This window comes from Coptis chinensis, chromosome 3, assembly GCF_015680905.1.
Source record: "Coptis chinensis isolate HL-2020 chromosome 3, ASM1568090v1, whole genome shotgun sequence".
In the NCBI taxonomy this organism is placed as follows: Eukaryota; Viridiplantae; Streptophyta; class Magnoliopsida; order Ranunculales; family Ranunculaceae; genus Coptis; species Coptis chinensis.
In genome coordinates, this window is record NC_141458.1 from 51,056,474 (window position 1) to 51,200,652 (window position 144,179).

The 144,179-nt window shown below is 35.9% G+C and overlaps 4 protein-coding genes and 4 long non-coding RNA genes across 20 annotated transcripts; 3 read left to right on the forward strand and 5 right to left on the reverse strand.

Annotated features, from left to right (window-relative positions):
- Window positions 1-17,195: 17,195 nt before the first annotated feature.
- On the reverse strand, window positions 17,196-49,975 carry ABCC13 (multidrug resistance-associated protein 11). Of its 11 annotated transcripts, XM_086602082.1 has the most exons (36): window positions 49,746-49,920; window positions 49,608-49,652; window positions 49,440-49,526; window positions 48,290-48,454; window positions 48,044-48,175; window positions 46,946-47,046; window positions 45,511-45,580; window positions 43,879-44,133; window positions 41,373-41,457; window positions 40,668-40,728; window positions 39,526-39,628; window positions 35,767-35,885; window positions 34,510-34,607; window positions 34,263-34,329; window positions 31,549-31,666; window positions 31,319-31,435; window positions 31,152-31,232; window positions 30,813-31,061; window positions 29,829-29,930; window positions 29,667-29,734; window positions 29,406-29,537; window positions 29,176-29,323; window positions 27,779-28,062; window positions 25,598-25,757; window positions 22,875-23,050; window positions 22,688-22,799; window positions 21,823-21,876; window positions 21,060-21,182; window positions 20,712-20,810; window positions 20,453-20,545; window positions 20,182-20,292; window positions 19,943-20,104; window positions 19,653-19,840; window positions 19,236-19,425; window positions 18,032-18,199; window positions 17,196-17,506 (listed from the first exon to the last, which is right to left on the reverse strand). In XM_086602082.1, the coding sequence occupies exons 1-36, from the start codon at window positions 49,758-49,760 to the stop codon at window positions 17,426-17,428; spliced, it is 4,419 nt and encodes a 1,472-aa protein (XP_086458208.1). In that variant the 5' UTR covers window positions 49,761-49,920; the 3' UTR covers window positions 17,196-17,425. The 11 variants fall into 11 exon arrangements, 8 of the variants coding, with proteins under 8 accessions (XP_086458208.1, XP_086458204.1, XP_086458205.1 ...); XR_015218643.1 differs by having other exon boundaries at window positions 20,453-20,538; window positions 49,440-49,652; window positions 49,746-49,975; XR_015218642.1 differs by having other exon boundaries at window positions 20,453-20,535; window positions 20,695-20,810; window positions 49,440-49,652; window positions 49,746-49,975.
- LOC147509935 (uncharacterized) lies at window positions 23,060-27,455 on the forward strand. Of its 2 annotated transcripts, XR_015218645.1 has the most exons (3): window positions 23,154-23,764; window positions 23,878-24,008; window positions 25,848-27,455. It is a non-coding gene; the product is annotated as an uncharacterized LOC147509935 (long non-coding RNA). The 2 variants fall into 2 exon arrangements; XR_015218644.1 differs by lacking the exon at window positions 25,848-27,455 and having other exon boundaries at window positions 23,060-23,764; window positions 23,878-24,370.
- An 11,938-nt stretch (window positions 49,976-61,913) lies between the features above and the next one.
- On the forward strand, window positions 61,914-62,586 carry LOC147509936 (gamma-tubulin complex component 2-like). Its single transcript, XM_086599267.1, has 4 exons — window positions 61,914-61,993; window positions 62,070-62,220; window positions 62,340-62,459; window positions 62,520-62,586. The coding sequence occupies exons 1-4, from the start codon at window positions 61,914-61,916 to the stop codon at window positions 62,532-62,534; spliced, it is 366 nt and encodes a 121-aa protein (XP_086455393.1). The 3' UTR covers window positions 62,535-62,586.
- Window positions 62,587-67,780: 5,194 nt separating this feature from the next.
- LOC147509937 (uncharacterized) lies at window positions 67,781-73,612 on the reverse strand. The gene is made up of 7 exons (XR_015216684.1): window positions 73,568-73,612; window positions 72,158-72,306; window positions 71,970-72,069; window positions 71,464-71,571; window positions 70,408-70,648; window positions 69,081-69,146; window positions 67,781-68,223 (listed from the first exon to the last, which is right to left on the reverse strand). It is a non-coding gene; the product is annotated as an uncharacterized LOC147509937 (long non-coding RNA).
- A 189-nt stretch (window positions 73,613-73,801) lies between these two features.
- On the reverse strand, window positions 73,802-76,227 carry LOC147509938 (cyclin-dependent kinase 1-like). Of its 2 annotated transcripts, XR_015216685.1 has the most exons (5): window positions 76,176-76,227; window positions 75,413-75,610; window positions 75,207-75,300; window positions 74,813-74,948; window positions 73,802-74,010 (listed from the first exon to the last, which is right to left on the reverse strand). XR_015216685.1 is itself a non-coding variant. In XM_086599268.1 (4 exons), the coding sequence occupies exons 1-4, from the start codon at window positions 76,215-76,217 to the stop codon at window positions 74,893-74,895; spliced, it is 390 nt and encodes a 129-aa protein (XP_086455394.1). In that variant the 5' UTR covers window positions 76,218-76,227; the 3' UTR covers window positions 74,431-74,892. The 2 variants fall into 2 exon arrangements, 1 of the variants encoding a protein (XP_086455394.1); XM_086599268.1 differs by lacking the exon at window positions 73,802-74,010 and having other exon boundaries at window positions 74,431-74,948.
- A 5,308-nt stretch (window positions 76,228-81,535) lies between these two features.
- Window positions 81,536-81,889, reverse strand: LOC147509939 (uncharacterized). The gene is made up of 3 exons (XR_015217474.1): window positions 81,827-81,889; window positions 81,698-81,743; window positions 81,536-81,623 (listed from the first exon to the last, which is right to left on the reverse strand). It is a non-coding gene; the product is annotated as an uncharacterized LOC147509939 (long non-coding RNA).
- Window positions 81,890-91,060: 9,171 nt separating this feature from the next.
- On the forward strand, window positions 91,061-94,078 carry LOC147509940 (uncharacterized). The gene is made up of 4 exons (XM_086597955.1): window positions 91,061-91,303; window positions 91,481-91,706; window positions 91,803-92,099; window positions 93,921-94,078. The coding sequence occupies exons 1-4, from the start codon at window positions 91,061-91,063 to the stop codon at window positions 94,076-94,078; spliced, it is 924 nt and encodes a 307-aa protein (XP_086454081.1).
- A 1,842-nt stretch (window positions 94,079-95,920) lies between these two features.
- Window positions 95,921-97,706, reverse strand: LOC147509941 (uncharacterized). Its single transcript, XR_015216686.1, has 5 exons — window positions 97,491-97,706; window positions 97,335-97,408; window positions 96,959-97,020; window positions 96,381-96,432; window positions 95,921-96,201 (listed from the first exon to the last, which is right to left on the reverse strand). It is a non-coding gene; the product is annotated as an uncharacterized LOC147509941 (long non-coding RNA).
- Window positions 97,707-144,179: the final 46,473 nt, after the last annotated feature.

Genomic DNA, 144,179 nt, shown 5'->3' on the forward strand with positions numbered 1-144,179 from the left:
AAAACTAGACATTTTATATATATTAGATATAATAGTATATTTCTTCATTTCTAAAAAAAAAATCGAAAAAGACCAAAAATATTTTTCTGTTTAGTATTAAAAAGTTTTGTTTCCTTTTTCTATGTCGAATAAAAAGTTTAGAAGTCTCATTATAGCAATAGAGTAAATATTCGTTCTTCGTACTTAGACTAATATACGTACAATAGTTTCTGCATCTTTTCATGAATGGCATGCATCAGCATTTGTTTGTATAAAGGAGTGAGTTTCCAAAGCCAAGGTTAAAACAATTAAGTTTCATATCCTGTGAGAATCTAGCCAAAACCCCTCTTCTGAATGATTATTGAGTGATGACACAAAGGATGTGCGGATAGAAAAACCACACTCACACTTGCTTGATCACCACGCCATATCCTATGAGAGAATTTAGGCCCTTTTTGGAACGATATAGCCAAATAAACGTTAAAAACCCAAAAAGATAGTTTTCCTCTAGTTAGCCATCTCGAACATTCAACCCTTTTCTAAAAAGCCTTTTTATTCTTCACCAAAAATTCCTAACCTGTTACAACACACAATAAAAAGCTTACCAAGCTGACAAGTTGAGAACTTGATGGATATCTGAAAAAAGAAAGAGAAGAACTTGTACAAAAATAGAATAGTTAGTTGCTTCAAAAAGAAAAGAAAAGAAAGAGAATAAAAGAAAGACCATCAAAAACCAAAACTCCAAAAAAATCAAAGGAGTCAGAAAAATCGAATCTCCCAAAAGTCAAAATCAAAAGGAGACTATATCAGAAACAAAAACAAAAAGAAACAAAAGAAAAGTTAGAACTCCCAAATATTCAAAGTCATATGGAGTCACAAAGCCAAAGAGCTAAAAGAATGTATCACAATTTGGAAGCAAAAAAACAAAACGAGGTTCTTCTCTGGTTACATGTATCTTGAAGACCCAGTTTTTCAACTTATCAGATTTTGTTTTTCCCTTCCTTTTTCTTTCTAAACCATCACCCTAGCCCCGTAACTCCTAATAAAAGACCTCTAGCTCGATTAGGAATGTGATGGTGCGATAGTAAGTGGCAAATGTGATCAATCGACCTTGGTTTCTTTGGACATTATTTGAGTATGCAAGGAATATAAGTTCCCACTGCACTTGAGAGAATGAACCTTGAGTGAATCTATCAAAGAGTTGTGATTGCAACACACCCCTATGAGAACCCATTTAAGGACGCTCTCCAAAAGTCTCGGAAACAACTCTGCTTTTGCATTTCATTGCTCATGTTTGCACATTTATCTTTAGAGAATTAAATTACGGTACATATGTTATTCTAAGTTCAAAGAAGCTTGTCCTTATTCCCCGCTAATGATATATATATATATATATATATATATATATATATATATATATATATATATATATATATATACTTCTGAGAATAAATAAGGAGACAAGACCTTTGTACTAGATAGAAGAAGTTTGTGAGTACCTTCTCTGGAAAACTCTCACGAGGCTTAAAGCTCATCCACTAAGGAATTCCTAGTGGTTTAAGGCCTTGTTGCATATGGTCAATGCAATCGCACTCCGCAAAACAAGATTTGTATAATAAATAATAAATCACTCATTTGTTATCTTAGTTTTTTCTATCATCCTTACTTGAGGACAAACAAAATGCTATTTGGGGGTGGTGATCAGCTCCTAAATGTGCGTTTTATTACCCGTATATTATTGCATTACACCCCTTCTTACATATAATGAAAAGACAACTCGATCATAGCTTTTATTGCATTTTTCATGCTACAGAGCATTTCAGACCACTTATCATAAAAGTTGCATTTTAACACCAAAAGGAGCCTTATTTACACTTATTATGAAGACTCAAAGCTGCTATGAAAAATGCTAAAAAAGTCAAAGTCAAAGGTCAAAGGTCAAGGACTCAAAACCAGAGAACTGAAAGTCACGTCCTTAACTTAGAAAACTAGAGATGGATGACCTTGATATAAAAGAAGACTTGCTTAAAACCTAGCTTGATCAAGAAGATATGCAAAAGCAAAAGAAAAAGCAAAAAGGAAAAGCATAAAGCAACCATGGTGAGGTGTCTTGATTGTAGATGGAGAGGGCAAATCAGAATTTTGTAAAAGTAGGGGTATAAGAACCAAAAAGTAGGAGGAGAGAGTACACCTAGACTTATTCTAGTGTCATGTAGGAGTAGTGTAGAATTTACTTTTCAAGTCATTTACATTCAAGTTTGTTTTAGTTTTTGTTCTTTAATTCAATCCTTTTTATTTCAAGTTTATGTTTCAATTATTCAATCAAAGTTATTTCTTTCAAGTTATGTTTCTATCATTCAATCAAACAAGTTCATTTCAAGTTTTCTTTCATCAATCAATTTGTTTCCCTTGAGTTTTCTTTCAATACAAGTTTAGTCAACAAAAACAAGTCCTAAAAGCTAAGAGTACTACATTTTCTCCATCACAACTCCCATTCAATCCAAGTTCTAAACAATTTATGGTGAACCTCAATCAAATAATCTTTGAAATACTTAACACTATCTCAACTTCAGGTAGCAAGCACTTATAAGTAGCAAAAAAAACACCTCTTTAGTTTCTCATATTTTCGAACAACATAAAATTAAATATTTTTTCGAATAAATTCTAATTCAGAACACTAAGGGCTCATATTTTCCCTACTGATAGTTATCATATATGAAGATTATAAGTGAATATCTTAGCAAGAGAAATTTGAAGGATTCATCATTGTTTATAGGTGCCTCCTTCAGTAAGGCCCAACTCGCAGCTCCCCAATATCCATTCCTCCCTGCTTTATGTCTCCCACTCAGGGCATCTCCAATGGAGGTATAAACTTACACCTACCTCCACATAGGTGTCCCTAGGATTCTACAACTCATAGTATAAGGATATCCACAGTAGATACAATAGGAAAATTATTTAACAAATTTTAAATTTTAAAATATATGTGTCACTTAGAACTTGCTTATTTTAACGAACTTAACTTCAAGAGACGTTAGAATTTTAATATAGTGCGTCACTTCAAGTGACTCTCCGAGTCTTTTACCATATTGTATCCGGTGGAGAATTTTCCACTAGAACTGTTAATTATTAACAATTATCTACATTATTTTGCATTCCCCATTGGAGAACGTAGCAACAAGTTATTTTTAAATGTTAATTTCAAATGAGTCTAAATTAGTGAATGTAGATGAAGAAAAGAATGGAGAACTTAGTACCCAGGTTCATGTTCATACTAATGCCACACATGGTCATGCCTGCCCATGGGTGTGTTGGTGAATCGAATGAATCTGGTGGAACTCATCTCATTTGACATTGTGTGATAGCACAGGTGATGATTATATTAGGCTTTTCAGTGTTGTGTTTAATTGTTTTCCAAATTCCTTGATATTAAATTTTTTTAGTTGTATTTTTTTTAATTAATTTATAAGTTCCTAGTGTGTTGGTATTGCTTTAGGTTTTGGAGTTGGGAATTGCGGTACATTCAGTGATTATTGGAATATCTATGGGTGCTTCTGAAAGCTCTTGTACCATAAAGCCTCTACTTATAACATTATGTTTTCATCAGTTTTTTTAGGGAATATAATGGGACTTGGTGGATGCATCTCTAAGGTAGTAATTTCACCTTTTTACATAATAGATTAGTAGCTCTTACTAATATCTTATTACACTACTTCATCTTCATCAGAATGAGTTATGATTAATTGTCATAAACTGATTACACACCTTATAATCTATTTTCATTCTTTAGCTAAAAAAATCAATTTTCATTACTGTTGGACTTTTACATACCATGATTATGTTATATGTATTTAGTGAAATTGGTCCCTTAATTAGCTAAGTAGAGTAGAAATACTATAAAAGGATTATAAAAGTCAATGAAAAATCAGATAACTGAAAAGTCATTTGATTTACTAGAAATCTCTTATTCGTCTATTTTTTTTTTTTTATTTTTTAGTTTAATACGCTCTTACAAATTTGTACAAATGAAAACAGTTATTGACGTGTTTTTTTATTGGTTCAGACAAAATTTAAAGTTCGACCCATTGCTGTCATGACAACATTTTTTCTGTTACTACTCCAATTGGGATATCAATTTGTATAAGAATCACAAATGTCTACAAAGAAAACTCCCAAACTACTCTAATTGTTGAAGGTGTTCTAAACGTTGCTTCAACTGGTATAATAATATATACTAGCAATTGTGTAAGTGCATCGCACGCGAATTTTTTTTTTTTTTTAAAAACTCATTTTATTTATATTCAAAATAAATCACATTATCCGCTTTTTTAAGCATAATTATGTTACTTTATTGCACGTAGGGTCTGATAAGGACTCAAAACTATAATATAAAACCCTATAGAGACATAGTATTTTGGTTAATTATGTGTTTAATAATAATAAATTAATGATATTTTTGTGCTTTTACAAGATTGAGCAATCAACATGAAAATGAGGATAAAAGCCAGTATTTAAGCACGGAATAGTATGTCAACATGAAGTATTTCAATTTAGCCTACGTGAAACTCAATGAATCCCGACTAAAGCCCAGGGAATCAAACAGGACAGTTCCAAGTCAGAACAGGATCAAAGTGCCGAAAAAGCATCAAATTTCCGAAGCCTATATCTGCTAAGCCTGGACTCCAATGGCAAAAAATGAACCATCAGAAAGATTAGTGCGGCGAGCTCTACACATAAGCGGGACTTTGTAAAAAGTCAACTTTTTAAACCCACCATTGGTCGAAGTATGAGGGGCCCAGTCTGCAAACCCACAAAAATTGGTGATCAAGTTCATACGTCAAGCTTCATCATTGATTTATCACAAGTCAATGCATTTAAATTAGGAAAGACTTTTGTGCATGTAATTAGGACACAAAGTCCTAATTGGTGGCCTGATTAGGTGGAAAGATTAGGTGGCAAAAGTTTCGATGCATTTTGGCACAAAGTCCAAATATGGTTTGCACGAAGTCTTGATAGTAAATGCAACTTAAACTTTGGCACCAAGTCTTGACAGGTGGATATAAATTATGCTTAGATGGAAAGAAAAAGAAAATCAATTGGCACATTAAATGATGCAGTTGAGCGTTTGAAATTCACTTGATTAATGAAGCCACAAAGCACTCTCAATTGGTTTAAAAGGATGTCTTCAAGGCAAGACACAACTTTTGGCTCCGTAGTTTAGTTTAGTTATGGAGTTTAAAAGTTTCCATATTTGTATTTTTTTTGTTTTGGTTTTGTTAAGTTAATTTTATAATATGTTTTCAATTCTAAGTTATTAATTAAAGTCATTTCTAAGTTGAGTATTGCAATATTAAGTAAACTAGTAGAATTCTCTTTTCTTATGTTTCTCATTTTTATCAAACTTAGTTTAATCTAAATTGAGTAACTTGCAGCTTAAGTCACTTTGAAAAATAGGTTTAAAATATTTGTAAAATTCTGCTCACATAAGCTCCTCTTATAGAAATTTCCGTTTGGTTTTCAATTTGAGTTCTAGCCTTTTGGTTTGGGACGAAACCCTCACTCCAATTATATTTCAACGTGCACGTGAGTGAGGTATTTGAACAGTCGTATTTGAGTGTGTAAGAAATGCGGATCTTTACACGTGTAAAAGTGCGATTAACAGGATCCATGCTTTGGTAGGAGTGAAAAAAAAAAGAGAAAAATATGTTATTAATTAAAGTTTTATTTTTTTTGATTAATTTATTCTATCAACATTAAAAATAGTATAAACACATATTTTGCCATTTTATTACTACTTTTTTGCTATTGTGATTTATGTCATTAGTTTACGATTTTATACAATATTTCATATATATAAACTCATTTTATTTACATTCAAATTAAATCATACTATCCAATTTTTCGAAGCATAATTTTGTTACTTTATTTCACGTATGACCCATGCTTTGCCAGGAGGGAAAAAAAAAGATAAAAAATATATATGTTATTAATTAAAGTTTTATTTGTTTTGATTAATTTATTTTATCAACACTAAAAATAGTATAAACACATATTTTGTCATTTTATTATTACTTTTTGCTATTATGATTTTATGTCATTAGTTTACGATTCTATACAATATTTCATATTTAAAAAAAGAGTACAAATCGCGACCCGCGCTGTATGGCCTATTTCATAGCGCGCCTGTACTCACAGAAATTCTGAACAGGTTGTTGGTTTCTAAGGACTTTACAATTCAGTTCTCGGACCTAGAACATTGTCGGCCGGTGGACGGCGATTGTCTTTTCGCCTGTTAGATCAGCTCCTCTCCACCTTTGTTGTCCCGCAACCTAATTTGCGAAAAAGTATCTCAGTACAGAGAAACAATAAAAATAAAATGACAAAAAAAAATTTAAAAAAAATAGAAATGGAGAGGTGAGAATGATGCTCCCTTCTTAGATTCTCAACCAATCACTCTCACTCCTTCAATCCATGATGGCGACACCATTTGAAGCTTTAGTCCCCGGCAGCACCGCCATTTGAAGCTTTAGTTGGTGGAAGGATACTTCAAAAGAGTTTAGAAGTTGAGGTTCATCCTAAATTGTCTAGAGTTTGAGTGAGGGAGATAGAAAAAGAAATGTAGACTCTTGAATCTTAGAATGGTTCTAAGCTAATGAACTTGAAAGCTTTGATTGTAGATTAAAATGACTTGAAAACATAAAATGAAGATTGATTAAAACATTGAAATGAAGATTGATTAAAACATTGAAATGAAACAAGCAAACACGATGAAGATTGAAACAAAGAACAATAACAAGTTGATTGAAATAAAGGAAATGAAATAACAAGAAATTAAAAACATAAATTGAAAAAGAAGACAAGAAAATAAACAAACCAAATGGTTTGGATCCTAAGACAATGGATGAGTTCTCTCTTCTTTGCTTTTTGTTTATATACACATACTTTTTGCCATTTACAGATTTGCCCTCATCCATTCTAAACTAGACACCTCACCCCTTTCACTTTTGCTTTTGCTTTTGGTTTTGTTTTATGGGTGCTTTCTTGACCAAGGTAGGTTTAGGGATAAGTCTTCATAATTTGAAATAAGGGTCTCCATCTTTGGTCTTCTGATTTGAGTCCTTTGACTGTTGACTTTGACTAGTTGACTTGACTTTTTCAGCATTTTTCCATAGCATCTACTGGTCTTCATAATAAGCGTGATTAATGCTCCTTTTGGTGCTAAGACGCAGCTTTTATGATAAATGGTATGAAATACTCCTTAACCTGAAAAAGGCAGTAAAACTATGAGTTGTCTTTTCATCAAGCGTAAGAGGGACTGTAATGCAGTAATATACGGATAATAAAATGCACATTTGGGAGCTGATCACAATCTAAGCAAACGATCAAAAACCCAAACAGGTCATGAACGTTAACACTTCACCATGTTTTCATTGCCTAAGTCCTGACCATCCTGATGCATATTGTCTCTTGTTATATGATTCCACTGCCCAAACATCTGAAGAAGCTTGTGTATTCAATATCCCTAATGCACCATGGAGACAACATCCGAATCTCACTTGGCGACCAAATACATAGTAGATGGCTCCTCCAGGTTTCACCAATCTACCTATTCGACCATCCACCAACTATACTCCATACCATCAAGGGAATAATCAGCAGTACCAACAAGGTCAAAATATTCATGTTCCGAATAATTCAAATCCTACCTACCAAAACAACCTCAACCTTATTCCCGTGAATCAAAATTATGGATATCATCCTCCGCCCACCAACAATAACCGTGAACTAGTTCCTGTTGCTCAACTTGTGCAACCTTCAGCTAATAAGACAACCGAGACTTTCCTGGCATATGTGAATCAACAATCTCAAATCCTGACATCTATCCAGCAATCTCTTCAACTTTTAGCACAGGATAAGAGTCAAAAGGGCGTGTTTCCTAGACAAGCAGTTCCAAATCCTAAGCCAGCAAGCACTGCCTTTGAACTCAACAATGCACCAAGTACAAGTAATCCAAACCAAGGTGAGGTGAATGCAGTCACTACTCTTCATTCTGGCAAAACCGTAGATAATCAAATACGTATGCCAAATGATCACCCAAATACTGCTACACCTCCCAATGTACTTGTTTCTGATGTTGAACTTACATGGGAAGCAACACTTCCAACCAAGTCATCATCCACCACACCGGGAAACGAGCAAGCTAATCCGTATGCCAAATCAGACCAAAGGCACCGTTTCATGCACGTTTAGCCAAGAACAAACCTGATGAAAATTTTGACAAATTTGAGAAACTTTCAAGAATTTGATGATAAACCTTCCATTTCTCGATGCTCTCGAACAATTGCCCAAACATGCTAAGTTTCTTAAGGATATGTGTACTACCAAAAGACGAACACAGGTTCCTTAACAAGCCTTCATCACCGAGCAATTCCCTTCCATAACGGAGTTCCATGGTATAATAAAGTACAAGGACCCAAGATGACCCATTGTTCCTTGCACTTTGAGAGACAAGTATACAGCTACTGCACTTTTAGACCTAGGAGCAATTGTTAATTTATTCCCCTTCTATCTGTTCAAACAGTTAGGTCTTCATGAGCTAAAGCCTACAACCATGACCTTGCAGTAAGCTGATCGCTCTATCAAACATCCCAAAGGAATTATTGAAAATGTCCTTGTCAAGGTCTAGGATTTTTACTATCCCGATGATTTTGTCATTCTGGACATGGATGTTGCATACGACTCCATTCCTATTATCCTAGGGCGTCCATTTCTTGCAACTGCAAACGCCCTTATCAACTGTCGTGATGGTTCCATGACCATGTCCTTTGGAAATCTCATTGTGGAAATAAATGTTTTCAAATTGATGCCACAAACTATGGATGGTGAGATCAACATGATCACCAGTTCGGTTGATGTCTTAACTCCAACGTTGGTACCCATTCTTCTTACGGAGGACGACAAGGATCACAATTTCTTTGCCGACTTCACTACCGAGGATATTGAAGATTTCCTTAAGGATGCACATACTTTTGTGGATGAAGATTATCCTGTAAATCCAGACAAGCTGGATGACAAATACTTCGAATTCTTGAGAGCTTATGATGAGTTACCACCAGTAGAAACCCAACCACCTTCTATCACCACGATTTCCCATTCTTCACCCTTTCAATAGAACCTTGTGTTTGCACTCGACTTTCTTGCCTCTCCCGTTCTTCATGAGTTTTTAAATCCTTTTGGCGAGAATGTCATACCCATGAATGAACCACGAGAGCGTTTCTTTTTCAAACACGAAACAGTAGAGCTCCACTCATTCAAAGAGTTTAGAGCTAAACCCACTTTCCCATTCCTTCTGAAATATCTACATCCTAAGTGTGCTTTACGAGTATCATTTTTCTCATCGTCATCTACTCGAATACCGTTCCATTTGAGAAAAACAAAAGTGCGCGCTCGTTTAGGTTCTTGGTCTTCTAAACCTCGGGGTAACAAATCTTGGTGTCTGAATCTGTTTGGGGGTGAACAACGTGTTAGTTAGACAGACCCACAACTTTTTCGGTTGTTGATATATGATAAGCTATGTGTTAATTTTAAAGAACCACGCCCATTTAATTAAGTCTTGAGAATCTGACTTTAAACGACTCATCTTTTTCTTTCGGTGTACTCCTTTCCACTATTATATAAAGGGAGTGCACCATTTTGGTACCCATACCCTCCTTTCTTTTTTTCTCTAAATATTATCTTGGAATGAGTGGTTGCAAGCACCGGAACCGTAGTCCATGACAAATCTATTTCAGAATTGAGTATAAATGTCTTCTGACAATCGAGCAAATGTTCTTTCTGGTACATGATGGGTACCCAAAATTTCCCCTCCTTCCTTCTCTACCATTTTCCACTCTCTTCCTTCCAACATTCAGCTCTTCATTTGGTAAGTCTCACCCATCGCGGATAGATAATGGTCGTAGTTCTTTTGCTAGTCATCATAGTGCGTGAAGGATGGGAAGGCGTATACGTTGTCAAACGCCTGCTTGCCCCGGTCTTTAACCACTAAGAGATGTTTGCTAGTACAAGGTGTACACTTACCTCATACAGCAGAGCGGGATCAACTTCACCGCCACGACATTTCTCCCACGGGATGGTAAAAATCTTGAAGATCTGACTCTAAAAGACTCAACATGTATATACTCGTGTATTTTACAATTCACCTTTACGTTATTGCTGCGCACAAAATGATTTTGTGTAGGCCTTCATATATTACCTATTAGGGACACGGGCATTGGATTCCACCCAAACCAACCCCTGGAGGTATGCAATTTCCATTCTTCTATGGGGTGGTTTGAGGCTATAGGTCATATGTAATAAGGGTAGATTAGTCCACCGCACTCCTTGCAAGGTCCATGATGGTATTGTCATGAGCAGTAAAACCCCCAAAACATAATGGTGAAGCCACAGTCTGGCTGGATTGGGTTCTCAATTAGCCGACATGAAAGTTGTCTAGGATCATCTCGTTTGAAAAAGTGTTCAATAGCGGTAATAGTGATGGTAACACGTTAATCTTCCCTTATAAAAATACTAAAAAAAAATTATTATTATTATGACCAACGCCTGTCAGCTAACGTTAATTTGCTGATGGTAAATTGCAAACGGCCTGATAATGGTCATCCTAACAGTCGAGTCCAACGAACTGCTCCAACGGCCATATCCCAACGCCACTCTTCTCTTCCTATAAATTTGTGATTTTTTATTTCCTCATTCCCTCACTTCATCCTCTCCCCTCCTAATCTCATATTCTCACCCTCTCCACCATTTAATATCTCCATATTCTCATCTTACTTTCGGTTTCATGGATCAACTATAGAAGTTGTATAAGCAGGACATTGACGATGCAATTATGGTCTTCTGGTTGACACTTTTTATCATTGTCATGTTGTTGATGTGACATGTAGTTATAAAAAATATCTAGATCTATGTAACTTTCATTGTTTTTGCTTGTATTTTATGTGTGTTTAATAAAATTTTCATAAAGTGTACGTGTTACGTATTAATTTGAGAAATTCTCTATGTTTAAATTTGTGTGTATTACTTGTATTTTTGCCTTAAAAAAAATCCACTAAAAATAAAACAAATAAAAAACTCACAAAAACAAAGCAAACTGAACTTATTTTACTCAAATACAGTCGCGCACACTACTCTGTAAGCTCCAAACAACTTCTACTATTGAGGTTTGCGTCATCAATTCAGAATATACGTGTTGGTCTAACTACCTTGTGAAGCATTCTTCCATATGTTCTACCTCATTACGTAGCCTCGATCTTCGTCTAGGGAATCTGACGTTAAAAAACCCATCTTGAAAAAATTAACTTTTCACGTACATACCACGTAAGACTGTTCAGACAAAAGCATATTTCTCAATTGGTGTGATATCCCTTTCCTATTGTGTGATATTTGATTGTATATATTTGTTTTTTTTTTTTATTGGTGTGCTATTTTCAACTTTCTTTTGGCATGTTTTCTATTGTGCTCGACTCACTTTTTGCTGCAATATTAGCTGAATTTTTGGTCAAGCTTCTCAGGTTTTTTTCTTTCTTCATCTCTTGACACTTTGAGGACAAAACATCCTACTGTTTGGGGGTGGTTAGAACCTTTCACAAAAACTTGGCATATTTAGGTTGTTTATAGTTTTAATGTATTTTCTTTTCAACGTATTTAGTGAAACAAAGTCTTGTTTCCTTATCTGTGATGCAAAATTGTCTAGAAATCTCACATTAGCACTCAAATTAGGATTTGTTCTTAAGAAACTTAAGATAATAAATAAGCGATAGTTTTTATATCTTTTCATGAGCATTCATGCACTGAGTATCATTGACGGTACATAATAGTAAGTTTCTAGAACCCACGGTTAGTTTACTTAAATTACCAATCTAGTGAGAATCTAACCAAAAAGTCTCGATATGTGTGAATTATGAGTAATGATACAGAGGGGTAGTTTTTCCGAATAGAGAAAATCACGCGTCTACTTACTTGATCACTATCTGAATCCTAGGCGAGAATATAGGCATTCTTTGGATCGACATAGCCAAAAATTCATACCTATTACAAATTTTACCGCTAGTCGCCCCACTGAACCTTTTCATCAAACCTTTCACTTTCACCAAAAATTCCTTACCCATCTATTAACCCCAAATAAAATAAACCTGCCTAAATGATAAGTATGAGAAATAGGATGAAATGTGGAAAAATAAAGAGAAAGACTTGTCCAAAATCAAAATCAATTACTTGCTTCAGAAAGAAAAAGAAAAAGGAAAGAAAAATAGAATTATGTTTCCGAAAATTCAAAAGAAAAAAAATCAAAGTTATATTAGAACTCCCTAAAATCAAACAAAAAGGAATCCAAAGCTTAAAAGTGCAAAGTATGGAAACTTATGTTAAAAGCAATAAAATAAAACAAGGATTTCTTTAGTGTAAATATCTAGAAGACCTTATTCTCTCATACTTATCATTTTTTATTTTCCATTCCCATTTTCTTCTACACCACCACCTAAGCCCCATAATACCTAATAAAGACCTCTAGCTCAATTAGGAGTAGGATAGTGTGATAATAAGTAGTAGACGTGATTGATCGATCTCGCTCTTTCTCGATCATTGAGATGTGAGAGAAAAAGTCGTCCTTTAATCGGATTTATTTTAAACTTGAGTGGAAAAATTATGAGCAAATTTGTGTTTCGACACATACCTGTGAGAACCTATTTAGGGACGCTCTCCAAAGAATCCAAAAACGGCCCTGCTTGTACATTTCAATGTAAAGTTCAATATATGCATGTTTATATATAGATGTTTTAATTATTGTGTGTATATTAACTTGAGTTTCGAAGGAATTAATCTCCGTTCCCCGCTAGTGAGATGTATCGATATCTAAGATTAATTAAGGGAACAAGCCTTTGTTACTGAGTCGTTGTAGTATAAGTGAAGTTTGTGATTCTCTTATCTAGAAAACTCTCACGAAGCTAAAACTCGTCTACTAGGGAATTTCTAGTGGTTTAAGGCCTTGTTACATACAGTCAATGCAACCGCTCTCTGCGAAACGAGAATTAGCTTAGGACTATACATTTTTGGCCACGTACTTATCTGTTTTAATGTCTCTTCTTTGCTTGAGGACAAACAAAGTGTTGTTTGGGGGGTGGTGTGATAAGCACCCAAAACTGTAATATAAAACCCTGTAGAGACATAGCATTTTGGTTAATTATGTGTTTAATAATAATAAATTAATGATATTTTCATGCTTTTACAGGATTGAGCAATCAATGTGAAAATGAGGATAAAAGCAAGTATTTTAAGCACGGAATAGTGTGTCTACATGAAGTATTTCAATTTAGCCTATGTGAAGCTCAATAAAGCCCGACTAAAGCCCAGGGAATCAAACATGACAGTTCCAAGTCAGAACATGATCAAAGTGCCGAAAAAACATCAAATTTCCGAAGCCTGTATCTGCTAAGCCTGGACTCCAATGGCAGAAAATGAACCATCAGAAAGATCAGTGTGGCGACCTCTACACATAGGCGGGACATTGTAAAAAGTCAACTTTTTGGACCCACCACTGGTCAAAGTATGAGGGGCCCAGTCTGCGGACCCACAGAAATTGGTGATCAAGTTCATACGTCAAGCTTCATCATTGATTTATCACAAGTCAAGGCATTTAAATTAGGAAAGACTTTTCTGCAAATAAGTAGGACACAAAGTCCTAATTGGTGGCCTGATTAGGTGGAAAGATTAGGTGGCAAAAGTTTCAATGAATTTTGGCACAAAGTCCAAATATGGTTTGCACAAAGTCTTGATAGTAAATGCAACTTAAACTTTGGCACCAAGTCTTGACAGGTGGATACAAATTATGCTTTGTTAACACAAAGTCATGGTTATTTAGGTGGGAAGGAAAAGAAAATCAATTGGAACATTAAATTATGCAGTTGAGCGTTGGAAATTCACGTGATGAATGAAACCACAAAGCACTCTCATTTGCTTTAAAAGGATGTCTTCACAAGCAAGACACAACTTTTGGCTCTGTAGTTTAGTTTAGTTTAGTTATGGAGTTTAAAAGTTTCCATATTTGTTTTTTTTTTTTTTTTTTTTTTTTTTTTTTTTTTTTTTTTTTTTTTTTTTGTTTTGGTTTTGTTAAGTTAATTTTATAATATGTTTTCAATTCTAAGTTATTAATTAAAGTCATTTCTAAGTTGAGTATTGCAATATTAAGTAAACTAGTAGAATTCTCTTTTCTTATGTTTCTCAGTTTTTATCAAACTTAGTTTAATCTAAATTGAGTAACTTGCAGATTAAGTCACTTTGGAAAATAGGTTTAAAATATATGTAAAATCCTACTCACATAAGTTCTTCTTAGAGAAATCTCCGTTTGGTTTTCAATTTGAGTTCTAGCCTTTTGGTTTGGGAAGAAACCCTCACTCCAATTATATTTCAACGTGCACATGAGTGAGGTATTTGAACAGTTGTATTTGAGTGTGTGTAAGAAACGCGGATCTTTACACGTGTAAAAGTGTGATTAACAGGGTCTATGCTTTGGTAGGAGTGAAAAAAAAAAGTGAAAAATATGTTATTAATTAAAGTTTTATTTGTTTTGATTAATTTATTTTGTCAACATTAAAAATAGTATAAACACATATTTTGTTATTTTATTACTACTTTTTTGCTATTGTGATTTATGTCATTAGTTTACGATTTTATACAATATTTTTCATATACATAAACTCATTTTATTTTCATTCAAATTAAATCATATTATCTGATTTTTCGAAGCATAATTTTGTTACTTTATTTCACGTATGACACATGCTTTGCCAGGAGTGAAAAAATAAATAAAAAAATAAAAAAAGAGATAAATTTTTTTTTAAAAAAAAGATAAAAAATATATATGTTATTAATCAAAATTTTATTTGTTTTGATTAATTTATTTTATCAACACTAAAAATAGTATAAACACATATTTTGTCATTTTATTACTACTTTTTGAATTGCTATTATGATTTTATGTCATTAGTTTACGATTCTATACAATATTTCATATATATAAACTCATTTTATTTACATTCAAAATAAATCACACTATCCGACTTTTCGAAGCATAATTTTGTTATTTTATTTCACATAGGGCCCATGCTTTGCTAGGATTGAAATAAAAAAGATAAAAAATATGTTATTAATTAAAATTTTATTTGTTTTGTTTAATTTATTTTATCAACATTAAATATAGTATAAACACATATTTTGTCATTATTACTTCTTTTTTGTTATTATGATTTTATGTCATTAGTTTATGATTTTATACGATATTTCATATATATAGTACTGTATCAAAATCCGTATCTGAAACCATTTTGGTCATAAAAAATTATCCGAATATGATATCCAAATTTTTCAGATAAATATCTGATTCTTCGAAGCATAATTTTGTTATTTTTATTTTTTTTTCGCGTAGGGCCTATGTCTTTATTTTTGGCTTCCACGTATTGTGTTTTAAATTTTAACCATTTCGGTCATAAAAAAATTTCTAGAATCCGATATCCAAATTTTGTTGGATAATATATGAGTTTTTCAAAGCGTAATTTTGTTACTATATTTCACGTAGGGTCTATGATTTATTTTTGGCTTCCATGTAGTAGGACAACCGATATCTAAATTTTTCGGATAATATTTGATTTTTCAAGGTGTAATTTTATTGAAAACATTTTGGCCATAAAAAATTATCTAAATCCGATATCCAAATTTTTCAGAAAAATATCCGATTTTTCGTAGCATAATTTTGTTATGCTCTTAGAAATACATACTTATTTTAACTTAAAATAAGTACGTAAGTAAAATTTCATATAGAAATTGAATTCAAATCTAATTTTTGTGTATATGCTTTACTCATCATAAAGATCATCTCCACAAAAATTCAACTCATTAGGATATCTATAACCTAAGAAAAATATAAATATTATGATCTGTTTCTAGTGTCCATGTTTGCCAACTTTAAAAGGCCCTTTTTATTTTATTTTTTTGCTGATTTTTTTTTTATACCAATTATTTAAAGGCCCTCAATGCTCAATAAGTGATTTTAGGAGCATTTTTTATTTTTATTTTTGGTAAAGATTTTAGGCCCTCTCCACCTCCATCCATATAATGCCAAAATATGGAGATAATTAATGGGTCCTACCAAAACAACTATTTAGTAAATTATTTCAACTTACATTTTCGCCCTTTCTTGCTTTAAGTATGCAATTTTAGGACAATATTGAGGCTAAATGAGGGAAAAATAGAGAATTCTGTACAGTAGGGAGAAAAGTTAATTAGGTTTGATAAAGGAACATGTGTCACAAACATAGGATGTGTTAGACCGATACATGTCGCATTTGGCTAGCTCGGCCACGCCATTTATAAAGTAGTAGAGATGGCATTAGTAGATAGATCTATTGGCACTTGGCAGCTGACTTCACGAGTGCAAATATCCAAAACTACGTGTGTATATTTAATATTTGTCCATTACTACTTTACTAGGAGGCTAGGAGCGGGCTTGATGTCTCCCATTAGCCGAAATGGGCCTAATTAAAGCTATAGATAGGTGTAGATCATTCCTTTCTGCAAACAGAGTCATATATATTCAGTGAACAAATGAACATGAGGAACCTCAATGGAGTATATTTCAATCATTTGAGAATCTCGGAAGTTAGTATTGGTATGTGTTTGGATGATTAAACGGTAAGTAGTTGGTGCTTTGATGTTTAGTGTTGGAGAAGTAGAGTAAGACCAAGGGTTCCGCAGATCGTGTTTCTCTAATACCATTTTGATATGACAGTAAAATTTATTGACATTTAACTTCAACTTTTCCTTGCAAGTATTTACATTGTGCATGAGCTACTATGAAGTACTACGGCGCTATCCTTTTAAGGAAAATGAGGATACTATGTGCTAGCTAGTAGATATGCAACACTTGAACCAATGGCATTGGTTTAATTGTCAAAGTTACTCACATTTGCGGAATGAATATACAGGATAAATGGACATAGTAATGGAAATTTTAGTTGTTCCCACTTCCCAGGCCGGGAAGTTGGTCAGGAATCAAGATTGAGACCTGAAACTACTTGTATTTTATAAAGATCCACATAAATCATCGAGATAGTAGTCCAACCTTATAATACCAAAAGAAAGAAAGAATAAAATGGGAATCCTTTCGCCTATTAAAACAAGAATCCTTCTCTTACTAAAATGCGAAATTAAGTTATTAAATAAGCCATCAGATACCACTTGTCATGAGATCTAAAAGTACAATTAGCAAGCTAGATTTTAAGTTGAAATCTTAGGGGACTTCTGCATAGCCATATGGGATGATATCCAAAAATATAATCAGCCAAACTACATACTGTATTGGGACCTATGAAAAAGTTTTAACAGAAAGTGTGAATTCTAGTTACATGATTGATGCGTTAGCAAAACTTGAAAATCTGGAGGATTCATCTTGCAGGAGAGCCTGTGGGTCGCCTTGTTCCACCTACAGAAAGTTAAAAGACAAACATTATTCACTAGTTCATTGAATTTGAAATGCCAAATGTAACTTAATTACTTAACAATGAAACTAAATCACAAAGCAGACTTCCTAAAGATCTTGTTTGAAACATTAATTGTAGATGCATAAATAGAAACGTTTGCAGATCTACATGGTTAAACCATGTTTGATTGCAAAATATTGAATCATCTGCAGACAAATGCCTGGCAATACAGTTGAGTAGAGTTAAGGATATCAAGTTAAAGAACTTGGATTTTGGTTAGAGACTGATAACTATTGGGCCAACAACCAGAAACTTTTAGGACCCGATGTGCTTATCTGGGACTAAATGCCTAAAGTGAAAGCGGTGTATACTGTGTAGTATACATGGGAAGATAATGCAGGACTCGTCAGACACTAATATGATGTCTTGGCCATTTCAGAATTTTATCATCTTCAATTAATGTACAATGAAATACTGCAGTACACAGCTCAGACTAGAAAGGGTATTTCATTTAGTTTTGAGCTTACCAGAATGCCTTGATCAAGAATGAATATGTTATTCATGTTCATTACTGTTGAAATGCGATGAGCAATGGTAAGCACAGTCATGTTTTCACAGTGACTGGAAATGGCATTTTGTAGACTTGATGCTGTTTGAGTGTCAATGTTGGCACTGCACTCATCCAAGCATAGTACCTGCAAAAGTTTGGAGTTAATGGCATCAGTGTATCAGTGCAAACTGGCTATTGATATTCCAGGACATAATTAAAAAGGGGAATCCAAAATTGAGACTACTGTCCTATGGCAGTGATGTAATAGGAGAACTATTTGGCAAGGACTAGCCTCTCGAGAATATAGCTAAAATATCAATCTCATCTTTGCTAAATTATCGGCAAAAATGATACGTATGCGATATTTTGATCTACTACTGCAAGGAAAGATCTAGTTCTCAGAAAGTCTACATAAAGCACTGATTTTTTTCATAAAAAAATATATTCCCAGCATTAGTTGAATTTGGATGAAATGTTCCACCTAAGAATTCACGATGGAAAAGGCCTCTTTCACCTTCACTTTCCTTCGAAAGAACAAAAGAAAATAAAAATAGAAAAAGGGCCCTCAATAAGAAGCATGACCTTATGTACCCTAACCCCGGGTGAAGACACAAACTTTGTAAAGAAATGTCGCCACCAACATTTAGGCACAATTGTGCCACCACTCACCTTGCCTGGTCCCCGAGGCACTCGCTTTTAGCATATGGACTAGTTGACTATGCACGTTTATTTATTTTATTTTATTTTTCGTTGATCAACTTTTAACTTCTTAATTAGCTCTTTGGTGAAACAATATATCATTGTTTTTACTAAATATATAAGCAACCAGAGTTTGAAAGATTCACTAAAAGTGTAACATTGACAAAGGACTTCACACATAAATTTACAGAAATAACTGTATTGGAAACCCTCCAATATGATTAGTTGTTCTCCGACAAAATGGTAAATTTTCAACAGAAAAAATTCCCAACAAATCCTTCATAAAATTTCAGCCCATACTCCATTATTCCATAAGGGACTATGTTGTGCACTTTGTGCCTACGACTAAGATTTTAAGATTCACTAGACAATGCTAATAAGGAATGCCTAATTAAACAATGCTAACACGAAACTACTTCTTTGTCTCTAATTATTTGAACAAGAAAAGTTGGAGCCTTAACTTTGATCATCCACACTCATACCTTGGAAGACTTAAGAAGAGCACGTACAAGGCATAAAAGCTGCCGCTGCCCAACAGAAAATGACATCCCACCTTCTTTAATGTTAATCTCTAGCCCTCCTGCTGCTTCTACTTCATCCTTAACATGACATTTCTCTAGAGTCTCCCAAATCATTGAATCATTGATCGTCCCATATGGATCTAGATTGTCCCTGGTATCATAGAAGATGTATGAGTCGGTTTCGGATCGGAAATATTGGGCCGGTTTCGGATCGGATTCCCTGTTTGTATGGATCGGTTCGGTTCCTAATTTTTGATAACCGAGCACTTCGGTGCAGTGGTTGGTTTCGTGTCAAAACCGACCTGAACCGACCCATGCACAACCCTAGACAAAATAAATAAAATTTACCACAAAGGTAGGAGATAGTCAATGAGGTACCTTAATGACCCTTCAAATAAAAATGGGCTCTGTGGAACTACAGAGAAATGTGACCGAAGATCTCTAATAGATATATCAGCCACATTCAGCCTATCCACTAAAATACGGCCTCCACATATTGGAGTAAGTCGAAAAAGGGCATTCAAGACACTAGATTTTCCAGCACCTGTTCTTCCAATGATTCCAACCTGATCAAATATATTCAGAAATGTTAGTAAGTGTAAAAAAAGAACAATCTGCTTCTTATATTATAAAATCAAAATCATACACAAGCTTTGTATAGAACGGACCTGTGTACCTCCAGCTACAGTGAAAGTAACATCATGCAGGGCAGATGGCAAATATGGCATATACCGCAAGGTAACATGATCAAAATCTATCTGACCTTGGAAGGGCCAATGTGGAGGTACGAAGATGCATCCCTTGATATCTTCTTGAGGAACATCCATATACTGAAGAAGATACCAAATATAATTTCGAATGGAATAGCATTGTAAAAGAAGTAGACAATATGAAACTCAGTTCATACCTGAAGAACCCTCTCCACAGAAACCATTTCCTTTTCAGTTTCAGTGAAACTTGCAAGATAACTGCTTAGCAAAGAAACAAATGGAGCAGCATAGGAGAGAGCCAAGCCTACCTGCAGCGCAATAAAAAACCCAAATATGTTGTGAAGATTTCTCAACAAATGAAAATGTTAAAAGCAGTACAAAAGTATGGTACATAATGAAAACTGGTTCACTGTAGATTGAAGAAACTGACACTCAAAAGTTAAAGATAAATCATCTTAACAAGATTACCAGTCCAGGTGTACTGAAGTTGATTGGAAAACCACCACGAGAACCAGCCACAGCCATCACAGCAATGAAAGAGATGACAAATGCTGCTAAAAACTAGAAAGAATATCGTTACTTAATGCCAACGGACATAGCATGTAGGACTAGTTACACAGTCCACATCTAAATGGTAAAAACATAAACAGACAAAATATGAACGTTCATGACCGAGGAAAAGGTTGAAGATATAATGCACAAAGAATTACAGGTAAAGTGGGCCTACTTGGAGGCGCAATGAAAGCCATAAACTAGCCGTTATCTCTGTGTAGGAAGTTCGTTGATACAACGCAACATGTTCAGTAAATCTAGCCAAGAAACACTCCTGGTCATTTAAATTACAGGAAGCGCACATTAATAAAATAAAACTCACAGATCCAATCCAGAACCCCATCTTTCTAAAAACTGAACAAGTAGAATAGACCTTAGTTTGCATATTATACAGTGGATCTGTCTGATTTGTGGTAAAATAAAATAGCAAGAAACCAGGGAAAAAATAGAAGTATGTCTTTCTGCACGTACAACCTACTACATTTCTCAATTGTCAAGATGAGATAACATCCAAATATTTTACCTTGGCCTTGAATGCTCTTATAGTTGAGGATCCATCCAATGTCTCCGTGAAAGAAGCATAGATAGGGGAGCGAGAAACACTATCTAGCCTTCGCAATTCACGAGATGTTGACCTATAATAGAACTGAAAAAATGATATTTTAGCACTTGGATCTAAAGTACATCTCCCCAAACTTAAACCTTTACACCAGAAGAACTCTAATAGAAGTTATACCTTAATTCTAGGGGCGGGCGCGGTATTTACACCCCACTTAATGGGATCGGCACCCATTTGGCAAAAGGATAAAAGAATAATGGTAATTCCAAGTATATCCCATCTTAAGGACCCCAAATGTAAAAAGAGTTACGACAACCAAGTGCCGCGAGAATCAAATTCTTCACAATAACTCTCTGCCGTGAGAACCAAATTCTCACAATAATTCTCTGCCGTGAGAACCAAACTCTCGTGGTAAACTCTCTGCTGCGAGAAATTTTGAGATTTTTTTAAGTGTTTTGCTTACCCACGGACCACGGTAGTTATATCCCGCGAAAGCTTGCCCAACCCCTACCATGAAATCTACGTATTCGCAGTAGTCTTTTGCCCTAAACTCTTTAAAATGGGGTGTTTGTGTATCTATAAATGGAGGGGTGGCATTACCATGGAATATTTAAAAGGGGTGCCAATCCCATTAAGTGGGGTGTAATTTGTAATGATATTCCTTCATACCAAAGTAGACAGATAAGGGAGAGACTATGATAAATGGTTAAATATATAAAAGTTATACCTGTAGCTTTCTGTATGTATACCAAAAGGGCAATAGCAGGATCAAGAAAACAACCTGCAAGAATATACTTATCTCCGAGTATCAGATTATTTTACTAAGAAGTAAGATAAAATTCATCAGTAATCCAAAGGAGAAGCTATTAGAACAAGATAGGCACCCCCAGGTTATTCTACTTTATTGGTAACAAAACTAACAATCTGGTTACTAGTTGCACTAGAAGACCTAAATACATAAAAAATAAACTCAGCTAATAAATAAGTTGTGAAACTCGTCATTTTTTAACCTACAGTCTCATACGTATCATATAACCATTATATTCTATGCTAAACCTTTTTAGATCTAGCACTTACTGTATCCTGGGTTTCTAATGAAAACCCAGCTTCCCACCCGCTCCTGTACTTACACCTGCTCCAGCTTACCCAGGTCTTGATGCCTGTAGGCCGTAGCAGCCATGAACCCAAGAGCTATTGTTTTGGTCAGCACTAGCCAAAACTGTAAGGGAGTCCGGAAAAATAAAATAAAATAAAAAATGACTCCCCATGATTCAAGAAGCGAATATACACACTACAAAATGCCAAAGAGGCTACAACATTAAAGCAACACAATTAACAATAAAAGCTTTGTAGTCGCAGTCCCTAAGGAAACACATCTCCCCTAGACCAATTAGGAACCAAATCATTGACATTGTTCACGAATGGGTCAACATCATGGTAATTGGTAAGTCATTGAAAATTGTGTCAAACGCATCTTTAAAACGCCATTTCCTTCTACAAGGATCCCATCCAGGAGAAGGATTTCTAAGAAGATAGGCAAATCAATATGTTCATTTTATGAGGATGATGATGTAGCAAGCAATTGAAATTACCTGCACATATGACAAAACTATCACAAGTCCAACTAGGCCTATGAAGTTAGCCAACAGAATGTTGAGAATGAATGGTAGAGCATCATCAATGGTATAAAGGTCTGATGACAACCTACAAAAAAAACCAACATGTATGAAGCAAATGCTACAGAGGCAATCAAATTTCTTAAATATAAGTGCAACTAACCTGTTTAGAATTCTTCCACTTGGTGTTTCATCAAAGAAACGTATAGGAGCACTAACAAGCTTATCAAGAAGCTCAGTGTGCACATGAACGGCAGCACGTAAACCACCATATGCAAATGAGAATGCCCTTATTAAGGTTAAAAGCGAATTGGTAATACAGAAGATACAGAGTATAACCTGCAAAAACAATTCTATTAATCAGAACGACAGATCAACTTTCTTCAAATGCTACTGAAAAGACAGGCATTGATATGAAATTGCTGGCAGAAACTTCAAAAAGGATACGAGATTGAATAAATTAGGGTTTCCTAATGGGTTATTTAGACTTTGGTCCTATTATTAATAGCAAAATTAGGCTTTGGTCCTATTTTTTTCCTTGACTGTGAGTCAATATAGTTGACCCTGGTCAAGCTGCTTGTTATTTCAAAATGACCAGAATACCCCTCCTGCATTTTGAAAACTATCAACCACACAAAAATCCTCATCCAAGATCAAGGAAGAATTCACTCAATTTGCTTAAGTTTCAAATGTATGGGAAGAACTTGAAGACACGATAGTGAAACAAAAGGAAAGATATTAGACTTAGAGAACGATCGTACTGAATTAGATAACGGTGAATCGTCAACAAAGAAAGTTTCAGAGTTGACTAGGGACTTCTCGAAGGAAATCATTCAATCTCCAGGAACTGGTTCCACAATAGAAACGGGTCGTGGACAAGGCATATCAGCAATGAATGAAACACAAATTGGTTCTCCCATTTCAAACATCTCAGTGGTTATTAGTAATACCACAATCAAAAAATTGAGATGTAATATACCACCAAAATCAGTAATGACAATTTCCGAAATGAATAGTTTGCAGTTCCGAAGGAGAGCTTCTGCCATTAAAGAGGTATGAATTACTAACTCAGTCTTTTTTTGGACTGAAGTGGATTGAGATGAACATTACTACTAAAAAGATTTATGATTTTTTGGTTTGTTTGTTTCGGTTTTCTGTTGGTGCAGAAACCACAATGGTCTACAGTACGTGACCAACAACTTTTATCAGCAAGATTACAGATTATCAATGCGCCTATAATAAGGAATGATCAAGAACTTTATGCACCTCTCTTTCGAAACATTTCCATGTTTAAAAGGTAAGGTGTCAATATCCTAAGCTGATGGTATTTATTGTTATGCTTTTTAAATTGAGCTGTTCTTGCAAAACTCGTTGGCAATTTAAATTTTGATACATGAATTGTTACTATTTAAGGAAGAATTCACTCAAAACAGACAGTTGAGGTGGTTTATGATGTGGCTGGTGGAAAACTTGAGATTTCTGTGTCTCGTGACAAACACACTGAAGGGTAATGTTGCCCTTTTGAAAATAGAAACAGATTGACCAGGGTCAATTATATTGACTCACAGTCAACAAACAGATGTTGGACTAAAGCCTAATAAATTTGAAAAGTAGGACCAAAGCCTAAATAACCCTTTCCTAATGCAAGGAATCCCCAAATAAGCAAGAACACGATATAAAGAACACTCATTAGAGAGATAAAAATCCTTCTTTAAAAATAATATCTGCTCAGACAATAATAATCTCTCAAAAAAAATTCTTACATCAAGCCGGAACTATAAAAAGAAAGTCAGATAATTCTAATCTAACCTTAAAAAGAACTATCTAAAGAAAACACAAAAAATCATGTCCCCTGGTAAGAGTACTAAAATTTGATGCTGAAGTAAGACACTCAGCAAATCGAACGGCAGAAGCATCCCCTATAGGGTGCAGATAACCGTAATAAACAATATCGTGCACACCAAAAATTTCCAAACCAGACAATCCAGTTTTTAGCTATAGAAGTTTCTTTGACATTGGGTAAGAACTAACTGGGTAGGTGGCTGGTAATGTTCATCAAATCCCAGCCTTTCGAAAATCGAACAATTGGGGAGGGGGGGGTGTATTTTCGATCATTACTAAAGACGACATGTCATTATTGTCAATATACATCCCCTATCGCTTGAGATCATATACCCCGCAAAACTCTAAAGCTTCAAAACTCTTTCAAGTTTCAACCTCTCAATCTGAATCTTCGTCAATCCCAGGTTGGTATTGGGAGTCACTATAAAATTCTGGATATAAAAAATCTCAATAAAAAATGTCTTCTTCATCAAATCCTATTTTGGAACTGGTTGTGCAACTGACTGAGGTTGTGGTTCAGAACATTAGGTGGATTAAATGGTACGATCAATGTAGATGGCTGTTACACACTTGCACTGGGAGTTGGGTGGGATATGAATAGCCATATATGTTGCTGGTATCTTGGCATTTTTCTGGTGGCAAGGACCAACCCAAGTATGGCGACGCATAAGGTTCTATTTTTTTTTCAACAATAAAACCAAGATTTTGAGGTCAACAGCCTTCATATTCTATGCTCTGATGCAAAATATATGTAAATTTTTTGGCGGAATCTTCGGAGATTGAATAAATTAGGCTTTCATAACACACAAAATCCCCAAATAGCATGAACAAGAAATAAAGAACGGTCAAAGAACAATAACCCTCGAACAATTTCTCTCCCAAATATAGTGTTCAGTAGTGTTCACCATCCATGGAATTTAACACATCTTTTTACTTGATTATTACATACTTCTTCCCATATCTAACTTAACTTAATCTATGCAAGATAGGTTATAATCACTTAAGAAGAATCATGATCCTCATAATTAGAATTTAACATATTACCAAATAAAAGGACGTCGAGTACTTTGCCTTTTGGCCTCCTGCAGCAGTGTCAACCCAGAAAGACAGCCACAAATCATTTCCATTGCGAGAAGCTTGCATTAGGAATGCTGATAGACATATTACTATTGTAATCGTCCAGCTAAAGTATTTGGCGTAAGTTCTGCAGAAATAAGGACAAGCATATATTAATAACTATAAGCATCTACAAGTTGTCAAAAAACATCCTACATTCAAAAATTTATTTCTTTAGGAAGAATCAAGAAGGCGACAACTTGAATAGGAGGGGAAGAGCCTACGTAATGTTTGTTCACTTTGACCATGGAGGAGAGTGTGGAACTGCGGATCATCTTCTAATGGCCCACTGCAAATGGGATCTTTTTAAATAGAGGCCTTATAGTATTTCTCTAAAGTGACCCATGAGTTGACTATTTGTAACTTTCAGATGACGGAAAAAAAAGTATATATACACTCAAATCCTTTCCACATTTTATCTAAGCTGAATTTTCTTCTTGTTCTTTTATGATTAAAAAATGTATATCTACCTTTGTTCCGGTTCTAAATTCTGATTCAAATACCATATATTTTTTCAATTCGAGACTAGCACGCATTCGTTATTTTGAAGTTATTTCACTTAGAAAGACAAATTGCAGTTCCAAACACTATGAAGGGTAATATGAGCTTCAAAAACTAAGTAAAAAAACTCCCGTCCTAGATTTCTCTATGACTTATTCTTAATCCTAATGAGCCTTGTTAGGTGTTGAGATGTTTAGTTTAGTCCTACACGGGACATTGACAACCTTGCCTAACAATATATAAGTCCGGGCCTCTCCACTCATCACCAATTGGTTGAGTTGGATGTCCCTAGTTTAGTATGACATCGAAGCAGGCCATTGTGTTTGGCCCAAAGGAATCGTTTACTCCACAACACCCAAGTATGTTTACCAAGACCTTTTGAGTTGGATGCTTCAAATTTTAAGAAGTACAATCTTTGCAGAATGTGAAACAATTACTCCCTTCATCGGCAATCTCTATCCCCTAAGTAACGATATGGTGCCACAATATCCACACGGTTAAACACATATCTTGTCTCTGGCTTGTTTTCCCTTCTATTTTTGCATCATGAAGTTGCATCTCCCCAGCACCTTAGACATATTATCTATGTTGCACGGATGCAGACATTGACGCGGCAACTCGGTTATATCTCAAAAAAGTAGGATGCGGACGCAGATGTGGCAAAAGAAGCGGAAATTAATTAATATTTATAACTTTATTTTATATAAATTGAACATTAAAAACTAAATTAAATGTATCAACATTCATAAATTAAAAACTATTCAAGATAAATAGCCACAAGAATAAGTTTAATATTTCTTAATCAAACTTTAAAAACATGTGATAAGTCTTAACAAAACAAAAACCGGAAAAAATGAGTTTTTTAACATTATTTTGATTTATTTTACTATCCGCGTCCTGACCATGTTGACCGCGTCCTGACTGCATCTTGACCGGCGTCTGGTTTAGTTGATCACGTCTTGACTGTGTTGACCATGTCCGGGTCCGTATCCGACCCGGACACAGCCTTTTGGGTGCGTCCATGCTAGAGCATATTATGAATAGACGGAGGTTTTTCAAATGATCCAGTAAAATAACCGTCAGAAGCAAGAACTTACTTTGCAGATGGTTACCCATCAGATTGATGGATTTTTCAACCATTGGCTTGCAGGCACAAAGCCTGATGGCAGGTGTTCAAAGGTCATACAATTACCATCTGTCTATGTATGTTGCAAGTGGTAGATGATGAAATTTCTTTCATTTGAATGATGTATGACTATGTTGGATAAATTTCTTTCATTCACAACCAGCATTCCATACCCACCATTCTTGAGCAAGTGGAAATCCCAGATTTGACTCCAGACTTTATCATACTCATAAACACGGTGGTCAACTTTGCCCTCTCTACTTGATTCTGTTTCCATGACTTGTTATTCTTGGATATGTTTACATAGTCCCCTTTCTTCATGGACCACAACGTTTACAAGTACGTAGAGGGAGTTTCTTGCATAGTCCCTCTAGTTACGCAATAATATTATTTTCTTTCTTCTTTTCTACACTTGTAACATTATTAACGCAAAATCATTTTTCAGCAAAAAGAAAAAAAGTTGGGTAGATGTTAGTACTTACTTGTAAACACTGTAGTCAAGTTTACCCTCTCTCCTTGATTCTGTCTCAATAACTTGTGCTTCCTCGGATATGTTCGCATAGTCCCTTTCTTGATGGAGAGTCTCTTTAAAATTACTTGAAGTACTGCTGCGGGTTTCTTGTTTCGAAGATGGAGATGAAGACACCATTGATTCATTTAAAGAAGGGAATGTTGAATAAGGAGAAGCTAAAAACTGAGCCAAAGATCCAGTCCACTTCACATGTCCTTTCTCCATGACCACAATCATATCGGCAGATGATATTGCCTGTAGCAACCAACATAGATACATAAAACCTTTCTTTTTGCTACATGCAAAATCAATGAATATATAAACAAACTTCCCGGAAAAAACTTTTATCATTATTCCAATGATAATAAATTGATTGATCTCAGGATCTTGCTCATTTTTTTAACCCAGAAATACCACAATACACAAGATTCTGACTGTCTACAAAATACTGCACAAGTACACAGAACCAATTTGTTATAAACCCACTACCCAGTCACAATATGCTGAAGTTCCCAAAAATTTAACAAGACAAAATGTCTATTTCTTTCAAAATACATTGGGTAATCAGAAGTCTTCTCATAATTCAAACTTTTTTACCGAAAAATGATTCATTAAAACGCTAAGTTACATAGACACAGATATGTGTGCCCGTATCCGACACAGGTACAGTTTCTGACACGGCGAAACATAAAAACTTGAGGTAAATCACATACATTATGGTCCGACATGGACACGTGGATACATATCGGACATGAATTATTTTTATACCATGACGTGTTCATGTAACATAGTAAAAAGGAGCATATCACAACATATCTAAGAGAAGAAGTCTATAACTTCTGCAAATATAAATGTTTCTTTTGTTTAGTGATTTTTGCTTTTTGTTTTTGTTATCTTATGTCGCCATATCTTATTCTTTGATTTTCTTGCCCAAAGGAAAAAATAAATGATTCCTAATATATTGGTCCTTCTAAGAACCAGTTACACTACCAGGCTGAGCTTCTAGATAGTTGCAGGAACAATGTATATCAAAAGGATCCTAGATCACATGCCAATATGCACATGGGGTTGGGCACCCAGATCTAACAGTAACCATCAGAGCGTTCATGAGTTACATGCCTACCCCCCCCCAAACAAAACAAAAAAAAAAAAAAAAAAAACCAATTTGATACTGTGTTTGAGGACCACTTACTCCCAACTTATAGAGAGGCAGGCACCGACAATGTAAGTAAAGGGATCATAGGTCACATACACAGTAGGCACACGCCTAACACAGGGAACATGTTTGTAATACTGTAGTACTTAAAACACCAAAAGTTTCTCCTACATTTTTACTCATAATCTTTACACAGCAATAGTGATGAAAACCTGAGGATTATGAGTACAGAGAATACGTGTCTGCTGGTTCATTAGAGGGCCTAGGATAGCCTTGTACAATATCATGCTAGCCACTTGTGCATCAACCGCGCTAAGCACATCATCAAGTAAGAAGAGATTGGCGCCACTATATACAGCCCTGAGAATTACCACACCTGATGGTAAGCCTTTGTAAAGTAAAATTATGACGTCAAAACCGATTAACAAGTTAGTAGACTTGCCTTGACAGAGCAAGACGTGCTTTTTGTCCACCTGATAAGTTAAGTCCCTTTTCTCCAATATAAGCTAGGTCACCACCAACCATAAGTGATATATCAAAATCAAGTTCACATGCATGTACCACTTCTGTGTATCTGCTCCAAGTACAGAAACAATAGCTCATGACAAAGAACATAAACATAAAACAGATACTGAACTGTTACGCAAAGATATACTAAACAGATATTAAACAGCTAATGGATCATCAAGTTCACAGATAAAACCTTTTTGCATCATAATTCTTGCCGAATAATATATTATCACGTATTGACCCCGATAGAATCCATGGAACCTACAGTTATTAATTGCAAACAGCATCATGAGATGTTTAACTCTGCCTTAAAAGCGAACAAATAGGAAATTCTGACTTAGCAAGATTGATAAACCTGCGGTACATATGCTACTGAACCTTGAGAATATATCGATCCTTGAATTAGCCGCATCTCACCTAGTATTGAGTTTAACAAGGATGACTTACCTGCACCAACCTGGCCATCAACATTAAAGTTAAGTGTGAATTAGTAGAGCATTTAATTTAAAGTGGAAAGAAAGAAAAAAGGAATTCAAAGTTTCCATATTTCATATTGCTAAATTTCTTATTTGGCTAAAAGGTTTCTATGCAAGGAGATTCAACTCCACAGCATGCTAGAACTCATTGCCCCCCTGCCATTAAAATTCAAAGTATATAAATAGTTCTCCAAAACAGATTATATGCCAACGATATAAATCATTACCTAAAACGAAAATTCTTTGGAATTTAATGTACTATACTCAACGTAAAGGAGCGTTCCCTTTTCAGTTTTGTGTTTTCCTATAAATAAAAACTGGCAGCTCTGGACATAAAATATTAGATTTTGGTGTCTGGTCAGCATCTTCATATGGCAAATTCACTTCAAGCTGTTGCAAGTTGTTAGAAAATATGCATATTTTGAAAATGTTTGATCCTTATTCTTCTGATGAATTTATCAAAGACTTCAATGATCACCATCACCTTCAACTTTCACAAAGGTGGAATAATTAAGAGAAAATGGCTAACTAGAATATCTCTCCTGAATCTTGTTATAATGTCTTTTTTTTTTTTCCAAGAATAAGCTAGGGTTAGGCAGACCCTCACCTGTATTAATGTCTTTTCCGTTTTGTTCTACTCTTTCTACTGGTTCTCTTTTAGTATGCTTCCCATCAAGTTTGAAGATAGCAAAGGGAAGGAAAACCATTCATGAGAAAACTTCAGTTCAAAGTTAACGTTCTATTGCAATCACGACTACCCCATTACGAATTTGACAACATATAATCATTTTAAAATAGACAACCAACCATCCATGAGCAATAGACATAAATGAGATATTGAAATTCATAGGTACTGCAATAACCTCTCCAATTACTGTGATGAGGAAACCCTTTGGTAGGTCAAGAGTTATGTGATGCAACACTGAGCTTTGTTCTTTAATGCTGGTCGACCAACTAGAAGATATATCTCTTGCTACAACAGCCATATGTTGGACAGATTCAGCTAGAAATTCAGAGACATAAGGAGATGATAGAGGGGCTGTATGTACTTCTTTGGAATCATGCTCAGAACAGGTGAGGAATGTGCTCAACCGTCTGGTGGATATAGTGGCCTGCATGTATTACAAGAAGAATTTAGCATTCCCTTCAAGAAAACAAGTAGTCCACAGGAAACATCCCAACAGCTGAAATAGGAGACTCACATCAATCAACCCATTGATGACCCACGGAAACGAATTCAGTGGAGAGATTAAGGTGTTGAACAAAGCAAGACATGTGAATACCTGTAAAAGCAATGATTGCGCGATCCATTATACTTCAGGCTAAATATATGTAGTAAGTGATTTATTACTTCGAAGTAAAAAGTCACCGTTGCAGCATTGAGTGTATGGCCTGTCAGTGTGAAGAGTCCAAATGTGAACAAAGAGAATAGAGTTGGTGTTGTTGCCCAAAAAAACACACACCAAGCATCCAAATATTTCCGAGTCTGAAACAGTTAGTAACCTCATTTGGATTATTGTTTTATCTTAAAGGCTGATATGAAATCAAGGATATCTTACAATTCGTGCAAACAATCTAGACACCAGAACAATTTCATACAGATAAGTACTTCACTTCCAAGGATCTTGTGTCCCTCAAGCGGTTGGCAAATAAAAGTTCCCAGCCATACATCTTCAAAGTACGGATATGGGTCAGAAGTTCTCCAGCTCTTCTTATCCTGTCCAGAATACAAGTATACAAGTAAGGAACTACAGAACTTTGACAACTGGCATATAGAATAAGAGATCTTTCAATGCTCAGATTGCAAAGTCAGGTATAAATCTGGCGATACAGGCAAAACAGAACGAGAAAAAAAATAAAAATAAATCGAAGTCGCGGAAAACTATCTTTACTGTTGAAAATATTGGCAATGTTTTTTTTTTTTTGTTGAAATCAATATGCATTTTACTTGTATCAGGCGTCCCATAAAACAATAAAAAAAATCTCATTGATATTTTCAATCCATAAATCAAGACAAGTCACAGTTTTCTAATTCAGCAGTATTATAGTCCCATAATGAATAGGTGCATCATTGCGTTTGAGAAAAAAATAATAATCAAAGACAGGATAAATCTCAATTTGTATACATATATATGATAGAATCAACCTGGTAAATCCTTTTGATGATTGAAAAGAAAATTCCCAGGTGCTATGCACATCGTAAGTATCTCTGACGCAATCTAGGATTCAAAACCATTATCTTATCCCCAAATAAATTTTAATGTTTTTTGAATTTGTAGAATTAGGTTTAATTGCTATTCTTGAGCTGATCTTTTCTAGGTTTATTTACTCTATCTTAAATTCTAGAAATACTCTTAACTAGAACTTGTCTCTAGAGTGATTTGGTTTCCATGTTGAGGCTATAATTAACCCCGCAGGTCTTTGAATCAGGGTCAATTTTGTTAGAGAGAAAAGCTTCTCTAATGAGTTTGTGATTTTAAATTAAATTGTCTTTGCGATAGAGAACAGCTAGTAGGGTGATCACAAGGGAGAAGTTGTCATCTCCTTGCTCAAAATTGTGCTGTGTTTCAAGTGTGGTTGTCAGCTTGTCGTTCACAAAAACTAGTTTGCACAGCACTGCATTCATATTTTTGCCACATGTGCATCAGCTTTGGTATCATAGCTCTGACTTCTGACCTTACCTGTGTTCGTTGTGGTCTCTCCCCAACTCTCTCCATCTTCATCCACCTTCCAATGCCGCAACTCGCCCACTCATACTCCTAACGAGGATCCAGTAGTTACACTCAGTCGATGCATTGTGGCCTCTTCAGATCTTCCAGATGATGAGTGTCAGCATTGTCACCAGATAGGAGACTGGTTCAATAGGTGTCATCTCCTTGGTTGGGATAAGCTTGAAAATATTATAGAAGATCAGTACTCTCAGCATCATCGGTCACACTACCAGAGCCAGCCACCTCAGCAAACACTCCCAGACTTCTTCAAAGTCAGACACTTGAATGGTTTCTCTAGTTTCAAAGATCCAGCATCTTATGGGTAGGCACTAAGGTTGCTTCTTTTGTTAGCACTACTTCCCCTTTCTCTGCCCCAGCTCATTTCTCTGTGCAGCTCCATCTATGGTCTGCACTATTTCCATTATGTTATGTTAACATCTACCCATTGGTTGCCTTCTCTCTGGCGTAGCTTCATCTGTCTGGTAGTCAATGTTGTTCATAGTGTGCTTCTCTGTCTTTCTTGAAACATCATTTCCGAAGTGGAGCTCGGCTAGAGGGGCGATATAGTGTTCTCACACAAAAGAAAGAAACAAAAGAGTGGACTTATCTTGCTTGTAATAACATTTTTTTGGTACTTGCCTAACTTACCGCATTTATTTTCTGCCTATATAAAGGTTCTGTAACGGCTTATCCTAAGTATGAAACTTGAGCCACCAAAATGTAACTTGCTCATCTTCTCTAATGAACAACCCTTCTTATCTTTCATCTGCTCTATTCTCTTTCTTGTTTTGTTTTTATACATAATGAATCAAACGATGTAATCAACCATGCTCTAAGCAAAACCATAGCAGCAAAGCTCGAGGAGTCCTGTATACTTCTTTCTACACCATTATGGAATGCAATTTAATGTCAAATTGGAACAACGGCCATCCCTTAGTAGCGATAGTAATCAATGCCACAAGCCCATGAGTCTGTGCATAATCCACTGCCACAACTCGAGCCTTGTATCAAGTCAAGAGTTATTTGGATTTTCTTTTATAGTGAAAATCCATTTACATCCTACTGCACGACGCCTAAGTGGAAGAGACACATACTCTAGTTTCCATTCTTTTTTTTCTTTTGTATCATTCAGATTTCCAAAATAAATGAATACCAATGCGATCGTCAAGATCAAATAAAGTAAGAAATAACATAAGGAAAAGAGTCGAAGACAGCAGTAACACTTTGACAACGCAGTGAAAAGTATGATAACAGTAAAATTGGGTACCACCAAGGCAGTGAAAGAGTGAGAAAACCTCTTTTTGTTTCCATAACATCAATTCATATCACCTCAATAAAGTGAAAACACTTCCGACGCCTAATCATGACCTAGAGTGCAACTTGACAATGCACAACATCTTGAGGTATCAATAAGAATTCAATTTTCATTTATATTGATGAAAATGCATTTTACTTTTTTATCATATTCCTCATCTATCAGTAAGAAACCAAATTTGAAAGATAATTATCAGAAACAACAGTGAGAAAAAAAAATGAATATTGATCTCTAATCTTTCATAGACTTTCCTTGTCTACAAGCTAACTTAAATTTTGTAAATATACCTTTCATCCTTTTGTGTCATCATTTCCTCTGTTGCTCTTGCAATCAATTTAGACAGCCATCTATTCACTGCATTTCAAATTCTCCAATATTTCAGATAGCATCTCTAATGACATTTCTATGAGAAAGGACATTCAGAGTCCAATTCAACAAATATATATATGTACTTAATAGACATTGCCAATTCAGATTGTATAAATTTCTTGAATTCATGCACGTATTATCATACTCATTAATTTACATTAATACCTGGTATTAGTATGACTGTTATTGTGATTCCAGAAACAAAAGCAAATTTGACTTGAGTGTACAAGAGATATAGTGCCACTCCAATTTGAAGAGGCAAACTGAGACACAGATAATAAGACAACGGTTAAGAGCATTATATGAAAAACTGCACTGATACTCATATAGACATTTTTTTAGCATAAGACAGTATTTTGTAATACTTCACTTAGATGACTAGAAGATTCAGTGAGGATCATATCTTTTATTATTCACAGGATGGGCAACTCCTTTTGCTGAAAGCACTTTTCAAAAAATTATTAACAAAGTGCCCCTTAAGTGAAGGAAAACCAAATTTGTTTTTATCGCTGATAATACACGTCCACAATAAATTGTTTCAATAGTTCCCAATGAAAAGGGATTGTTAAGGCCAACAAATATTATTTATGCATACATATTTTAGGTATTATATGCTTTGTTACAATATAAAACTAAGTTACATTGACACGGACACGTGTGTCCGTATCCGACACGGATACAGAGCGTCTAACATGGCAAAATTACAAAAACTAAGTGTATGAGAGTAAGTTACCCCTAATGAGCTCCCCTCTCTTGTCCCTCAACACGATTCTTTTTATACCCCCTCTCCTCTCCTCACAGCCGTCCACCTGTCTAGCCATCTAACGCCTCTCGGTCAGCCACGCATAGGGTTTCCGTACACATTTGCACTCCGCGGCACGATACTGTACACCCGACTCTACCGCTTGTATAACTTCGGGCTAACTATTTCTGGTTATCCTCTACTCCCCGACTCCAGTTATTGCGGCCTGCATCGGTCCACCGACCTTTGGCCTTGTTAGTCGCGGATCCTACCACTACACTAAGGTATATCACACACAATATGTGTCCGTGTGTATCCGACACGGACACGTGGATACATACATATGGCGTGTCCATGTAACATTGATATAAAACTATAACAAAACTGAAAGACTATGGATGACGTAGAGATACCGGGGAGACCATTGTATTGCAAACAAGTAACAGATTAGAAACTATGCCACTTGGGAAAAATAAAAAATATGACATTCTTGGATTATAAATCTCTACTGAATTGCCAAAACATTCGGTATTGTTAAATGAGTCTTGCCAAGATGATTCAAACAAAGTGGTTAGTATAGGATATTAACTTATTAACAACCAAAATTTATATATACAACACATTAATTTAATGAAAACATGTACATTCATTAGTAGATATGAATAAATGTGAGTATGTACCTCCACATGTCATGTAAGCTGTTGCACAAGTTAACGGTTCGCTCAGCATCTATGGACATGAATGTCTGAATTTCTCCTTCAGAAAAGTTTGAGCGGTCTGCCAGGCTAACACAGAGGCACTGCTCAGAAACGTGTACATAAGAAACTGTTGATAAGGAGGTATTGCAGTAAAATCACAATTAAAACAATAGTTATAGATACAGCAAATATAGAGCAGTTGTTACAGAAAGATTTGCATTGGTTAAACCAAAGTACTTCCTAAGTTGTAGATAAACTGAAATGTAAAGAAGCTGTCAGTAAATTCAGATAACTTCAATTAATCAAGAAAGCGCTGAAACTATTCAGTGAATTTTCAGTTGAATCATAATTCAAACGATATCCTTCAACATTTTATGAAACACAATTTAGTTTGATCTTTTTTTGGAATTAAGAAGAAGGGGATGACCGCAGACCTAATGGTATTCCTTCCAATTTTCATTTATAAATAGTTTCACTCGATTTGTGGGACATTTAACTTAAAAGGGATCTTATACTATTCATCTATTGAACAATGTCTGGATCGTGGGAGAATTCCTTGAGCAGACAAATTTATTCTATAATATTAACTTCTTAAGGCTTCAATATGTCACTGGGAAGCAGGTAATTTTATTGTCAGAGACCAAGGATGGTAGATAAGCTATTTGGGTGAGATAACATTATTTTGGCATGACATTCACTGGAATTTCGAATGTCAATAGTCACTACCTTATCAAAACATCAATTTACTTTCAGTTTATAGATTTATTTTATTTTATTTTTCTCCACACAAAAAGGGGTACTGCACCTATGACCTAACTCCTACAGACTTAACCTTAGATTAGGAAAAGAACTCTTGCATCAAGACAATTATTGACACAAACAACAGATCATTGATACATGAATCACTCCAATTACAAGCTAAACAATCAAAAAATCGATACTGAAGTACTTATAATGCTTCATCATAAACTCTTTTTATGACTCTTTGGATATTCTACAATATAAGCTTAACTAGATGAGTGATGACTTTGGAAAACAATGACACATAAAAAGGAATATGTTACTCATTCGGTAAAGTTTTAAGTCAAACAGTATATCTAGTGATCAACCATTTTTGTAAAAGAAAAACCTCCAACAAGAAGTCCGAGATAATGAACAGGCAGTCACCCTCCTTAAATTCCATCTTCCATGAAATTGTCTCTAAGTTGACTATCTCTCCAATTCACAAGAAGTAACACTCTTGGATAGGTAAGACTATAAGCCTAAAACAATCTTTGGTCAGGGAAGGCTGTACTATCAGGCTATCAGCTACACATTCTTTTAGCTTGATCTAGAAGTAGTACGAGTAACTTTGAGTTACCTCTAAAGGCCTTAATTTTTTGAGGTGTCTACGACTTATAACCAAAAGAAACTCCCCAACCGAGTACTTTAAATCAGTGTAGTCAAGGCGCGGTGAGGCGCACCTATAGTGCCTCGACTTGACAAGGTGCAGGTGCAAGCATAAGGCGTGTGCCTTCTGTGCCTTCTGTTGAGGCACGAGGTGCACAAGGCACGCGCCTTATTAACTTTTACAATTTTTCTTCTTTTTTGTACACTTTTTGCTATACGCACACATCCACACACGATCCAACAGTTGTATGGCACGAAAAATCATACAATTTGTATAGGTTTTATCTTGGAATACACTCTAAGCTTTGATTTTTACATAAAGATGGATTAAATGAAGTTCTATGGGTTTTAAAATTTTGAATCATATGTTCTATTTTGTGATGACCTCTCTTTGGCTCAACTCAATTGGTTCTCTTTTAGTTTATTAGAGTTGAGCTAGATTATTGTTTTTAGAGATACAATTTTCATTTTGTTAATTACTTGTTGCTTACGTCTTTTATTTTAATTGACTACTATTACTATGTACACGATTCATGATTTTTACGGGTGTTGCTCAATGGTTGACATGTTTACAGTCATACATAATGGATTTCAATGTTTAACTATGCAAATCAGTGATAATTCATGTCATATTTGATTTTGATTTTGATTTTATATTTATTTTTAATTACTGCACGCCTAACTTTAATAAGGGGCGCGCCACCATGCCTTGCGCCTAAGGCACTAAGAGAGTGTTGCGCCTGAATGCCTTGACTACACTGCTTTAACCCCCAGGCAAATATTAGTTTTTATTTTGTAAATTATCATCCCCGAATTGCCAGTAAAACACCATTGATGTTTTGAAACTTACAAGATGACATACGAGTTCTTTAGCTTCTCAGCCAGCCTCACTCTTGTGACAGAGAAAGTTTTGTAATAGGGCAAGCAAGCCAGCACTTTCCACTGCTAACTAATATACACGTTGGGCCCTTTTTTCTCCAAACAACTGGATATATTCAAAATTTTCTGTCTCTTGCTTAGTTCCTTAAGTTCTTCAAGCTAAGAATCATACCCAGTGGTGTCATGCTAATATGGTACACTTAAGGCACAACAGCACAGTGGTAAATATGACACTTGCCTTAGTTTCTGTGGTGCAAAATAATTAGTTTCGATTTTTGAACAAAATTTAATAACAGTTCTAGAAATCTAATTTTAAAACAAAACTTCAAAATCGAGACAAGTTAATAAGACCTAATCAGTTGGCTTAGAACGAAAGTTTTAAGGCATAAATCCTAAAACTTTAAAAATGTTGTAACCACATATCATCAAATCAACAATTTGAGCAACAGTAAAGATTCACAGGTTATCTGATACTTTGTTGAGATTATTAGTCCCAAGTCCCACACTCCCACATTAGGAGTTTAAATTTGAAGCCTAGCCAATTGGCTTTGAGTTGGATGCTCCTACTTTAAGATGTTATCAGAGCAGGCAATTTCAGCATTTGCTCGTTCTGCTCCGCATCACCCCCAAATATTAATTTCCACCTGTTAAGCTAAAGCCATCATCGTAGTTGGATTGTTTAGTCCAAAATTGGGAGTTTAAGACCCAGCGAACCAGTTTTGATTTGGATGCTCCAAAGTTGGTCATGACCAAATCTCAAAAATGATAAAAACCTAAAACAAACACACAAAAACTCATAAATCTCCTCAATTGCTTATCATCACCCTACACTTAGTTATCTTTTCCATTTCCATAATCATCTCAAAGACGAGCTTCTTCTACAAAATAGATTTCCCCATCTTCATAAAACCCTCCCAAAGACAGTTTAAAAGAAAGAAAGAAAGAAAGAGATAAAAGCCGTGGCGGTTATCTTTATATATATATATTTTTAAAAAAACACATACAACACGTGCGCTATAAGAAAACAGGCGACCATGCACAACGTCTCAAGGAAGTTAATCTGTGCGTCATATTTTATAGGCAAATGGCAATTTTCTGTTGCAACGACACATTACACGCATGACAAGACTGATCATACCGCTTTGTGCGTTTTCACTAATGCCAAAACATCAAATAGCAACCCCAATAACTATCACAAGCATCTGAACTTTCTTGCTAATTTGCTCCAAACTCATAAATTAGTCAACAGATGTCACCGATGTGAACTCCTAGAGGACACTTTCAAAAGTTGTCACAGAAGTGCCGAACAATATTTAATGAGCTAAAACTTCAGGTGCAGCTGCAAGTCCATAGGTCAGGACAGTGGCAAGCATGCAACTCAAAGGAAAACATAACTAAGTAATCCACCATCCACAACATAAATTGCATTAAATGTGCATATGTAGAAACTTACAAGGTAGGGGAAGAAATTACCTTCCGATAAATAACTGTCATAATACTGGCTCTTAGCTTTAACTTCAATTTGGAAAGATTAAAAGTGTACTGTGTATCCAAGAATGACCTGCGCCAATAAAGTCTGTAGTATTCAGAATATTGTACAAAACTCAACAGCATACACAATATCTGGAAGAAGATGCAAGTCCAGTGCACAAATTTTAAGAAAATTAATATAGCAACCGAAGAGAAGATGGGGTAAAAATCAATGATACATGCCAACTATCCTGTAGAAACATCATAATACCAACCCACCACAAACATTTTTAGCAAACACATCAAATATACGATCATAGGAATGCACACAATTTGAAGAAATGAGGCGAGACAATCTATATTTGGTGTCACGTGCGGCATTTAGACAACTGCATCTCCCAATCTCTTAAGTTGTTCATGACTACTTAAGTTGGGACTAGTAGTCACAACATGGAGCTCATTGTCCTTAAATGATCACCCAAATGAGAGGATTGTGATTGCTTAACTATTTCATTGGTAGTTTGCTATCCTTCCCTATTCAAGTATATAGGAAGGGTATTGCTATATCTGTGTCTATTAGCCTATTTATTTGTGTCGAGAACTTAACAATAGACTCCTTCAGGCAGGTTTGTACTAGCAAAGAAAACGGCTGCGCGTTAGCGCAACGTCATTCGGTTCGTCAGGCGCTCATTCCTTGCTTCTTGTAGCGTAGTCATGTTCTTGCATGCGCACTACAATATAGTAGTATACTCTTTCTTCTTTTTCTTCTTTTTTTTCCTTCTTTTTTCTCTTTATTTTTTCTTTTGAAAAAAAATCATTATTATAAAAATATAGTGAATACAGAGGTAGAGGACAAGTGTGCTACAAACTGCGCTGCAAGTCCCTTCTACAGAGAACACAATCCTCCTAAATACGTCTTCATTCGAACCAACGGTCTCGTTGCTATTCATTACCTTCTGCAATCCGTTAAGGAGTTTAGTGATATTTTCTTAATATTCCCAGACTTGGGTTATTTCTCGGAATCTTATTCCTAACTCTTGTTCATTTATGAGAAGTTCGAGTCCAATTCCAATGAAGAACTTTCTTCTTGCCACTAATAAAAATGAATCTTAGTAAATCAAGAGATGAGAGATTAGAGAAATTACTTAATGACAGACGAAAGGCCTAAGGAGAGGGTAAGAATATAGCCATCCAAATTCCCAGAACCTGAAAAAAAAAAGAAAAAAATCAACAACGTAACATTCTCTGTAGTCCACGGCTCATATTGAAGGCAGCATGCCATTATAAAACTAGTTCTGGTGAAAGCAACTAGGAAAATCAGCTTACATCACTTACATATGTGTGATAAAGTAAGAAGCACACTGATGAGAATTAAATTATCATTCTTCCCCGTTGAACCAGTGGTCACGCTCCCAGAAATGTTTCACTATTTATATATGATAAAGGATTACGGAGCTTTTTCTCTAATAAATTGCAAGGAGAAAGAGCACTGTGCAGACTTCAGACTGCAAGATACAGAGTATATACAAGTCCTCGGTACAAAGTGTCCATACCAAACAGAGCAAGTCCCCTACACACTGTTCTTGACCAAGTGTTCGGTCGTTATCTAGAAAGAAATTGGAGGTCTTGGAGTTTGGAAAACCAGGAAACATAATTTCCACAAGAAATCAAAAGACAAGATGCAATGAGGAACGACTGCCGCTGAGTTACGCATCTTTTTATTTTTGCTCAGAAAATAGAGGCAATTTTACCAGTTAGTCTAGCCTTAAGTTGTACTGAGTTACATGTCTAATATGCATTATATTTGAATAATTTTTCTACTGACAAAGCTAAGATTTAAGGAAATGTACCAATAACTATCACACCTCTTTGAAGAAACCAAATCAGTTTATTGAGAAGCATGGGTCCAACAAAACCAAAGCAATCATTAAATACCTACATATATTATAAGAAGATAAAAGTAGTGAGAATTACTGATTTAGAAAATTATAAAGAATCATCAATAAGTAGAGCATTACAGTGTTAAAGATGAACCCCCACAGCCTCAACAAAAAAGAATAAAGAAAGAGAGGAATTATTGTATGGTAGAATTCAAAATTTGAAAGATACAACTAGTGAAGGATTAAGATTTAAAGCAAAGCACCAGTGTTTTCTTTTACAAGAATAGAACCTTAGTAAGGCCCTACAACATCATAAAGAAAATGTTCTGATTTATTAAACTCAGATGTCAGTAACAATGTATTAACATTATATTATGGAGTCCAAGGGTATTCATCTACTTCCTTCCTTATCTCCTTTGGCGGCACATTGAAGAGTTGGATGCCCACTTCACATCTTATCCTAATAAAAGAACCTTCTTACTTCAATCACAGTGCTATGCAATGCTTGGTATAGGGCCAGTGGATTTGCCTTTTATATCTTTGTTCAATCTCCATGCAGTTTGATATCTAACTTCTTGCTTGGAGAAGGCCTCAAAACTACTCTTTGAAAAATGAATTACTTATATCCCAGATCTCAACACTCCCTGTCCAATATAGGATGCAAGTACCTGGCCCAACCATCACCCCTCACTGGTTAGGCGCAATTCCAGCCTTATCCCTAGACTATCGTTTTGTTCACCAAACTATCAGAAAGGCTTTGGATTCATTATATAGTCTCACACGAGCCAGTATATTAGTTTTCCTCTTGGCAAAATCATGATGGTTCTCTCTTTCACAACGTCGAGTTTAAGGGATTGTGTCAGCTTTATGGGTCCTGAGGGCATTCATTTGCTTTCATGCTTAATTTCCTTTGGAAATATATATTCAAGAGTAAGCCTCTCAATTCACATTTTATCCTACCAATAGAAACTTAGGTCTCCACACATCTTTTAGTTTCTCTCGTGGATGTGTATCCGATGACATCTAAGGTAACTTTTTCATAATTTTTCTATACTCCAATGATTATTTTGAGCATAATAATTACCTTTAACAATCTCTCCAGAATTTAAAGTATCACCCTACAAGTGTGAATATAAGTGGCTTAAGTTGGAAAGACTCGATGAAAAAAAAAAAAAAAAAAAGTAACATGTCAGACAACAACCATAATATCGAATAAGAACAGTTGAAGTAACTGAATGATATGGCCCAATTTCTATTTCTGCAAAAGGGCAATTAAAGTAAAGACCAGAGAAGAGTCTATGCCTACCAGACAAGGTTCGCGGTCATTCCTTGCTAGTTAACTAGGATGATAATCAGTCTAAAGGCACTTCATACCACCAAAAGGAATTCATCATCCCTTTTAGTGGCCTTTCCTATGATACCTAGATACTGCAGTTTACCCATTGCACCCATGCCAGCCGGGCAAGATACTGGTACTGGTACAGGATACGCTTCAGACACTGCTGAAACACTTATCCTCACATATCCTCAACTAGAGATGAATAATTTGAGATGAAAGGGGAGGGGGGAAGAAATTCACAAACAGAGATGGAACAGAAGAAATAGAGAAAGATGAACAGGAATTTTCACATACTTTGTTGCTATTCGGTAATCACACCACCAACTTACGTGCAAAATCACATTAAAAGCTATTTTTTTTCTTAAACATATATTATATATAATCCTGTATCAGTAACTGTGCCCTATACATTCAAAAACTATGTATCGTACCCCGTACTCATGTCAGCATGCACCCGTATCTGTGCATCATAGGGCCTTCCAGGTTATCCAAACGAGATCCATGCTTTTATGTGTGAGCTTCATCAAACAATATTACTGGAATGTTCTTTTTCTTTCCATCCTTGAATTTCTTCTTTTTGGCAGGTGGTGTTAGATTGTTTGACGCGCTCTTGCACTTTGTAAAAGCGAATGGGTTATAAGGGGTAAGCTTTGTGTAGGGAGAATGATCCTTTAAATGTTGCTTATAGTTTACCTCATTTGTAAAATGAGAATAAAATAAAACAAAAAATACAAGTTAAAAGTAGGGAAAATAAGAAATTGTCTACTTTGGTACTCTTTCAAATATAGGATTTTAATGAATAAATTGTGTCAGTCCCACCAAGTTCGTAAGAAGTAATGGAGAACTCCTGCTTGGTGTTTTTCAATAGTAGAATATCTCATGTCATTCCTAGCCCATCTAGTAGGATAGATTTCTATTTGCTTGCAATAGGCTCTACAATATTAGGGTTCTTTTGGGGTATTTACCACAACAACAGTGGCTATACCCAATCAAATAGACTCAACACATATTCCAAGTGTGTGTGTGTGGTGGTGGTGGTGGTGGTGGTGGGGAGGCGGGCGGGTAAGGGGCTACTTCATAAGAAAATTAATTAATATAAAACATATATAAAGCAAGATCCATCATGAAAAATTTTACCTTCAGTAAACCAAGAAAGAGATATGGCCATCCATATGCATAGCAAATTGCTTTAAGCAACGAAGGATGAGAGGGGTTTTTACTTTCTTCAGTCTCCCAACAGCTTAGCAATGTACTAAAGCAAGAAGATGGGTTCAACTCAATTGGTAGCTGAATTAAATCATCAAAGTCAAGCTGCTTTCTCGAACCACAATCCATTACTGGATTGACGAACTTGAAAGTGAGAATATGCCAGTAGCTAAGAGCATTTATGTTCTACAATGGGGAGGTGTTATAAGATAAGATACTATTTTCACAAGCTGAAATGCTGGAACAAAGACGAGAAACAAAAAAATAAAAATAGAAAAATAAGATGTTTCATTGCCAATATCCTAGCTCATCAATTAAATGAAAGAAGCAGAAGTGGATGATAGAAACATTCTGAACATTGACTTGCATACAGAAAGTTCATTGTAGATATATTTTCAGTCATTGCAGATTCTAGTTTTCTCATGGTACAGTTTCTAATGTTTTCACTTTTCCCTTCTCAAAAAGGTCCACCCACGTTTGAAGCTAAAAGGGCCTTTACTACTTTTAAGTGCTTGCTAATTATAAGTTTGTGTAAATCAGGTTTTCCTACTTACACTTTTGTCACTTATAACTAGCAAAATGTACCAAAATAAGGGTCTACCACTTAAGTAGCTGAAATACAAACACCCAAAAAAAAGTGGTCCACCACTTACAAGTTAGAATAAGTCGCAAACTACTTATAAGTACTAAAAACAATCAGCCCTTAAGATTGCCTCTTTTGGTCACCCTTGTTATGACGTATCCAGTACATCAATCATGTTATCAAGAACTTTCAGGGTCTCAAATGTAAGTCAGCACCAAACGACCGTGGTACATCCTATAGCGTAATAGGGCGTTCTCTGGCACAAAAGGTGCATGTACGCCACATCACCGATTTTAAAATTGTTGCTCAAATTACGTCACATGTAAGGGGGCGAGTTGGGATTCATATTCTCATATTGAGTATTTAAATGCTTCTCGTAACAATATATAGATCCTGGGTCGCTCCATTCATTGCCAATTGGTTTTGATTTAAATGCCAAAATCTGACATACGCATTAGCAACGAACCTTCTAATGTATATAGGATAATGGTGTTCATGGGTCAGCCGTAGCCACTTTGTTATTGGTTCTTTTCAGTTTCCTATTTTAGAAGAAAATCTGGGTTCAAGAAAACTACTTAGTAGTTGCCAATTTACGTTTCTTGGCTACCAAGAAGCCCTTTTTATAAATAAGGCTTGCAGCCTCTTTGTTATTAGGTCATTTTCAGTATGAGTTTATGAGTAGGAAAATGTTATTTTTATGTGTTGATTATTGTGTTCTCTGTGTGAGGTCTCGTTAAGCAATTGACAAATATTCCTTAAAAACTCGAGTTTTCAAGAAACGGAAGATCAATTACTTAACCAAGATCCTATAATACTTAGAAACCCTATATTTGGGTTATTTTAATGGTGTGTGCTAATTGATTGAAGCTTCCACCAATCAAATCACATCACCCTTCAGTCTTCCATCCTCTTGGAAAGTGAGGAACAATACAAGTCATTTCAAGAAGTAACAAATGAAAGATAATAGTGTAAAGGCATACAAGATCTCTATGACAAAGCTCCTCCAACTCTGCTTCACATTCGAGAAGTGGATCTTCCAAACCACATTTCCTACATGTAGAGGACATAATCCACAAACTCATATGAAATTAATGGTGGACAAAAAATGATCTTATATGCTGTATAAGTTATAGGCAAATGAATGCAAAGCAAAATGGAAGACACAACTATATAAAAAGGGGACATGAATAAATTCGACACAGTATTAAACATTTTCACAATAAATTTTGTAGATATGATGTCCCTACGATAGTAAACATTTTCACAAAAAATTAGACATCCAAAATTTCTAACCCATCAAATGAGAAAATATAAATTAACTAAAGAATAAAAATGTTAAGGGTGGTTTGAAATTTCATATTTGCTTTATTTTTGTCAAAATGTTTGATATAGTGAACTTAATGCAAATTTTCTAAGTGCACTCACAATCATGAGTTTGTTTACGTGTCAAATTTATATGTCCCTAGAACCCTTCCTATATAAATAGTTTAAACAAGTATCAGGCTTCTACAAATGCACAAGTATGAATTTAAACCTATGCTACATGGACACACCATATTTCTAAAATAATTTGTGTCGGATACGTATCGATGTGTCCGTGTCAGACGCACACTGACACATATTGTGTGTGATATTCCTCAGTTTTTGATATTTCGAAGTGTCAGACACTCCGTATCCGTGTCCAATACAGACACACTTGTATGTGTCAATGTAACTTAGATTTAAACTACCTTAAAGCACCGAAGTAAAGTAATGTGATAGATTTATGCTTGCCATGTCTGTGCATATATATACAAAAGAAAAATGATAATAAGATATGCTTTCGCATACGTCAAATTTCCATACATGTTGGTAGGGCGGTATACATAGGTAGAATGTCATAGAAAAGCTTCTTGTAGAAATCCTAAAATTTCACCTTTGAGCTCAGTGAGTCATTTCCGGTGCTCTATAGATGCTTTGCATGTGAATTGGGTCAGTCAAAAATGAATCGTTGAATTTTAAAATCATTTTCTAAACTCCAAATGCAGATATTTTGAATTTTACAAAAAGAAATATAATAAAACATTGCCAGGAGAGAACAATGCTCATGGCGGCTCTGTGGTAGAAAGACTTGCAATGTTCAATGAGAGCAAGAGCAGACAAACCAATGACATGGTCGATGTGAGCTCTGTTTACTTCCAGTGCTGGATCAGCCATTATTTGACAGCACACTGATGTGTCTGATTGGGTATCAGTGTTGGATCAGCCATTAATTGACCACACATGGTTACCAGTTGATTTATTGTTATTGTTCCGGACTAGTGGATTGGGGACTAACCTAGTGATGAAATTGATTTATAGCTTTAGTGTATTAAACAGAAAATGTTTAAAATTAGAGAATGGATTTCAATTAATTAAAATGTTGACAGGTGATACCTGCTTCTAGTTGATATTTGCATTACTCGTACAACATTAACATATACACCGAATACAACGTCCAACAAAATTGACGAACTCTCTTTACAGACGTCCATAACCTGCAAGGACTTCTAAAATAAATCCTCTGCTCTATAACTTGCATTATTAACATATAATTCAGTTTCAAGTATTTACATAACATATATCAGCTAAGATAAAAAAACAAACCATGAAAAAGAGAGTTTTCAGTAAAAAGGAAAACATACCATATGTACCAAAGAAAACCAAGAAAAGAAAACTACACCTAGAAAAGGAATGAAAAGAAATTGAAGAGAAAAGAGTCAAAATGTCTCCATGTCCTACAAGATACCCAGCTCCTTCCTTGCTCATTACACCGCCTCCTCCTCTTTCCCTTTTTCCTTTTCCTCTAAAATAGCATTGCCATTTGCCACCGCTGCCAGTGCCCTGCCAATCCTTCTCGACTTGTAACCTTTTTCATCATTTTCCTATCAAGGGATCCAAAAAAAGAAGTCCCAGTTCCACTCTGTCACATCAATTGTACCATGTAAAGGGTGTTGGTGGATGCAACTGATATGACCAGCTGGTTGCTTCCAGCCAGCTCGTGGTCGCATTTCTGGAAGGTGTTAGAGAGATGTAACTGACTTAGCCATGTCGGATGCAGGCAACCAACGCCTTTGACAGAATGTTTCTGTTGTTCAACCTCCACTGATTTAGTATTTTCTTTTCTTTTCTTTTCTTTTCTTTTTAATGATGTTCCTTTAAGTGTAAGTGTGTGTGTGTGTGGGGGGGGGGGGAGAAAACAAAAGAGGTAGGTTATGGGGCAGTGTGGAGGTGAGAAGATTGATGTGGTAGAGGATACATGGAACAAAAGGATGGCCTTAAAAAAAACCATTCCCAAGGCACTTAGCACCTTCGTAGTCTTTTGTGTTTTTAGAGGAGAATTTAGATCGATCACAAATGAATGGTAAAAAAGATGACAAGCCTGACCACTACCTAGTTTGAACACCTAACATCCAAATCCATAATTCCTAGTCTGTAAAATCTACCATAATACCATATGGAGACTATATACATACATAACACGAAAGGATCTACCTGTAATGAAGAATATACTGAGACTAAGTGACTAGTTGTCAGTAAAGGTTTAGCAATCCACCAGAAACAAAGGACTCGGTCACAGAACACTAAAGTCCAATAGTCACTCCACCAAAACAGTATAACCAGAACCTACAAATATTAAAATGTCACAACAAGATAATAAGCCAACAGTCAGGAAAAAAGTATATTAGTCAAACAGATTTCACCATGAGGTAGCACAAGCACTCCAAACAAAAATCTTACCCAAACCAAAAGCTGAGAAAATCTAAAAACCCACTCATGATACACCATAGAATGTTCTTGAAGTGCTCGTTTTGTCAGCAACACCATTTCGTAAAATGATAAACATGCTCCCAGAGAGGGTAAAAGATACCAGAAGATCTTCTCCAAAAAGATTAACCTTCTAATCTGAAAAAGACAAGAAAAAGAAGATTCTCAAATGCATCACTTCAAAATAAGATCAAGGAAGGACGAACAAGCATACTGACTAGGAATCTTATCAGAATAAACAGCTCACATGAAACATGGGATGCACAACATTTACCCCTGTGTAGAAAGTTTGTTTCTGGAATAGATGTTACAACACCTAATAATACTCCACTTATAAATTATGAGAACATATTTATATAAGAATTAATTAGCTCAATATTTAAAAAAGAGGTAATAAGCTTATATTTTAGTAAGGCTGTGCTTGGGCAAGCACAAAGATAGGCCGTTCTCTACGAAGTAAATAACCAAGGTTCTCTGACAACTATAAAAAATTAGAATGTAGGATCAGGTACCCTGCAACGAATAGACGTGCGTACAACAAATGAAAAAAGAAAAAAGAAAAAAAGAAAAACTGATACTAATTGTAAATATCATCAGCGGCATATAGTTTCTCATAATAGACATACAACTCAACCGGAATTCCCCCGACCCTACCCTAGTCATCCCACTGCTTACATCAAAGAAATAAAGTAGTACCAGATATATGAGGGAGGGGACCATGCCTCCAAATGTCTCTGATTGCATTTCAGCTAGGTATATTACTTCCATAGGTATCATGAGCTACATCATGCTCCACAAAACCACAACCTTCTCTCATCCCCTGATTTCAGGGTGGGATGTACAGCCAAACAAGCCAACACCTAAACGTTCCACCACAATGCACCAATGCAATGTGGAAAAATCTACAAAATTCTAAGAGACGTGGCTTGTTTTTCACACTTACCAGAGTAGAAACCTAAATTGCATACCTCTAACTCATATGCATTGGAATTACTTATCTTGACATAAAAGTGTATCACTATTTTTCTACAACTATATTTCTCATACCTTCAAAAAAAATTAGCTAATTCAATTACAAAACAATGAAAAGAAAAATATGAAACGAGGTGGAGAACGTATGTACCCTAGTACTTGTTTGAGCATTTCTCTTAGTGACTCCAAGAACAGCAATGACAAGTATAGTGATCAAATTAACTCCAAAACCTAACACTGTGACAACTACTGTACAGTCGAGGAAACATACTTCATCCACCAAAAAGCAAATAAGAAAAAAAAAAAAAAAAAAAGGATATATGTTGCATAAAGACACGGGTAAATAACCATTTCCATCCCAGACCTGAAAAACAATGAAACTTCAAACAGTAAGAAAAATCAAAGACGTACAATATTAATTATTAGCGAAACGGTGGCTGGAAAGAGAAAGGCTTACGAGAGTGGAGTCCATGTTTTTTCAAGAAACGAGAGGAGAGTGAAAATGCAGTGGCAAGCAAACCATGGAAGGTGGAAAAACCGAGGTAGTGTGGTTAGAGTTATGAGCTTTTTGTGTAGTATATATATTGTATCACAGTGGAGAGTGATAACTTTGATATGCAAGTATGCAACTCATGTGCAAATGACGTCTGTTACTATTTCTCCAACTTTTGAGTTTTCAATGGGGCCCGCATTGGTATTGGATTAGGGAATATTTCGATGTTGAAGGTCGCCAACGAATATTCCCACGCCTTGTCCCGTAGCAAAAGTTGGTTTCTTTTACTTTTCTTTTTCTTTTTTTTTAGGGTTATATTGACATACCCCCCCCCATTAATTGAAATTACGATTACCCCCCATAATAATTGAAATTAAGATTTCCCCCCCAATTTGACAGTCAATAGGAGTCAACCAACAGTTGCCGTCAGTTGACTGGTCAAGGATTATGAATTGTCCTAAATACCCTTTTTTTGTGGAAATTACGAAATTAGCCATTGACACTGTTCAAAGTCCACAACTCAAAACCCAAACTCGAAAAAACAAGTTGATCTCAAGTTGAAGAGGTATGCCATCACCACTCAACCCCCAATTTGCTTATAGGAATCAATCAATTGTAAAGAGGTATAAGTTGATTTTTTTTTTTGTCAGGTGAAAAAACCGAATCCTAGAGAATTGAACCCGTATTTTAAAGATGATGGGAGTGGTTACCCAGATGATGTAGGACTGACAAATTCTGGTCGATCTTCCTCTGTTCTTGGAGATGGTGGTGCAAGTTGGCGAATTAAAGCATTGAAACGTGCACAAGAACAAGCTGCTCGTGAAGGGAGAAATCCCAAGGAGGTAGTTAAACTCACCTTCCATATAACTCACTAGTGACATTATTCATGTCTCTGTAATTTGATTGATAATCATTTGTTCAGTTCTTTGAAGAACTTATTTGGGGTTCCCTAGGACGGATCAGATCTGCAGACTCATCATCATGCCCTGCTCATGCTCATTTGCATGCAATAAAGGATAGGAAGAGGGGAATAATGAAACAAGAAAATGATTTAGATGATAAAGCCAGACAAAAGGATGAAAAGGATTATGGTGCTGGAGGAGACTACTCGAAAGATGTATCTGTCCGACATCTAGGCATGAGGGAGCCTAAAGTACACGATTCCTTATCCTGGAGAAAAAGAAAAATGGCTGATTTTGAATTAAGCAAAATCATGAACTATTGCTCACTGTGCTTAAGGGGAAGCTGGAAGTTGTTGGATGCAATGTAAACTTGGATGTCACTGATACACTTGATGAGTCACTGAGTACATGTGCATTGAGAGTCGAGATTGCAATACATCCAATTATGCAGTAGTGCCTATTGGGTATTTTAATTCATTTTTCTTATTTGGTTTTTGTTTGAATAATTTTATTAGGTAATTGATTTTTAAACTTTGATTGGAGTTTTATTTTTAGTTGTATTTTAACTTGTTTTTCGAAGTTTGGGCTTTTGAGTTGTGGGCTTTAAAAAAGTGTCAATGGCTAATTTCATAATTTCCACGAAAAAAAGGGTATTTAGGACAATTCATGATCCTTGACTACCAACTAACGACAACTTGTTGGTTGACTCCTATTGATCAAATTTGGGGTGTATGTCAATATAACCCTTTTTTTTTCTCCCAAAAAGCTAGGGTGCGCTGGGTGCATCTTTGCGGGCAGGGCTATGAACCACTCATTTTAAAATTTGTGACTGGGTGTTTTAGTTTTAGCCAACAGCAACAGTGAGAGTAAAAACGTAAAGGCTCCTTCTTCCCTAAACTCTCTCTCACTACCCGAACTCTCTCCAAAAACTCTTTAATGTCCGAAACAAAAAAGACAAGGCCAAAAATGATGGAGAAGAGAGTGGTGTTTCAATAATAATACTATAATCAATAATAGAAGCAGCAAATAAACGTCTTTAACACAGAAGATTTAAGAGTTCATCTCCAAGATTTCTTATCATCCACTTCTGAACCAGATGTTTTTTTCCCAACTCCCTCCTCTTCAACGTGCCTAAGCACTTTTTCTTTTCGCCAGAGCTACTTCTTCACTCGTTGCATGTAAGCAATCAACCTCTTTCTTTACGTTTTATTTGTTTTTGGATTAAAATGTTTATAGTAGGGTTGAGATGTAATGAAGTTCATCCAAATGACACCACCTTGTTAAAACTTAGCTTGTAAGTGTTTATATGCAATAATTTTGAAGATTTGGGTGTGTTTATTTGATGAATTTGAATGATAGGTGTTTGTCATATCATTTGGTGTACTAGTTCTACTTTATATCTGAGGTTTGGACGTTTCCTTTAGTTTTTATGTTATCAGTGGTATATATCACAAGATATCATTTGATTGTTGTGATATATCCTTGTTAATTCCACGTACAAGTTGAAGGCTCCTAACTACAGCATATATAGTCAAATACTCAACACATAGTGTTATCCTGTTTACTTCTACAAGATGATCACAAGTCCTCCAAGAGAGAGAGGTGGTGGGTTGTTATGTACAACATAGAATGAGTCTTCTTATAGCTTTTGTTGTATGGTTTCTAGTCATATATGGTGTGCTGAATCATATTTCCAAGCCTATTTTAACTTGCTTATTTGAAAATTTCAGGTAGGGAAACTATGAGAGATGTGGTTTTCTTGCACAATGAACTGTTTTTTGCTGCAGTTTAGAAGAAGTAAGACAATTCTTTTTATTGTAAATTCTTGGCAATAACAAACTTAATTTTTATAGGAAATTTAGTAGAAATGTAAGCATATTTTTCTCTGCATTAGTTGTATATGTTTTCTTTATCTTGTGTCAACAAACTATCAATACATGTCCAGACTCCTCAAGTAGAGTTCTACATGCATGATTTATGTTTTCTCTGGTTTCGCGTTTCATATCTTCATTCGTTTTGATTACATGCGTTCGGTTGAAATTTCATTCATTTGTATGAGAATTTCTATTGATATTATCTCAGTAATAAGAAAATTAGAGTTAGAGTGTAAGAAAGAAGGATATTAGAGTGAGAGAAAAGGACTTTTTCACCAACCCCATTTTTTTTTGGCTTAGAGCGAGAGAGATGTGAGATGTAATGTTACAATATTACCCTTAATTGTTCATTTTACCAAAGTTTTGTCCCGTCACCCTAGGAAAATTTAAAATGAGTGGCTATAAATCCAGTGCACTAAAGCTAGGGTGCGCTGGCTGGACATGTGTGCTTGATTTATAGCCAATCATTTTAAATTTTCTGGCTGGGTGACAAAGTTTTGGTTAAATGAACAGTTAAGGGTAATATTGTAACATTACATCTCACATCTCTCTCGCTCTAAGCCAAAAAAAAATGGGGTTGGTGAAAAAGTCATTTTCTCTCACTCTAATCTTCGCTCTCGCACTCTAACTCTAATTTTCTCTCTCGTTTCTCAGCTAAAAAATATGCACTACACCATAACAGGTTTTTTGTGACACTAAGGTTTTTTCATTAGTGACGCCAAATTGGCGTTAGGAATATTGTGACACAATTTTGGCATCACTAAATTGCTAAAGCCGTCACCAATAATTTGATAATTTTGTTAATTAAAATTTGAAGAGTTTTAAGAATTATAGTGACGGTAAGACAGCGTGAAGGTGTCTAAGGGGCCATTTGTTTTTGCCTCTTATAAGACCTTGAGGTCTTATAACCTCTTATAAGATGTGGCCCAGTGATTTTGGACATTTTTTTTTGTTTGTTTTTTGCCTCTCATAAGAGGCATTCTACTAGAAATGTCTTATAAGAGGCTTCAATTCTATAAGTACCAAAATTGGATCTACTTTAATTCTATAAGTCTTATAATTTGAAAAATGACTCAAACACCCCGTCCATATACCCCTAGCCTCATTTCTCATTTCTTCCTTTTTCATTATCTTATTTTCCAAATAACTCTATTACCCTAGCCACTACCGGCTACCACCACCACCACTGCTGCCACTACCACCACCACCATCCACCACCATTATTACCTCCACCACCACTACCACCGTATTATTAAGACTATCACTACCACCACCATCACCACCGCTGTGCTATTAAAACCACCACTACCACCACCACCATCACTACCACCGTACTATTAAGACTAATATCATCACCTCCACTACCACCACCACCGTACTATTAAGACTATCACCACCACCACCACCGTGCTATTAAGACATCCACCACTTCTACTACCACCACCATCACCGTGCTATTAAAACCAATATCATCACCTCCACTACCACCACCACCACCAATTAAGATAGTTTTCTAAAATCAATATTCTAATTATCAAAATTGATTTGAAACCGAAAATCAAATTATACGTTTGTTTCAAATTAATATATTCAAGTTAAATGTGATGTAAAATAGGGTTATATTTGTCAAATAACCATCTATAAGATGTCATGTATTTGTTTTTTCTATTTTTACAAGTGCTTATAAGAGGAACTTAAAATAAAAAACAAACCACTTTATAAGACCATCTTATAAGACCCTTTTATAACACATGGTCTTATTCTTATAACTTAACCCAAAAAAACAAATAGCCCGTTAAGATGAAAAAAATTACAACTTAAGGACCGTGTCTTCTCTCGAATAAATTACAACTCAAAAATCAGTTCCCATCTCTCCCAAATACTTCGTCTCTTCTTCACCACTCCTCTCCAGTTCCCATTACTAAACCAAATTCGCCTTCGATTAAAACATAGAAATCTAGAAATGAAGTTTGAACAAACTGCAGAAATGATTGAAGTAAGTCTCGAAGGCAAATAAGACGCTGAAGAAGAAGGAGATGTGCCCCCTAGAATAACGCTCGAAGATGCTACTGAATTAATTGAGAAAGGGACGATAGCAGTGAAAGTTCGTAATTAATCTGAGACTTCCGATTGTTCCAGCCTTATGTTGAAATTAGGTTAGGTATTTGAAATTTCCCCTTTCTTATTTTCTTTCTCGTGTTATATATGGAAGGGTCGGGTGGAAGAAAAAGGACTCTCTCTCTCTTTGTTTGAAGTTTTGAAGGTGGAATCAGCTCAAAGAACTGATTTTTAACAATGGGTGCTTCAGGGAAATGCCTAAAATCAATAGTTGGTGTGAAAAAACCAGAAAAAGATGACCAAGTAAGCCGGGGAAAAAAAAAAACTCTCATTTTGTTTCATTTCTTCTTGTTTTTGTTTGTTTACTGAGTTTTGAGGTTTGGATATTTTGTTTTGTGAAGGAGAAGGTTAGTGGTAATAAGAACAAGAATTGGAAACTATGGAGAAGCTCATCAGGAGATTTGAGTACAGGGTGGAAAAGGTTTTCAAAAGGAAGTCATCATAGAGCTGCTTCAGAGACTTCGAAAGTGTTCTTGGCTAGCGATGCTTTTAATCTTGCTTGCATTTGCTACTATAGTTCGTGCTCCACCTAAAAATTTCAGGGTTGTGAGGCAAGAATGGGTTGCTATCCGGATTCAAACTGCTTTTCATGGGTTTCTGGTAATTGAGTTTCTTTTGTTTTAATGTTTTGTTATGTTTTTAGTTTGAATTGCTTAAGCTTGTTTTTTAGATTGATGGATGTTAGATTATGATGGAATGTGTGTTGTTGAGGTACATTGATCTCGATTTACTGTTAGTGTTGACGTGTTGTTGGTTTCTGTTACGAAGTGTTCACTTATTGGGGAAAAAGTTGAAACTAGAGAGAATTTGAAGAATAGTTGGTATTTGTTCTGATTTTCAGCTCATCGATGTTCATGCAATTGAACTTTTCTCTTTAGTTGATTAATTGGACCTAGACTCCTAGAGTTTGTGTCCACTATTAATACTTGAATGGATGGACCATTTCTAATTTTCGAGAGATGGGGACTCTGGCTAGTGAATATCATTGCTCATTGGAATGGTTGAAAATACTAAGTTTATTTTGAGTACTAAACTTTTTTAAGTTTTTTTTTTTATAAATATTTTTGAGTGAACTGTAATGAAGCAAAACGTTGGACTTATATCTGGGATTGGTATGAATCTGCATAACAAAGTGAACTAGTTAATTCTAACGTGGTAGTGCATTTGGCATCTATGCTGATGTCAGGCACCAGTCAGGCCAAGGTGCTCAAGATGCCAATTTAGTGAAAGTTGGTGTGGCTTGTCGTCAGATGCATTGCATTGGTGCTCCAAGTTTTATTGTGTAATGTTTGTTGTGTTTGTGGAACCGATAGAAAGTTTCTTGTGCTTTTACAAGGTAATGTATAGCCAAATACTGATTTGCCTAAGGGTCTGGGATGTCATCTTTTATTATTTTATAGAATTCATCATTTAAAAACTTGGATATCCTATGGCTGAGTTGGATAAGTGTGGTAATTCTATGAAGAAGGCAATGAAAATCTGGTTTCATTTGGTGCTAGGGAGAGGATAATTCTTGATAAATGTGGTTGGCTACTTAATTAGGATAATGGTGGGATGAGAAATGTCTTTTGGTGTGGAACATTGAAAGCATTGTATGACTGCTGAACCCCTAATGGCGTGTAGTTTAATTTTGTTTTCACAGCCATTGTTTTTTCTGTCCCTCTTTGCAGTAGTCGTTTAAATTGTCTCTCCTTGTCTTTGATTCATTGTAGCAGCAGAAACATAAAAGCAAGGTGACTTATATTGTGTACAACTGGTTTGGGTTTTTATTGCAACTATTTAAGTTGTTTGGATTAGTTTCAACTTTGATTTGTTGGTCTAAATTGGAGCATATTGTTTAGGTCATTCTAGAGCTGGGAAAACTATGGAAAGTGGTTGGTTTCAGATTAAAGGATCGAGTTGCTACTTTGTCACTAGATGAAGCTGAGCTTAATGAAATGAAAGCAAGAAGTCAACATGACATTAAGAAGACTCTAAATTGGTGGGATCTTATTTGGTTTGGTATTGGTGTTGTTATTGGTTCTGAAATCTTTGCCCTTATTGGTTAGGAAGCAAAAGGTGTCGTTGGCCCTGCAGTGGTTTTGTCCTATGCAATTTCTGGTCTCTCTGTCATGCTCTATGTGTTCTGTTACACCGAATTCGCAGTTGAAATCCCTGTTGCAGGTACATTTCTAATAGAAACACAATTTATACATGCCATATTTCCTAAAATTTCAGTTGATTATAAATTCAGTATTTGCTTTCTTGCTTGTTGAGTTGGTAATGACTAATCTTATATCCATATATCTTGTACTATTTCCTTATCAATTAGCGTATGTCCTTATGTAAACATTGTCAGTTGCATGAACTCATTTATTTCACTTATTTCACCTTTAAACAAATATTTGAGCTGAGTTACACTAAAGAGTGTACTTAAACCAAATACAGCTGAGTTACACTATTCACCCTCCACTTATTTCACCTTTAAAGTTTAAACAAATATTTGAGCTAAGTTACACTAAAGAGTGTACTTAAACCAATTGACTGACATTCAAAACAGGGCTAAAATTGTCATGCTCTCCAAACTAACCATCTAAGTTACTACCAAGAAAAAAAGATGATTGAAATACTATCTTACAGAGTGAGTAGAGGTCCTGAACTATTGATGGACTAGTGTTTCTTTAATTGAAATGATTACGGATATTACTTGCACAATTACACTTCAATAAGTAAAAGATGGTATAAGGAAAACCTTGTGGCTTGTAGCATAGTTACCCCTTTTTTTAGGCTAGCCAATAATGCACTACATATCTTTTTGACTCTAACTTCTTTTTTGACTCACACATTGTTGTTGTTTTAAATATTTCTTGTAACATCTTTAGAATTAATGTTATCTTCTTTTTTTTTGGCTGCTGTTGAGTATACTATACACCTTATTATCAATATGTATTGTAAATAGACTTGGTTAGCCTCATCATGTACTACTTGATGGGCTTTTAACCTTACTAGATTCTTGCTATGCGGTGGGGGTGTGCGGAGGGTGGAGAAGATAGAACTGATAGAGGGAGAAAGAGAGGAAGACCAAGGAGAGAGAGAGGGAGAAAAGCGGGGAGGACAGACTCATTTTTGAAGTGGGGTTGCTAAATGTTGCTGAAATGAGTTGTTTATCAAGACTCATTATCCGTTGTTAATTTTTTTTTTCTTAAAAGAGATGTATATCCGACTCATTAGTCATGGGAAACTTATTTTACTTCTTTCTTTCTTTCTTTTCTATTTGAGACACGTCCGCTACTGGAAAAATCCCTCATTAAGTGGGTTTTGCCAAAACCCAACCTCTATGCAGTTAAAAACTTGCATGTTTTCATCATCTTGGCTGTGTATGGTCCTCGCATTTAAGGCATCCTTAGGCTCACGTCTAGAAGTGGCTAGTTTCGCCTGGCCTCATTAACCCCCACCTGTGCTTTTAACTCCGGGCTTCCTTACCCATAAAAAGACATTGCTATACTAGGAAGCACGGATACGGATACGCGACACGGATACGACATTTTTCAAAAATATAGGATATGGATACGTCATGGATACATTTGAATAATATATATATATATATATATATATATATATATATATATGTATTTATATAAGGAATGGCTAGTTTATGGCCTCATTAATATATGCTTTTAACTCAGGGCTTCCTTACCCATAAAAAGACATTGCTATACTACGGATCTGGATATAGGGACATTTTTCAAAAATATAGGATATGGATCGTCATGGATACATTTGAATAATATATATATATATATATATATATATATATATATATATATATATATATATATATATATATATATATATAGGGTTTTAGACTTTGGTCCTGTAATATAGGGTTTTTATTTTTTCCTCCTAACAATAGTTGGTTTATTAGGGTTTAGTCCTAGTTTTGGTTGTTGACTGTGGTAAATCTGTTTGTATTTTTGAAATGACAATAATACCCCTCGCGTGTAACATCACGTGAATATATAAGTTAGACTTTGATATAAGAAATAAGGTCATCTTCTAAGACTTAGTCCCTACTGTTATTTGACAAATTAGAGTTTAGTCCTACTTGTCAACCAATAAAGAATGGGCCGATGGGCCGAAACAGGGGCCTGAACAACCAGAGGCGCTAATATGACTTGACTACTATGAAGAAAGCAAAGCTCTCTCCGTGTTTACCAGGAGTAGACAAAATTGATAAGGAGATGGGTGAAAGCGGTGGGGTGAACAAATTTGCACAGATGGTTAACGACTGTGGGGGATTAGATAAGATAGAAAATCTGCAGAGCCATGACAACAATGAGATCTATGGAAAGGCTATGAAGTTACTGGAGAAGTACTGGCTTGAGGATGAAGAGGAAGAACAAAATTTTCAAGATGGTGTAGATGGCACACCACAAGGCTTTAACTTTGGATCTAACAAACCACCTCCACCTGGTGGCTTCAAATTTGGTTGAAGCGGGAAGCTCGGTATTACTTGTTTAGCCCTTCAGTGTATTTTCTTTTTCACTCCATTCCACCAATCGAAAGTTTGTGTGCCAACTAAATTTTTGGATTTTGATCTCTGTAGTCATTGTACAAGGGTCATTGCTTTTCACCTGTTTCTTATTTTGCTCAACGGTGTGAAGTAAAGTCTCTAATCATTTATTTTATTTTGACTGACATTTTGTTTTATAAAATCTGAGATTCTTCTTTGGATGGAGGCGAGCAATTTCTGAACGCGTTGTAGATTGATCTAAAGCCTTGAATTAAATAGTCAATTGTGATTTGTGAATGTCTCTTAGTGCCAAATAATTATTTCACAGCGTGCCTCAGAGAACTCTGTAAGCATTTGAATATTGGATGGCTTTTGTATCAAGAGAATACAACATATGTACGATTTGTATCGTTGGCCAACACGGTTTTCATTTCATAATTCACAACAAAATTCTCCAATATAGAATGGCACATGTAGTAGAAGTCCAAGACTCTTATTAAACTTTTGATGATTGGTAAGGCAAGACATAATCTTCAACAGCTCCTCAATCAACCAATTCAAGCTGCTCGTAGTACCCCTCTGTCAAAGTGTCAATCATAGTAAAGCAATTTCAAATCAACCTCACTGAAAGCAATTTCGTCCCTCATTTGGTGAATATAGAAGTTTAATTTTCCTTCGAGATTGTAGAGAGTAGAAATGTTTCGGTCCATTATTTAATGGTTGACAAGTAGGACTAAACTCTAATTTGTCAAATAGCATTAGGGACCAAGTCCTAGAAGATGACCTTATTTATTGTATCAAAGCCTAACTTATATATTCGGTGATGTTGCACACGAGGGGTATTATTGTCATTTCAAAAATATAAACAGATTGACCACAGTCAACTCAGTTGATTGACAGTCAACAACCAAAACTAGGACTAAACCCTAATATTCAAGCTTTTCTGGACCAAACCCTAATAAACCCACTATTGTTAGGACAAAAGTCTAAATACCCTTTAAAAATATTATATAATTGAGCATTTTTCACCAAATTCAAATTAAAATGGCAATTTTACTTCATAAAATGACCAAACACATTAAGCAGCAACTTTGTATAAGTGTATAACATTGCAAGCAAATGGCAACAAAAAAGTTCAAAACAATACAATGGATTTGTCAATCAAGTTGTCCAACTTCAACTATGTCATCTTCTACATCTTAATTCACTTCATCTTTATTCTCTTGCATCTCTTCTTATCTTGGATTTTATTTCACTTGTTTTTTTTTTGTTGAAGTTCCAAATTTTTTTGTGAGATTACTATTCCCGCGTGTCCCCCGTGTATTGGAAATTAAAAAATTAATTAAAAAATCAGATACTCCAAATCGCGTATCCGACATGTATCCGAGGCGTATCGGGGCGTATCCGTGTCGGATACGTATCGGACACGGATACTTCACCCATACAGAAGTATCCGTGCTTCATAGTTGCTATATATTAGATCAGTTGGAATAGGCACTATATATAACCCAGTACAAGTTTATGTTTTCTAATTTTATTCTGCTGATTTTGTGTTTCCTCTTTGTACTGATAGGTTACCTTAAAACAATTTTTGTGTCTATTCACATTAACTCCTTTAACTAAACCAGGGGAAAATGTCATGTGTCTAGGGAGCAGGGGTTTGAAGTTGCTGCTAGACATCATCTACTTGTTGGCACTTAGCATGCCCAAAAGGTATCATCCAACTCTCCACCATTCACTCATGGCAACTAGTTGCACTCGAATGCTAGCCTCAATAATACCCAGGTGTTTACGTCAATATGTTTTACTTCTGTGTAGGTTATTGAGTTAATAAATAAGTGTGACGTAGACATTAGAAGAGAACTATTTAGCAATATTTTGGTTAGTTGATTCCAAATCTTAATTTAGATTGTCTGCTGCTTAAACCATTTGGTCTTTGGGTGTGTGTGTGCTGCTGCTGGGTGTTGTTGTTTGTTGCGGTTGGTGCTTCTTTGGGGTGTTGTTTCTTCTTCTTTGCGCCTCACAGTGCCCCTCGCTCTGGTGTTGTTGTTCTTTATTTGGTGCCCTTCTTTTGGGTGTTCTTCTTTGCCGTTTTGGTGCACCTTTCATTGCCATGGACCTTCATCTACACGAAACTTCATTTAGTAGGTTTGATTGTGTTTGAAGTCATTTATTATTACTTGGAACACTATATTTTCTCTATACTTTTACTGAATGATTGATATTATTGATTAGTCTCATTAACTACTTGATTGTGTTTATTTTGTTTTATCTCCATTAAGTTTCTCAGTAGGTTTTCCTCACATTTTTTCCAAGTCCTGTTGATCTGCCACCAACCCTAGGTCTAAAAATTTGGTAGTCATCTTCTTTTTCTATTTGGTTGATCTCAGGCCCACAAACCTCTTGTTGATGATTACTGTCCTGTGCAATTGATGCAAGTCAAATTGGTTTCTTTTGAACTTCATTTTCCAACACTTCTTGATATATTATTCATAAATAATATTAACCTTGGAGAAATTTCTTTATCAGGATTACCAGGCCATGGTGGCGCAACTCGAACATCAATTCTGACTTGGAAGACTTTCTATACAAGACTCTGGTTTTTCTGTCAGCGAGGGTTAAGTTGGTTCGAAATTTACACCATGTGCATTTGTTTCCCAGCTAGCAGCTGATACCCCTTTACCCCCTTTGATGGGGTCTATGCAAGCTTTGTTTTACTAAATGGTGTATGACTTAAACAAAGTTAATGTGTAGATGGGTCTACGAAGGTGTGATTGATGATCCTTATGACGAATTCTTCATTGCTGAAAACAAATCACTCCAAAAGGTATTCAAAGTTTACCTATTGTTGTGAGCCCCTGGAGCATGCATATTAGATGCTTATTTTGTTTATATTTTACCTGGAGGCTCTTGTTCAAGATTATGATGCCAAGTATTGGCAACAGAGATATAGCCTCCAGGATATTCCTAGCTTCCTTTCAAATGTTGCAGAGTCAATATTAGTCACAGGCAAATATTTAAATGTCATGAGGGAATGTGGACATAATGCACAGGTATATACGCTTTCCTTTTTCTGTCCTTCTCATTATGTAGTACTAAATTGTCAGATGACCTTTCTCAATCATTATACAAGTGTTTAAGTGCATGTTACTGACAGGATCACTTTTGATAGGTTCTTGTGTCAGACAATTCAAAGCTGACCAATTTTGGAACAAATCATCATTATCTTGAGTGCATAAAAGTTGCGCATGACTTTGCTAGTGGTGAACTCTTGAATCTAATAAAGGAAAAGGTATATCCAGTTTCTGTTTCCAACTTGTTTTCAATTCATTAGCATTTGTTAGTTCTCCAGAAGAAAGAGAAGTGAGCGAGCGAGACCAAGGAGCAGCAGCGGTTATCACTCTCAATCTATCATCAGGTAGGAATTAAACCCGTGTGTTTTTATATCAATTAGTAGCTTTGATTTCTTAAAGGTTTTTTTTAAAGTGAATAATGGTTGTTGGTGCACCTCTGTTGGTTTCGAGAGTCTAGCTAGGGTTGGATATGCAAAAGATACATACTGAACATAAAAGCTAAGTTACATTGACGTGGATCCACATGTCCGTATCCAACGTGGCAAAATATAAAAAATTGAGGTGTAACGCATACAACATGTGTCTAACACGGATACGTGGATCAATATACGCGGATTATTCTTATAAATATGGCGTGTCCACGTAACATCATAAAGTTGTGAATTTCCTGGTCAAAAGTGTAGTACTTAATTATCATATTGAGTGTATGCTTGAAATATTGTTGTATATATCGCTCGTTACATTTTTAAGGTAGAAGTCTATCTAAACTCTTTTGTTAAATGAAACAGGTAATGCATATGGCATTTGTTTGTTGCCGACCTTGAAGGATGGAGGTGGTCGATATTGCTACTTGGACACTTTCTAATAAGAAGACTTTCTTTCTAGCTAGTTGTAAGCATAATGTAATGTACTTTTTCGCTTGGAAAATTGAAGTACTTGGTGTTTACATGTGACTTGATAATTTTGAGTGATGGAATGAGTGTTTTATTTTTGAATGGGATTGGCGGTGTGATTGTGTATTTTATGGAATAGATTGTTTTTTAAAAGAGTTGTATCTTGGCTAGTTCATATAGCAACCAATTATTTTTTTTTTCTAAAATATATTTTGTGACGCCAAAACGACGTCACAAAATTTGTGACGCCTAACATTTTGTGATGCCATTTTGGCGTCACAAAAATGTTGTTTTGGTGTAGTGATAGGCGGGCATCACCACTCCAATTTTCTCCCTCACTCTCACCTAAATTATGTTTGCATCTCCAATTTTATTTTCTCTTAGTGTACTTTGATCTTTCTAAATCTTCAGTATCAAGTTAGTTGATTTCTTCTGTCTCTTTGTCTGAATTGTGATTTCTTATTTATTTGTGAAGTCATAAGTGTATCAATCTTTTGATATAATCTTTTGATATGACACTTTATGTGGTATAATTCAACACTCATAATTCAATTAGTTAAAGTGATCTAGCTCTTTTTGGGCTCTTTTTGTATAGTTCAGTATATTAGTCTTTCTGCAGTATATATATGAGGCGTAGTTCATATGTGAACTAGTCCTGAATATGACAATTTATGTGGCATATTTCAGTATGTTAACTATATGAGAACTAGCCCCAGATAAAGACACTTCATGTTGCATATTGCACTGTTGTTAGTATGAGACTTTATTTGGTATAGTGTTATACACAAAACGAACTACTTTAGATTATGACATTTAAAGTACGATAACATTAATAAGTTATAAGAAGTTGTGAATATGATACATTGAGTAGTATATTAGTATGTTAAAATTGTGAAGTAATCCTGCATATGACATCTCATATAGTATATAGTCTAACGTATGACAATTTATGTGGAATACTCGTGTATATGACACTTAAGTGGAATACTCGTGAATACTCATTTATTAGTTTTCCTTGTTTATGTTGATAATGAGGGAAAATAATGGTAATCTTGATTGGTGTGGGCATGTGTCCAGCTTTTACTATCACTTAATTCCTAGTTCTAACAAACACTCACCATCATCATCTACTGGATGGAGCCTATGACATTGGGGATTTGGGTACTGCTAGTGGTGTGCCATTAACCTCTACTCATTTATGTGATGTAATACTATGACAATTTTTATCTCTAATTTTTCTATTATTGAACAATTAACCTAATGGTTTGAGGTTTCACTATGCCATTTCCGTATTATTGGAATTCACATTCAAAGCACGGCCAAATAGGTATGGAAATATAGGAACCTCATATAAGAAAAGATGGGTTATGATAGAGTTGGCTATCTCGGTGGCTATCAGGTTATAATGATCTGTCTTCTCAAATTGAAAAAAACTTTCAATTTGAGAGGATAGTTCATTATAACCGAATATCCTCCTGGGGTAGCTAACTCTATCATGTCCAGCTTCTCAAATATTTCCTTGTATTTTAGGTTAAGAGTTGTTCCATAGACATGGATAAACAATGTCATAGTACTACATCACATACACAAAAGTTAAGTGTGACAAAAATAATGTGGGAAAAGGACGAGAAAGCCAACCTACACAAAAAGTGAACAAGAAGAATGAGAGAGAGGGAAAACAAAAAAGTGGTTACGGTAATATGTGTTGACGACTGTCAGACTACAACAATGCTTGGTGAAAAGCTACTTTCAGTAGAATCTTCAGCAACGTTTTAATGTATTGATTCTCGAAAGCAGCTAGTGGTTGGGAGGTTTTTCAAGTCTGCACATGTAAAGTATATAAAATCTAAGTCAATTTGAAAACCTTTTATGATGCCAAGTTCATTTGACTGTAAAGAATGCGTAGTCGTATGTATTTGCAATGACAATTGAATTTTCCATCATCGAGATGTATATGTTATTGTATTAACTAGTGTACATAATGTATATATTTCATTGCAGCACCGTTGCTTGGGATGGAGACACAATTCAAGTACACAGTAAACAGCTGGAAAAATTTATGCTTAACAAATTTGTTAATGGCCAGGTAAGCTATGCACACAATTTTTTCTCATATATCATCGGTGAAAATTGACTTACTTATGGGATGCACTATGCAGGTATTAAATTGGTATCCTCAAGAGATAGAGAAGATAATTGATAGTGGTCGTAAGCCTCAGAACAGAGCACTTAGCCATTATTTTGACACTATGACTTTTGTATGTTTGAAACCTAGGGTTATATAATACATAGTGTTGCATATTATCAAGTTGTAAACTTGTATTGCTTTTTTAGTGATAATTATAAGATGGCTAACATATGGCAGTGAAGTTCAGAAAGGCTTTGGGATTACATGTAACAGTTGTCAACACAAGTACATTTAAAAAAGATGAAGCCCTGAATCTCCTTAAAACTGACACTACACCAAAACAGCTTTTTTGTGTCGCCAAAATGGCGTCACAAATAATTTTAGTGACACCATTTTGGCGTCACAAATATGATGTCACAATTTGGCGTCAATAATTTTTGTGACGCCATTTTGACGTCACAAATATTTGTGACGTCATTTATTATTAATAGCAATCGGTGACGTCACAAATAATAGCAACCGGTGGATGTATAGCAACCAATTATTATTACTAGCAAAATGCACGTGCTATGCACATGGTTAATATTGAAAAGTAAAAAAGAAGCACAACAAATATAATAGTTTTAGGTGGATAGTAGATACGTACTTGGAAACTTACATTATAGATTTGTTTATTTTGATGCATCTCCTATAAATGAGAACACGTTGATGTAATATATCTTTACCAAAACAATAAATAAATAACACATTGATGTGTGTAAGCACATTATCTAAGATTGAAAAGTTGTATACTTGTATATGTGTGCAACATTTTCCAAGATCCAATTCATTTCAATGCAACAACCAAAAGGTATAAAGAAAGTGTTAACAACACACCATCATTGACATACATCTTACAATTAGTATGACGTCTTGAATATAGTTTGAACACACTATTACATCTTAAATCAGTATATTACATCTTCCAATATCTATGTGCGGTTAATATACAAAGCTAGTGTATTTTTGGATTCCACACAATTTCTGAAGGATCATCAGTCCTGCATGAGATAGTCCTACTTGGCACAAACAAAAGGGGGAAGTGTAGGCTTATTTTAGTTCCATGCCCTTGTTAGTGGAAAGGTTTCATGAGGTATGATCGACTACCTCATTACAATTTAAAAACAATTAAGTTTACTATCTGCTCAAAAATTTAGTGTAAAATCATGTTATATGAGATGGGAAGAGTAGCTAAACATAAACCAAGGTCTGCTTGTAGTAGGACTCGGGGTATTTTTTCGGTCACCCAAATACCCAATCAATTTTTTCATGTTACATTTTAACATCTATAATTACAACAGAGGACTTGGGATGTTCTTCAATTATGACGTTGACACATATCCTAATATGCTTATGGCCAACTACTCTACATCTCTGCTACTTATTAACATTAACAGGACTTCATTAGTAAACCTAGGCTGACCTTAGTTGTCTTATCTAAAAAATCAAATGAAATATCATTCGAATCAGAGTACGTAACAACCGAAAAATAGAAAAGCAAAAAAACGGGTGGAAACCTCAACTAAATAGTATAACAGAGTAACAGACCTTCAGGTACACAAATTTAAGTATATATGATATTGTGTGTGAAGACACGGATTAGAACTAGTCTAAACCCTTAAAAAAAAACCTCAGTAACCATTGACATTGGCATTTGCTGTAAAAAAATTAAAGTTTGAATTTTCATGCTTTAGAAAATTTTTATTGTGCTTTATTTGACGGAAACCATTATTAAGAATTTCAAATTGACAAAACTGATTTAGTTATTACGTGGATACTTTTTGATAAGCATTTCGAGCTTTTTAACAGTTATTTGTATATAATATATTATGTATAGATAGCAAATGCGCACACCCTTTGGGTGCAAATAGAATGAGTCTTTAAGAAACTTGATTGTTTGTAAGCCAACAGGGAGCTATTGAGAAAGAAAAGCATAAACACTGACGATATTATGCATAGATAGCAAATGTGCACGCCTTTTGGGTGCAAATAGAATGAGTCTTTAAGAAACTTGATTGTTTGTAAGTCAATTGGGAGCCATTGAGAAAGAAAAGCATATGTAGGGTTGTCAATGGGTTTCGATAACCCGATAACCGATCGAACCAAACCGATAAAAAACGGGTTGGATTTTGATAATTTAGTTTGCCCTCTACCGACTCGAAACCGAACCGAACTGAACCGATAAGATATTGGTTTGGTTTTGGATTTGCCCTCCACCGAACCAATATGAACCCAAACCGATAAGATAGCATTTTAGTAATATTTATGATTAATTTTGCATATATTTATCAATTGTGTGGTTAAAATTAATTAATTTAATTTAAAATTTAATTGATTTTATAGTTTTCGATTTGGGTCGGTTCGAGTTCGATTTGCAATATATCTTATCCTATCGGTTCGGTTCGATTTCGGGTTCCCAATTTTCTTATTGGTTCGGGTTCGGATTTTCCAAAACCCGATCCATTGACAACCCTACGCATATATGCTTTCGCCAATTTTATAACCAAACATGGTAAAATAGAACAAAAACAATCACCATTTTAAAGCAAAATATTTGTTCGTCCACACTTTCTCCAATCATTTTACAACAACGAATACAAAACAAAGAGCATGCTAAAAAAATAAACAGATGAAGTCCTTCCTTTGTCAATTGTCATGTGATGAAGTTGTAGGAACATTTGGTGGTCTAATAAAGTAGCACTTGTGCTAAGTCCATTAGATGAACCTACAGTTCCAAATGGAACAGTAGCGTACACACCCAGAGATGTATTGCTCGATTTCCACCTTCCTCTTTCCTTACTGGGGAGCTTCACACTATAAAAACATACATATGCGTTGCCAGTCCCACGTCATTCCATAACCTATTGGTGCATTTTCCCTTCTCTTTGTTGGTCCATTTGTTTGTTTGCTCTTATTCACCACCTGCAAGTATATGTGCCAATTAGACCATGTAAATAATGTGAACAACTAAATGTGCAAATGATGTGTAGGTTTTCTTCACAAAGCCATTGCATCTGTCATTCCCTCCGACATGATTCCAGACTAATAAAACTTGTTATAAACTTTTTTTCTTTTTTATTTTGCTTGAGGGTTTAAAAACATAATGTTGAGTGTAGTGCTATGACCTCAAACCCAAAGCTACACCAACCAGGCTCTGTCATAAGGCTGGTTGTCATACAAATATTTAATTTAATAGAAGCACATTATTACAATATGAACTTTGGGCCATAGGCACCTGTTGTCATAAGTAGATATTTAGAATTCAAATAATACCTACATCAAATATGAAGAAGTTCAATGGCATGCATGTTTTCATGTTAGTAGCGGCATGTGAGATTGTGAGTACATAGACAATGAAGTAAAGAAGTAAATAACAAATTGAAGATTTAAAAAAAGGTAATACAAACAGAGGGATACATTAATAGATTTCTAAATTGCAGGAACGACATTGATCTTATATGCGATTGAAAGACAATAAAACATAGCGACAAAGCTCCAAATTAGCATCCGCATGGGACTGAAAGGCTTAGGGAGAAAATAGTCTCCATAGAGATGGCCTTATAGGATTTAAAAATCAGAGGTTGTTGTATGACATATCACTGCATATAGTACAACATAATCAGTTCAGTTGTTCCACAGCTAAGGAATGGAACACTGGCTTGAATAGATAGAGATTAAAACTTCCTTTAAGTCATAGATATACATGTTCTCCACAATATAAAATATGTTAAACAAAGGCAGACTAAGCATAACAAACAAAATTGAATAATAGTACATACATGGTAGTGATTTCATCAGAAAGCTTATTTGATGGTATTGATCCATTGAGCTGTTCCAGCTGAGATCTAAGGAAATTGAATGTCATAATCAAAGTAAACATTCCCATCATCAATCACTAAAATGCAGCATATCTCCACCCTTGGAAGTGGTGAGATTTACCATTGATTCATTCTATGATAAGAAACTAAAAAAGTTACCAGCCAAACGCACAAACTTATAAGTAGCCAAGACTTGGTATTCTGCTTAGGTTTGGAATTGGGCCTTGCAAGCTGAAGTTCCTAAGACTCTTGGTAAGCCAAAGGAAGGTCGAGTGAAACAATTTTTAAAATAAGATTTTAAACAAATGCATCGGATATAGCTTTGATGCGATCCAAGCATATACATCGTTTATTTACATAGATTTAAAAATCACAGGAACGACATTGATCTCATATGTAATTGAAAGACAATAAAACATAGCTACAAAGCTCCAAATGAGTATCCGCATGGGACTGAAAGGCTTATGGAGAAAATAGTCTCCACAGAGATGGTCTTATAGGATTTAAAAATCAATAAGAATTGCATGATAGAAATAAAATGTAGCAACATTCTCGCTGACTAAAACAGTAATCCAAATAGAATGGACGTGGTTTTAACTGATTAAATCATACAACAATCATAGTCAACAGTTAAGCATAGTTTTCACGAAAGCAAGAACTAATCCTACATGCAGAATACTATCGTAAGAAAAGAAGAAAAAATACCAAGGTATAAACCTATGCAATAGTGATAAAAATCTTTAAGTTCCATTACAACTTCGATCATATAAAGCGGAAACACTCGTTTCAGGAAAATAAAAATAAAAATTCCTAACTGATTGGAGAAGAAAAAAAATATGATAAACCTTTAACTATTGTCAGAAGAAGATTTAACAAAAGCAATCTGTGCCAATGAGGATCTAGATCAAAAGTATTGCATAATGACACCATACAGTCCAAAAGCCAGCCAATGGAGTTGAAAAAAAAAAAACAGTTAAATTAAGATAAACAAAGTGGTGGTCTCTTCTTCAATATGATGGTTTTAAATTGTTTCATTTGCCCCAACCCAAGGACCACAACTACTGGTTCACTTGCAACAATGTCTACCATCTCATCAATTTTCTGTAAGTATTTCTAAACACATTCAGACATACCAATATCAAAGTATTTCAAAACACATTCAGACATACCACTATCACAGTTCAACTAACAAAGGGAGAGCGAATGAGACGATGAAGTCAGATGCATTTTCTATACCACATAGATGTAAGTATAGACATGAGAGAAAATAACAATTCCTTTAACATACCACATACAACATGAAGGTTTGCTGAAATGAGGGGTTCCTTTGCCACCGATTCTCTTCCTTCTACAAAACCAAGTCGAATCGGGCAGTGAGACCTGCTATATGCTATGGAGAAGGCTCAAATAGCAGCATTGACTGTGTTGTGTCATGGTAAATTTGTAGGATCTCATTGTAGAGATCAATTAGGTAGCTCTCCAACTCAAATTTTTTATGAATTGAGAACCTATCCAGCATGAGGTTCTGCCTGAAAAAGATACAAGTTTGTTACAACTCATTCCCTATGTGCTATTATGGCACGTCTTGCTTTTACATCTGTATCATCAAGCCAAGCTCTTATAACTTTGACAGAAGGTGTGTGTTGCTGATTATATTATGAGCGTTTTTCTTGAATGCAGCCAAATATGATATATGCCAAAAATCTCATATTTGATGGCAATGTACGACACTCAAATAATAGTATTGGACCCAAAATAAGAAACCATAAAATCTTTTATAAATACTGTAATTACAGCTAATAAAATAATCGTGGCCTTAACTATGATGCACCAAGTTTCAATCTCAATAGCGATGTAAACTACATTAGAAAATAGTGCAATTTCTACGTAATATCAGCAAATCAATAAAATTATAACCTTAGCTTCTGAGGAGTGACAACGCATAATGATCAATCTGTACTTATCTCATTGCAAAGTGTGTGAAGCTGGTCATAATGCCATCAAAGTACAATATATATTTTGCTTCAGACTAATTTGCACAAATTGCAAAAACCACATCATTGTTCTATTGGTGTTAACACGTACGGTATAAGCAATAGTGTTTTAACACATTCGTTGCATCCCTTGAGCCAATAATGCAAAATATAATCTATGAAAATAAAAGGAAGCCAATACTGATGAGTCGTTATTTTTTCTTCTATACCCTATTAATAAATATATGTATAACGCAATAGCTAAACCATGTATATGAGATAAGGAATTGTTGTGTCACTGTAAAGCTCCCCACCTACAACCAATTTCAAGATGAATCTGAAAGAACTATAAATGGGAAAAATAGACTTACACCAAGTCTATGACCACCACCAAGAACTCCGTTGCTAAGAAAGTAGGAGTAGCAACTTAACAACTCTCAAGAACTACCAAGCTTAAGAACCTTTGCACAACACACCTGCTAATAAATGGTTAGTACGTTTCCAGTTCTCCTCAACAAAGGATGACACATGTTTATAGTACAATCAAAACACAATCATGATGCTCAAATTCACAAACAAATTATCAAACCCACTTACTAATTGAAAACCGTATATACATTTGAGACCGTACATTTGCTAGTTGAAAATTTAAGACCTGTCATAGTTTCTGCTACCTATATTTTTTCTTTTCCTTTCTCCTTTAACTTTTATGCATTTTCCTTCATTAATAGAATACGCACTTATGTAGCCAAAAAAGAAAAACTCCCACTCCCAATCCTCATCCATGAACATATTCATTTCAATTTGACTTTTTTATAAAACCTACACAGGAAAAGCACCACTGAAATTTGTTGGAGCAAGCATTGTTAAGACTTACATGCCCTTAGGAAGTGTTGAATCATCGGTGCTTGCATACAAAAACAATGACCCTCCACTCTCAATGCAAAGAAACTTGAGAGATGGACAACCACAGTAGCCTGCAAAAAGTTAAATATTGTTGGAACTTCTAAAATGCAAAATTGTGTTTGTGCAAAGAGTAGGTCAGTTTCTCTGGACAAAAATTACCAAATCTTCATAGAAAGGTGTCTTCTCAGGAAGCAAAGCACGATCTGCATCGTCCCCCTTGATAGCATATTGTTCACATACCTTCTCGTCTAGTTGCCCAACTCCAAACTCAGGATGAGCAGACATAAAGGCAAAGATCTTGGCGGCTCCTGTCAGATCAAGATAACTAATATCATTATCCTGAATACACACTAAATAAAAAGAACATAAAAATACTTCTTTCCGCAGATAGTCTGTTTCTGTGAACCTTAAACAAACGTACTTTGGACCGAGTTCCATAAGAGCGAAGTAACTGTGTTGCACGTACAATCAGATTCAAAGGAACTTTAGTCTTACACATTCAGCTATTTCCGCATTTTCATACATAGGACAGATAGAAAGTTTTGTAATTTTTACGTTCATACACGGGGTAGAGAGAAATTGTTGTACATTCTTACTTTCTTAATTTCAAGATGCCATAATTGTTTTACTATTCCACTCAAAATTTATACAGTTGAATATCTTTATGAGGGTTTGGCAATCCCAAGTACTTGAAACTATGCATAATTTAGAAACTAACATCCACATGTTGCTAGGGCACAAGTTGCATGCGGCGTGTTAGAACATAATAACATAGCCCTATTATGAATGAAAGAATAAGAGTACCTCATGTTAGATTGCAATTTCATTTGGTCAACAAACACATACAACTGGAAAAAATGAAACCGAGACATTGCGAGCACTTGTTTAGTGTTTTTTTAGAATAAACAGCTCCATACATTGCCATGTTAGTAACTGGGGCTCGAACCCCGCCAGTATCAAAGAGTTACTGATCTCATTTAAAAAAAAATAAAAAATAAAATAGTAACTGGGCAAGTGTAAAAGAAATTATCTTAAGCTTTTAATACCAAAATGAATTCCAAATAACACTAATAGGATTCTATATATAATCATCAATGCTTTTACAACACCAGCAAGAGAAGTAAAAAACAAATTAACCTACTAAAACCACAATTGAAGCAAGTTTTGCAAAAAGGGATCCCATAGCTTTGGGTGGTTGGGGACTACCTGATCATAAATATAGTAATGTACAATACTTTAAATGTTTGACTACCTGCTCATGTGTAGTAGCTTATAGGATATTGCACATACTTTAAGGTCCATGTTACGAAATAAGAAAAAAAAATTAAAACCGGTCGTGTATATTGTAACTACATAGAGAACGTATACACTATAGTTCATTTTTGTTCCATTGTTCATCAAGTACTTAACCATTTGAAATCTGCAACTTCATTCAAGATCAGGCTATCAAAGGATGTTTAAGTTTTGAGAGTATTTAATCAAACATCCAAGTCAAAATATTCTACCAACACTCAGTAAAGAATCAAAGATGAAACAAAAAAGTTGGGAAGGGCTAATTATACAACGTACCTCAGCCATATATGGAGATAAACACTATGTTAATGAATGGCCTCCCTTTGTTTTTCCAAACCGCCCCAATTAGTTTGATCTCGCCATTTGAAAAACTGAAAAGGTGTGTCATGGTTGCTAGAATTTAGAGAACTCTCGACATAGGAAGCCATCAAGCCACCTACACCCTTAAGCGAGGTTGAGCAACGAAAGACACCTTTTTTCCTGTCGATTGGACTCATCTCCACCTGTGGTGCTGCTCCACCACTCAGATTTGGAACGATTTACCCTCAACTGCAGTGAAAGATTCTCTTTCTTCCCCCACGAGATTTCGTTATCTGTACTTGTCTACTTGAAATGCGAACGAACTGCTCAACGACACCACCAGAGCACCAGCCCCACCGAAGTTAGGCCATCTCCTTCCAGGTGAAGATCCATTTTATTAATTACAAAGCTGATGAGGACTGTTTGCAGCTAGTTAGTTATGTCTGCATATGCTTTGCACTTTTATGATAGAAGAAAATGCAATTCATCGTTATAGCAAGAACATAATTCAACAGCCAGGTGCCTATTCAACTATAAACCTTGGAAAAAGATGTCAAACTGAGATTACTATTTAAGTATCAAAAGATAAGTGTAGATATTAGCACACAATCAGCCGGAAATTGTAACCCTATTCTTTCTTGCTTTCTTCAAGCTTTCTCCTTATGCAGCTTGTTACTTGTTAGCGTAACTCAGAAGGTAAAACTTAAATATTCAACAAATGTTTATGTTTGTTTAAGTTAGATTGTTCACATGACATGACATTTTTTATCTTTCTTGATTTATTTATGTTTCTTTCTAGAAATTTTCAAATGAAACTCATTCTTTTTTTTATTTTTAAAATGAGACTCATGCATCGAGAAGGCCTTCAGGCTCGAGGCTTAAAGGGGTCTTTTAAGACATTGTGAGGTAGTATAATAACATTTTGAACAGATTTGGTATAAATTTATATAGCGTCTATAGAGGTACAATTTTGGGGCAGTGTAAGTTTGAGGCCAAGGAATTAGTATACTGCTATGCAAGGTTTCAATGTACAATGTGGGACTATATTAAACATCTCATCGTATACATCCTGATACTATCTAAAATTCTTAGTTACCCTTTAGTTTGCAGACAAAGGGGATGAACCATACTTGCTCTAGATATAATTCTTATATCACATTAACCTAACTAATTAAAGGCCATGGATAGAATAAAAACTGTAAAAAAATATAAACAACTTACAGAGAGCAAGTTTACGCCATTGCCATCAAGTAGAGGAAAGTGTGATGACAATTCCGGTGCGATAATAATATCACTTGAAGCTATAATGGCCTTGTTTGTCCCTGGCCATAGATTGTCAACTGGAGTTCCCAATAACCTTCGATATGACAGATATTTCAGTAAGATTGGGGACAGTTTCAAAAAGTTTGAAAAGGAATAAGGAGAAATGGAAAGTTAATCAAACGTGTAAATTTTCTTAAACTGAGCCTCAATACTATGTGCTTCGAAGAGTGTATCTCCACTAACCAGTTCACCTAGATTCATGAATTAACACAATAATTGATTCAAATTGTCTAGTTTAATACCAACTGGTGCTTTTTTAACAAAAATATTGCTTTCGTATTAAACTTCTTACCGAATATGCACCCAACAGACCACATATCAGTCACTATCGTATAATCTTTGAAATCTAGGAGCAATTCAGGAGCTCTATACGGTGTTGTGCAGACCTGCAACCATGGTTATGCGTAATCTTGTTAAACAAATGATAAAAATTAAAGTTCAATCATAAACATTGGTCTTTCGAAGTAGGCAAATCAATCCAAACTTTAACATACATACATTAAGCGTATACGCCTCTGTTGGAATGATAAATTGCCGACTTTGTCCAAAGTCTGCTAGTTTAAGCTCCCAATCCTTAAAATTAATCAAAATGTTCTCAAGTTTCAAATCCCTGCTAGTTAAGGATCTCCGCAGCAGTAGTAATGGCACCTCCTGCAATGGCATCCATAACAACTTTGTCTCTGCTACTATTAGTGGCTGCAGATACAATTGCCCCAGTTAACGCACCTCCAAGCATTGCATTCTTCTGCAAGACCTCAAAAATGATTGAAATGAACACCACCACCACTAAATTAATTGTTGGAATCACTCTTGATTCTTACCCAAGAAATTGAAGAAGGAATATTATACTACTAATCAAATATTATTACGTATAGATACTACTCAAGAAAATGAATAGCTGTAATATCTGAATGCATAAATACAATAATCCTGCGGAATATCATGACATTGGCAGTAATAAATAATATTGCTATTCATGAATACCAAAACAAAAACCCCAAAACTGGGAGAGCACACTTGGCTCCCCTTTCCGGTCTCTCATAGTCTTGAGCCAAAACCAATTTCGTTTTCTAGAGAATGTACTTTATAGATAGCAGGATCACAGAAAAGGCATACTAAAGTATGAAATCCATAACAATAAGCAAAGACTAAAAACAGAGTTAGCCGTGACCATTGTATACATAAGTAGTTGTCTGGACAGAAAAATTAAGCAATGGTACGAAATGACACAATCTGATACAGGAAAGAGAGTAGAGATTACCCAATCTCTGGTGCCACGTATCCTCTCCATTCCATATTCCATTCCAACATAAACTCCACTACTGGACACTCGTACATGTAATAGCATTCTCTTCAAATTAATGAAGTATGTATAGTAAAGAAAAATATAAAGCTTTGGATGATTACACTTGCCTTGGATGATTATTACTGCAATCGATCACAAGGAAGACCCAAGTAAGATATCACAAATGATAAGCTCATGTGGAAAAACCACAAAAGTTCATAATGCCATAACAGTGAGTTTCTTAGTCATGGGTAAGGAAAATTTATTCAATGGAAATAGTACTTGAGACATTGACCGAAGTCACGGTACCTCGTGCGGAATTCCTTTTCTCCTTGCCTAGAGTCGTAGCAAGGACTTTTCGCATGATCTCTCCGGTTGACATTTAAGCTCTGTAAACAGGACCAAATGCTCCTTGCTCAATCACCGTTGTGAAATTATGAGTTGCTTTCTGCAATTCTATGTGCAAGCACCGCATGAAGCCTAGTTAAATAAAGAAACGGCGAGGAAACTTACAACTTCATTGAGGAATGGGAGTTACAAACAAAAGTCGAAATTCATTGGAACAACTGTGCTTCAAATTTCATTAATGTAACCAAAATCAGCTACCACTTCTTTCACACATATGGTCATTGTCATGAATCATGACATACTCATAAGTCATAATGATAGGTTATATAAGAATTCTCATTCACAGTCCATTCAGTTACATAAATAAGTATTTATTAATTTATCCCATATAGTTTTGTGCAAACAACTGAAACTGAATGACTAAGAACTAATTACACAGACATCAACAAGCCATTTCATAAGGCCTAGAAGTTACTATAGCTCAATCTATTCCCCATTCGTTTTTCTGGTTTGCAAAGGGCTTAAATGAGTTATGCACCAGAAGTTGTATTTGTTACAACGACAACTTTACCCATTTTTCAATTTTATTCACACCCCAGTCTTGATTAAAAAAAAAAACATGAACCAAGAGGACGAAGAGATGCAGGTTTAAATCAATATCGAAATCAAGTAATCAAATAGAGGAGAAATATATTACCTTTTAAAGCCAATATATTTTTTTCCGCTTTACTTCTAATAATAATCGGTAGTAGAGAAACAATCAGGTATGTGTTTTTTTTTTTTTTTTTTTTTTTTTTTTGTGGTTTTCAGTTTAAGTTTTCATGAGGGAGAGCAAATTAGGAGAGATTTGGGAGAGAGAAGAAGAAAATAAACAGCTGGTTTCTTGCATTTAATTTCGGTATAAAAAGTAATAATTTGGCAATTACTGTGAAAGGGAAGTCGGGCGAACAATTGAATAGTGGCGTGTAGTTGATTTCCTACCTGAATTTACACATATGTCCTTAAGGTACTATGTAATTTTAAGGGTATAAATGGTAGTAAAATTTGAAATTACAAAGTAACCCTTCTTAAAAACATTGAATAATTTATTTGAATATTTTATCAAAAGTATTTCATGGTAGAAAAAAGGCTGGTCCAATTTAAATGTCCATATTAATTATGGTGTACTATACTAATTGAGATTATTATTATTATTATTCAAGATACAACTAGCCCTAGCCCTATACACCCACCGGTTGCTATATGAACTACCCAAGATACAACTTTTTTAAAAAACAGTCCATTCCATAAAATACACAATTACATCGTCAATCTCATTCAAGAATAAAACATTCATTTCATCACTCAAAATTATCAAGTCACTTGTAAAAACACCAAATATTTCAATTTTCCAAGCGAAAAGTAAAATACAAATCACTTGTAAACACCAAGTATTTCAATTTTCCAAGTGAAAAAATACATTATATTATGCTTACAACTTGCTAGAAAGAAAGTCTTCTTATTAGAAAGTGTCCAAGTGGCAATATCGACCACCTCCATCCTTCAAGGTCGGCAACAAACAATGCCACATGCATTACCTGTTTCATTTAACAAAAGAGTTTAGATAGACTTCTACCTTAAAATGTAACGAAAGATATATACAACAATAGGTTCACTTATACTAATTAAAACTAAGTGACATAGTTTCTAGTATACCAAATTAGTAACATAGCAAGAAGGTAACCATGTCACTAGGATATCAAAGAAGTTATAGGCCATTACTATTTGACAACACAAAACTAATACACAGTAAAGCACCTATGTGAGCCTCTTTAGCCCTAGAAGCTATATGAACAACAAGGTGACATATATACAACTAAACGGGTACTGCCTCTACCTTCTAGTATATAGCTTGGTGTCATATGACATGGAAACTGGCTTACATTATAACAAATTAGAGTGGCATAAGTTCCAACTTCCAACCTTGGTTAAAGTATCAACATAGAAAATGAAATGAAGAAATAAAGCAAAACCTTGAGGTTTAACTCAATAAAAGAATGCCTACAAACTATCAACACTACTAACAGTAAAACAATCCTAAACCACTTTTTTTTTCCTATTCTTCTATTATCCAAAATATAGAATTACACAGTTAACCACCACATAAGTTTTCCTCTATCAAATTCAAAGACAATTAATAAAGATTAAATAATTTTGACTTGTGAAGTGTATTGTACCGGGAAATTGTTTGTTAGTGTTCCTTTGTGTGTGCGTGGTGGCGACTGGTAGGTTAAGGTGCGGGCGCTTGGGGGGTGGGGGTGGGAGTGGGAGTGGGGGTGGAAGAGAAATGATGGGAAGTCAAAGAATTTGGAAAGAGGTTCCTAGGGTAGTGCCGAAGAGCTGTTAAAGAGCATGATATGCTGATTATGGGGTATGCTTGGTGGGTTAAGAGGACCTTCCTTCTAAATCATATCACTCAAAACGTATTTAGGGGAAGGAACATCACTTAAAAAATTAAGAGTGTTTTGAGTCCTTGGTATGGTGGAACTTGAATGACAATTAAAACAAAATCTCACCATCTAAGCTCTTTGCTTCTTTGAATGCATACTACCTTCTTTAAAATAGTGCTGATAAAAATTTATATCAATTAGGAAGAGGCTGATTTCAACTCTCACAATTAGTTAAAAGCAAAATGATCTGGAAAGCTACTTACTTTCCCATTTCGTCTAGCGTCTACATAAGAAAGGTTATGCACAACAACTATTCGCCACAAACCAGCCATCTTTCTGTCATCCAAAGTGCTGGATTCTTCAAATATGCTTCGCGTTTCTTCATCCACAAACATATAGAAAACACATTTTTTCTTTGCAGCTTAAGCTAATGTTTCTTGGTGTTGGATAATATCATAGTTTTCTGGTCAACAATACAGTCATGAGAAACAATAATCCATCGCCTTAAACTTGGGAAAAAATAAAAAAGTTTAGTACCAAATATGGTCATTGCACCAACAATTGCCTAGCATCGCTCCATCTCAAGAAGATCCACATCGTTAATATCAAACCCCGATTGTATACAGGTTTAATTCCTCTAACAAATATGATATGCAAAAAGAAGATTTTGGAATCGGACACTAGTGACTACAAGATGAAAGAGAAAAATTAATTTTTCACTTTCGAGACAAAATCATCACCATACAAAACCAAATGTCAACCTAAACATACCCTTGATGAACATTCATGGACTCTTTTACATCAAAAGAATCATTTCTCTGCTTTAGAGAAGGATATCCACCAAAATCAGAACCTCCAAATGGTTCCGTTCTAACGGGTTTTCATCATGTACATAAGTTAAATTCTAAGTACGGAGATGGTAATGGGATACCGGGCATATGAGCGATGGATTTGCGAACAGGGAATGTAACATCTTGGACATTTGAAGAAAAAAATCAAACAGAAAATTAGTAATAGTAGTAATATGCATCCAATTGAGTGCTTCTGGACATAACAATTTAACAAATAACTTACGTCGTGGACCAATTCGCTTCCTATCGGAGGGAGATGGAGGGAGAGCAAAGTTTTTACATGGATGCTCGGGAGGAAAATTGTTTCCAACTTCTGGAAGAGATCTGGTTTGATTTTCCTGTTCACCACGTATTGGCATATTATTTGACAATGAAGAATCACTAGCACTCTTACTATCTTTATCTCCATTATTAAGGGGATGTACAGGATATTCTGATGGGATGCTGGCATTGACTGTATTATTTTTGACATGTAGAACAGTATTATGATGTGAGACAGGGCCTTATGGAGCATCTTCATCTGGAAACACGCCAAAAAAAAAAAAGCCAAATCGTTTCTAAAAACAAATACAAGGATACTAGCAACAACATATATCCAAAACTAATTACTGTAATAATTGGCATGTTAAAAATTAGAAAATTTGCATCTCAGACGTGCATTACCTAATCAATAGCTTAAGATAACGGAAATAGGGAGCAATGTACATATGTATGTTACATTAGGACCAACCATTTGTGGCTATACATTATGATGATGGTAACAACCCAACAAAAAATCAATCTTTCTTATTCCCAGGGAAAAAAAAATTCGAGATAGAAAGTCTAGATGTTATGATGTTATGCAGTTAACAGGTTTGTGGGTCACATTGCCATATAAGATAACTAAAGTAACGCTCGTGAAATGGTGGTCACATTTCAATCATTCTCAAAATCCGACAGTAACGATGCTATCTGGCTTAGAGTAGTGTAGAGCTATGGGTACTGATGACTTATCCAGTGATCCGTGAATCCATGATAACCTAAGACACCTTGACATAAACAAGTAATAAGTAACTAGTTAATTATGATTCGCTAGAGAAGAAAATTCCAAGACTACTGATCACATGAAAGCTAGCTTATAAATGAAAAGAGTTAATTATGATTCACTAGAGGAGAAAATTTTAAGACGATCAGTAGCATGAAAGCTAGCTTATACACATTGCCTTAAGTCATACCCTAAAGAGCAGACAAAGAGTAACTTAAGAAGATAATGAGAGATAAAAAGATGCACCTTTACTAACTGCGGACAAAAGCGACATGAGAACTATAACGGAAACGACAACCAGGAGAAGCATTCCAACCTTCTTCGGCCAGCAAATTTACTGATCCGTGGAAGAATTTTTTCCTTCTCTCTTGCATTAGATAAAAACATCTTTGGCGATTTACGCGCAACAACAGGTGTAGTATAAATTGGCAAAACAACACTATTATTCGGCAAATGTTGCAATGATCCATAACTTCGAAGCATCAATGACCCAATGACCCTCCGGTCATTGCTCATCAAAACGCACACAAGGTTTCTCCTTCATTTCCCCTTTTCCTCCAAAATCAAAACTCAATCACAGCAACACCCTTTAACTATTCAAAAATAAACTAAACCGCCCCTTAAATCACATTGCAAACTAAAACCCACTTCTCAATTTCAATCCAACTCAATCTTAACAACTTACTTCAATCCCACTAACTCTTTTGATTGAAGTGTATCTCCCCTCGATTCCAACCAATGCAGAAAGGAGATCATCGATCATTAAGAGCTCCTACACAGCAAGTAAAATTTCATTCTGAATGTCCAAAATCATAGTACAATCGATGAAAATGAGGATTAACTTACTTGAACAGAAGCATTGTAACATCCAATGGGACTTTCTGAACCAGGACTGTTATAATAAATGGAAATGTATAAGTACAAATTTTTTTTTACATAATATTATGAGATGATAAAATGAGTTAAACTGTATACCTGAATGTCTCGCTCGAATAGCCTTTATAGTGTGTGTGTTGAGAAGAAGGTTTTATTTCCTGAAACAAATTATTGTGAGCATCCAGATGATTTTATTATTATTATTATTATTTTCTTTATGCAAGATAAAATTCAAACTTGGTGAAAACGACCAGTGAGAAATGGTCGTTCTATGTTCCATCGAGGAGTTGGAGGGCACGAAGCAGAATTTTCCATGTGCAAATAAAGATGATCTTTGAACAATGATAAATTCGATATAAAACTTCAAGATCGCCACCGTGTTAAAAACATAAATAAATGGTAATTACGCTAAATTAAAATCTTTGCACACACTCAACATTCACTGAAAGAGAGAAAGTGAGGGAAAGCTCTTAACCACTACAGGTCGGCAGATCGGAAAGATGGTACCTTTGTCTAAGACGAAGAAATTGAGATGAACAAACTGTTTCCTTTAGTTCAATTTTATCGAAATTTGGGGATGATCAAAGAAAATGAGGTGGAGTTCGAATAGATAAAAAAACATGGAGAAAAGATCAGGCGGAGTTAAGAGGGTAGGGTTTCTCTTTGGTGTGTTCTTCAGTTGAGGTCGAGAAGAAATCCAATTCTTTCCAGACAGTTCCGAGTTTACACCTCATCTTCTTGTACATGCCCATCACGTGCGTTATTATCTTACGCCTCCTTGCCGTCACTATGTTTTCTAATCATTTCTAAAAATAAACAAAATTAATTATTTGATTTATTGTGACGGCAAAACCCATATCTACTATCTATATACTAAAACAGAGACTTCTAATGGAGGATTTTCTCTCTCCTATGTGGCACTCTAATATGAAAGATAATCCCACGTACATGTAACCTCTTTGGAGAGTTTGAGTGTGTTTTTAATTCTTATATATTTGATCAAATAAAAAAAATTGCTAAAAAATAGGTGATTTGTAGAAACTAATTCCCTATTACAAATCATACCATTTTAGTGCCTATGATAAAGCACCGACTTATTTCGAATATATTCTTAACACACCTCAAAACATAGTTAAAAACAATTATACAAAAAATAACATCACAAAATATATAATAGAAAATGAAGGAAAAAAATAATGGCAAAGCAATAATGACAAATATTTTTAAAAATATATAATACTGAATAAAACTAACATAAAAAAACAACTAATGGGGAACCAAAAACTGAATGCAAATGTATCGAACTAACCTCAAATAATATTTAACGGGGAAATAGGAAACTGGATGCAAATGCAAACATTAAACTAATCTTAAAAAATAATTAATAGAAAATTGGAAATATGGATACAACTGCATTAAACTAACCTCAAAAAATAATTAACGGAAAATCAAAACTTGGATGCAAATACATCAAACTAACATAAAAAGATAATTATCGGAAAATCGGAAATTAGATGCAAATGTATTGAGCTAATTCTCAAATATTAAATTAACGGGAAATCAGAAACTGGATGCAACTGCATTGAACTAATCTCAAAAAATAAACTAGATGCAAATGCATTGACCTAATCTCATGAAATAATTAACGGAAATCGAAAACTAGATGCAAATTCATTGAACTAACTTCAAACAATAATTAACGGATGCAAATTCATGGAACTAATCTTAAAAAATAATTAACAGGAAATCGGAAACCGAATGCAATTGCACTGAACTAATCTCAAAAAAATAAACTAGATGCAAATGCATTGAACTAATCTCAAGAAATAATTAACGGAAAATCGAAAACTGGATGCAAATTCATTAAACTAACCTCAAACAATAATTAACGAAAAATCAGAAACTAGATGCAAATGCAACTTTATCAAATAATAAACGAGAAATCGAGAACTGAATGCAAATGCATTAAACTAATCTCACAGAATAATTAGCATGAAATCAAAAACTGGATGCAAATGCAATAAACTGACCTCAAAGAACAGTTAATAGGAAATTGGAAATTGGATGCAGATGTATTGAACTAATCGAAAAGAATAATTAACAAGAAATTAGAAACTGGATGCAACTGCATTGAACTGATTTCAAAAAATAAATAACTGGAATTGGAAATTGGATGCAACTGTATTGAAATAACCTCAAAATATAAATAACAGAAAATCAGAAACTGAATGCAAATCCATTGAACTAACCTCAAAACATAGTTGAGTTATATGTTGTGGAAATGTCTCGATAAGTATAATTTTGCATTTAAAATGGTATTTATCTTATCTTTTTCTGTATGATTGGGAACTCCTTGTTATTCAAGTAGCTTCAATATATATGAACTTCACCTTATTAGGCAATCTCACAAAACTTAAATCAAATTTCTATTATTAAACAACAAAATAAAGTTGAAGGGTTTATCAAAGGTGAGTTCTTTTTTTTTAATGGAGAGTGAGGTTTTCACGTTATAATAAATTTGGTTGAGTGATCAATATAATATTAATATATAATAGTTCTGCATATTTACAAATATTTTTTCAGAATAATTAATATAACAACACCCGTTCATAGATAATCTTTGAAGATTTCACATAGTGAGTCATGCATAATTTAAAGAATAATTAATGGGAAATCGGGAACTGGATAATCTTCGATGATCCGACATAGTAAATCAAGCATAATTTACTTTTTATGTCATGCTTGCAAGGACAATACAGATGGATCAGTAGAAGTTGGTATTACACATCACATTGGATAATTAAAAGGAAATTGGAAACTTGATTCAAATACATAACTGAGCTCAAAGAGTAATTAACGGGAAATCGAAAACTTTATGCAAATGCAATAAACTAAACTCAAAAAAGTAATTAACTAGAAATCGAAAACTGGGTGCAATTGCATTAAACTAATGTCAGATAATAACTAATGGGAAATTAGAAATTGAATGTAAATCCTTGAAAAATATTTCACAGATAATCAAAAACGGTATGCAAATACATCAAACAAACCTCATATAATAATTAACTGGAAACTGGATGCAAATGCATTGAACTAAACTCAAAAAATAATTAATAGATAATCAAAAACCGAATGCAACTGCATTGAACTAACCTCATAGAATAATTGGTGGGAAATCGAAAACTAAATGCAAATGCATTGAAATAATCTAAAAGAATAATTAATGGGAAATCAGAAACTGGATATAATAATTGCATTGAACTAACCTCAAAGCATAAATAATCGGAAACTAGATGCAGATGTATTGAACTAACCTTAAAGAGTTATTAACGAGATATATGAAACTAGATCCAAATGTAATGAACTAATCTCAAAGACTAATTAACGAAACATTGAAAAATGCATGAAACTGCACTGAACTAACCTAAATGAATAATTAACGGGAAATTATAAATTTGATGTAACTACATTGAACTAACCTCAAAAAATAATTAACAAAAAATCAGAAACTTGATGCAAATGCATTAAACTAACCTCAAAGAATAATTAACATAAAATCAGAAATTGAATGCAATTGCATTAAATTAACCTTAAAAAATAATTAACGGAAAATAAAAAACTGGATGCAACTGCATTAAACTAAAATAAGATATTAACTAACCGGAAATCAGAAATTGGATGTAAATGCATTGAATAACCTCAAAAAATAGTTAACTGGAAATCGAAAGTCGGATGTAGCTGCATCGCACGGACCTCAAAGCATAAATGTCTGATTTTTTAGCCTTCTCACATGAGTAATTACAAGTAATTAGGAACCCAAAACGAAAGTGATCGAGTTTATAAAAATAGACTCTTACATGTATGCAAACTGTTTAGAAATTGTAAACTATCGAACTAACCTACAAAAACAATTAACGGGAAATCAAAAACTAGATGCAGATGTATTGAACTAACCTCAAAGAGTAATTAATAGGAGATTGGAACCTGAATGCAAATGCAATGAACTAATCTCAAATACTAATTAACGAAACATCAAAAACTGGATGCAACTGTATTGAATTAACCTTAATGAATAACTAACATGAAATCATAAAGTGGATGCAATTGCACTGAACTAACCTAAAATAATAATTAACAGAAAATTAGAAACTTTATGCAACTGCATTGAACTAACCTTAAAGAATAATTAATGAGAATTTGGAAACTGGATGCAACGTACTACATTAAACTAACATCAAAGAATAATTAATAGAAAATCAGAAACTTGATGCAAATGCATTGAACTAATAACCCTAAAACATATTTGTATTATATGAGGGGGAATAAATGTCTCGACAAATATAGTTTTGCATTTTAAGTAGTGTTTATCATAATTCTTTTATTGTGATTGGAAATGTCTTCCTATTCAAGTAGCTTCAATATTATCTTCGCCTCATTGGGCATTCTCACAAAACTTCAATCAAACTTCTATTGTTAAACCTAACAATAAAAAGAAGTCGATGAGTTTTATCAAGGTTTGATGCTTCCTTTTTATAGAGAGTGGTGCAAGGAATTTAAATGACTAATTAATATAATTTTTATATCTCATAGCTATGCATAGCTGCTAATATTTTTTAGAATAATTTAATATAACGGCACCCGTTCGTAGGACACGTTCATGTGATAAATCTTTTTAAGTGGGAGTAGTGTATTCTTTGCTGATATGAAAACAATCAATCTATTTTAGTGATTTGTACACATTAGTACGTAAGCTGAGCAGTGATGATTTACCGCTAAATCACCCTAAATCTAATAAACCTATTATACAAGCTAGATCGAGTTTAAGATAATTATATTTGAAAATTATGGATTAATATCCTAAACCACAAAGTGAAGAGGCTATCTCAATTTAATTTGATCCCTTATTTTCCAAGTACTTATGCACCATAATCGCTAGTCATTAACGTATTTTAGTTTCTTTTCAATAAAAATATATTCTGATTCGAAAATTTGTGTGAGACATTTTGTAAAGCCTTTTCAGCACACACAATATTTAATAGATCTCGGGCATATGCCCGGGTCCAAAATCTAGTAGTGACACTATTATGGCGTCACAAAACAGAAAAAGCCCCTGCCACAAAAAAGCTATTATGGTGTAGTGTGATAACAGATTTGTGCGCAGAACTGACAAACAACAATTGGAAGTATGTTATGGCCATAAGTTATACTGGCCTTCTTTGTTTTTTCGATAAGATATTGATAATGCCCATAGGTACTTATGATTCACATTAGTCTACCTCTTGAGTTTGCATACCTCTAATAGGTTATCTTATCTCCAGACAGTGATATGTTATATGAAAGAGATGAGAAACTTTTGAATGGTGACCAAATTTTTTCTTGACTTCATAGTTGATACAACATCTGGTGATCATCCCTTTGATCCATACATGGCACTCTTGAAGATTATGGGTGTTTTGGTCTTAGTGTGCTTTCTTTCCAAGCGAAATTAAAATTTATCCCACAAGCCTTAATATAGGTTAGTTATTCGTTTTCCTTCCAATTCTCCAAAGTATGGTAATTATTTATTTATTTGTTTGTTGAATTAGTCTTTTTAAAACTAGTTTTTAATTGATGGAGATGTATAACGCATAGTAATAGGCTGTTAGTGGTCGTGTCGGTACTAAAATAATTTTCTATCTTCTTGGTAGGTTCCAAAACTCTTTTTGGGAGTGTAACAGGTGGTACGAAGGATACACAGGAGATGTTAGAATTCTGTGCTGCCAACAAGATATACCCAGGGATTGAAGTTATTCCAATCAACTACATAAATGAAGCACTTGAGAGGATGGTTAAGAAAGATGTCAAGTATTGTTTTGTGATAGGTATTAAGAAGAACTCCTTAAAATGAATGTTTTCACAAGGCAATAAGAAAAGAGTTCCATTACCTGTTGCATTGTATGCAAGCCAGAACAGAAATCATAAGTACATTGTAATAATTTTATTAGAGTGGTTAAGAAGGTTTTTATCTTGTTTGGTAAATATGGTCCATCTGTACTTCATCTTGCTTGAAGTAAGTGATATGCTTTCAATGAGTCATATGGTCCATCTGTACTTCATCTTGCTTGAAATAAGTGACCTGCTTTCAATGACTCATTTTTAGTTTGTATTACTGAAATTGTGGTTTTCGGATTTGTTAACCTTCGTCAGTGTAATATAATGAGAAAGCTATAACAAGAAAAACAAAAAAGATCAAAATACCTAGAAATAGAAACAATGGGAGCCTAGAAACACAAAGCACACAAACAAGGGGACAAACAAACCTTCTAATAGTTTTTAAACATTGAATTTGACTGGTTTTTACTTCTAGATTAAGATTCCTCTGCGTTTATTAAAGCCGGAGGAGTTATCAGTGATCATGTTATTATTCCCTCGAAAATAAATATGAATAACTTTCCATTGCGTAATGTCGGGTCGGTGGCAATTCAAAATATTTCAGAAGTTTCTCTATCCTAAAACCTTCCTTAAAAAACCATCATTAGTAATAATGGAACCAACAACGAAGAAACTTTCCTTATCCCTCTACTAAGAAAAAACCCTAACAACAACAAAAACAATAAAAGGAAAAACCCTAACAACATAACAGAGAACTTTTCTCTAGTGTCAAATATAATGAACTTGACATGGATTTATTTGCTTGCAATTGCGTCCACTAACTTTATTCTAATGTGAAATGAACTTGACATTAATTTTTTCCAATGTGGCAACTTTACTATAGTCAAATTACTGTTTACGTGTTCAACATACCATGGACATATTTCATTATGATATAAAGTTTGTATAGCTCTCAAAGACAAGACTCTTATTCCAATATAGCTCTACAATTTTGCCATCACAAACAGCTCACAATACTAATTCAATTCATTATCCATGTAGTAGACTACAATATGTCATTTGTTGTTGGATATTACATTATATGCTACATAGTACTTTAATGGGAGTGGTTCAATTTTTTTTTTTTATGTAGTTGACTACAATATGTCATTTGTTGTTGGATACTAAATTATATATTACATATAGTAGTTTAATAATAGTATGATATATCTAATGGTTTAAGAACTAGTTTAGTGACGTAATGGCAAGTGGACTACAATGTCATTTGTTGTTGGATACTAACTTATATGCTACATCTAGTGGTTTAATAGGAGTATGCTACATCTAGTAGTTTAAATAGGAGTATGCTACATCTGGTCGTTTAATAGGAGTATGCTACAAGCAAAAAGAATAGTTAAGGGTAAGAAAGTAACAACACGTCTTCTCTCCCTCTAACCCTTATATGATGCGAACTAAACTTTTCCTCTCACTAAAATCAATTCAACTTTTTTTTTTATTGGTAACCCTATTTTAAATGAGATCAGTAACTCTTTGATGCTAGCGGGGTTCGAGCCCCAGACCTCTGGTATCATCACCCAAAGGTTTTATCGACTTTGCTAGTCGGCACCTGCAAAATCAGTTAAACTGGAGAACTCTTGCCTCCATTTCTCGTAGTGTACTTTGATCTTCAACAATTCAAGTATGAGGTTAGTTTATTTCTCTTTTGGCTCCTTCTATTTTTCATGTCTAGGTAAAATGTCACAATTGAATGGTGTGTGATTTGGACAATTTGAATGCAAAGTGTTTAGGGAACTGTAAATCACACACATTTGCTCTTTTGTTCATTTTAAAAGTGATGCGCAGTATTATTATGATAGTTAGAAAGGTGATGTTAAGCTTTTCTCGAATGTCAAATGAATAAGAACATTGATTGTTTCTAATGTCAAATGAAGTTGACATTGAATTAAATAAACTTGACATTGAAATTTTCCAAAGTGGTATATGGTTTGAGCACCATAGTTATTTGGTTATGACCATTCTACTTTTTAAGCATTTATGTTTTTTTTTTACTATTACCACTGTGATTACTTCGTAGAGTATGAAATCGAGTGAATATGCGTTAAAAGTGCACTTGTTTCATGTAGCGATCCGATGATGAATCACTTCTCTGACGACGAAGAAGATTGGCTTCGAAATGCATGTTTTGATAGTTTTACGTATGAGGATAGTGATTTTGGGGATGTGACATCTATGGGGGGAGGGTGAAAATGTTAAAATTTATGATAACAGTGATAGAGACAGTGACGGGTGTGAGGCTAATAAAGTTTTCGAAGTAGACAAAGCAACATTCTATTCTATGCAGTTCAAGACCACTGAGGAGGCTATCGCAATTTACAATCAATATGCAAAGTTAGTCGGTTTTAGTATTCGTAAAGATACTTATAGAATGCGTACAAATGGTGTTCGTGTTAAATGAAGATTTCTATGCTCAGCTGCTGGTGAACAAAATGTAAACAGTGTCACACCCAGAAAATGCGACATCGAATCCAGAGAGTCGAAGCCTATCACTAGGTTTAAATGTAAAGCCCGCTTTGAAGTTGGTTATGATTTTTAATCAAATTTATGAGTTGTAGAGGATTTTATTAGGGAACACACACATCCACTTGTACCAGATCCGAGCTCAATGTTCTTAATATCATATAGAAATATAAGTGAAGAAGATTTGCAATTTTCTACGAGCCTAGTTGATGTTGGTGTTCGTAAATGCAAGGTGATGGATGTTTTTGTACATAGGGTTGGAGGTTTCTCAAGTTTTGGGTTTTTGAAGAAAGACTTGTATAATCATATGGGGCTTGATAGGAGAAATCGATATATTGATGGTGACGCCAACACACTGCTGGCTTTCATGGATAACAAGGTGAAGGGAGATCCCTTATTTCATTACAATTATAACTTAAATGAGGGTGGGCAGCTGGTTAGACTATTTTGGGCAGATTCCACCTCAAGTGTGGACTAAAGTTGCTTTTGAGATGTATTGTTGTTTGATTCAACATACAAGAGCAACCAGTACATGATGCCGAATTTTGTGTTTGCTGAAATGAACAACCATCGACAAACAGTAGTGTTTGGTTTTGCATTGTTGACGAGTGAGTGTGTGGAGTCTTACGAGTGGGTATTGAAATCTTTTGTTGGCACGATGTATGGCAAACACCCTAAGTTAGTGATCATGTATTGATGGTGAGCCAGCGATGCGCAAGGCTGTGAGATCTACTCTTCCAAATTCGAAACACCGCTTGTGTTGTTGGCACATTATGAAAAATTGCCTAAAAAATATCCACATCGTTGGATTTTCAAAAGATTTATGCTCTATTATGTTTATGAAGTGCTCGTCCAATGAGTTCGAAGAAAGGTGGGAAACACTCGTGAAGAAATTCCAAGTCAGTAATAACAAATGAGTGAACATGATATACATGAAAAAAAAAGATGTGGGCAGAAGCATATCTCTATGGTGAGTTCTTTGCCGATTGCAGAAGCACCCAACGTTGCGAGAGTATAAACTCCGTAATCCGGCTTCATGTGAAAGCTGGAATTCAGTTGTTTGAGCTGTTTGGAAAAATGGAAGTGGTAGTTGCAAATATCTGGCACCGAGAGCACGAGGAAGAGGTGATGATGACGACAGTAACCAAACTAGTCCTTCATACCCACTTGAACGAATATGCAAATCAGGTTGCATCTATCTATACTTGAGCTGCTTTTGGTTATTTTAAGAACCAATTAAAAGATGAAGTGATGTACGTTGCAGACGATAAAAAAGATGTGAGTGACAATATTCATGTGTACACCATGAGTCGCCATTTGAACAAGCAAAAAAAGTTGATTGTGAGATACAATGTTGTATTGCAGGACGCTAGCTGTTTATGTGGGCTATTTGAGTTGTCTGGATTTCCATGTAGACATATCATTTCAGTTTACAAACATGAGGACATTCGTGTGATACCTCAGGGCTGCTTTTTAAGGAGATGGACACGGGTTGCTAAATTGGTTGTTCCATTACGCGATCCCAACTTTTTTGACCGAGCGGCCTCTGTTATATGTTTCAGTGATCTTACAACCAAATATAATGAGATATGTTCGTGGGCCTCCCAAACAGCGGAAAGCATTGAAGCTTTCAAAGTTTTTTAAACTTTTTTTTCTAGAAAGAATCGAACTCCATCTACTTCTGAAGGCAGTCTACATGCTCCTTTTAAGATGCCTAGCAGTCCACCGGAAAATCCAATAACTGATGAGACTTCACCAGCTTATGAAGGCAGCCCACGTGTTCCTTTTGAGATGCCTTTTACTACGCCTAAAACCACACACCGACAATCGGTTAATGATCCCCCACATGTAAAATCCAAAGGCCGACCGCAAAATCCTAGTAGATTTCAAGGTCACAATGAGACCAAAAAGAATAAGTGTGATCATTGTGGTCTGACAGGTCACACAAAACCCACATGCACACTCTTGCATCCGAAGGATGGAGGTAAGTCTTATTCACCTTTGCGATTTTTTCTTTGGTATGGTCCTAACTTTGTAATGTCTATATTTTCAATTGTATCTTTTGATTAGTTGTTGATTCTACTTTATTTCGGCAATATTTTTGTTGTGATGCACTATTTTACAGGTCCAAGTATTAACCACAACTATGTTGAACGCACTGCTTGAGTTGCCGACCTACGTGAGGAAGATGACAAGTTGAACAGAGATACATGGTGTAAGTTAAAAGTTTGACGTTATAAAATTCATTTCCATATAGACCTATAGATAACGTGCATTGATAAGAGTCTCCGTTTATCTTTTACCTACATCAAAATATGTTTTTTTTTTCCAAATAAGCTAGGGTTAGGCAGACCCTCACCTGTATTAAAAACAGGAACTTCTTACATAGACAAGTCCACAGACATCCTCTTTTACATGGGTTTAAAAAACTTTAACTAGGGAATGCCCAAATTGGACCATTCAAATGCTATTTTCCTATTCTACACACATGCCCATGAACAACCAACCTAGCCAAGCCCAAAGACTTTTCCTGGGCTAGAAACATGTCCATGAATAAACAACCAAGCCAAGCCCAAAGACTAAACAAGAACCAAGCCTTCATGTCTACCGACCCAACAGGATTCAGGCCCAAGATAAGAATATGGATCTGGGCGACCCGAACTCCACCATCTCTACCCGCCTGCAACCACCAGCACCTAATGCGTTCTCATCCCCATATGTTGAAATCCAGGCTCAAGTCTACATAGATATCGGCTAATAACAGCTAGTATCCAGTCAACCCGAGCCCAACCAATACAACCCGCCAGAGAATTGGATCTGGATCGAGACAACCCACCTCCATCTTCTCTACCCGCCAGCAACCAGCTAACACCAACTATGGTAGTAGCTCTTTCCCAGCGCCACCAATCAACCAACTAGCCCCTCCATACAATGTCATTTGCCCCACCAACCGACAGAACCTCCAGACCACCATAGAAACCAAGTTTCCGCATCCAAGAAGCCAACTCACGATCCCAATCCAACACAAACCCGTCCAGATAAGTTGTAAAGGTCATCTCCTGCTAACGGTCACCTCCAAAGTTCCAACCAGCCACAACTTTGAGTCATGTTCCGAGATTTATCCAGCACTTCTCTGCCATCCCAAGCTCACACACCCAATCCAAACCACAACACAGTGAAATCTCTTGAGTAACCATAAGTAGACCAAACTTCACAACCAGTCGGCCTTGTCTTGTTCGAATTCGAAATCGGAGTTCTTCTCACCACATGAGCATCGGACTACTAGATACACCGAACAAACCGCCAATATAAGGGGTAGAGACAAAACAAAGGGACAAAATGTAAAGCCATTTGGATTTTCTGGGTTTAGATTTTTCGAAACCCTAAAGAGCGAACTGCCATGAGAGAAAGGAGCCATAACATCAAAATATGTTACTACAAGGTGTGGGAAGACATAAGACCATGCATGCATGTACATCTCACTTTTAGTTTTAGAAATTTCCTTTTGGAGCACATGACATTTTATTTCTTTGGGTTATAATAAGTAAATGGTGTTTGTTTCATGGCCTTAGTGAGATTGGATAAAGAAACACCGGGATCTCGAAGGTACAAGTGTAGAAACTGTCAATATACGGAGCACACAAAGCCTAGGTGTCCACATCTGCATAAACACAATGGTAAGCAAGGTACGACACATGTTTTGGGTTCGCACTTGTTTAACTTAGATGGTGATGATGTTATAGTGTAAACTTAGATTGTATGGTTCGCGCAACTCTTTTATTTTTATTTTCTGTTGAACTTATAGGATTTTGTGGTGGTGATGTTCCTAATGGTGAAGTTGGTCATGTTCCTGGTGGTGATATTCCAGGTTATGATATTAGGTACAACACTCTAGAAAAATTCAATGTTGAGAAGTTTTGTAGTGAGGATGGGCTTGTGTTTTTCTGCATGATAGATATTTGATGTAAGGGAAAGAGATGTGCAACTGAACAATATAGAGTATTGCTTCATGAATCAGATAGATATTATGATTTTGTTTATTATAGTTCAGGAAGAAGCTTACTGATGTTGGAACTTGTCAGTCCATGAGTCTTTTGAAATGATAAAAGTTCTGCATATCACACTTTATGTGGTATAATTTGGAATATGCTACTCTATATGACATATTGCAGTGTGTTAACTATTATGAAAGCGATTCTCAGTATGATACTTTATGTGGCATATCTCAGTGTGTTAAAGTAGAGTTTGGGCAGCCCATAATTCGAATGTTAAACCCCATTTAGCCTTATTCTTTTCTCTTTCTTTCTTCGCTATCAACAGTAAATATAGTAAACTCCAAGTTTGATTTGAGCCTAAAGTGTCCTTGTTTGATTTGATTCCCCCGGTCTGCTGTGAGAGTAATCATTACCAACACATAATTACACTCCATAATTATAGGTGCCTAATGTTAGGTTGTTTTACAAAATAGGGTAGAACATAAAGTAAAGTATGGCTGATACGATGTGCATTAATTGTTGGTGGCAAGGGTGCGAAGAAGAAAGTTGATGGGTGTGGGGTTTAGATAGAATGGTAATGAGAGGTACTTACAAAATAGGGTTTGTGTTGTTTGATCTCAAATATACCCGATCTGAAGAAGAGATATTCCCACGTGGTGCTTTTATGAGCAAGGGTGCCACTAAAATCGTATGGAAGCAGGTGTAGCATATTGACTAATTGGGTTAGTGAAGTAGGCTTTGATGAGGATCATGATGTAGTTCTCGATGACCATCGCCATAGTGGTTAATTACTATTACTATGACTCAATTATTACGGTGTTATTACGAATTAAAGTATTAATTATTAGTGTTAATTACGAATTAGTACTAAACAAATTTATTTCTTATTTGGCCTTCTTCTTATTTTTATCTTTTGTTAATTATTGGTATTAATTATTTGGCCCTCTTCTTATTAATTATTAATTATTAGTGTTAATTACGAATTATATTATATTATATTATATTTATTTTTACTGTTATTTATTGTTTATTTTATCTATTTTATTTATTTATTTTATCTCCTCTTATTTTTTGCTGATATTGAGGTGCCTTATTAGAATTCAGGAAAAATCTCCAATGATTAAAAGTGATTCAAATTGAGAAAGTATTATCACCTCTCTCTATATTAAAGCAGAATACATCTTATGTGGACAACACTACTAAAAATATGATTTTTTGCCGCGGTTAGTTGTGGTGGCAAAAGACCCAAGATTCGTGGCAACATGTGTTTTGCCACAAAAAAAACTTTTAGCCTCGCTTGAGGCAAAGAAGGGTGTGGAAAGAAGTTTGTTGCCACGACTTTTGCCACCGCTGCAAGAGAATGAACATTTAGCCGCGACCATATCGTGGCAAGACATTGTTTTTTATTTGAATTAGTGTAATTGCCAAAATAAATTAATTTCTTTTTGTCACAGGCACGGCCGCTGCGAAAAGTATTTATTGCCACAAGTCGTGGCAATAAATGTTTCTCCCGCCATTATTTTTGTTCTTTTTTGCAGCAAATGCCTGCGACAAGACATTACTTTTGGTTTTTTTTTGTTGCAAATTGCCGTGGCAAGACATTACTTTTGGTTTTTTTTTTTTTTGCAGCAAATGGCCACAGCAAGATATTACTTTTGGTTTTTTTTGCAGCAAATGACCGCGGCAAGACCGCAAGACATTACTTTTGGGGTTTTTTTTTACAACAAATGGCCGCGGCAAAAAGTGTTGTATATATAATAATAATAATAATAATTTGTGTACTAAAACCACATAGAGCTATGAATGAGAATCTAAACTGAAATTTCATTTCACATGGAAGCTATATAAACCAATTCCAATCAATACCAAAAAGAAGAGAAACAACAATCCATCTTTGGAGTATTTCAGTATCACACAAACAAAAGTATCAAAATGTCTACACAAAAAATCCTTGTGATTTGGAAGTTCAAAATCCAGCAGTACGCATGCGCAGTAGTACCATATTCCGCCTATCATAGCCAAAATCGCAAAAACCACAAAATTCGGAATCGATTATGCATGTACAAGAAGCCATCAATGTGCATTTATTTTCTGCGTAAACAAACAACAAGAAAAGTTTAGAAATAACAAGAAAGACATAAACCGAAGACAATAATTAAAGATTTATCACTCCAACAATGCCTAGTCATCTACCAAGCTTAACATATGTTTCATTAGTGTCGACTCTATAAACCAAAATGTTCATTAGAAGTTGTGTAGCTATTTCATACCTAAGACCCGAAAGACCAAGGATGATAACCACTCCCCACCCTTTTTTCTCACCTGCCCAAAGGAAAAATGAACAAGTCAAGACCGATCACTGCTTGTAGCATATCTAGAATTCTAGATTCTAAATTCTAGACAAAACAGAGTAGATGTAGATGCAATTCCATTATTAGAAATTGAATAATATAGATGGATAATATTATAATGTAGCAAACAAATAGATTATGACGTAGTTGACAATACCCAATAATCGCCCTTAAACCCCATCAGTTATTCTACTTTAAGTAGTTGAAAACAAGATACTGCACAAATAATCACTGAAAATGAAACAATATACTCTTTTTGCATGCGACTTCCATAAATGAAAAATAAAAAGGTGATTTATACAAAAAAAAGATCAAACTTCTTCTTTAGCCAAAGAGGCAAATGAGAAGGGTCTGACTCTAACCATAACAGTGGTAAAATGTTCCAGCCAATGAAACACAAGGCATGGAGGAAAGCACTTAGGGTCTCCATCATTAGTAATATAAAAGCAGTAGCAACTGCAAATACTACAAGCCCCACTAACGATATGATTAGTTACCTTTTATACACATCTTTCATATCCCCAGAAATAATCAGTCCACAATCATTCCTGCAGTGGACCTACACATAAAAAGATTTTAAGTGTAAAGCTCTCAAAATTAGAGCCATAGGAAACATGGTACAAGTTGGTCTGGGAGACTGAGGGTTTTGGGGGGGATCACACCCGTGTTCATCACAATATTACTATGTTACATGGACACACCACGTGTCCGTTTCGAACACATATTGTATGTGATATACCTCACTTTTTGATATTTTGTTGTGTCATGCACGGGCACACCAAGCCATGTCAATGTAACTTGGCAATATTATGGTCAAAACAAATATTCAGCGTGCTACCCATGAAAAAAATGTAGTACTTGAAGTATCCTTACCAAGTCATATCTTCCAAGTTTAAAGCCTCATTCAGAGATAAGTTGCTCAATGCATGGCAGACATTCCATCGGACCTATTATTTGATCTCGAATTTCAAATAAGCAAGAGATAGATAAAAGAAGACAAGCACAAATATATCGAGAACCAGAGATTACCTTCACATTTCCAGTTGTCATGCATGAAACAAATGCTTGGACCATTTTTCCCAACCATTGAGGATCTCCCATAACTTCTTTTGAAGTTTGTGCATTGTGACTATCATTATAGATTCCGAGAGATGAACCTCTAAAATATGCTTGAGAATGTGAAGTTGGTAGACTAGTAAATCTGAAAAATCTTGAAAGATTTCCAAGGGCTCTCACATCATTTGATTTTATCCCTAAAAGACAGATTTTCAGTGTTAGGTGTGTATGCACAAGGAAGACAACAACAAATTATCTTTATCGATAAAGAAGAAGAGCATGAGTTAGGATGAAAAGAATAATAATAATAAATTTACCTTGTCACCATCCTTGCTCAATCTCATAGCACATTCAGCTAAAAGAGTTATCCAAAGAGAATATGCCTTTGAATCCTTGAAAAGTAAAAGGGAGGAAAGGAAAGTAAGATAGAAAAACACAAAAACAAGATAAAATTGAATATTCACGAAGCTTTGTGACAATGAACCCACCCGGTGGAAACCATATCCAAATTGAAATCACTTGCTCTAAAGCCTAGGATCTTTGTTATCCGAACTCGAGAAAACCTACTTATATGCACATGGTCCGAGATGCGAGAGAAAAAAATTCATTTTGAATATTATTACAAATTGGATATAACAAAACAATTACCGAGACCAAAAGATCTCGTGTGTTCATTTCAACAAAGCATGGATAAACTTGTCCAAAGTTTCGCTCTAAAAAGAATAAACATCTTTCGTAAGTGGCAAATAGATCAAGTTCAATAGATCTCATAACAAAATCAAATTTACCTGTGAAAGATTTGTGGAAAACATGCAATGACACCAATGGCCCTACAAGCAACCGACCGATTGAAGGAACCTCATCGTTGAGTCTTTGACCGATCTACAAATGAAAAATATCCAAAGAATGCACCGACTAATGAGGAAAGTCATATTATATAGACTAAAGGAAGGAAAAATGATGACTTTCAAAGTGAACATTATTATTCACACTTACAAAAGATGACAACACAAAATCCCCGCTTTTCTTTTATGTAGGGGAGAAGAAAACATATGAAGTTATATCGGCAAAGCAAGTTACTGACGCTGCTCTTTACCTTCTAGGGAAAAAAAAAGACTCAAATTTAATAATTAACTTTGAATAGAAAAACTGTATTAAAGATTAACAAACATTAGCAAACATACCATCGCAGAATTATGCCTTAAAATTAGTGGTAGATGCTTCTCAATAGCCTCACACCACCGCCGCCTCCCTCAAGAATCTTATGTTGGGGTTCCTTCCTCTGGATCAACAAGTCCATATGATGGAGCATATGAAATTCTTTTTGTTCGGGTACATTCAGATGTAAATGGGGTGTCCAGAGACCTATCATCTAGAACACCCCCCGGTTCCTTTAAATCCGATGATATTGCACGGAGACATTCATCTAATACCTAAATCAACATTTGTTTACAACCTTAGGTATGCATTAATAGCAATCAAATTGTAGTTTCTGAACTTGACGGATGCATAATATTTTGGAAGAGCACCTTGCCCATGTAGTAAACGTATCTATTTAAATATATATTGTTCAATGAGGAAAATGAAAGGCCAAAATATTTTACCTTCACATCAGCCATTATGCATCTCTCCAAGTGAACCTACATAATTTAATATATCATTCTTCAACAGCCTAGTTGAACACTCGAGCTAGGGAATCCAACTGTAGTTTCCCCTCGATCTCCAAACAAAATACTAGAAACTTGCCCCCAACAAGCTGCCATTATGCTTGGGTAATTATGTGATACCGCCGAAGGACGCAAGAAACTATAGATCACATGCACTGTTCTCCATAAATAAACATGAGCACACAAACTAATGATGGATTACCTAAAAGGTAAAGCAAGCAGTGGAGAAGGAGGTAGAAGTAGTGAAGAAGGCGCAACCGGTGAAGGAGAAGGCAAGAGAATGGCAGCCGATGAAAAACATTTGGGGTGAAGAAGAAGGCAACAACTGGTGTGGCAGCCGGTGAAAAATATTTGGGGTGAAGAAGAAGGTAGCAACCGGTGCTGATCGGCTGAAAAATATTTGGGTTTTTCTGTTTCTTCTTTTTCTTTTGTTATTTGAGATTCAATTTTCACAAAATAAATGAGGGAAACAGGCCATTTGGAATGCTAACATCTATTTTCTGCTTTTTTTTTAATGAAAATAATTATTTAATGTTTTAAATAGTCTTTTGCCGCCATTGATTTAAACACTTACTTAAAGCCACGCACAAAACTTGTTAAGCTACAAAAGGTGTGACTTAAAGCCACGACGACATTGAAACGGTTGCAAAAAATGCACCTTTTGCTACAAAAGGATAAACACGAGGCAAAAAAGGTACTTCTTGCCACATATTTGGTTTGTCGTGGCAACAAGTAAGATATAGCCACCAAACCCCTGGCCGCGGCAAAATGTTTGAGGCTAAAAGTCACTTTTTTGGTAGTGTAATCTCTTTTCTAGGTGGCGCATTCTTGAGACATAGGTATGCCATGTGGACACTCTTAATTAATCATAAGAAGTTTCCTAATACAACATGAACTCTTAATCTTAAGAAGTTTTATAATACAACACAACTTCAATAAGTCAATCAACATCTGACAAGGAAATTTTATACGACTCCAATAAGAAAACATTGCTAAATCAACTCCAAAAACTTATGCTAATAATTATCAGTCATTGAATTCCTCAAAAAATTTAGGGGATGTGAATTTTAGAAATGATTCCGGCCATATGGCCGGGTCTAAAACCTTGTAGAATATGAAATACCCATACAAGATAAGAATTGGTACGGTTAGTGGACGTTATATAAATATATTAGGCTCCATATAATTAGACAAACAATAAGAAACCCATGCCACCTTCGTCATAAGAATGGCTTCATCCATTCCCATAGATCCACACAGCCCCAACATAATCAACTACGAATAGATTGAAGTGATTCAAGGGGTACGTAGGTAGCCACCCGGCACAACCCCTCCCATATGAAAACAACCACCCTTTTGACACTTTTAAGTCTCGAACAATTGTCATCATACATGTTATGTGTAATCTATATTATTTAAATATTATATTGTAGGGGTGACAGTTTTGTACAGAACCCGTGAACCCTATACTTATGTTAACCCATGGGTGACCCAATTAGTTATCCAGTCTAATGGGTCGGGTCATCAACTCGTGACCCGAATGACCTGTTTTAAGATATGTTTCCTAATTTGTTAGATATCATCATCCTAACAACCTAAAACAGAAGAGAAAGAGCAATAATATCATGTCGTGTAAAAATTAAAAATTAAGTATGTCTTTTTTTTTTTTTTTTTTTTTTTTAGTTTAACACGTCCAGCCAGCCAGCGCACCCTAGCTTTAGCCTTTTTTTAAGGCTCCCATTTTATTTAAATAAATTCAGACTTTTAATGAAAAAAGTAGCAAAAATGAATGACTGGACCGGCGCACATCGGTGCAGCACGCACATAGTAGATTTTACATAAATTCAAACTTAATTAATGTCCCCAATAATTTATGACTTTAGTCCTTAAGTTATTGTTGTTTAACAATTTATGTATGGAAAAGTTAAAATTTACTAACGGGCCGGGTTATCTGTCAATTGGCACCTTGGGTTAGGTTTGGACAATCTTCACTTGTTTATCAAATGGGTTGGGTTTGGGTTTGCTCCTTTAACCCGTGATATGATACTAGTCTCCCGGTACATGCGATGTGCGTATTTCTTTCACACTTATTTGGTGCTCATTGTATTGAGATTCAAAACCTATCTACTACTTAGAATAACTTCTTAATCATTTGTTCCAAAAAATTAAAAGTCTTTATTTCTGGTATGTAGCAGTATTGAATAAAAGTGAAATTAAGAGGAGCCTAAATTAAATTAAAATTTTAATTAGAACTAACTATTGAACTTATTATTACAGTGGTTGTACTTTGGCATCCTTGTAAGTAATTTAATTGTGACTCAATGAACTTGTTATTTTTTATTTTCTTTTCAATTGAGTGATTTATGTCGGCGTTATACAAATTCCAACGTGTCACTTAAATTTATAAATGTTTTAAGGCTTTAAGGCCCCTTGTTTTAAATTACTTAATTAAGTCCTTATAAAATATGTGTATTTTCCTCAAGGACATCAACAATGGAATTTCATGAAATATGTCATTTGAATTTGAAATGTCGAAATTGATGTAATTTCACTAAATGTTTATGGCTTATAATGTTGGTAAATCAGAGCAACTCATTATTGTGTAGTTCACTAGTTCAGTAGGTATTTGTTGTCCGGCTCCCATGTTGTCCTTTTAGTTTGCTTGGAATTGACTTTGATTATGGGTTATGTCAAAGCCATGAATATCCAGTTGTAGGACAGATATTGTTCATTGACTTGACTCAATCCAACAGCTTCTTACATGTGGCACTCTTTCTCACGTTTCTAACCCTTGGTTTTGGGCTATAGCCAGCGCACCCTACCTTTAGGGCATCTCTAATTAAAAGTAAACAGTATAAAGTGTAAAGTTTACACTCCAAGTGTTAAAAATCTCTTTCCAATGAGGGTTGTATATCGTAGGTAATAGGTTATTAGTCAATAGATGAGAAATTGCACTCCAAGTGCTAAAAACTCTTTCCAATGAGGGTTGTATATCGTAGGTAATAGGCTATTAGTCAATAGAACGTCTGTGTAACTTAAAAATTCGGACGTCACTTCACCTAATGTTTCAAGCTTTTTTTTTTTTTTTTTGTTTGCGATGGCCTAAGTCCGTCACTTAGTGAATTATAACTTGTTACAAAACACAGACGCTGTTTTGAGTGTCGTATGAAAGTGGACCATTATTTTTTTAAGCCTTTGTGACGGACCAAACCCGTCATTTTTCATTATATTGAATGATCTATGACAGTTTAAGTCCGTTGTTATCTCTTTTTACACATTTGCCTCCACCTACCATTGGAAGAGCCACAATTAGTAAATATATATTTTATGTATTTAGAAGTTAGATAGAGTGTATAATCCTAATGGCACCTATGTGGAGCCTATGTGGAGGTAGATTTTTATACTCTCCATTGGAGATGCCCTTAGCCATGATTATATTGACTGCAATAGGTAAAACTCTAGAAATGAACCATGATGATGGCACCTACGAACTACACCAAATCCATATGACATTGTTTGGCTTCTCATTTCTTCTGACATAATATACTCATCCAAAAAAGATCAGGAGAAATGGTACGAAAGGCATACCCTATGACAATATTATATTGTTCAGGTATGTCATTTCTTGTGACATACTATAGTCATCCCAAAATTTCCTTGTTGAAAAATTTTGTGAAATTTCAATATTTCATTAGGCACCTCATTTCATTATTGAGGTCCATAAAGAAAATACACTTATTTAATTAAGTAATTTAAATAATTTTAGCCTTAAATATTTAGATTTTAAGTGACACGTTGGAATTTGTTTTGTTTAATGTCGCATAAATCAATTTAGACAATGAAGAAAAAAAAAAGTTATGTCCTATTAGGGGTGGCAATGGGTTGTGTTGGGTCGGGTTCGTGTCGTGTCATATTCAGGTCACATGTTAGGAGAGTAAACCGAAACCCAACCAAATTACTAATTGTATTGAGTTTGTCAAACCCAAACCCAACCCACCTATATAACGGGTTACCGAACAGATGGCCCGCTAAGTCAACGGTGAATTCAATTTCGGATCGGATTCATAGATAACATGTATGTAAAATACACCATAAAAATAATATTGAGCAATAATATTTGGTATTTCATATATTCCGTATAAAAAATCATCCATAATTCAACTACATATCAATGAAAATTGAATAACCAAACATATCTTTATCGAATGAATCTGACGGCTAATCCTTCTCATTTTTAGTCGTTTAGTTTAGGTAGTTAGGATGATGAGATCTTAAAAAATAGGGAAAGTTATCTTAAAACATGTTATATTGGTCACGGGTTGATGACCCGACCCATTAGACCTGAGAACAAATTGGGTCTACTAACGGGTTACTCGGGTTAACACATGTGCCCTTACCCAAAATGACCCATTTATTTGACGGGTTCGGCGGGTGAACTCTTAAATGACCCAAAACCCTTTTTTCCCAACCCGAACCCACTAATTTTGTGTTGGATTCGTATCGGGTTAGCTGGTCGTGTACAAAATTGCCACCCCTAGTCCCTATTGAGTCAGTAGAATCACTGAATTGAAAAAAATTAAACTTAAGTATAGTCACCGTCCTCCTACTTCAATAGTTGGTTATATCAATTACTATTTCTGTATTTTGAACTGTAATAACTAACGTGTACATTTTTATTGGGAACAAGCAGGGTTAAGTTAGAGATCAGTTTCGGAAAGTTACAACTATAAAGCCATAATATTCTATTGGAAACAAGGGTTTGAAAGAGATACAAACATTTAGAGATCCTCAAAAGGGAGAAAATTAGAGTATTGAATAAGGTTAAGAAGACGAGTATAATTTGAGGAGAGGATAATATGTTTTTGAAATATATAACCACTAACGGGTACATTTTTCTATCATATGCTGTTGACTAGTGCTAATGTAATAAAAATAAGATCTAGAGTTAGAGCTGGGTTCCGAATCACAGGTTGAAGGAGCAAACCCAAACCTAAACACAGTTGATAAACATGTCAAGATTATCCAACCCTTACCCCGAAACTGCTATAAAAGTGTCGGATTCATGTTGGGTTTGCGGGCGTGTACTAAACTATGACCCCTATTTTGCGTAAAAACTTAGCACGTAACAATTACTTCTTACTATTCCATGATGTAATGAATGATATTTCTCAATGTATATTTCTTTGGAGCCATATACCCCCTTTTTATTTTCTTTTAATTGCCTTTTTTTTTTATGGTGAATTGCTTCCTCCCCCCCCCCCCCCGAATGACCTAACTTTTGTATTTAGAAAGAAGAGGCTTTAGAACCCCAATAAATAAATGACCTAACAAAAGGGGGGAGGGGTATATATATCGATGATACAAGTTTTGTTTATATAGATGTATCATGAAATGTCAATAATTTAACGATATTTCACCTTATATCGTTGAAATTTGCACATATAACAGTGTAATCCCAACTGAATGGGATACATCGATGATAAGGACCGATATTTCGTGGGTTGATGATATGACCCAAATTTGCCGCAAGTTTTTGGGCGGTCTTGTTTTTTCGTTGTTGCCACTCATACCAACAAATTGAATTGAATTGTGTCCTAAAAGCCACCTAAAACACTGTCGGGTGCAAATATCATTAGGGGCCATATCATTATTTGAACCGATATTTTAATTCTTTTCTGTCTCCCCTTATTTTCTTTTCTTTCGCTCCTCATTTCTTTTTGGCCCCCCTTTCCTTTTCTCTGCAAGAACCCCAACATCATCTCTACCATACAACTTTGTTTCAGGCCTCTTCAAACTTCCGTCTCCTCATATTTCTTAAGCGACTCTTTCCATTCAAGCAGGTATTACAACCCCATTTGGCGATTTCTTCCATTTCTCACTTTTATAGGATTTAACCCCCCCCACACCCAAATTCATTTGTTGTAGATTTCCGTGTTCATTTTCTGGTTGGAGACAGCTTTGGCCTTAAGACCAAGTAATTTCCAGTGCTCTTTTATGTTAATTTTCCCCTTTTGAGTGTAAGTTGGCGAGTGACATTTTTTTTTTTTTGAAGTAACTTGGGTTAAGGATACCTCAACCTTTTATTAAGCCAAAATACACAAGTACATTTTTCTGTCCTTATGCCCTTTAATCAACTCACAGAGTTTTTGATCCATGGGGGGTATAAAGAACATAGATCCATTACATAAAGACCTTGTAACTTTAGATAGGTGATCTGCCACTTAATTACCTTCACGAAACACATGCTTAAACTCAATATCTTCAAACTGCGTAGCCAAACTTCTTATATGGGAGACTAAGTTCCTGTAGTACCACGGTGGTTGCTCACTGTTGTTCATGATATGGACCACTCTCAGAGAATCTAATTGAACTTGTAACTTCCGTATACTCATAGCTATGCCACCTACCCCTAGCAGTTCTTAGTGCAACACATACCGAGTGTCTAGAGGAAGTTCCATTGTACTCTAGAATTACCTTTCCTTTGTTATCCCTTAATACTCCACCAAATCCAACACTATCATCTTGCATTGACCCATCTGCATTTAGGGTAACAGTGTCAGAAGGTGCTGCCTGCCACCGAATCCATTGTTCCACCTTTTGTTTGAATCTTACTCTTATTCCCAACTTCGACAGAAGTAAACGCAACACTGCATCATCCTTTATTGTTTCCAGCATTTTTCCCAAATAAAGTTTCATTCTATTGAAGGCTCGTAGGCTTACCACTTCAGTAGGTGTGAATCTTTTCTTTTAATCCTCCAGTTTCGTTCATTCCAGATGGCTTGAACAGCCGCACATATTAGGGCCCCCATCACTTCAGATGCCATAATGTTTGCTCTGCAAATGCGCATAAGTCGATACCATTCGGCATGAGATTCACAAATCTGTTCTGATAATCCCATGACCTTTTTTACACCTTGCCACACAATTTTTAATTAGGAACAGTCAAAGAATAAATGTGCCGAACTTTCCTCATAGGAATCACATAGACAACAGCGAGATTGGCTAAGCACCTTTTTCACCATTAAACGATTCTGTGTAGGCAGAGCTCCAAAGAATAACTGCCACATAGTGAAAGAGTGCTTTGGAACCGAAAGCTTTCCCCAAACAAGTTTGAACGACTTTACCTTACTTCGCACATTCCTAATAACAGCATAGGTAGATGAGATAGAGAACTCTCCTGTGCTCATCGGGGTCCAAATAACTCTATCTTCAGCAAGATATGAGTTTATTTCAGTACCCAGAATCCACTTCTTAACTTCAGACTCAGGTAAGTCAGAGATGGTTCGCGACCAGCAGCCATTAGTTATCACTTCGGCCACTTTTGCTTCCTGAGGTACAGAGTGAGCTAACAGACTTTTGGCTTGAGTATTTAAGGAGAGAGGTCCCGAGCACCAGGGATCATGCCAAAAGCTCGTTTCATTACCAGTTGCAATACTATACCTCACAAACTTCCATGAGAATTCCCGATGTTTCAATATCCCCTACCAAACCCAGGAGCAGTCTTGTGGTATTTTCATAGTCCATAACTTATTGTGCTTAATATTATGTTCCCATGACCACTTTGCCCACAAGCTGTCTGATCTCTGTGCCAATTTGAACACTAAGCCACAGTACGCTGCTTGATTCCGAAACTTTGGATCGATCAGACCAAGTCCTCCTTGTTCTTTCTCCATTCTGAGGGTTGCATGACTCGAGTGGTGCATCTTCCTTTCCATCTTTGGTCCTAACCAAATAAATCTGTTACAAATCTTCCCCACCTTATCCAATACTGCTTTTGGCAACACAAAAGTCTTAGCCCAATAAGTTTGAAATGATGATAAAACTGATTGGACTAATTGTACTATTCCCGCTCTATTTAAGTCTTTATTTTTCCAGTTGGAGATACAACTAGTGATCTTCTCTATAAGAGGTGATAAACGCATAAATTGTACGTTTCTTTGGTTTTTATTCTTTTACTTAAGTTTGAAGTCTGAAGTCCAAAGACCAAAGTCCAAAGTCCGTTAGTCGTTCGTTTAGTTAAGTTACCTTACTCACGTGGGTTTGGTAGGATAGGATAGGTCGAATAAAGGATCGTCCAAACCTTAGGGATCGGCAAGGTTCACAACTGGAATTACAACTTTTAGTGAGTAGGATTTTAGGTTTTTGTTAGTTGGTTTAATTAACTTAACGGAAATGTAAATAATGTAAATTACTAACGGTGATTTCGATGTAAATAAACAAAGATAGAGAAACAGGGAGAGGGTTAATCATGCTCATGCAAGAATCATTTTTTAATAGTTTATATTACCACATCACTACAGCTTTAATTGCCTCGAGTTCATAGACAAACCGGAGACGGCCGAAAGTATTGATCCTAGCGAAATGCCCACATCTCTGAGCCGCATCGCACTAGCATAAGGAGTTGAACTAATATTTCATCTCTAGAATATCATTTCAACTCTTGGCTCGATTCTACATTAGCTGGACCAATTGAGATTTTGTCGACACCGAGAGTCCGCGCGAGACATTTTGGATCTCTCGAGATTGTTGCGAGCATCAAAGCCTCCAACTTTGTACTGATCTCGATCATTTTGGGACCGGATGTCTAATCTACACCTAATTCCTAAGTAGTGATTCTAGAATATTAAAGAGTTAATCCGGATCTTCACACGAGCAGCATAACCCTCCCCCTGAGGGGGGGGGGGATTAGCTCATGGTCATTGGAAGAATAATTAAACTTGTTGTATACATTAAATAAATAAATGTAGGACAGAAATTAAACTAGAAAAGAAATAACTTTCATTAAGAAGAAAATGACTTACAGTATTAAGCTGTTGAAATAAAAGGGATAGAATTTAAGTGTTGAAATGAAACTAACTGACTGCTAAGCGGAGGCTAAAGCATGAAAATGCTGAAGGAGAATATTTGGAGACCTCCCCCCCCCCATATATATAGGCTGGATGGCTCGTGAATCTTTTAATTTGGTTTTGTCCTTTTGTTGAATTGCGAGACTCAAAACTTTGAAATACAAAGTTTTGGTTTTACCTGGTTTAATTTTAACTTTTGTCTTTTTCTCCATATCAAACAAAATTTTGTTTTTGGTTTTATCTTGTAGCCCAATTCAATTTAAACTTTGAATTGGTACGTGTCTTCTCACATTGCAAGGTGGCACAAATTTGTGACCATCTCTTGCGACCTGCCTATGCTGACTCATCATGCCTTTTGGGCCCGTCGAGTGGGTCCACTTAGTGTGTCCAGTGGCGGCGCTGATATTGGCATTTTTACAACTTTCTGTCTTTGCGTAGAGTTGGTCGCCCTGGTCGCTCTGGCAGTTCACTAGCCAATGTCGGCATCTAGATTTATCAGATGTGAGCTTCGGAAGTTTTCGCTTCTTTATATGTGGACCCGCTCAAGACCGGTTTTGTTCTTTTGGAAACTTCGGCTCTAGTCAGGCTTTGTTGGGCTTCACTGGGGTTGAGTGGGAAACTTCAAATATTTTAGTATTCCCATACTTCGATGCATGTTTTATCATTATATTCATGTTAACTGCAGAAACCTGCAAAAGTACGAAAATATAATTATTTCATGATTATTAAACACATAATCGATCAAAATGCTATGTCTCTCGGGGTTTAATATTACAATTTTGGGTGCTTATTAAGAGGTAGACAGTCTCTTATTCCCAATCTTGATGCAGTCAGGGGAAGCCCAAGGTAGGCTACTGGTGGTGAAACAATCGAGATGTTCATGACTGCTGCTAGTTCTCGGCCTTCATCTTCAGTCATACTTCCTGTTAGGAGAGTAGTCTTTTCATTACTCAAGCTCAGCCCCGTAGCTTGAGAGAAGATGCTAAGATATCCTTGATTGTTAGGATAGAATTCATGTTTCCTTTGCAAAAAAGAAGGACATCATCTGCAAAGCAGAGGTGGGAGATCTCCAGCTTTTTACACTTTGAGTAAGCTTGTATCAAATTCAGCTGGAGCCCTTGTTGAAGAAGAGCACTCAACACTTCCATAATAAGAACAAACATATATGGGGAAACTGGGACACCTTGTCGAAGCCCTTGTTGTCCTCTAAAATACCTGATAAGCACCCAAAACTGTATTATAAAAACCTGTAGAGACATAACATTTCGGTCAATTTTGTGCTTAATAATCATGAAATAATCGCATCTTCGCTCTTTTGCAGGTTGGAGCAACTAATGTAAAAATTATGATAAAGCCAGCATTTAAGCACGGAATAAGGAGTATACACATGCTTTCTAATCAAGTCCATGTGAAGCTCAAAAAATCCGAACTAAAGCCCAAAGACTCAAATAGTACAGAATCCAGTCAGAAACGGGATTACATGCACAAAAGCGTCAAACTTCCGAAGCTCATATCTCTTGAACCAGGACTCCGAATGCAACGAGTGAGCTGCTCCGAAGATCAGTGTGACAAACTCTACGCATAGGTGGGAAGTTGTAAAAATGCCAAAAGACCGGACTGCCACTGGACACTGCACGTGGACCCACTAGGCGGGCTCATAAGATTTAATGAGTCATCATGCAAGTCAAGACAAAGGTGCAAATAATTGGTGCAAATTTGACACCTTGCATAAAGTTAATGAGTTGGTTGGATTTAGGTAATGATTATCTAAAAAAATGAAAGGTGTCAAATGGGGGTTAGTTGTGGATAAGTGAAAAATAAATGAGATGAGAGTGTTTCACGTGGGAGAAGAGAAAAAGGCTCTCTTATGTAGAAGGGGGCTAATTTTGGGAGTTGGCTAGCTTTTACTTCCTTGACTTTTACTTTTCATTTACTTCCATGTCTTTACTTTTAATTTTTAGTTTTTAGTTTTAAGAAAAAAAGCTTGTAACTTGTTAATGGAGGACTACACCTTCTAGTTCTTGAATAAAAACTTCTGTTTTCCTTAGGTAATTAGTTGGCTTTTGATAAGAGCCCAAAACTGTAGTTTTAACCCTGTAACAGTCATACTTTTAGATCAATTATGTGAGTAATAATTAAGAGTTAATACTGATTACGTGTTTTTATGCTTTTCAAGCTTCAAAGTCCATTATGTGCAGAAATGTGCCACTTTAGCGAGATAAAGGTGCAAAGGTCGGTTGCTAAGGAGTTCTGTGATTAAAGGCCAATTTTCAAGAAGACAAAGCCTCTGTAAAGCCAGGTCAAAAGATGAAAAGTCAAAGTCCACGCGTGGGCAGAAACAGTGCACAAAGTCAATAGAACTTCCAAAGACCATATCTTTGGACTCAGACCTCGGAATTAGGCCTACCTTACGTCAAAACAACCGGCTCGGAAAGAGCTTTCCAATGGTCTAAGCCTTGACCTAATCAGAGGAGCAGAAGTGGACGAAAAGTCTATTAAAGCTAACTGCAGCTGAATAGGCCTTTTTAGACTGAAAGAATTGGGTTTTGGGCCTGATTCTCTAGCCCAAAACATGGCTCCAAGCCCATGCACGATTTTTGGATCTGAAAACGTATAAAAACAAAAGCTTAGCTCTTTGTTAATGGTAGCTAGTTAGACCTAAAACAATAGATAATTCTAGATCTAGTTTTCATTAATTAAATTAAGTTTAGTTTAAATTCAATTCTTGTTTTAGATTAAACTCTTAGAATCATTGTTCTTAATTAGTTTGATAAATAAAATAGCTATTTGTCAATTTCAATTTTTTTCATTTCAAATTATAGACCTAGTTTTGATTCTTGTTGATTATCATTTCTGAGTTGTTAAATTAGATTGAAGTATTGTTAGTTAAATTAGTCAAGTTAGAATTTTGATATGATGTTTAGTTATAATAATATGGGAAATGATGGTTTGATGAATCAAGGCTAAACCTCCATTAGAGGGGTTGATGAAGCCTTGATGAAAGCTTAGTTGTATAAGTGTAGAATCGTTGTAGAGTCTATTCCATTCTAGAAGGTCGTGTTTCGCCATGAAAATGGGTGGACGACCTCACATGCTAGTTATAATTGGTAGAAATGCCATGTTAATTAGGGATTAGAATGAGCAATTCTTACCGTAAGAACATAAGAATTGGATTACAACAGTCTATGCTAGGTGATTAAGTTGGATTCGAGGTGGAATCAATTCCCCTCTAATTCTTTATCTAGATTCACAGTCAGTATTTCGTAGCATTTCGTTATTCGTAACTTGTTAATTTAATTCACCTCGTAGTATAGAATTCCCCTCGTAAACCTCTCATTAGACTTAAGACCGATTAGTTAACTATGAAATCATCCCATGCTAGAGAACTAGGAGTGGAACAAATTTGTTACTCCACTCTATTTCGATAGAATTGAGAGTAGAAACATTGATAAATATAGACTCGTACAAGTTTTAGTTTACTTACGTTTTGAGTTTCATCGTTCATTTCGTAGGTAAACTATCATTTTATCTTTTATCAAATGGTGCCGCTGCCATCTTAGTTTCACTTTAGCATTGTTTTCATAGTATAATTAGTCATTTTTAAGTCCCATTAAACCCACCCACCCTTGTTTGATTCATACTGTGGTTGTCCGTTTCAAAGATTGAAAAGTTCCGCGAAAAAAATACATGGAGCGACCACGCCAAAGCGAAGCACCTCGCTTCAAACGCTGGAACCTTGGAGCGACCCACCCCATCTCGGCGCGACCGCCCTAAAACACTATAACTTGAAGTTACACGGGGCGACCAGCGCCCTAAGCGAATGAAAGTGCACCGCCTAAGCTAAATTTTTCCGGATTTCTGGGTTTGTTTGAACCCGATTTTTTAAGTTTTTCAGTGTTCTAACTTGTTATTTTACATGAACACGCCGTAAACAAGATGCTATTCATAAAGCGAAGCAAGGACGCTATTAGGTATTCCTTTCTTCCATACCTCGTGATCTCCGGTTAGAGGTTTATACTAAAATATCAAGATTGTTTGGAGTGTTGTCGTGTTTTAGACTTAGACTTGCATGAGATTAAAGGTCCGGTCGAGAAAAACACGAGCGTAATTAACCGTCAACGTCAACAAACAAATCAATCGAGTATACCAATCACTACACCTCTAGCTACTATCCCACCAACCACACCTGACATAATGGCTGAAGAAAGAGAGACTCCTCTCTCCAACTTTTACAAAGCCTTGGCGATAGCCCTAAATCTTGCATCGTTTCTAGCGGACCGGTGGGGATTTTGAATTTCCCCAAACATATTTAATTTGTTACCCGTTTTCCATGGTTTAGACCATGAAAAACCTTACCAACACATGCGTAGGATTGAACAAGTCCTTACAACATTCCATCATCCTACGGTTGGTGCGGAACAAATTAAACTGAGGGTATTTCCCTTCACCTTAGCCGATAAGGCGTCTTGGTTAGCGCCTGGCGCTTTAACTCTATGGACTCGTGGGCTAAACTTGTTGTTTGTTTATGGAACATTTTTACCCACCCCTAAAGACGGATGAGATGCTTTCCAAGATTCATTTTTTTCAACAGAATCCTCATGAATCATTTTCTGAGGCTTGGAATCGTTTCACCGATCTGCTTATAGAGTGTCCACACCATAACCTAGCAAAAGACACGCTAGTTCGTGCCTTTTTCAAAGGACTTCAACATCACCATAAAGAAGTCCTTGACATAATAAATGGGGGTAGTTTCCTAAGTAAAGGAGCCTCGGAGGCTTACAAATTTTTAGAAGAGCAAACTAAACCTTAATAACAATTGGGGGTAGTGATGATATCCCCCGCTCGCTAGTTCTTCTTCATTGATTAAGGCCACCGGTATGTTTGAGATGAAAACCGATCCAGAACTTAAAAATTTAATCGAATCTCTAACTAAAAGGTTGAGGCTATTTCGTTCAACAAAAGCCTATCCCGTCATGAATGTAAACTCCAACCCATGTAATTTCTGTTTGAGTCCACGAGCACCACGACTCTATTGTCCTCTCAAACTTATGAACAACAACAATTAGAGCAAGATAATGTTTGCTCCATTAATAGCTATCCTATTACTAATGCCCCATGGAGACAACATCCCAACTTTAGTTGGCGAAACAATCAACAAGTTACACCTCCGGGGTTTAATAACCAAAATGTTAGCAAGCAAACAACTATAACCAAGCTCCACCTAGGCAAGGACAAGGACAAGGTCGGGGAAATTATAATAATTATAACAACCGTTTAAACTAACCACGACAAGGTCTAGCACAAGGTCAAGATAATTATAATAGTTATAATACCAATAGAGGTATCATTCCAGTTAACAATAGTAACTATCACAACCCACCCATAAATAATTAACGTGAGATAGTTCCAGTCGCACCACTTGTGACTACTAGACCTACACAACCGGATCGTATCAACGCCTTTATATAGGTTACCCAACAACTTTTTCAATCAATGACTCAATCAAACCAACAGATCTTACAATCCATAAATCAGGGCATACAACAATTAGCCCAAGAGAAAACCCAACCAAAAGGCGTGTTTCCGGAATGGCGATAACAAACCCTAAAATAGCAAACACGCCTTTGAGGTAACGGTAATACTAGTAACGGAAACTACAATCGTAGGTGACCTTAATGCCATCACCACTCTCCCGCCGGAAGAGTGGTTGATAACAAAGTAACTATGCCTATAGTTACCCCATCGATACTCCTACACCGGATATCGAACTAGATACGAAATAGAAACGAAGAGCCTACCACCGTAGAGGTACCGGTTCAACAACAAACTAAGAAACGTAAAGCCAAGGTTACACATCAAGTCGAGCCATACGCTAAATATAGAGCTTAAACCACCGTTCCCCTCGAAATTAGCCATGCTAACCGGGGATACAAACTTTGAGGAGATTAGGAGCGTTTTCAAAAATCTAACGATAAACCTTCCTTTTCTCGAAGCTATTAAAAGCTACCTAACCACGCTAAGTTTCTTAAGGAGTTGTGCACTACTAGGCGTAAGACAAACATACCTAAAGACGCTTTCTAACCTGAGCGGTTCCCAACTTTATCCAAAAATAATGGAATGGTTAAGTACAAGGACCTCGGTCGATCCCTATTAATAAAATGCACCTTAGGAAATTCCACACGACGACCGCTTTATTATTAGACACGGGGCGAAGTGTTAACTTACTCCCATATTATTTGTATAAACAAATAGGTCTACAGGAAATGCAACCTACAAAAATAGCGTTGCAATTAGTAGACATGTCAATTAAGTATCCTAAGGGTGTAGTGGAAACGTGCTTGTTAAGGTTTAGGATTTCTACTATCCCCGCGGATTTTGTTATCCTCGATACGAAATTAGTCGCTAACGACTCTGTACCGATCATCTTAGTGGTGCCCCTTCTTGGCAACCGCCATGTGGCTTTATAAATTGCGCGATGGTAAGATGTCCTTATCTTTTGGCCATCTTACTTTGTTGAGGTAAATGTTTTAAAATGATGAAGCGGTTAATGATTCGATTCATAGATGGGGAGGTTAGCATGATCGAGAGCTTAGCTCAAGATTATTTTAACAACACATTTCGAAAACAATATGTACAAATTCCTTTTCATTTGGAACTTCAGATTTTGTAAATGACTCCTACTTAGAGGAAGTCAACACCATCCTTGAGTCCACACCAATTGTAGACCGCCCGGTTTGCTCCATATCTCGAGTATGAAGACTTGCTACCTAAGCAAGCATTCATTATGCAAAATGAGGACCCGACGAAACATCTATTGATTTTCCTTCCACCCCGGCTTAAACCTCTTCCCCGGAGTTAAAATATATTCAACTTGATCCGGATGATAGTCATCCGGTAATTATATCTTCTGTTATCTAAGAATGAAGAGACACGTTTAATTCGGGTGATTAGGGAACATCGGTCCGCGATTGGTTGGTCCCCTAGCCGACATTAAGGGAATTGACCTAATGTTTGCACTCATCGTGATCCATTTGGAGGATAACGCGAAACTTCTCATGAACCTCGGTATTAAAGCGAACCCTGCCATGAAAGAGGTGGTTAGGGAAGAAGTCTCCACGATTACTTTCGATCGCGGTATCATATACCCAATCTCGATAGTGAATGGGTAAGCCCCATTCATGTAGTTCCTAAGAAATCGGGGAGTTACCATGGTGCGTAGCGGAAAGGGTGACTATGTTGTCACACAAGGTCCTATGAAATAGAGGATGCGTATTGATTCTGACGTTTAAATGCTATGACACAAAATGATCACTTTCCGTTACCTTTTATAGATCGGATGCTTTCGAGCGCCCTATTTGGTCATGCTTTTATTGTTTTGGATGGCTACTCGGGCTATTTTCAGATTATTATTGATATTGATGACCAAGGAAAGACTACCTTCACATGTCCCTTTAGAACGTATGCCTATAAGCGAATGCCTTTTGGCCTTTGTAATACTCTTGGTACCTTCCGGTGATTGTATGCTTCATATATTTAGTGACATGGTAGAGCGCTTTATGGAAGTTTTCATGGATGATTTTTCTATCTATGGAGACTCCTTCACAGATGTTTGTCTAACCCTGTCCAAAGGTTTTGACACGGTGTGAAGAAAAGAGCCTCGTTTTAAACTAGGAAAAGTGTCATTTCATGGTGAAAAGGGCATAGTACTAGGTCACATTGTATCTAGTGATGGCATCGAAATAGATAAAGCCAAACTAGATAAAATAGCGACTCTACCTAAAACCACGATTTGTCCGTGATATTAGAGCCTTTTTAGGCCATGCAGGTTTTTATAGGCGTTTTATTAAAGACTTCTCAAAAATAGCTAGGCCTTTAACTAATCTGCTTTTGAAGGATGCAATCTTTGATTTTAATTTTAATTGTAAGCAGGCTTTTGAAACTTTAAAAGCAGCCTAACCTCTCTCTGCACCAATTATCTGACCTCCGATTGGTCTAAACCTTTCGAACTCATGTGTGATGCTAGTGACTATGCGGTTAGTGCGGTTTTGGGACAAAAACTAGATAATAAGTCCACTGTTATTTATTATGCTAGTAAAACCTTAAACGATGCTCAACGGAATTATTCTACTACCAAAAAAGAATTCTTAGCTGTCATTTATGCTTTAGATAAGTTTTGTCCTTATTTGGTTGGTTATAAAACTTTAGTTTACACGGACCATGTAGCCCTTAAGTACCTTCTTGCAAAGAAGGATGCTAGCTTGAGATTAATCCGATGGATTCTTCTTCTCCCGCAAGAGTTCACATTAGAAATAAAGGACAAAAGAGGGGTTAAAAATGTAGTTGCCGACCACTTATCTAGACTCACAAACGACGATAATAGTGATTCTGAATCCATACCGGACTCCTTTCCTGATAAGCACCTGTATGCTATTTTTTCAGCACCATGGTATGCTGACATTGTAAATTATTTAGCGGCTGATGTTATGCCTTATAATTGGTCAAGAAATGAACGTAAGAAGTTCTTGGCCAGAGTTAAGTTATACTACTGGGATGAGCCCTACCTTTTTAAGTATTGTGCGGATCAGATTATTCGTCGTTGTATTCCCTAGTGGGAATATAATGAAGTTCTATCGTTCTTCCATGACAAAGAGTGTGGTGGCCATTTTAGTGGAATGAAAACAGCCGCTAAAGTTCTTCAATGTGGATTTTATTGGCCTACCCTTTTTAAGGATGCCGAAGTGCATTGCAAGACGTGTATTCGTTGCCAACAACTTGGGCGAATCACGAAGCGTAATATGATGCCATTAAATCCAATCTTGATAGTAGAAATTTTTGACGTTTGGGGCATTGATTTCATGGGTCCCTTCTCTGTTTCCCACGGTTTCATTTATATTCTAGTTGCCATGGACTACGTGTCTAAATGGATAGAGGCCCTAGCTTGCCGTAGCAATGACCATAAGACCGTTGTATTTTTTATTAAAGAATATATTTTCTGTCGGTTTGGCATTCCTAAAGCCATCATTAGTGATGGTGGAACACATTTTTGCAATAGAGTTGTTGCATCCCTAGTGAAAAAGTGTGGAGTTACACACAAAGTAGCAACTCCTTATCATCCACAAACTAGCGGACAAGTAGAAGTTTCTAATATGGAAATCAAAAAGATTTTAGAAACAACTGTAAACCTTGATAGGAAAGACTGGTCGGCGTCTATCGGATGCCTTATGGCGATATAGAACTGCTTTCAAAACTCCTATAGGTATGTCTCCCTTTAGACTTGTATTTGGGAAACCATGTCATTTGCGGATTGAATTAGAGCACCGTGCTCGTGGGCTATAAAAAGCCTTAACTTCAATATTGATGAGGCGGTGTCAAACGAAGTTGCAATTGAATGAGCTTGAAGAAATCCGTAACGATTCTTACGATCTCGCGAAGGATTATAAAGCTAACATGAAACGTGTTCATGATAAGCAAATCTTGCGCAAAGAGTTTGTGGTCGGTCAAAAGGTCTTGCTTTACAACTCCCGTCTACATATTTTCCCAGGGAAACTAAAAACCCATTGGTCTGGTCCTTTTCTGGTTACTGAAGTCACCCCTTACGGGGCAATCACCTTGGTAAATCCCAATAACAACAGTACCTTTCAAGTTAATGGTCAACGGTTAAAACATTTTCACGAACTTCTGTCCCCTGATGTAGAGGAAGTCCTTTTACAGGACCCTGTCTATGAGGATTGACCTTTGTCATTTGGTGTACTTCCTTTCATTTCCATATAGTGGTAAGTGCACCATCCAGGTAACCGGGCCCTCCCTATGGAGTGTGTGGCTGTAAGTACCGGATCCTAAGTCCACGGTTAACATAATTCACGTTCTCCACTTTTGCATGTTTTCTCGGTTTTTGAGTCATGTTCCTCAATGGGGTGAATTATGTATTTATTGTTTTTCGTTTTTCTTATAATAAACTAATAAAAAAATTTAAAAAAAAAATCTAAATCGTAGAAATAGCAATCCAACAAGTCTTGGGAATCTGACTTTAAACGACCCACGTTAGAACAAAATTTGTGTTTAGAAATTTGTTTGGGGGTGGGACGTCCGTCTTTCCATCCGGATTGCTCAAACTTTCCATTTGTGTTGCTTAGGCCCAGTATTGTAGTTCATTTGGGTTGACGTTATCTAAAACTTAGATTTCCTTCGTTCGCATAACTTACGTCACACACGCACTTTGAGGCATTTTTCCACCTTCTTATACGTCACCCATGGTTGGAATTGAGTGTTTTATGGATCATTAGATTGGAAATTCTCTACTGATAATTTCCATAACTCATTCGCCAAAATCGGGCCAGTAACGAAGCGGCAAATTGAATTTGAAATTGCGCGAAAAATCGGAAAATTTCGGAATTCAAATTGGGCTTGGGCCCAAACTCGCGCTCACCTGCGCCCCCTTCCTTCCCAAAAACGCACAGTTTCTTTCCTTTTCCAATCATGCAGGTTACCAAAGTTTAAAACAAACCTTGAACAAAAAAAAAAAAAAAAAAAAAAAAAAAATAAAAAAAAGAGAAGAAAACCTAACTACACCCACGCCAAGCATTTAAATCAAATTGAAATCTTCTCCAAACCATTACCACCACCAACCCCAACAATTTTAAAACTCTGAAAACAGCCACCAATTCAAGTTCCAACCTGCCACCGTACCCACCACCGTTGTTTTTAGTTGTTTTTCATAAAACTCACCTCCCCCACAGTCTACAAAACCATTGGTTGTTTCAAAAACTTCAATGGCGCTACGATGAAGAATTTTGCGAGCGTGTTTCTTTGCCCGGACGCCGGCGCCATTTTACGACGCGGAGATGATGAAGAGGGATTGGAATGGACTGTGGTACTCGACTGAGGAATTCTATCACTATGATTTGGTAGAACAGTTTTATAAGAAGCGAGAATTGGAGGGGATAGGATTTTCATTAAGGTAGCGAGGAACGAGGAAGGAAGTAATGAGAGCGGTTGTTGTCGATTTTGTTAGGAATTACGCTTTGAAAGCAACCTAGAAGCGACCATTCGGGAATCGATTATCTTTGGAGTTCCCGCTTTGATGAAAGACTTGTCGTGGGAGGTGAATACAATCCGACATCTCTCATTCGTCCGATCAACCACGAGAACCAATCAACTGGCTTCGGCTGGATTGGTAGGAACGCTCCTCGGGAAAGACAAAGTCGGCGATATCGATCCGCAATGTCTACCGACGTTCTGCGGATTTTGCAAATGAATAAGTATAATTTCTGCATCCTCGATTTAATGTTTAATGTGATTAGAGGAGTGGGAAAGAGCTTGCGCCTCTTCCGTATTGATCACTAAGATCATGCTCTCCTTTAGAGTCACGTCGCGAAAATCTGCTCCTATTAAGATCAAATTTCATTCTAATGCAAGTATCTATACAGATTGCATCCAAGAGACTGGTCGTTGTCGAAGAAAATGTGGTTAAGTCGGAGGATGAGAGGGAGGATATGACATGTCCGGATGACAATGCATTAGATAGTTGTAGTTCTAATTTAGAGCGCATGCAAGTGTTACCAAACCGGCTTGCGTTGCGTTTATGGTATTTGTGAAGATATCCGAGATAGACAGATTGTAGTTGAAATAAGCAAAGCGAACCTTGACGAGACTTGAAATGCTTCGAAAGGGGTCGGGGCGATATCTTGTCTAACTTGGAGACTATCCACCAACATCACCAAGCCCGATTATGCGATTACGGAGATGAGATGGAAGCACATCGCTTGTTAGAATAGAGATGCTACGATGCATGCCACCCGTGGAGGATTCTGTTTTAGCCCGAAGTCGAGAGGCATGGCGTCGTCATTTGAAGGACGGATGGCTCAAGCCATTCTTCATCCCAGGACCAATCTCCATCTCAGGGTTCATCTTCATCACATGGCTAGTTGTTCACCAGCAGTTCGTGTTCGCTGTTATTTCATTGTTTTGATTTTTTTTTTAGTTGGATTTGAATTCAGTTGTTAAAATTAAATATTCATGTGTCTGTTTTATGTTGTTTGGTTTTAAATTTTAGTTTTAATATAATTGGTTATTTTCGAGTTCTGCTTGTTTTTATCATTAATCCCACCTTCCCGACTTGTTTAGGGGTGGTAATATTTATACCGAGCATAATTCGTTATATGATCATCTGCTGTAAAGTTGTCTTGGAGGAAAGGTTGAGAATTTGGCCGATACCGGCATATCTACGATTTTGTATGGTGGTAGCATGAAATCTAGGATAGTTTAGAAGTTACTATTCTAAATCCAATATAAAAGATACCAGGATTTTTAGAAAATCAAGAAGATGGGTTGTTTCCGTTTTCGGGTTTGGAATTTTTCTATTTCCAAAAATTTCCTTAAAACAATTTGGCAACTTGCTGATTCGTTTTGGAAGCTCAGAACCTATTTAAACTCCCTTCATTCTACACTAATAAACCACACTACACCCCACCATCATCCCTTACCTTTCACTCCAAGCTTTTCCTTCTTTTTCCTCTAAACTTCGCCAAAGCCTTATGAAGCGCTGCGCTTCAGAGAAGCGCACCGCGCCTGTACACTTCTAGAAATTTTACTCAGAGCGTGACCCACGCCCAAGTTGGCGACTTCGGCTCAAACACTGTAACTCAAAACCCACGAAGCGACCGCGCGCCAAAGCGAACACACTGGCATACGACCTCTGTGAACACGAAAAATTCCAATTTTCTGAGGGTCATTCCATGATTTTTGGAACTGTTCAAAGAGTTGTTGAGATGACATCTCCTATAGTCATACTTGAACAGTCTTTCGAAGACGTGTTGGGAACCAAGACCTATGGACATTGGTTCCGAACCGCGGATGATCCCCGATTAGGATGGAGTCATCTACTGGTAAGTGATGACGATTCATATTCACCACAGCTTACTACTTATTTCTACGACCACGTTAAATTCTATTGTAATCAGGATGGAGAACAAGAATTCTCCATCGTAGTCGATGACACAACACTAGAATTCAATAAAAATGTGGTCGCTTTAGTTTCAGGATTACCAATACCTGATCTTGTTCACACATGGGCATATATGACCGATAATGCATACCTTTATGATTATACATATTTTCATGAGTATTATGGGGAGGGTATTTAAGTAATGGACCAGGGCGATATAGCATTGCCCTCGGTAGCCTTTTCCTAAGCGTAGGCACCACCATGTTATTCATCGATGAATATTTTGGGGAATGGCGGTTCATTTACAAAAGCGATGCTGGCTGGTGACATTTTCCTCGCTTTAGTTGAGGGGCGTCGCCGATATGACATTCCCCGAAGTTTTAGTCGCTAGTCTTAAGAGAGCCCAAAGCATGAGGTAAGTATCTTCTTATACCTGTTTTGGTAAGCGCATCATGCGTAGTTGTTTACGCATGATACGTGCACAATTCACAGATTGGAAAAGGGTTGAAGTCATGAGACCCACCAATTGGGGTGGTTCGCTCATTCGCGAATAATGACTTGGCGGGATGGCGGTGCAGCCTCATTTGGTAAGCCCCATACATCCCATCAGACATAATAACACTTAACAGGTTAGCATTAGTAGATGATAAATGGTGGCAAGCTTGGCAAGTTATAATGGACTGGTAGGATGCGAAGGAACCTCATCTCTTTAATGAGGATGAGGATGCTTAAGCGGGAGATAAGGTAAGTTTTTAGTTTTGTTATTGTCTGCTTATATCCCAAGCAATTTAATTCTGTTAACCCCATAATGGGTGGAACTCTTATAGAGTTGCGTCCGTATTTTTATTTTCCCTATATTAGTATGTTCTAACCTTGTTTTGCAGATGTTCTAGAATTTCACGCGTTTCCATGGTATTTTTTTCTACCTTCTTTATTGAAAAGCTTTGAGGACAAAGCATGCTTCTTGTTTGGGGGGGGAGGGGGCATAGAAACACGTGTAATTAAGGCATCTGTTAGGATATAGATATGTATAACATGCATTTGTTTTCAAGTTAAAATTTTTAAAAAAATATAAATAAATAAGTTTATGCTATACACTTAGGAATATTGGTATTGTTTTCTTTCTCTATGCTCTTAACAATCTAGAAGTCTCACGTAGCTTTTCCATCAGAATAATTGTTAGAAAGTTAGGTTAATATGTAGGTAATAATCTTTGCATCTATCTATAAATTTATTATATGAGTATCTATGATTGTTAGCAGTAAGTTTCTGAAATCTAGGCTAGAGTACTTATTCTACAAATCCTGTGAGAATATAGCCTAAAGCCTTATATGAAATGAAACATTTGAGAAATGACACAAGGGAGAAGTAAAATCCGGATAGAGAAATCACACGTCCACTTGCTTGATCACTATGCCATATCCTAAGCGAGAATTTAGGCCCTTTTTGGACCGATATAGCCAGAAATTCAAACCTATGAATTATTTTCCGCTAGTCGCCCCTCTGTGCCTTTCTTTAGCCTTTCATAACCCACAAATCCTTTACCCTGTTACAAAAAAAAAAAAAAAATAAAAAAATCAACCTACCCAATCTAGAATAAGTCTGAGAATAGAATGAGGAAGAAAGAATAAGAGAAAAACCGGTGTAAACAAAAGTTAGTTAATTGCTTCAGAAAATAAAGAAAAGAAGTTTCCATCCAAGAAAAGAAAAATAAAAATAGAAATAAAATAAAAACTCCAAAAAATAGAATAAAAGGAGTCAAAAGCCAAAGAAAAAAAAAAAAATATGGCTAAGGATGGAAACAAAGTGTAGAAGCAAAAGTAAATAACAAGGTTTTCTCTAAGTTACATAATATGAAGACTCTACTATCTCGGACTTGTCCTTTTGAATATCCATTTCCTTCCTTCTTAAACCATCTCCTAATCCCATGACACCTAATAAAGACCTCTAGCTCAATTAGGAATAGGTTAGTGTGATAGTAAGTGGCAGATGTGTTTGATCGACTCCGGCTTCCTTGTTGTCATTGAGATTGTAAGGTAAAAGTGTGCCCACTGCACACTGGAGTAGCGAAACTTGAGCAAAAAAATCAAAGTGGTTTTTGTCTTGACATTTATGTGAGGACCTACTTAAGGATGCTATTCCGAGTTTTCATAAACGAACCCGCTAGGCATTTCATAGTATTACTCATAGTATATATCTTTGTATCATAGATGATTGATTATTATGCATATATTAGTTTAGGTTTTTGACTTGGTTATTCTTACTCAATTGCTAGTGAGATGTATAGATAGTTGAGACATGAATGAGGAAACAATAGTTTTATTTCTTAGTCGTTGTAGTATAGATGAAGTTTGTGAGTACCTGATAAGAGCCCAAAACTGTAGTTTTAACCCTGTAACAGTCATACTTTTAGACCAATTATGTGAGTAATAATTAAGAGTTAACACTGATTACGTGTTTTTATGCATTTCAGGCTTCAAAGTCTATTATGTGCAGAAATGTGCCACTTTAGCGAGAATAAAGGAGCAAAGGTCGGTTACTAAGGAGTTCCGTGATTAAAGGCCAAGATTCAAGAAGCAAAGCCCTTTCTAAAGCCGGTCAAAGCTGAAAAGTCAAAGTCCACGCAGCAGTGTAAAAGCTTGCACAAAGTCAACAGAAATTCCAAAGACCATATCTTTGGACTCAGACCTCGGAATTGGGCCTACCTTATGTCAAAACGACCGGCTAGGAAAGAGCTTTCCAATGGTCCAAGTATTGACCCAATCAGAGGAGCAAAAGTGGACGAAAAGTCTGTTAAAGCGAACTGCAGCTGAATAGGCCTTTTTGGACTGAAAGAATTGGGTTTTGGGCCGATTCTCGGCCCAAAACATGGCTCAAGCCCATGCACGATTTTTGGATCTGAGAGTATAAAACCAAAGCTTCACTCTTTGTTAATGGTAGATAGTTAGACCTAGATTAGAAATTAGATTAGTAGCCTCCATTAATTAGTTTTAGATCTCAGTTTTAGAATTTCATTCCCTCTTTTAGATTAAAACTTTAAATCATTGTTCTTTATTGATTAGATAAATAAAATAGTTATTCTTGTCAATTTCAATTTTTGTCATTTACAATTTATTAGATCTAATTTCAATTCTTGTTATCATTCAATTCTTAGTTATTAATTAGATTTCGATTATTGTTTAGTTAAATTTCATAAAGTTAGAATCTTTGTAATATGTTGTATTCAATTTCAATGGGAAATGATGGTTTGATGAATCAAGGCTAAAACCTCCATTAGAGGGGTTGATGAAGCCTTGATGAAAACTTAGTTGTATAGTGTAGAAGCGTTGTAGAGTCTATTCCATTCTAGAAGATTAGGTGTTTAGCCATGAGAATGGGTGGACGATCTCACATGCTAGTTATAATTGGTAGAAATGCCATGTTAATTAGGGATTAGAACGAGCAATTCTTACCGTAAGAACGTAAGAATTGGATTACAACAGTCTATTCTAGGTGATTAAGTTGGATTCGAGGTGGATTCAATTCTCCTCTAATTCTTTATCTAGATTCAAGAACATTAGTATTTCCATATATTTCGTAGTGACATTCAACATATTGCTTTTCATATTGCATCGTAGTATAATTCCCCTTCGTAAAGCTCTCATTAGACTTAAGACCGACTAATTAGATTAGAAAACATTCCATGCTAGAGCACTAGGAGTGGAACGAACTTCCTACTCCACTATATCTCATAGAATTGAGAGTAGGAAACTTTGATAACATAGCAACATAAATAGTTTAGTTTACTTACGTTTTGATTTCATCGTTCATTTCATAAGTAAGCTATTCATTTTATCATTTATCAAATGGCGCCGCTGCCATCTTAGTTGCACTTTAGCATTGTTTTCATAGTAGAATTAGTCATTTTTAAGTCCCATTAAACCCACCCACCCTTGTTTGATTCATACTATGGTTGTCCATTTCAGCGTTGAAAAAGTTCCATAAAAAATATACACCGAGCGACCCTATAAAAAGCGCTGCGCTCTATACTGGAATGTTTCTGGCCCGTGCCTTCCTTGAGCGCGACCCACCCTATAGTTACTGGACCACGAGCACGACCCGCGCTAAGTCACTGGAACAAGGAGCGCGACCGCTCCCTAAGCAAAATTTTCCGGATTTCTGCAGGTTTGTTTCGAATTTCGATTTTTCAAGTTTTTCGGTGTTTTAACTTGTTATTTACACTGAACACGCGTAAACAAGGCGTTATTCATAAAGCGAAGCGAAAGGGCCAATCAGGTATTCCTTTCTTCCACACCTCGCATCTCGGTTAGAGGTTTCTACTAGTATATCGTAATTGTTTGGAGTGTTGCATGTTTAGTTAAGTTCAACTTAGTCTTGCATGAGATTAAGGTCTAGTCGAAGAAAAACAACTAACGTAATTACATGGCAAGCGTCAACAAACAAGTCTATCTAGTTTCCCACCCACTACACCTCTAGCTGCTATTTCACACACACCACGATATTATGGTGAGAAGAAAGAGACTCCTCTCTCGACTTTTATAAAGCCTTGGCGATAGCCCTAAATCTTGCATCGTTCTAGCAGACCCGATTGGGGATTTTCGCATCCCCAAATATGTTTAATTTGTTACCCGTTTTTCATGGTTTAGACCATGAAAAACCTTATCGGCATCGTCGCGTAGGATTGAACAAGTCCTTACAACATTCCACCATCCTACGGTTGGTGCGGAACAAATTAAATTGAGGGTATTCCCTTTCACCTTAGGCGATAATAAGGCTTGCGTCTTGGTTAACTGCCCAAGCGCCTAATTTCATTGACTTCGTGGGCCAAACTTGTTGTTTGTTTATGGAATATTTTTACCCACCCCTAAAGGCGGATGAAATGCTTTCCAAGATTCACTTCTTTTCGGCAGAATCCTCATGAATCATTTTTTGAGGCTTGGAATCGTTTCACCGATCTCCTTATAGAGTGTCCACACCATCACCTAGCAAAAGACCGTTAGTTCGTGCCTTTTCAAAGGACTTCTACACCACCATAAAGAAGTCCTAGACATAATGAATGGGGGTAGTTTCCTAAGTAAAGAGCCTTAGAGGCATATAAATTTTGGAAGATCGGACTAAAGCGTAATAATAATTGGGGGTAGTGGCGATTACTCTCGCTCCGTAGTTCTTCTTCACTTGATTAAAGGCTACCGGTATGTTTGAGGTTAAATCAGATCCCCGAGCTTAAAACTCTAATTGAATCCCTCACAAAAAGGTAGAGGCCATTTCTCTACAACAAAAGCTTATCCCCATAATGAATATAAATTCAAATCCATGTAGTTTTCATTTGGAGTCTAAGCATCCCGACTCCCCACGTCCTATAGCCTATGAACATTCTTGTTCCATTAATAGTGAACCTAAGCCCTTGGAGACAAAATCCCAACCGGTTGGAGAAATAACCAACAAGTCACACCTGAGGGTACAATAATCAATATGTTAGGCCAACGCATAGTTATAACCAAGCTCCACCACAACAAGGACAGGGTCAGGGTAATTATAATAATTATAACAACCAAGCGCAACCTCGACAAGGTCAAGCACAAGGTCAATGTAGTTATAATAATTATAATGCTAATAGAGGTATCGTTCAGGTAAATAATAACTATCACAATCCGCCCATAAATAATCAACGCGAGATAGTTCCAGTCACACCACCCGTGACTACTACACCCACACAACCGGATCGTCTTGACACCTTCATACAAGTGAGCCAACAACTTTTCCAAACCATGGCTCAATCTAACCAACACATTCTACAATCCGTTAATAATTTTAAACCAACGGTTAGCCCAAGAGAAAGCCCAACCAAAAGGCGTGTTTCGGTGGCGATACCCAACCCTAGAGCGGCAAACACGGCCTTTGAAGTAAGCGGTAATACTAGTATGCGGAAACTACAACCGTAGGTGAGTTAAATGCCATCACCACTCTCCGTTTACGGAAGAGTGATTGATAACAAAGTAACTATGCCTATAGTTACCCCATCGATACTCCTACGGATATCGAACTAGATACCGAAATAGAAACCGAAGAACCTACCACCGTAGTAGGTACCGGTTAAACCACAACCTAAGAAACGAAAGCCAAGGTTACACATCAAGTCGAGCCATACGCTAAATATAGAAGCGAAACCACCATTCCCTCGGAAGTTAGCCATGCTAACCGGGGATACAAACTTTGAGGAGATTAGGAGCGTTTTCAAGAATCTAACGATAAACCTTCCTTTTCTCGAAGCTATAAAAAGCTACCTAACCACGCTAAGTTTCTTAAGGAGTTGTGCACTACTAGGCGTAAGACCAACATACCTAAAGGCGCCTTTCTAACTGAGCGGTTCCCAACTTTATCGAAAATAATGGAATTGTTAAGTACAAGGACCCCGGTAGCCCTCTTTGTCTAATGCACCTTAGGAGATTCTCACACGATGACCGCTACTAGACACGGGGGCTAGTGTTAACTTACTCCGTTTTATTTGTATAAACAAATAGGTCTAGAGGAGATGCAACCTACTAAAATGACATTGCAATTAGCGATCGGTCTATTAAGTATCCTAAGGGTGTGGTTGAAAGCGTCTTTGGTTAAAGTCCAAAATTTTTATTACCCGGCCGACTTTGTTATCCTCGACACGAAGTCACTAACGACTCTGTACCTATCATTTTAGGGCGTCCCTTCTTGGCTATCGCCAACGCTCAGAAACTGCCGCGATGGTTCGATGTCCTTGTCCTTTGGCCATCTTTACGTTGAGGTAAATGTTTTCAAACGAGGACCACGATATCGATTCATCTACAAATGGCGAGGTTAGCATGATCGAGCTTAGCTCAAGATTACTTCAAAAACATCTTTCGGAGAAACAGTTAACAAATTCCTTTCGCCGGAAATTCGACTTTAACAATGACTCCACGGTAGTAGAGCGAAATCGAAGAAGAATTCACGCAACTCTTTTGCACCGCTTCTTTACCACTTCAGCGAGTCCCCTTGCGATAATAACCATTCATCCCTTGATGCTATGATGGCCGGAAGATGAATTTTTCAATCTCTATCCCGGTGACCCTTTAGACCCAACTATTGAGGAATGTCTTGCATATATCAAGATTTCGATGATATGGACTTAAGAGCTCTAGCTGAGAATCATTCACCTTCCATCACCAATATTCCCCCTCCACCTTTTCAAAGAAACCTCGAGTTTGCACTTTCGATCCTTTAGTTTTCTCGTGCTTCATGATTTTTAAATCCACCTAGTAAACAAATACTTCCCAAGGATAAACCACTTGACACCGTCATTTTCAGACTTGAGGCGGTCCCTAACTACACCATGAATGAGTTTTGTGCTAAACCCACATCCTCATTTTTCCATGCTTTTTCTCTAAAACTTATCCCAATCCACCATATCTTCCCTGACCATTAACTTTTCCACACTTATTCACTAGGACACCCTCTCATTCAAAGATGAAACATAAGGTGCATGCTCGGTTATGTTATAGGTCTATCCGACTTCGCTTCCATTCCACTAGGCTGCGTCGTAGGAAATCTTGGTGCTTGATTGTGTTTGGATATGTTTTCTGTGATATTTATTTATGGAATGATCCACAACTATTTCGGTTGTTGATATATGATAAACTGCATATTCATACATATATTTAGATAAAGTCTCGAGTATCTGACTATAAACGACTCAATTTTTGTGTTTGGTGTATTTCCTTTCATTTCCATATATTGGTGAATGCACCATTCAGGTAACCGGGCCCTCCCTATGGAGTGTGTGGTTGTAAGTACCGGATCCTAAGTCCACGGTTCACATAATTCACGTTTTTCACTCTTGCATATTTTCTTGGTTTTTGAGCCATGTTTCTCTATGGTGCGAATTATGTCTTTACTGCTTATTGTTTTCCTTTATATTAAAACTAATTCATAAAAAGTAAAAAAGTTTAAAGCTATAAAAATAGTAATCTAGCAAGTCTCGGGAATCGACCTTAAAAGACCCAAGTTTTTAGTACAATACCAACTTTCTCGGAGTATAGGCAAAACAAAAAAATTTCAAACTTAAAAGAGTTTTCCAATTTTGTTTGGGGGTGTATTTTTTGGTATTCATTTCAAATCTTGTTGCTACCCTAAGCCTGTCATGTTTACTCCAGTAGAGTTTGTGTTAGTTAGTACGTAACAGTTTAATTGTGCTTCATATTATCATATCATCTTTACAATATTTCTGTTATAGGTACTGCCAATTTTTGCCACGTTTCTATGGTAAATTCTTTCCTTATCTCTTTACACTTTGAGGACAAAGCGTTCGATTGTTTGGGGGTGGGATAGAAACATTTGTAAAAATTAGACACTTTTAGAATGTAAATTATGCACTTTTATTTATAAAATGTTAAAAATTATAAAAATTAGTTAGTTACATAATTTAATTGTGCTATTGAATTGTTTCATGAACCCCCTTCTCCCAAATTGTTTGGGGGTGGTATAGAAACACGATGTAAATGTTAAGCACATATTAGGTTGTATATTACGTATTATTTGTCTTAAAAAATAAATAAAAATAAAAAGTTTATGCTATACACTTAGGAATATTGGTATTGTTTCTTTCTCTATGCTCTTAATAATCTAGAAGTCTCACGTAGCTTTTGCATTAGAATAGTTTTTAGAAACTTAGGTTAATATGTAGGTAATAATCGTTGCATCTATCTATAAATATATTACATGAGTATCTATGATTGTTTGGCAGTAAGTTTCTGAAATCTAGGCTAGAGTACTTATTCTACAAATCCGGTGAGAATATAGCCTAAAGCCTTATATGAGTGAAACATTTGAGAAATGACACAAGGGAGAAGTAAAATCCGGATAGAGAAATCACACGTCCACTTGCTTGATCACTAAACCATATCCTAAGAGAGAATTTAGGCCCTCTTTGGATCGATATAGCCAGAAATTCAAACCTATGAATTATTTTCCGCTAGTCGCCCCTCTGAGCCTTTCTTTAGCCTTTCATAAACCACAAATCTTTTACCCTGTTACAAAAACAAAACAAAATAAAAAAAAAAAAAAAAAAAAACCTACCCAATTTAGAATAAGTCTGAGAATAGAATGAGGAAGAAAGAAGAAGAGAAAAACATGTGTAAACAAAAATTAGTTAGTTGCTTCAGAAAATAAAGAAAAGAAGTTTCCATCCAAAGAAAAGAAAAAGAAAAATAGAAATAAAATAAAAACTCCAAAAAAATAGAATAAAATGAGTCAAAAGTCAAAGAAAAAGTAAAAAATATGGCTAAGGATGGAAACAAAGTGTAGAACCAAAAGTAAATAACAAGATTTTCTCTAGTTACATAATATGAAGACTCTTTTATCTCAGACTTGTCCTTTTTGAATATCAATTTCCTTCCTTCTTAAACCATCTCCTAATCCCCGAAACACCTAATAAAGACCTCTAGCTCAATTAGGAATATGTTAGTGTGATAGTAAGTGGCAGATGTGTTTGATCGACTCCGGCTTCCTTGTGTGTCATTGAGATTGTAAGGTAAAGTGTGCCCACTGCGCACTAGAGTAGCGAAACTTGAGTGGAAAAATCAGAGTGTTGTATCTTGACTATTATTGTGAGAACCTACTTAAGGACGCTATTCCGAGTTTCATAAACGGACCTGCTATTGCATTTCATAGTATTACTCATTGTATATATGTTTATTGTAGATGATTGATTATTATGCATATATTAGCTTAGGTTTCGACTTGATTACTCTATATGCATTGCTAGTGAGAGGTATAGTTAATTTAGAGCATGAATAAGGAAACAATAGTTTTATTTCTTAGTCGTTGTAGTATAGATGAAGTTTGTGAGTACCTTCACTGGAAAACTCTCACGAGACTATAACTTCGTCCACTAGGAAATTCCTAGTGGTTTAAAGGCCTTGTTGTATATGGTCAATGCAATCCTTTCAGTAAAGCGAGTAGATAGAACTCCATTTTTGGTCACTTATTCTAATTTCTTATCTTTGCTTGAGGACAAGCAAAATGTTGTTTGGGGTGGTTTGATAAGACCCCAAAACTGTAGTTTTAACCTGTAACATCATACTTTTTAGACCAATTATGTGAATAATAATTAAGAGTTAACACTGATTACGTGTTTTTATGCATTTCAGGCTCCAAAGTCCATTATGTGCAGAAATGTGCCACTTTAGCGAGATAAAAGAGCAAAGGTCGGTTACTAAGGAGTTCCATGATTAAAGGCCAAGATTCAAGAAGACAAAGCCTTTCTAAAGCCCGGTCAAAGCTGAAAAGTCAAAGTCCACGCAGGCAGAAACAGTGCACAAAGTCAACAGAACTTCTGAAGACCATATCTTTGGACTCAGACCTCGGAATTGGGCCTACCTTATGTCAAAACGACCAGCTCGGAAAGAGATTTCCAATGGTCCAAGCATTGACCCAATCAGAGGAGCACAAGTGGACAAAAAGTCTGTTGAAGCGAACTGCAGCTGAATAGGCCTTTTTGGACTGAAAGAATTGGGTTTTGGGCCTGATTCTCTGGCCCAAAACATGGCTCCAAGCCCATGCACGATTTTTGGATCTGAGAGTATAAAAACCAAAGCTTCACTCTTTGTTAATGGTAGATAGTTAGACCTAGATTAGAAATTAGATTAGTAGCCTCCATTAATTAGTTTTAGATCTCAGTTTTAGAATTTCATTCCCTCTTTTAGATTAAAACTTTAAATCATTGTTCTTTATTGATTAGATAAATAAAATAGTTATTCTTGTCAATTTCAATTTTTGTCATTTACAATTTATTAGATCTAATTTCAATTCTTGTTATCATTCAATTCTTAGTTATTAATTAGATTTCGATTATTGTTTAGTTAAATTTCATAAAGTTAGAATCTTTGTAATATGTTGTATTCAATTTCAATGGGAAATGATGGTTTGATGAATCAAGGCTAAAACCTCCATTAGAGGGGTTGATGAAGCCTTGATGAAAACTTAGTTGTATAGTGTAGAAGCGTTGTAGAGTCTATTCCATTCTAGAAAGGTCGTGTTTAGCCATGAGAATGGGTGGGCGATCTCACATGCTAGTTATAATTGGTAGAAATGCCATGTTAATTAGGGATTAGAGCGAGCAATTTCTTACCGTAAGAACGTAAGAATTGGATTACAACAGTCTATTCTAGGTGATTAAGTTGGATTCGAGGTGGATTCAATTCTCCTCTAATTCTTTATCTAGATTCAAGAACATTAGTATTTTCATATATTTCGTAGTGACATTCAACATATTGCTTTTCATATTGCATCGTAGTATAATTCCCCTTCGTAAAGCTCTCATTAGACTTAAGACCGACTAATTAGATTAGAAAACATTCCATGCTAGAGCACTAGGAGTGGAACGAACTTCCTACTCCACTATATCTCATAGAATTAAGAGTAGGAAACTTTGATAACATAGCAACATAAATAGTTTAGTTTACTTACGTTTTGATTTCATCGTTCATTTCGTAGGTAAGCTATTCATTTTATCATTTATCAGTACCTTCACTGGAAAAATCTCATGAGGCTATAACTCGTCCACTAGGGAATTCCTAGTGGTTTAAGGCCTTGTTGTATATGGTCAATGCAATCGCACTCAGCGAAACGAGAGTAGATAGAACTCCATTTTGGGTCACTTATTCTAATTTCTCATCTTTGCTTGAGGACAAGCAAAATGCTGTTTGGGGGTGGTTTGATAAGAGCCCAAAACTGTAGTTTTAACCCTATAATAGTCATACTTTTAGACCAATTATGTGAGTAATAATTAAGAGTTAATACTGATTACGTGTTTTTATGCTTTTCAGGCTTCAAAGTCCATTATGTGCAGAAATGTGCCACTTTAGCGAGATAAAGGAGTAAAGGTCGGTTCCTAAGGAGTTCTGTGATTAAAGGCCAATTTTCAAGAAGACAAAGCCTCTGTAAAGCCCGGTCAAAAGATGAAAAGTCAAAGTCCACGCGGGCAGAAACAGTGCACAAAGTCAATAGAACTTCCGAAGACCATATCTTTGGACTCAGACCTCGGAATTGGGCCTACCTTACGTCAAAACGACCGGCTCGGAAAGAGCTTTCCAATGGTCTAAGACTTGACCCAATCAGAGTAACAAAAGTGGACGAAACGTCTATTGAAGCCAACTGCAGCTGAAGAGGCCTTTTTGGACTGAAAGAATTGGGTTTTGGGCCTGATTCTCTGGCCCAAAACATGGCTCCAAGCCCATGCACGATTTTTGGATCTTAAAACATATAAAAACAAAAGCTTAGCTCTTTGTTAATGGTAGCTAGTTAGACCTAAAACAATAGATAATTCTAGATCTAGTTTTCATTAATTAAATTAAGTTTAGTTTAAATTCAATTCTTGTTTTAGATTAAACTCTTAGAATCATTGTTCTTAATTAGTTTGATAAATAAAATAGCTATTTGTCAATTTCGATTTTTGTCATTTCAAATTATAGACCTAGTTTTGATTCTTGTTGATTATCATTTCTGAGTTGTTAAATTAGATTGAAGTATTGTTAGTTAAATTAGTCAAGTTAGAATTTTGATATGATGTTTAGTTATAATAATATGGGAAATGATGGTTTGATGAATCAAGGCTAAACCTCCATTAGAGGGGTTGATGAAGCCTTGATGAAAGCTTAGTTGTATAAGTGTAGAATCGTTGTAGAGTCTATTCCATTCTAGAAGGTCGTGTTTCGCCATGAAAATGGGTGGACGACCTCACATGCTAGTTATAATTGGTAGAAATGCCATGTTAATTAGGGATTAGAATGAGCAATTCTTACCGTAAGAACATAAGAATTGGATTACAACAGTCTATGCTAGGTGATTAAGTTGGATTCGAGGTGGAATCAATTCCCCTCTAATTCTTTATCTAGATTCACAGTCAGTATTTCGTAGTATTTCGTTATTCGTAACTTGTTAATTTAATTCACCTCGTAGTATAGAATTCCCCTCGTAAACCTCTCATTAGACTTAAGACCGATTAGTTAACTATGAAATCATCCCATGCTAGAGAACTAGGAGTGGAACGAATTTGTTACTCCACTCTATTTCGATAGAATTGAGAGTAGAAACATTGATAAATATAGACTCGTACAAATTTTAGTTTACTTACGTTTTGAGTTTCATCGTTCATTTCGTAGGTAAACTATCATTTTATCTTTTATCAGCTTTGTATTCATTTCTTCTTTCTATCTCTTTTTAATTATCTTACTTGTAGTTTTAATCAAATCCTAGGATCATGAGCTAAAACTCTCCCAAGGGGAGGGTTAATAATGCTCATGTGAGGATCAGGCTACAAATTTAGGATTCCAAAATCACTACTTAAAAGACTTAGGTTCTATTTTTCATCCTGTCCCAAAATGACAGAGATTGACAAATATCTTATCAACTATTGTAAAGTAGAACTAGGAGTTGGAATGATATTTCAGAGATGAACTATCATTTCAATTCTACATGCTAGCATGATATGTTTAGAGATAGGTATATTATGTTAGGGATTTGAGATGGTAGTGACCTGTTTCTAAAAGACTTGTAGCTAGGCCTTGCATGAGTAGGATTAATCCTTCCCTATCTTTCTCTCTCTTTCATTTAACTATAAACAAACTTACAAATTTTAGATAACTTGTGTAAAAAAAAATCTATCTATCAAATCCTTCTCACTTAGTTCTCCAAGGTGTAGATTTTAGTTGTGATCATTTAGATCTATCTTTCCCTTCGGACCCCTTAGGGAGGCTGAAAAGTCAGTTGCTCTATTAGATTTTTTATTTTATTTTTTATTTTTTAATGAACAACCTTCACTTGGCTAAGCTGTTGCATTAACTCCCAAATCTCCATCGCGTGTGAGCTCAATTCGGAAAGATCTCGACGGCGCGCACGCTGTCACCACCAAGCTTTGCTCGGTGGAGGTCATTTTCGAGGTCAAAATCAACTGTTTTCCCCTCCAAAATCATCATTTTAGAAAATTGTGTTGTTTAATAAGTCGATTTTGTCATGAAAGAGGAGAACATTCCAATGAGAGTTAAAATCTGAGTTGGGTAAGTTGTTTCTAAACCCTAAGGGGTGAAGCTGCTCTCTATATGACACTTGCAATCTCAATGAGTATTGACGAAATCGAATTATTATGCAATACAAAAGTTGTATTTTAGTCTAGGTAAAATACGTTGCCTGTTTAGTTTACGTTTTCACATATTAGTATATATATGCGTACGTATAATATTTTCACATGCTACCATATCTAAATACGTATGAGTAATTCAAATTTGCCTGTAACTGTAGATATACGTCTATGCAATATCAATTTACAAATTAGCGTACATATACATATTACTGATGTATATTTGTCTGTACGTATGGAAATATTTATCTATGATACAACCTTGCCTATTCGTATAGCTATATGTATGAGTAAAGTATCTTCACATACTACTGCATCTAGTATAGTATGAGTAGATCGTATTTGTATGTTTGTATTTTTACCCTTGCATAAAAAAAATAAAAAAATAAAAAATAAAAAAAAAATTAAGAAACGACCTTGCATAAATTTTAATTCCATAACTCTTAATCATATTCCAACGGTGTCTAGGAAACTTGACAGATTGAGGTTACTTAATTAGAACCGTGCTTGCATGGAAAGCCTCCCTCATATCTCTCTTGTGACCTGGTTGTTGGTTTATGCACACGTATTCCTAGCTTCACTGCTACGTTAGCAGCAACTTAGGCCTACGTTGTTCAACTCTAATGCTTGAACATAATCATAAAATTCAAGTAATAATAAGTTCCTTCTGTCAATTAGATCTAATTTTATGTTTTTATGAGATTAAGGTCTGGTTCTACTAAAGAATTTGAACATACTTATCGTAGGAGAAAATACGATAAGCAGTTGCGTAAGTTCTCACCTCCACAAAGTTCTTCATCTATTAATCCAAATCAACAAGATTCCTTGTCACAATTTTCGTCATTCATTATGGCTGACGAAAATCCAACAGCTGAGAAGCCCCTTTCGAACTTCTATACAGCCTTATAGGACATTGTCGGTGATTTTTGAATTCTGCCAAACATTTTTAGTTTGTTACCTATGTATCATGGTTTGGATCATGAAAAACCATACAATCATCTTCGTAGGCTTCAACAAGTAGCCACAACATTTCACCATCCGGCCCGTCTCTAAGGAACAACTCTTGCTTCGGCTGTTTCCATTCACTTTAGCGGATAAAGCGTCAATTTGGCTAGCAGGACAACAGCCACAATCCATAGACACATGGAATAAACTTGTTCAAGCTTTCATGCTTCAATTTTACACTAAAAAAAAACTACTGAAATGCTTCAGAAAATTCAATTCTTTCGTCAAAATCCTCATAAATCTTTTACGGAAGCATGGAGTCGCTTTACTGATCTTCTTTTAGAATGTCCTCATCACCAACTAGACAAAGCTGTCCTTGTTCGTTCATTCTTTAATGGACTTTCTAATCATCAAAAAGAAACTCTTGATATAATGAACGACGGTTGCTTCATGGACAAAGGAGCTACTGAAGCATATACTTTTCTTGAAAAACAAGCGAAAAAAGGTACACATAGGGGTAACACTGATTCTTCTAGGTCATTTAAGAATAATGTTACAAAAGCTACGTCTATTTTTTAGGTAAAACCCGATCCCGAGTTGAAAAAACTGATAGAAACCCTCACTAAAAAAGTAGATGCTCTTGCAGTTCAAGTAAACGATCAACTTCCACAACAGGCCATGAACGTTAACACTTCCCCATGTGTTCTATGTCTTAGTCCAGACCATCTTGATGCTTATTGTCCCTTGTTACATGCTACCCTACCCAAACACGGAGGAGGGATGTGCATTCAACATTCCTAATGCACCATGGAGACAACATCCAAATTTTGCTTGGTGCCCGAATAACCAACAAATGGCTCCTCCAGGTTTCGCAAATCCACCTGTTCGACCAATCAACAATTTTATTCCATACCGCCAAGGAAATAATCAGCAATACCAACAAAGTCAAAATCAATTTCAAAGTAATTCAAATGCTAACTATCAAAACAACCGCAGCCTTGTTCCAGCCAATCCAAATTCTGGCTATAATTAACAACTTCTCAGCAATAATCGTGAACTAGTAATTGTTGCACAACCTATGCCTCTTGCTACTGATAGGACAAGCAAGATGTTCTTCGCTTACATGAACCAACAATCACAAATCCTAACGTCTATCCAACAATCAATTCAACAATTAGCACAAGACAAGAGCCAGAAAGGCGTGTTTCCTGGCCAAGCAGTTCCGAACCCTAAGCCAGCAAACACTGCCTTTGAACTCACCAATATACCTGGTACAAGTACTCCAACCCAAGGTGAGGTGAATGCAATCATTACTCTTCAATCTGGGAAAACCGTTGGCAATCAAATCCGTATGCCAGATGATCAAACAAAAGATACCGGAGGTTCCAAGGAATCTGTTTCAGATAATAATCCTAAAATGGAAGCACCAAGTTCAACAATGTCACAATCTAAAAAATTGGGAAACGAACAGGTGGGCCCTTATGCCAAATTCCGCCCTAAGGCACCATTTCCTGCCCGTTTGGCAAAGAATAAACCGGATGAAAACTTTGATGAAATTAGGGAAACCTTTAAAAATTTGACAATAAACTTACCTTTTCTCGATGCCCTAAAGCAATTACCAAAACATGCAAAATTTTTGAAAGACATGTGCACCACAAAAAAAAGAACAAATGTGCCTCAACAGGCTTTCCTTACTGAACAGTTTCCGTCCATCACTGAATACAATGGTATAGTAAAATACAAGGACCCCGGTAGACTAACAGTTCCATGCACATTAGGTGATAAGTATACGGCTACGACATTACTAGACCTAGGAGCTAATGTGAACTTACTTCCTTATTACTTATTCAAACAACTAGGTTTACATGAGCTTAAACCTACCACGATGACTTTACAATTAGCTGATTAATCCATTAAGCATCTGAAAGGCATTGTGGAAAATGTCCTTGTAAAAGTCCAAGATTTCTTTTATCCCGTAGATTTTGTCATTTTGGATACAGAAGTTGCCTGTGACTCCATTCCTATCATATTAGGGCGCCCATTCCCTGCAACTGCTAATGCGCTCATAAACTGTAGGGATGGGTCCATGACCATGTCCTTTGGAAATCTTTCGGTCGAGGTTAATGTGTTCAAGTTGATGAAACAAATTCCAGAGAATGATATTGATGGTGAGATTAACATGATTGACACCCTCGTACAAGAATATTTCACAAACTCTTTTCCTGAAGATGAAGTACACCAATTCTATTCTTTTGGCGGTTCTGAATTTGATGTTGATGATTATTCAAAGGAGGTACATGAGTTTTTAGAATCAATACCACCAATTGACTCTACTACCGCCCTATCGTTTACTTGGGCTAACATAAATCTATTTTCTCTGTGGAAGATGACTTTCCTCAAGAATCTTTAATACCCACTCCTCCCACCCCTGACTTAAAGCCTATTCTTTCGGACTTAAAATACGTACAATTAGATCCAGATGGTAGTCACCCAATTATCATATCATCACAATTGATGGCGATCGGGGAATCACGTTTAATTAAGGTCATTCAAGAACACCGTTCGCTATTGGATGTCTCTCGATGACATTAAAGGCATTGACCCTAATGTGTGCACCTATCACATACATCTTGAAGAAAATGCCAAGACATCACGTGAACCGCAACGTCGTCTAAATCCAACCATGAGGGATATGGTACGGGAAGAAATTTTAAGGTTACTTGATGCAGGTATTATTTACCCCCCATCTCGGATAGTGTTTGGGTAAGTCCAAATCCATGTTGTTCCCAAGAAGTCTGGAATTACAGTTGTGCAAAATGATAAAGATGAATGCATATCCGCTCGCATTCCAGTAAAGTGGCAAATATGCATTGACTATCGAAAACTTAATGCAGTCACTCATGAGGATCATTTTCCACTCCCATTCATTGACCAGATGCTTGAACGGTTAGCGGGTCATGCATTTTACTGTTTTCTTGATGGCTATTCAGGATATTTTCAAATCATCGTAGAACCTGCTGACCAAGAAAAAACAACGTTCACCTGCCCTTTTGGTACTTTTGCATATAAATGAATGCCATTTGGCCTTTGCAATGCACCCGGTACATTCCAACGCTATATGCTTCATATATTCAGTGATATGGTTGAACGTTTTATGGAAGTCTTCATGGACGATTTCTCATTATATGGTAATTCTTTTGATAACTGTTTATCAAATCTTGAAAAGGTTTTAGTACGTTGTGAAGAGAAAAATCTCGTTCTTAATTGGGAAAAATGCCATTTTATGGTTACAAAAGGAATAGTACTAGGTCATATTGTTTCGAAGGACGGAATCGAAGTCGATAAAGCAAAGATTGAAAAAATTGCTTCCTTGCCTATACCAACTTCAGTTCGCGAAATACGTGCATTTTTAGGACACGCAAGGTTCTATAGGAGATTTATTCAAGATTTCTCAAAGGTTGCCCGACCTATAACAAATCTCTTACTTAAAGATGTCGTATTTGACTTCACTTTCGATTGCAAACAAGCTTTTGAGACCTTAAAGTCCGCCCTGACTACATCTCCGATAATTCAACCACCTGATTGGTCTAAACCTTTTGAATTAATGTGTGATGCGAGTGACTACGCTATTGGAGCTGTCTTAGGGCAACGCCGAGAGAACAAGCCAATTGTCATTTACTATGCTAGTAAAACTCTTAATGACGCTCAACGTAACTATACCACCACTGAAAAAGAATTTCTAGCAGTTGTATATACCCTGGATAAGTTTAGCCCTTACCTAGTTGGTTCTTCCACAATAGTCTACACTGACCATGCGGCGCTGCGTTATCTATTAGCAAAGAAAGATGCCAAACAGAGGTTGATCGGATGGATCCTCCTTTTGCAAGAGTTTACTCTAAAAATTAGAGATAAAAAAGGTTGCGAGAACGTGGTAGTAGACCATTTATCACGACTTGTTAATGATGTCGATAATGAGGCCGAACCAATCTGCGATTCATTTCCAGATGAACATTTGTATTCCGTTTTTTCATCTCCTTGGTATGCTGATATAGTAAACTACCTAGTTACTGAGGAGGTCCCTTCATCTTGGACTCGAACGGACCGGAAGAAGTTCTTATCCACTGTAAAATTTTATTTTTGGGATGATCCTTACCTTTTCAAGTATTGTTCCGACCAACTGATACGCCGTTGCATTCCCGACTGGGAACATAATGACGTGTTATCCTTTTGCCATAAACAATCTTCTGGTGGTCATTTCAGTGGTAAGAAAACTGCAACCAAGGTCCTACAATGTGGATTTTATTGGCCAACGCTGTTTAAAGATGCACACGAGCATTACAAAGCATGCAACATTTGCCGTGACTAGGACGCATTACTCAACGCAATATGATGCCCTTAAATCCAATTTTAATTGTAGAAATTTTTGATGTATGGGGCATCGACTTTATGGGTCCTTTTCCAAATAGTCATGGCTTCCTATACATACTAGTAGCTGTTGACTATGTGTCAAAATGGATTGAAGCGTTGGCATGTCGTGTGAATGATCATAAAATGGTCGTATTTTTCGTAAAGGAACATATTTTCTCTCGATTTGGTGTTCCCAAAGCTATAATTAGTGATGGGGGAAAACATTTATGTAATAAAATTTTTGAATCATTAGTAAAGAAATATGAGGTTACTCACAAAGTGGCAACTCTATATCATCCTCAGACCAGTGACCAAGTAGAAGTCTCTAATAGAGAGATTAAATCAATTTTAGAAAAGACAGTTAATCCATCTAGAAAAGACTGGTCTTTTCGATTATCTGATGCCTTGTGGGCATATAGAACAACTTTTAAGACACCTATAGGCATGTCCCCTTACCGACTCGTTTTTGGTAAACCTTGTCATCTTCTAGTTGAACTCGAGCATCGTGCTCTATGGGCTATCAAAAGCTTAAATTATAATACCGATGTGGCGAAGTTTAAAATTGCAGTTAAATGAGCTTGAAGAGATTCGGAGTGATGCCTATGATCTCTCGAAATCCTATAAAGCCAACATGAAAAGAGTGCATGATAAGCACATATTAAGAAAAGAATTCAAAATTGGTCAAAAAGTTTTGTTGTACAACTCGAGATTACACATTTTTCCAGGAAAACTAAAAACTCGATGGTCTGGTCCTTTCACTGTCTCTGCTGTCACCCCTTATAGGGCTATCTCTTTGAAAAATGTAAACGATGACAGCGAATTTCAAGTAAATGGCCAACGCCTTAAACATTATCATGAGTTGCGTTATCCAGATGTCGAAAAGACTCTTCTCAAAGATCCAGTCTACAAAGACTAAAGATTCGATGGTGTATTTCTTTCCAGGTGTTTAAAACAAGGAAAGTACACCATTAGGGTAGCCGAGCCCTCTTCTATTTTCTTCTCTCAAAACTCCTAGAGTGTGTGGTTGCAAGCGCCGAAACCTTAGTCCATAAAAACTTTATTTTAGAACTTAGTATAAATGTCTTCTGTTCATCGAGCAAACTTGCCTTATGGTAAACAATGGGTACCAAAAATTTCCCAGCCTTCCTTCTCTTCCCTTTTCTATTCTCTTCCTCGCGAACTCTAGCTCATCATTTGGTGTAAATCTCACCCATCTTGAATAGGTAATGGTCGTAGTACTTTTGCTCGAAAGTGACGTGTGCAAAGGATGGGGTGGTGTATGAATTGTCAAACACCTTTCTGTCCAGGTCTTGATTTACTATCCGATATGAGCCGGTATAAGGTATATTATTGTCTGACACCAGCTCAGCAGGATAAACTTCGTCGTCGTCCCGTTGTTCCCACAGGGTGGGATTCGTCTTGAGGATCTGACGTTAAAAGACTCACATTCATCTTGAGGATCTGACGTTAAAAGACTCACATTCATCTTGAGGATCTGACGTTAAAAGACTCCACATGTATATACTCGTGTATTTTATTTTCACCTTTGCATTGTGCACAAAGAGAGTCAGGATGAACAACATCGGATAGTCCCACATTCGCACAGGCAATGTATTTCACCAGGCCAACCCCGAATAGTTTTCTATTTGATGACAATTTGGGGCGGTTTGAGGCTATACCATATGTACTAAGGGTAATATTATTATTAGACCATTGCACATTGGTCAGGGATGGTACCGTCCTGAACCCTAGGCCCCCAAAACATAAAGGTTAAGCCACAGTTTGGCTGGATTGGGTTCGCCCCAGAGCCGACATGACAGTTGCCTGATTTTACTGTAATGATTTTCTTCTTGTAGTCCGGTGTTGTTGTCACGTTCTTTTGTATAATGACACATACATCTTCCCTTGTACATTGCTACGTTCATCTCCACTTGTACATTTGTATAAAAAAAAAAAAAAAAAAAAAAAAAAAGGGTTGAAGGCGCCTTCTTCATATTCCAGTGGATGGAATTTTTAATGCCGATCATTTTAGCATTTGATTCGTTTAATTTGGAATTGAAACGAATCGAAATTCCGTGTTTGAAATTTTGGGACATAAGGGAAATTTCCAGAATTCATTTGGGCTTGGACCAAAAATTAGAACCGACCCAAATAACGTGTCTGGTCACAAAACCCAAATATTATCTCCATCGTAATTATTACAAGGCACAAATGGTAAGATATCCACAAACGGTCAGATATTCAAAACGGTCAGATATCCACAAACGGTCAGATATCCAAAACGGTCAGATTTTTGCCTATAAATTCTGACACTCCTCATTACCCTTCACTCACCTCATTCTCTCACTATCCAAAGCTTAATCTTCACATATTATTTTTTTCATTCAAAACAATGGATCCGATCGAGCGATTGGAAAAGGAGCAACGTGAATGGGTTGTCACAGTATTCGTGATAACAGTATTTTTCATTATTCTACTGTGGATCATGCATAACTTCATCCGGAATATCTAGATCTATGTAACCTCAATATCTCTTTCCCTTTGTCGCTTTGTATATTACTATGGTGTGTTAAATAATTCTCAACCATTTGTATGGGTTACGTATTAAATGGAGGAGCATCCTATTTAATAAATTGTGTATATTAGTTGTATTTTTACCTTATCATAAACATAAAATAGTTATCAAAACCATAACAAATAAGAAAAATCAATAACGTAATAAAATAAATCAAACTCAACTTATTGTTTTCAGAGAAGATCGCGCATGCTACACGGTACGCCTAACACTTGTCACACACGCAGCTCGATTATTCTATCCATCTTCTATTATTGAGGTATGATCATAAATTTTGAAATTACGTGTAGGTCTAATTGCCCTGTGAAACTTTCCTCCGTATTCTCTATCATTTTAAGACCTCATTAATTGTTTTTGGACACCTGACATGAAAAGACATACTATGGATACCCATAGTTGCTGTACATAATTAGGGATACCAACATCACATGTTTCACTTGTAAGTCGAGATCTAGATGCACTTGGCATCCTGATTCGTACCAGATCCTATATTTGCTATAAATCTCTTCCTTTCAGCCATTCTCATTTCACAATTTCTACACTATCCTTCCATTAATTATCCTTCCAAATGGATTAACCAAGAAAGATAGTACCCGAGAAGAACTACCTGAATTTTTTTGATGATGGCCGATTTTCTCCTTTTTATGACACAGAAATTGTACGTCGAGGATGGATGCCTCTTCTATATCATGCAGAAGCAGCCTATTCCAAAGATTTGGTCTTAATGTTCTACCAATTTAGCGGACCTAAAAATGGAAAATTCTGTTTCCATGCCTATGGACAACGTTTTGAATTAACTAAGGAAATTATCTCCGACATACTTCAAATTCCAATGAATGCGTTGGGGTTATCCAGCAGTTTCTCCATAAATACCTCTTCAAAGAGCATTTGTTACTATACTTCACAAAGACTGTGCCGGTGGTTCTTGGACGCCAGATACTCTGCCAGATGAAATGGATGGCCAAAACTCAAACTCTGCACATTTCTTTGATGAAAATGCCATGCAGAACATTTTTAATCCCATGGAAGGTATTCAATTTCTTCATCAAGGAATGAGGGAACTACACGCATGTTAGGAAATCATCATCAAAAGTCTTATGGATTTCCAAGAACGTCAAGCGATGCATGATGTT

What these genes read in the sequence shown, in the direction of transcription:
- LOC147509938 (XM_086599268.1), bottom strand. Translation starts at nt 76,217, where the DNA reads ATGGAATATGGAATGGAGAGGATACGTGGCACCAGAGATTGG. An exon ending in CAGAGGCGTATACGCTTAAT is followed by an intron (nt 75,301 to 75,412) that starts GTATGTATGTTA and finishes CCATGGTTGCAG; the next exon opens with GTCTGCACAACACCGTATAG. An exon ending in GTCTGTTGGGTGCATATTCG is followed by an intron (nt 74,949 to 75,206) that starts GTAAGAAGTTTA and finishes GTCATATCGAAG; the next exon opens with GTTATTGGGAACTCCAGTTG.
- LOC147509936 (XM_086599267.1), top strand. Translation starts at nt 61,914, where the DNA reads ATGTGTAGATGGGTCTACGAAGGTGTGATTGATGATCCTTATGACGAA. An exon ending in GAAAACAAATCACTCCAAAA is followed by an intron (nt 61,994 to 62,069) that starts GGTATTCAAAGT and finishes TATATTTTACCT; the next exon opens with GGAGGCTCTTGTTCAAGATT. An exon ending in AATGTGGACATAATGCACAG is followed by an intron (nt 62,221 to 62,339) that starts GTATATACGCTT and finishes CACTTTTGATAG; the next exon opens with GTTCTTGTGTCAGACAATTC.
- LOC147509940 (XM_086597955.1), top strand. Translation starts at nt 91,061, where the DNA reads ATGTGGGCAGAAGCATATCTCTATGGTGAGTTCTTTGCCGATTGCAGA. An exon ending in TGAACGAATATGCAAATCAG is followed by an intron (nt 91,304 to 91,480) that starts GTTGCATCTATC and finishes GTTGTATTGCAG; the next exon opens with GACGCTAGCTGTTTATGTGG. An exon ending in CTTGCATCCGAAGGATGGAG is followed by an intron (nt 92,100 to 93,920) that starts GTAAGTCTTATT and finishes TTGAACTTATAG; the next exon opens with GATTTTGTGGTGGTGATGTT.
- ABCC13 (XM_086602078.1), bottom strand. An exon ending in AGCTTACATGACATGTGGAG is followed by an intron (nt 34,608 to 35,766) that starts GTACATACTCAC and finishes TCTGTGTCTCAG; the next exon opens with TTTGCCTCTTCAAATTGGAG. An exon ending in AAGAATTATGATGCAAAAAG is followed by an intron (nt 29,538 to 29,666) that starts GTTTTATCTGTG and finishes TACTTGGAGCAG; the next exon opens with ATACACAGAAGTGGTACATG.